Here is a 144,179-nt window from a genome sequence, read left to right as displayed (position 1 = left end):
CATGAAGAAAGACATGAAGATCTGTGAGCTTTTGGGGGGGGGGGTGGCGGGGTGGGGGGTGGGGGTAATTTAGTTGTCATATGTTGGTACCATTCATATCACAGTGGAGGTGCTGTTGGACATAGTAGAATGCATAAAGTCAAATAAGTACAAATAAATCTCTTGGTCCTGACCAGATATATCCAAGAGCACTGCAAGAGGCTGGAGAAGACAGGTCAGGGGCGAAGGTCCCGGAAGACTGGACAGTAGCAAATGTTGTGCCCTTATTCAAGAAGGGCTGCAAAGAAAAAACTGGGAAATATAGACCAGTAAGCTTCACATCTGCTTTTGGTAAACCACTTGAGAAGGTTCTGAGAGATAAGATATGCATGCATCTGGAAAGACAGAGTTTGACTTGAACAGTCAGCATAGCTATGTGCATGACAGATCATGCCTTACAAATTTTGTTCGAGTTTTTTAAGGAAGTGACCAGGAAGGTTGACGAGGGCAGTGTGGTGGACATACCCTATATGGATTTCAGTAAAGCCTTTCAGAAGGTTCCACATGGTCGGCTGCTCGGGCAGGTTAGATCGCACGGACTCCAAGATAATCTGGCAAATTGGCGACACAATTGGCTTGGCGTTTGGAAGCAAAAGGCTATGGTGCAGGGATGCTTGTCGGACTGGAGGCCTGTGACTCGTGGAGTGCCTCAGGGGTCAGTACTGGCCCCATTGCTGTTTGTTATCTATATCAATGATTTGGACCAGAGTGCACAACGCAAGGTTAGTAAGTTTGCAGATGACACTAAAATAGGAGGCATCCAGTGAGGAACGTTATTAGAAATTGCAGCAGTACCTTGATCGGCAGGGGAAGTGGGCTGAGAAATAGCATGTGGAGTTTAATATAGATAAGTGTGACATCTTGCATTTTGGAAAGTCAAATTCAGGTAGGAGTTTAATGATGAATGAGAGTGCCTTAAGGAGTGTAGTGGAACAAAAGGACATTAGAGATCAGGTGCACGGTTGTCTGAAATTTGAGTCACAGCTACACAGGATAGTGAAGAAGGCTGTTGGCATACTGGCCTTCATCAGCGCATTAGGTATAGACGTTGGGACATTATGTTGGAATTGTACAGGATGTTGGTAAGGCTGCAGTTGGAGTATTGGGTTCAGTTTTGTTCTCCTTGTAGAAAGGATATTAGTGAATTAGAAAGAGTGTAATAGAAATTTCAGAGATGTTTCCTTGGCGAAAGGGTTTAAGTTATAGGGAGATTATGGACAGGTTAGAACTTATTTCTTTACAGCCTAGGAAACCGAAGGGGTTCTTATAGAAGTGTAGATCTTACCAAATTATGAGAGACGTGCATAAGGGTAAATACTTCAAGTTTTTTTTTTGCAAGGTTGGGGAATCGAGGACTAGAGGACATCCGTTCATGCTTCGAGAGGAATAAAATAACAATTAACCCGTAGGGGCAGCTCTTTTACACAGATTATGGTACACATATGGACTGAGTTGTCAGTGGAAGTGGTTGAGGTTGGTACAATAACAATATTGAAAAGGCACTTGGACAAATACAGATAGGAAAGGATTAGAGGATACAGAGCAAGGGCAGAGAAATTGGATGAGTTTGGATGGACAATTTGTTCGGCATGGAACATGTGGGCCGAAGGGGCCTGTTTCCGTCTGTAGAACCATATGACTGTAAATCCGTGTGTTTTGGGAAAGAGACAGGGAGGGGGAGAGCGAGAAAAAATGTCATTGAACGATATGTTCACTAGTTTCAGAATGCTGAAATGAAGACATTTCGACAGTATCATGCAACACGAGTCAGTATTATGAAGAATTATGAGTGAATGGTATATTAGTGTGAGTTCAGGCGATTGAGAGTTTTGAATGAGCATTTGTCCTGTAGCTTTGCAACTGGGAGAGAGAACTGCAGAGTCTTCGACACATTGAGCTGTATAAAACAGTAATTTGTCTCAATTTCATTTTCATTGAGTGTGACAGAGGGATTGTCTGTACAAAGCTGAGCTGGTTTCCTGGTGCTCTCTTATCGAACTCACCTCATTAGCTACCTACCCCACCCCATGGTTTCCCTCTCATTCAATACCAGCCCGAATCTCCCACCCATCATGACTGCAGGTACACACAGTCGCCCGGGTGCCCCTGGATATTCCGTGATCCCTGGCACTGGTGCAATCTTTAAAAGGCCAAGGGGCACACGGTTGAGCTTTCTCAGGTTGGTGCTGTATTGCACAGATTACCCCGAGCATGGCATATAAGGGGAATTTACACCACGGTTTGTTGACAGAGCATGGCGGGCTTGGTGGATGGGCTAGTACAGAGGGGGACCATTCCCTTTCCAGAGGGGGCCATACCACCAGACCCACCGAGCATCGTCTGTACTCACCACCCAGCTCAGTGCAGTATCTGCGGTCTGAAGAAATACCCAGCAATACAGGACACACATCAATAACCTTCCCTATTCTGTCAGGGTAAGGGTCACCGTATTCTCTCTGTTCCCTCACAGTCACTGTATATCTGTTACAGCACCGACCCCCAAACAAGGCTCATGCTCCAACACGCTCACTGCAGCGCCTTCTCTCTTTCTCTCTCTCGTTTGCAATACCCAACACCACCCCCCCCCCCCCCCCGCCCCCTGACTACAGTTATAGAATATTCTGGAGAATGCCGATTATGGAAAATTCCAGATAATGTTCCAAATAATTCCCAGTTTCAAGAAAATGGCAGTGCCCCATTGTATAATACATAAGAGGAAGGAGTAGTGATGTAAGTTTTTCAAATCACACAATTCAAATCACGCTGAGGTGATTCAGCCCTTCAAACATGCTCTAGCATTTAATAAGTTCCGGCTGATCTGATGGTTTTCTCAGCTCCATGTTACAGGAATTTTTAGTCATTCAACTCCCTGGGTTCCTGTCACTGACCAGACGGCACTCAGGCACTTTTATCCCAGTTTTCTTCAAGCGCCTGTTCGAGGGCATTTCCCATGGAATGCACTCTCCTAACAGTATATTCCATCAGTTATATACTTTCATGCAACGGTCAGCATGCGTTACACAGACCAAACAAAAATCTACACTTTTTTATGTTATAGATGTCCAATCACACTTAGTAATTCTGGTTATTTCACTTGACTCACCTTAATAATATTAAATCAGAATCAGCTTCTAAGCACGTCTTGTTATAAAATACAATTTCGAGCAGAGAACGTTTTTACCCTCAGCTGTTATCTTGACCGTTATCTGAATTGTACCCTTTTCATTGTTATGAAAGTTTCTCTTGCCCTTTGTCTGTGACTACTTCTGAGTGTAACAGTTGCTCTGTCGCCCCTCAGTTGGCTGGACGGCAAGATTTGTTATGTAGAGGGAAGCCAACTGCGCAGGTTCAGTTCCTCACGCTGACTGAGGTTACCATGAAGGAGATGCTCTCTCAACGTCACCCCATCACCCGAAATGTGGTGTCCCTCACGGTAAACCAGCATGAGTGGTCTCTCTACGGAAAGTTCTTTGGGACTCTATTCTATCAATGTTAGCATTTTAATTTTTAAAAATAGTAATTTTATTGAAAAATAGATTTTTAATATTGTAATAACCCAATAACAACACAACTCAAATAACTGATCAAAATTACTCTCATGTGCATGTACATACAAAACAAGTTAAAACACTAAATAGACAGAGAAAAAAACAAAACTAAACAATAAATAATGAATAAATACTATAGGTCAGCATAACAAAACAATAGCTCTCGTTTTTCAAGAGCATTAACTGATACAAATTTTTATGTTCATAATTCTTCCTCGCTGGATATTAGATTCATTAGACCATATCGTCATGGCTATATACAAGCCCTTATTAATGTGACAGATAAACCTGTATCGTGGTTATCCAAAAAGCCTGCCATGTCTTATATAAATCTCTGCTTTTTTGATGCACCACACTGATGAGAATGTCCAAAGGGATATTCTCCATGAAGAACCTACGACGACCCAACAGACCCGGGGTTTTCAGACATCCAACACAACAGAACATTTTTCCTAGCACAGAAAGTAAGGATATATTTTTGCCTCATGTGCATCTCTGAAAAGTACCCTGGGCAGGCCCAGGAAAAGAAAAACCGGGTCCATCTCCAATTCAGTCGCCTCGACCTACTCTATCACACCTAACACAGTGCTCCAATATAGATGAAGCCTGAAGCAGGACAAGAAGCAATGAGTAAGAGTGCCTGTAGTCATTCTGCATTTAGGACATGCTGAAGATAATCCCACTTTGCATTTTGTGAGACCATCTGGGGTCAGATCGACCCTATGAAGAATTTTCAACTGCATAGAATGGGTCCTATTACAGATCAAAATCCTTTGAACATTTTCACAAATATCCTCCCATGTCTCCGAGGTGTTCTGAACCCCAACTCTCTCTCGCAGACATCACAAAGCTGCACAGTCTCGTCTGAGGTGACACTCTCCAAATAATTATAAAGGGAACTGACTGAGAGTGCATTCGGAGCACTAAGCACCCGCTTATCTCTATCGGATCTGTAAGAGTCTGTTAAAAGTGTGCTTTTTTAAAATCAAATCTCTGATCTGAAAACAAAAACAAACAGAAGAGGTCTCTACTAGGTAGTCCATACTTACGAGTTATTTGATCAAATTATGACATTCTTTCTCCCTGAAATAAAATGTCGTGGCTCAGTAGATAGCACTGCAAACTCACAGCACCAGTATCCAAAGATGTGCAGGTTAGATGAATTGGCTATTGATAAATTACCCATGGTCTTCAGGGATATGTAGGTTGGGGCATTAGTCAGGGTAAATTTAGGATGTTAGGGGAATGGGTCTGGGTGGGTCGAAGTCGACTTGTTGGGCCCAAGGACCTGTTTCCACACTGTAGGGATTCTATTAATTCTAAATCACTGAAGCAAGGTACACCCTTAGCTTCCCACAGTTTAAACATGGAATCCATTATCCCCGGCTGACAACTTGGTATACCAATTATAGGGGTAAGAAACAAGGTTTTGGCTGCATTGCCCTCGATCTGACTCATTGTCATTCATGCTTTAACTTTATTGATAATTATTGGGTTATGACAATACTCCATAAATGTTGTCATTTTGTCGAAGAACAACAGACTAATAAGGGTTCACATTGTCTGAGAGAGTTCAATATCTAACTGTATTGACACCGAGTCCCCAGTGGCCCAGACACTAACATAGGATAATAAAGAGCTTAATTGATAGCATTTAATATGGGAGATCCCCACAATCTGTGGGGTAGTTGCAATTTGCTTAGCTTAATAAAGAGTCGCTTATGGTGCCAAACAAAAGAGCTAAACCAGCCATAAAGTCTCCTAAATATCTGTCTGGGAAACATCAAAGAAAGCATTCACACGGGGTATAGTAAATGAGGAAGGACATTCATTTTAAGAACAGCTATCCGACCTAGCCAGGATATTGGAAGTGCCTCCCTTCTTTGAAGGTCTTGAATAATTTTGTCAAACACATGGACATAGTTCACGTTAAATAAATGATCAAAGACAGATGCAATGAATATACTGAAATAGGGAAATCAGGCCAGTGACTATTTAAAAGGAAACCAGGATTTACTTTCCATATGAGGTATTTCCCTGAGACCTCCCATAGGCATGGCCACAAACTTTGTAAAATTAATCTTATAGCCCGAAAAGGTGATAAGCGAATTAATGCATTGCATCACGTGAGCTGCTGAAACTGTGGGATTTGACAAACACATGATCCCTCATCTGCATACAACATAATCTTATGTGACTTCTATCTTAATTCTGGGGCAGGTATGTTGGGGTAATATTCCTAATTGTGCAGGATGCCACCGTGTCTAAGATTGTTGCAGGTATTGGGAAGAGATCAACCCTCGTTTGGCATTTGTGCGGATTAAAGAAGAAAATAAAATCCCTACTTGTGAGGTAGATCTGCCTCCAGGTATCCACCAGCTCTAACCCACTAATTGCTTACTTTATAACGAGGGTAATTGGGGACCTTTGGACATTCTGTCCACCGTGGGGCCATAAGACAGTCGAAATCTCCTTCTACAATAATGTGCCATGATGCACGATAACTTACTTTGGATAATGCATCTTTCAGGATTTTAAGACAGTGCGCCAGGGGGCAATAAACATTCAAAATATTGTATTATTTCCCAAAGTTCAAGACTTTGGGAATGATGGTCCTTCCGTGAGTGTCTAATACAATCTAGTAATTTAAATGGAAGATTCTTCTTCACTAGTATGGTTTCTCCCCATCTCCTAGTATTAAAAGACGTGAAATAAACTCGATCAAACCCACCCTGCTATAACGTCAAATATTCCTTGTCATCAAGGTGCATCTCCTGCAATAGGACAACATCCACCCTCTCTGTTTTAAGATGAGAAAGTACATTTTTCCTCTTGACTGGCAGATGGCTCCCCTTAATGTTCCAGGTACAACATTTAAGCACATCATTATCCAGAACACACTGTAACAACATTTCAACTCTAGAGTTTCACATCGAATTACACAACCCTGATCATTAATGAAAAAAAGACTCATTGGGCCTAAAAAACTGTACAAACTAAAACTACTACAACTAACAAGCTCTCAAATCTTTCCAAAGCTAAACACATAAAATCCAAAGAACGAAATAAAATCCAAAATGCCAATGATACTCGATTGGGGAATTTACACCCGACCGCCCACTGGGGATGCTTACATATCTCCAAACTTTATCTTCTGCCCGCTACCAATTTGGAATCCAGGGCAATTAACAACAAAAATCGGGCATGAACTGCCCTTCGGTCGGCACTTCGTCATCACAACTACCTTTGTCACTCCATCCAGCTTGGGCTGCACACCAGACACAAGCAAAGAAAGAAAAACAATGTTGTAATACTAATGAAGAAGTTAAAAATGAGTACTCTACCCATTCCCGGCTATAATTTAACACTGGTTAATAGCAGAAAAATCCAACAAAATTTCTTGAAGAGAGAAACATGATTACCTAAATATCCAGCTTACTTTAAAATGTCCACAAAGTTTTCGCTTTCTCTGGAGAGTCAGACGAGTTCATGGATCAATTGAAAGTAATACGGAGCACCACTGAGTACCGTAACGAAAATTGAATCCAGAATTCCCTTACTCTTTTCTTGATATCATCAAAAGATTTTTTTTTCCTGAATCACCGCCGTTGAAAAGTCCTAAAAGAACATAATACTGGAGCCCTCATGAATTAAAGCCATTACATCTTTCCCCTGGGTTCTGGAAGAGTCCATTAGTCTTAGTTTGTCCCCACAACTGTGTAATCGAACAAGGACCGGATGAAAGCGTTGGTCTGAGTCTGACTTCCGCGCCGTAACCCGATGAACTGTCTCACTTTTCACCCCTCCCTCCTCAGTTTTGAAGTGAAGGAATCGCTGCAGCCAGTTCTTGAAAAAACTCAGCGGCTGACCACCTTCTGTCCACTCCAGCAAACCGACGATGTGAATATCCTTCATCCTACCCCTGTTCTCGAGGTCGTCATCTTGTTCAGTTGAGGTGCAGACCTGCTTTTCAATGGCGACGATCCTCTCCCAAGAGGAATCGATCACGGTCTCTGTCGATGCAGTTCGGCTCTTGACATCGTCTGTTTTGTTTCCAAGGCTGTCAAGTTGCTGCTCATGTTTTTGGAGCACGGCTGAGAGCGGCTCTAGCCACTGCAGTGGCTTCATCCCTTCTTCAATCATGGCTTCAATCATTTCGCATAACTTGGTGAACTCAGTGACTAAAGCCTGGTGAGTAACTGGGTCAATGGAACGAGCAGAGTGGGTTGCAGTTACAACCTCAGGCATGCTCGATGCTTCTGACGGGTGCACCATGTGTTGGGACTGACTCGATTTTCTCCTATGTTTTGTCATTTCCACTTGATAAAACGGGATTAATAAAGATTCTATCACTCTTTTAGTGTTGAATGTTAATTAAATGCCAGGGATGGGGTGGGTTAGAGAACCACGTTGCCCGTATGTTGATGCAGAGCCCAGCAAACCAGACCTTCTGGATTGCCGCCATCTTGTATTCCCTCTGAACATTTTATCGATATTATCATTTCACTTTACATTATAGTCCTGGAGATTCTGAAGCCGTGTTATTTGATACCACTGTCTACATTTCCCCCAAAACAGCACATTGCTGCCCATTCCTCGATAATCCTTGACTCTGTTGTTATTTATGAACCTTCCGTCTGTGCCTCAAAAATATTGAATATTTCTGCAGACTCACAGCACTTTGAGAAAACAATTATAAACATTATGATTTGAGTGTGAGATTAGTTTTTTGTGTCTCCCTATGTGAGAAAGGATATAATTACATTGGAAGCAGTTCAGAGATATTTCATTTCACGCCTCCCTGGGGTGAAGGGCTTATGTTATGAAGGCCTTAACAGGTTACTCTTGGAATGAGAATGAAACATACAAGACCTTAATAAGAGTGGATTAGGTATGTACCCACTGGGTGCTTGTATAGGCCAAATTTATTGTCATTGTCATACAACCTCTACAGTGTGGAGGCAGGACATTCCGTCCATTAAGTCCACACTGACCCACCAACCAACAGCATCCCACCTGGACGTGCCCCCCAATTGTATCGATGTAACCCGGCATTTCTCATAACTAACCCTCCTAACCTACACATCCCTGGGCACTATTGGCAATTCACTTTAAACTGCACATCTTTGGACTGTGGCAGGAAACTGGAGCACTGTGTGGAAACCCACACAGCCATGGGGAGAATGTTCAAACACCACATAGGGAGTCGCCCGAGGTTGGAATTGAACCCAGCTCCTTGGTGATGTGAGGAAGCAGTGCTACCAACAGATCTAACATACTCCTCCGTTAGTTCTGTTAGTAACTTGTGGCTAACTAAAGAAATCTGCCTGACTTGTTCTTATCACTGAACCTAACCCAGTCTGAGACCTTTATCATCGGCCATATCACCAACCTGGTTACATTTAAAATTTGTTGTGAGCAGTGGAAGAGTGGGAATGGAAAAGGAAAGAGTGACACCCTCCATCCACAGTCACAACTGGAGTGAGAAAAAAAATCATAAAGTGGGAATTCATTCAAGTGGGAATTCTCTTTCCCAGAAGTTTGGGATGGCTGAATCTTTATATTATACCGAGGCTGGCTTCGGCTGATTTTCCATAGACAGGTGAATCAGGGATAATGCTGCATGGAGAGAAAAGTGCAGCTGGGAACACAATGAGATGAGCCACGACTTTATTTACTGGTGGAGTAGTGTCAAACGGCCGAATGGCCCCCTCGTGTCCCTCGGCCCTGTGTTCTGATGTTCCAATCAGCCCTTCGGACCTGCTACACAGGGGCAGATCAGGGCCACTCCGATGGTTAGGTGCAGTTTTGGAAATGTACTTGGAAAATCCAGGCTGTATCAGGAAGTTACACTCACCCCCCAATCTCTGTTTCCAGGCTTCCTCTCTCCGCAACGTCTGCTCCAGATGTGGGTCGTGTTACAGATCCAGATTTGCTGTGAATACAGCCCCCACACCCCACCCAGCGTTAACTCAAACAAATCCTCTGCTCACCCGAATGTAGCATTACACAACACAACTTCCGAGAAAATAACCAGTGACTTTGCAAAAGCATAACAAGTGGAATTAATAAATAGGAACAAGAGTAGGCTATTCGGCTCCTCAAGATTGCCCTGTCATTTATTACGAACATGGATGATCTACTCCAGGTCTAACTCCACTTTCTTGCCAACTCCTTGCATCCCTCCACAACTCTCTGGGTTAGGGAATCCCAGACATTAGCTACCTTCTGAGAGAAAACATCACTTTGCATCTCAGATAGAAATCGATGTTCCATATTCGGTATCTATGTCATCGAGTTCGAGACTCCACTCAGGAATGGTAACAACTTCTCAACATCTACCTTCTCAAGTCCCTTCTGTGTCTTGTATGTTTGAGCAGTATCACTCCTCATTCATTTAAACCCCAATGAATAATCACCTCTCCATTTTACAGATTCTCAATAACACAACCCTTTCATCCCTGGAAACCGGCTAATGAACCAACCTAGTTACTTGCTGCATCAGCATGCTGACTTTATGTTTCATACACAGGAAGACTCCAATCCCTTTGTACTGTTCTTTTTATGGAAGTCCTCTCCATTAAATAACAGCCTGCCTTTTGCTTGTCAGTGTCATCCTCGAACTCGGATGTATACTCAGCGCCCTTCTTCAGACTATCAGTATAGAGTGTAAATAACTGATGCCATAGGATTGATAGCGGTGGTTCTCCAGCAGATATACCTTTATCATGAAGATCCATTAATCCTGACTCTCCGATTTCTATATGTTAAGCAATCATCATCCCATGTTAATACATTCTCCATCATCCTAGGAGCTTCTGTCTTGTGTAAGAACTTTTATTTCGTAATACCCTGTGGAAAAACTCTGGAAAGCCTGGTGTCTAACAGATCCCCTTTATCAAGTCCACTTGTTACATTCTCAGGCATCACCAGAAATACTTTGCATGACTTTACAGGGCAAAATATAACTTCCCTTTCACAAAACCACTCTGAACCTGCGTGTCCATGTGAGCCAGGGTTTCCAAATTAAGCTACTCCCATCTGCTTTCATTTGGCGCATATGCCTCTAAATGTTTCCCATCCATATGTTTGTCCAAATGTATTTTAAATGTTTTAGCTGTACATGCATCTCCCACTCCCTCTGGCAGCTCATTCCATACCCACACCAACCTCTGTGTAAAAACACTGCCCCTGCGTGCCTTGTAAATTTTCCCTCTTTTACCTTAAACCTATGCCTTCTACGGCTGAACTCCCCCATCCTGTGGAAAAGACCTTGGCTTTCACCCTATCCATACCTCTCATGATTTTAGAAACTTCCATAATGCCATCCCTCAACCTTCTGCACTCCATCCAAAACTAACTTCAAGAACAAACATTTGAAGACAAATACTGCAAATTTGAAACGATAGTAAACATGACAGGTAAACAATACTCAGCCCAAATTTCATACTGTGATTTGTTTTTTCTCCCTATCACAATACTAAGGCAGCATGAAATGCTTACTAGTGCCAATAAAAGTCAAGCACCTGATATCCTTTGTCTAAAGGGGGCGATGATCTCGACAGTGAAAACATATTTATGGCCAGACCTTTAAAATGCCACATAGTCAACATTCTCCCTCCTGGCCTCCCAATGTCCTTGTGTGAGTGTGTCTTCTTTATCTTGCACTCAATAGAGAGAATCCCTTTCTCCATTCACACCTTAATTTAAACCCATTCTATATCATCTTCTCATTCACCACTGCTAAAAGCCGGTTTATCTTTGCCACCCCCTCTTTTCCCTGTCACCTATCTCCCACCTCTGGAAAGCTATTTAAAAGCCAAGTTTCCAATCCTATCCAGTTGTGAAGAAGTGTCACACTGGGCTTGAAATGCGAACGCTGTTTCTCTGTCTCTGCAGATGCTGACAGACCTGCTGAATATCTCCAGAAATGAATAGGCATGGAACAAATTTTCACAAAACAAATAACTATGGATACTGGTAATAAAAATACTAAAATTGCGTGAGAAACTGGGAGCTTTGTCCAGGGTCACTGTACCTGAAAGATAAATACTGCATTCATTCCAGAAGATGCTGCAATTTCTTCAGCAATTTCTGTTTTTGGACAATTTCCAAAGAAGTATGTCAAAGATGCTCAACCATCCTGTCCAACATGGAGAGCCATACACTGGGGACTGAACAATAATGCATGTTGCACAAGTTCCTTGACTCTGAAACTACATAAGTCTGGCATCACTGACACTACAGAGCTCTGAATCATGGTCAGGGAGAAAAACAAAGGGAAACACATTCACTTCAAATACAGAAGTTGACATTGTGGAAGAGAAACGATTTAGATCATTACTTTAAATGGATTGTGTTAAAGTAACAAATTAGAGGTGTGACACCAGGGAGAGGCCCTCAGCAGACTGACAATATGAAAATGCAAGTGTTACCGCATCAGAAACCAGGTTAGGTAGTGAATACAGGGCTGATGGGTGAATGGGTCTCGGTGTGAACTGGGGGACAGTCAGTAGAATGGAATTGTAGATATTGCACCCCAAACTGGGTTATCATTTGATGGTGCAGCAACAGCAGAAGCAGAACTGTATTCAACGACAATCTGTAACATTATCCCGAGGATAATTCATCAGTCTACCATTACCATCAAGCCGATCCATGGTTCAGTGATGAGTGTGGGTGAACATGCCAGGGTCTAAATCACGTGGACCTAAACCTATTGAAAACCCATTAAAGCTACCACACTTAACTGGTTCAATTCCGACCAGCAGAACGAATGTCTGATGGAGAGGGGAAATGATCCCAAGACTAACAGATCAGATCTAAGCTCTGTCGTCCTGCCAAATCCAAACATAAATGTCGATGGAATATGAAACAATTTGCTGGAGGAGAGGACTCCACAAACATCCTCATCCTAAATATCGGAACAGCTCTGTACGTCAGTGAAAAAAGTCAAGGATGTGGTGTCTGCACTATCCTCAGCCAGACGGGTTGAATGGATGATCCACCTCACACTCATCATGATCCCCACAGAATCACAGATACCAGTCTTCAAGCAATTCGATTTGCTGTACAGTCATGAGGAAACAGCTGAACACAGTAGATACGACAAAGGCAATCGGCCCTGACACCATCTCTGCAACAGGACTGAAGACTTGTGCTGCACAACAAGCCGTGTCCCTGGGAAGCTCTTTCATTCCAGCTCCAACTCTGACATCTCCAACTCTGACATCTCCCTGGCAATGAGGAAAATTACTCAACTATGTCCAGTCCCTGAATAGGAGAATAATTACAATCTGACCAATTACCATCCCCTCAGTCCCATCACAACAGTCAAATTGGTGGGAATACTTTTTGACAGAGCTGTCAAGTAGCACCGAAATAATGAGGAGAGTGTGGGTTTCTGATCGATCCCCATGTGGAGATGGTGCTGTGGTGGACATATCATTGGATTATGAATCCAGACCAGGCCAATGGTCTGGCAGCTGGTGGAAGGTAAACATAATTAATAAAGTATCGAGACCTAAAATCTGGTTTCAGTAACAGTGTTCTTGTGTCCAGTGTTGATCGTAAACTTCAATCTCCTTCACCAATATACTTTCAGGAACTGAATCTCCCGTGCTTTCCTGATCTGGCCTAAAAGTGACTCCAGACACACAGACATGGTCTCTGAATCGGCCAAGTGAGACACTCAATTGTATCAAACTACTCTGAGGTCTTAAATGATAAAACTTGACAGAACACCCGGCATCAACCTCGTTATCAGAAAAGGGAATGGGAAGTACTATCCTGTTGTCCCTGCATAGACATCTTTCCTAACATCTGAGAGCTTGTGACAACATTTACAGAGCTTTCCCACAGACTGCACAGAAACATCGGGAGAGGAGGAGGTCATTCAGCACATTGAGCTTTCCCCATGATATTTCATGGCCGAACATCCCTCAATGCAGTTTTCCCCACACAATGTTCATATCCCAAAATATGTTTAAACATTATGAAATATAGTGCCTTCGGCCCATCAATATATCGTGAGTTCTCTGATAATTCTTGTTTATGGAGCACGATTTGACTGCAATGCGATTCGTGAACTGTTTTCTACAAAGTGAAATATCATCTCTGGCTTCCAATCTGTCACACCCTGTCAGAGTGTTATATATCTCACTGAGATCTCCACCCATTTTCCTAAAGCCCATGGAATACAGGCCGAGTCACCCCAAACTCTGCTCCCACAACTAACCTGTCATCCCAGAGATCAGTCTGGTCATCCTTCACTCCCTCAATGTCAGATTTGCCTTTATTAGGTAAGGACACCAAAACTGCACACAACACTGCACAATGTTCGAGATGGGGTCCCACCAAGGCCCTGCACAGTTGCAGTAAATGACCCTTACTCTTGTATTCTAAATCCCCCTGAAATGAAGGTGAATAACTATTTATCTTCCTACCTGCTTTCTGCTCCTGCAATATTGCTTTCAGTGACTGGTATACAGGGAGATCCAGATTCTTTTCAATGTTACAGCTCCCTACTTGCTGGGTCTGTATACACTGTATACAGCTTGCCAATTCCATTCCCAGTATTGACTTCCGTGTTCAGAACTCACTGCCCTACATGGACTCGGAAGGCTGCGCAGAAATAAACAAAAATGCAACATAAGTTCATTTATTGACCAAATGTTTTCAACCAATCAATTTTCAAATGATGGGCTGCCATTCAATTCATCCCATCAAAGTACACAACCTCTCATCTCTGCCATCGCTCTCCATCTGCCAGGTATTTGCCCAGTCACTCCACTTGTCCCAATCACTTTGGAATCATTTTTTACATCCTCCTCATTCACTCACAAACTGACTTCATTTAGTGCTGTCAGCAGACTTGGGAATATTGCAGTTGAGTCCCTCCACCAAAAAATATGATGTGTAATAGGAGTAGCTGGGTGCCAAATCTCGATCCTTGTTATATCCTCCAAGTCTTCCATTCAAAAAACATGGTTTTGTTCCTACTCACTGTTTCCTGCCAATTCTCCCATTCTAAAACCATGACCATATATTAGCCCCAGTCCCATAGGATTCGAATTTGCACAATAGGCTTGGGGCTTTATCAAAAAATCTTTCTTGATTCCAATCGTATTGCATTGATAATTTTGCTCAAATATAATTCCTATTTCATATACCTCTGTTGACTTTGTCTATGCCCATTAATTTCAGTCCAATATTTTCTCTAAAACCTTTTAGTTGCTAATTTCATTTTATTCCCTTTTTCTCACCAGACCAAATTTCCCTAGTATTGCGAGGAAACTTTATTTTTTTTTATTCCGTGAAGGCATAACTGAAGTGTTTGCTCCATTGATCTGCTATTTCCCTGTCCTCAATTATATGGTATCAGACTGGAAGGAAGCTGCACCTTTTTCTCTTAATTTTGCCATTGATGTATTTTCAAAAGATATTACAAGTTCACTCATATACACTTTGATAAGACATTCTTCAGAAACCCAACAATTCCTATCTTAAGCTATTGAATGATTGCTCCTCCACAGCCATACAATACAGAAGCACAGACTCTGTACAATCAGAAATACAGCACGGTCTAAAGTAGCCCCACTTTCCAACAGAAAACCCGTCGCTGTGAATCTTATGGCATTTCAAAAGCATAACCATGTATGTTCTAATGTTTTTGAGGTTACCATGACAATTCCCCTCTCACGAAGTGCTTCCCAGACCCCAGCACACTTTGGGTGAAAAACAGTCCTCAAGTCCTCACTAAGCCTCAAACCCTTCACTTGAAAAGTGTGTCCCTTTGATTAAAAGGACCAGCTGCTGTCTATCCACCCCGTCCATGTCCCTCGTAATCTTATCCTCCTGAAACACATCCCCCTCAGCCTCCTCTGCTCCAAAGTAAACAAACCGAGCTTATCCAGCCTCTCTCAATAGCTGATATGCTCCATCACAGGGAACATCCTGGTGAATCTCCTCTGCACCCCCTCCAGTGCAATCACATCCTTCCTATAATGTAGCTCCCAGAACGACACACAGTATTCCATCTTGGCTAACAAAAGTTCCGCATAGCTCTTATAATCTATGCTTCGATATGTGAAGGCTGTGTTTATGCTCCCGAACGCTTTCTCAAATTGTGTGTTACCCTGTCCAGCCACATTCAGGGATGTGTGGAGAAACACCCTCTGACCTTCCTAGTGTGCTGCCATTCATTGCGTCCTCCCCTGCCTGTTCATTCTTCCAAAATGCAGGACCTCATATTTTCAGGGTTACATTCCATCTGCCATTGATCCACCCATCTGACCATTCTATCTGTATCTTCCTGTAACATAAGGCCTTCCTCCTCACAGCCAACCACCCGGCCAATCTTTGTAACAAACACAAATTTACTTATGACACCCCCAACCTCTCGTCCATATTCAAGCTGCAACATGTATGATAATGCGTACAATCACAAAACATCAGCTTATTTATTTAGAGACTAGTGTCCAATGGTGTACCACGCGGATTACTGCTTTTTCTCTTAATATTTGTGATTCGGAGGTGTTGGTGTTGGACTGGGATGGACAAAGTTAAAAATTGCATCACACCAGGTTATTCAGTGGCACGAGCTTTTGAAGTGCTTCACCAAAGCGCACAACCACCTCATGAAGAAGCAGCGTTTCGAAAGCTCGTGCCTCTGAATAAACCTTTTGGAGTATAACCCGGTGTTATGCAATTTTTAATTTGTCCACCCCAGTCCAACACCAACACCTCCGAATCACAAATATTAAGAGACACAGCACTGATCCCCGTGGTACACCACTGGGCACTAGCCTCCAAACACAAACAGCCTTCTACGACCACCTTCTGTCTCCTACCACTAAAGTTGATTTGGTTGCAACTTGGCAAATCACTAATGAGTCCTACCGTTCCCTGGTTATTCTGTTCTGCTGGACACTCTTATAGAATATCTGGAGATTCTCACTGATCTTGCCTGCCAGTAAGCCTCCGTGCCCCTGTGTCAATTAGTCCCCTCCAAATGATGAATTTCCTCCTTATTGCAGATTTAAATGGCCTGTCCCAGATCCTGCCATTATTTGCCTTTAATGTGGATTAGAAAGCGAGGGAAGAGTTCTGTTCATATCCAACTTGTCATATGTTTTGTGAATTTTCAAAATTTCACTGTGACCCAGCTCTCATTCTTTGAAACTCTAGCGAACACAGGCCGAGTTTCCTCATCAGGCAATCTCACCATCTGAGGGATTAATCTGGAGAATGTCCATTGAACTTCCTCTGTGGTCAGTATGTTCTTTCTGAGATTCGGTCACCAAAATTGTGCACAATACTCCAGGTATAGTCCTATCAACACGCTGTGAAACTGCTTCAACATGTCTTTACATCAATGTTCTAACTCTCTTAAATGAAGGCAAACCAAACTTTAAATTTCCACTTACATATCTTCCTCCAAATACCCTTCACATTCATTGCATTTACGGACTCACTGATAAACCCTTGCGAAAATCCAATATCTGCAACTTCTACTGGTTCCCCATTATCTATGCTGTAAGAAACAACTTCAAACAATTCCGAAGTTTACCAAGAATGATTTCTCTATCAGAAATGCATGCTGATTCTCTCCATTGTTGATGTTAATTTCTAAATATCAAAAATGTCATCCTGTGTAATAGATTTCAACAGTTTCACTACAGATGTCGATTAATTGGTCTGCAGTTCTCCACACTATGTCTTCTTCCTTATGTAGCTGTTTGGATCCCTTCCATTCATTTACAGTGCTTGGTTCACGTTTATCCACAATAGTTTCTGGCCTCTGCAGAATGTACAGGAAAACAAAACACAGTCATCGACAGTGCAATTAATACTACTGTTGGGGATTTATTTCTGACGTTTTGATGAGAAGTACATCTGTTTCATTAGACTTAGCAATGCTCAATCCAGCTACATCTTCAAGTACTACCTTGTTACTGATTTGAATTGACTTTTTGTCTTTAGCTTCAGAAGGCCGATATGGTCACTTGGAATTACTGGGTGATTTCCTGGATATTACTCCATGGAGACAGATGCAAAGTAACTGGTTATTTTCTTGGCCATTTCCCTGTTCTCCACAATGAACTCTCCTCTCCCAATTACAAATTTCCAAACTTGACCTTGCTTTTATTTTGTTTCCTTTGAAATATAGATCATTGATTTATGCAGTCTTTGTGTTCCTGTGTGTTAGCAGGTATGCTCTCTTTTTGGTTTCCTTATCAGTTTCATGGCCTTCCTTTTCTGGATCGTAAACTTCTGAGAATTCACAGGTTTCCACAATATCTGGAATTCTTCTGAAGTCACTTCCTATGATTAATAAATTTTCTAATTTGTGATGTTAACCATCATTGGGTCACGTTCTCACTTTTTGGTGTTTGTACCGGAAATAAATAGACGTATTTTTCAGACTTTGCAGTATTTCTAAAACCTCCTGGTCCTGACCAGATATATTCAGGAACATTGCAAGAGGATAGATAAGAAATTGCGGGAGCCCTGGTTGGTTCTTTTCCATCATCGATGGTCAGGTCCCAGACGACTGGAGGGTAGCGAATACTGTGCCCTTATTCAAGGAAGGCTACAAAGGTAAACCTGGGAACTAAAGACCAGAAAACCTAAAATCTAGTGGGTAAGTTACTTGAGAAGATTCGGAGAGATTGGATATACATGCATTTGGAAAGACAGGACGTGATTCGGAATATGAGTAGAATGGTGCTGGAAAAGCAGAGAAGGTCAGGCAGCATCCGAGGAGCAGGAAAATGGATGTTTTGGGCAAATGCCCTTCATGAAATTCAGCACGTCTTTGTCCATGGGAGATCATGGCTCGTAAATTAATTGGAGTTCTTTGATGAAGTGACCAGCAATGTTGAGGAGGGCAGGGTGATATCCATAGTCTATATGGATTCCAGTAAGGCCTCAAAAAGGTTCCACATGTTCCTCTGCTCTGGAAGGTTAGATCACATGGAATTGAGGGGGAGCTGGCAAATTAGGTACAAGAATGGCTTGGTGTTAGGAAGCAGAGGGTGATACAGGAAGAATGCTGGTCAGACTGGATGGCTGTGACTAGTGGAATGCCTCAGGGGTTGGTTCTGGGACCACTGCATATTACATATGTCTATGATTTAGATGAGAATGTACAGGCATGATTTGTAAGTTTGAAGATGACATTATAATAGGCAGCATCATGGCGAGTGAGGAAGGTTATCAAAATTTCAGAAATTACAGCAATACTTTGATCAGCTGGGGAAGTGGGCTGAGAAATGGCAAATGGATTTTAATATAGATCAGTGTAAGTTCTTGTATTTTAGAAATTCAAATCAAGGTTGGAGTTTCATGGTGAATGTTTGGATTCTTAGGAGTGCAGTGGAACAGAGGGACCTCGGAATTCAGGTGGATGCTTATCTGGAAGTTGATTCAGAGGTAGACAGTGCAGTGAAGAAAGCTTTTGGTACATTGGCCTTAATCAGTGTATTTCACTGAGTATCAAAATTAGGGAGTTATATTGCAGCTATACAGGACGCTGCTGAGGCCATATTGGTAGCGTTATGTTCAATTTTGTTCACTTTGCTATAGTACGGATGTTATTAAACTGGAAAGAATGCAGAAAAATTATAAGGATGTTGCCAAGGACTCAATGGACTGAGTTATCGGGAGAGGTTGGGCCAGCTAGGCCATCTTAATTTTGTGTGTGTGTGAAACTGAGGGAGGATCATATTGAAGTCTGTAAGATCATGACAGGCATGGATAGAGTGAATGTGCCCTGTCTTTTTCTTCCCCCAGGGTTGGGCAATCACAGATCAGTTTAAAATCGAAGGAGAAAGAATAAAAGGGAATCTGAGGAACAACCTTTTTACACACAGGGGCTGGTATGCATATGGGATGAGCTGTCAGGGGAAGTGATTGATTAACAACATTTAAAAGGCATTTGGACAAATACACGGATAGGAAAGGATTAGAAGGATACGGGGCAATGGCAGGGAAATGGCGTGAGCGTGGATGGACATTTTGTTCAGACAGTTTGGGCTGAAGGGCCTGTCTCCGTGCTTTCGCACTCTATGACTCTAACAACCATTGCTTGTCTCCCACTGAATGTTATATTGTACTTTCCAAATTCACTGGAGCTATCTTGACTCTCTAGCCTCCAGTCTTCCATGATGTTTAACTAGTAAGTTCAAGCATTCTCTATTGTGCGTAGATGCCGTGTAAAATGCACTTTATTAATGTCATTATTTCTTAAAAGCTGCTTCATTACAATGTTATAGATTCGTCATTTGGACCAGACAATACCAAATCCAAAGTAACCTGCTCTCTAGTTTTCTTCACAACATACTCTTGAACTTACGGAATTTATTTTTCAAACATGAGCAGTCGCTTAATTAACGCAGTCCAAATGCAACTTGAGACCATCCAATAAGATTGCAGTATCCACAATACTTGCATATCTAATTTCCAGAGCATATGATGCTCAGGTTTTCTGCGAGCGTTTTGGTTTGGTATATAACACACCAATATTTGCTTCTCCTTTCTATCTGTAAGCTCTACCTAAACTGATTCTGTGGAAGCTGAGGGACAGGTCTGTGTTGTTTTTAGTGACGGACTTGGACAAGACATTTGGGGAGCCTCACCTCGACGCTGAGATGATCTGAAGAAATGTCCTGCAATACAGGATAAGCATTGATATCCTCCCCGCTCTGTCAGGATAAGAGTTACCGTATACTCTCTGCTGGCTCACACTCACTGTATATCTGTTATAGAACCTACCCCTGAACAAGGTTCACGCTCTATCTCCAAATAAGGGTCAGGCACGACCACTCTCACTATTGAATTCAGTAACTTTCTTCCTCACTTTCTCTTTCACCTACGCAGTACCCCCACACACTAATAATACTATAAGGATTCAAAACTGTCGACTGACTAATTCCAGACACCTCACAATTCCGTCCAACTACACCAGCACTAACAGCAGGGTCACCCATTCCCACTCTCCCTCCAACATTCCCATTTTCCCATTCTAGGAGGAAGAGCCTGGAATAGGACAGAAAGGCAAAGCCGGTTGATGAAGTGCCCGATATCCATTCCCTCACCCCCTCCCCTTGCCAAGTGGGTAGGACACTGGTACGAGCCAGAGAGGGCAGGGACGCCTCGTGTGGAGATTTTGAAACATCCATGTGCCACCGACCGATTAAGGAGCAATGTTCAGTGAAAGACAATTCTCACTTTAAATCCACTGACAGTTCCAACGACAGTCCTTTCACTTCCAAAAAAAGGACACAGACACCTCACTGCACAGAGACGCAGACACACAAATACACAGAACTATTGGTAAATACCCCAATATGCGAACACGCACAATACGTACAAGGAGATAGGCATACACACAGGTAGAAACACACAGAGACATATACAGTCACATACAAATAGACACAAAGACAGTTTAGAATCACACAGGCTGACAGATATAGACACACAAACACACAGATAACAAGCACATGGACATGCACGTATATATATATACACACACATAGACATGCACACACATACGCACACGCATACACACACACACACGCACACGCAGAGGCAAACACACAAACACACGCAGCCCCAGAGGAACAGAAACTAGTGTAATTAAGACGCAAATCGATATGCTTTGGATTTGTAAGAATATCAAGAATTCTACGGAGAAGGCAGAAGAATAAGATTGAGGTACATATGAAAATAATTTAACGAAATTTTAGACTCGATGGGTCGAATGGCCTCATTATGCTCCTTGCTTTAATGTTCTTGTGGTGTAATGCTATCAGGTATTCTCTACCTGAGACAGCAACAGAGGCTGGGTTTGATACATATTTGGTTGGAAAGGGTCAGCGGGAATGTGGAACAGGTTTGAAGTCAAGAATGCTTTATGTTTATTCCTAATTATTGTGTCCTTATGTCTGAAAAGAAGTGGTGATTTGATGTTAGGTTAACACGGTTTAAAATAACAGGTCCCAGAATGAAATAAGGGCATTCCTTTCTCTTTAGTGTTGTGCCATCTGTGGTGTACTCATCCTTAGGGAACAGTGAATACTCGGTTATTGAAGATGTTCAACGCTGAGCTAGACTGATCTTTGCTGGATAGGACAGTCAATGTTTCTTGGGCACAGATCATGTACAGATAGTCAGGCACAATTGAATTTGTTATGAGGATTCTGAATGGTGCAGCCAAAAGGCCAACTGCTGCCCCTACCCCATGCGCTGTGCCCTCAATCCACGCTTGAGTCTATTACAGAGATGTACTTCAGCCCCTACCCTATGTGTTTTTCCCTCTATACACCCCTCAAGATTATCACAGAGATATCCTGCTGCCCCTACCCGTGGTGTGGTTCCCTCAATCCACCCCTCGCGGCTGTTGCAGAGATATACTATTGCACCTATCCCATGTGTTTTTGCTCAATCCACCTCTCGATGGTGTTACAAGGTAGGGGACCACCCTTTCAGTCAGGCAGGATCGTTACAATGAGACGGGAGAAGACCATTCTGCCCCTCGAAGGAGTTACACAGGAATAGAGAATGAAGTAATTCAGCTCGTTCAGTACATTACACAGGCCAGGAGGAGACGATTCAACCCACCTTAGGTGCTACACAGAAACGGGGAAGCTGTCGCTAACAGGAAATAGAGAGTAGAGGTAAATATTTATTTTCAGGTTGCAAAGCTGTAACTAGTGTATGTCTCTAGAGATCACTGTGGGATCATCAATGACAAATAATCCGTATCAAAGATCTAGTGGAAGGGAACTGAATGGCGCAAAGCTCAATTAGCGCATCACCAAGATGATCGTTCAAGATGTCGTCAAATGGAGGTACTGAGTCTGCAATGTGATACAGACAGGGAAGGTTAGTGAGCAAACCTTCAGCAGAAAGAACATAAGGTGAGTTGTCTACTGTGGCAGGAAGGATAAAACAATGGCGAACAATTTATTTGGAGAGAGATTGCAGAACTCTGTGATACTGGCGGTTTCCATGTTCCTGGGAGGTGAATCATATGAAGTCAGTCTGCAGATGCAGCAAGTGATTTGGAAGGTAAGTGGAATGATACTGTTTCTGGCAAAAATTATCACGTTTAATGAGGAATGTTTTACTGCATCTGAACGGGGCATTGTTGAGACTACATCGGACACACTGTGTGCAGTTTTGATCGCCTAAATGTAAAAAAAAAGATATAATTCTTTCAGAAGATTTTCATGGATGTTTCCCTTCACACATTCCTGGAAGGAAGGCCTTTTGTTATGGGGATTATCAGTTTTGATCTGAGATGAGAAATCTTCTTGAACCATACATGACTTTCTGAAAGGTGTTTCAGCTGGATGCATGTTTCCTCTTGTTAAGGAGTTTAAAGCTGGAGAACAATTTTAAGAATAAGATGTTTTGATATCAACACACGTATTATATAGACATCGACCTATATTTACAAATTACACAGACGCATATAAACATGTCATCAGATGATAAAGCAGGGACCTTTTTTGCTAATGAAAGACACTGTGTACAACAACAGCGATGATGCACCTTCATATCGTCCATTATCATCCCTTCCAGAGAATGCTCCAGGAGAGCACACATGGCCCAGTTTGATGTTCAGTTGACATTATTGTATGGTTCAACACAGAGAGGGAGAAAAGTGTTCCCTGCCTGAGAAGCAGCAGCTGATTGATCTCTCTCTCTTCCTTTGTCCACTAGATGGAAAAATGTGAGACAATAAAATCCCTGAGTTATTTTCACCACTTGTGAAGGATTCCTAGTGAGGACTCTGGAATCTCTCCACTGCTGGAAGCAAAGGGAGTTCAGCCAAATCCAACTATTCCACAAATAAATCCCATTACCAGCAGCTTGTGTGAGCAGAATAATTTCAAAGTCAGTAGAACATTTGGGACACTCTATCTTTTACCATTTGTTGTGAGTTCAACTTCCTGAATTTCACATTTTTCTCAAAAATGACCCAGTCTGAGTCCTATACAATTGGTCATAACACTAAACTGGCTACTTTTAAAGTTTTTGTAATCAGTGGAGGAGTGGGACTGGAAAAGGACACAGTGACCCTCTAACATTTATCGGAACGCGAATTAGAAATTCTTATTGGACTGTTTATGTGGGAATTCCCTTTGTCAAACATTTGTAGTGCCTGGATGATTGCATTTGGTCAACGTTGTGCTGTATTCAAACATTTGACAGACAAGTTCATGCAGGAAAATTGTATACAGGCAGAAAAGTGCTGCTGAAACCACAATCAGAGCAGCTATGATCTTAGTGTCTTGTGGAACAGTGACAACGTGTCTAATGACCCACTCCTGCTCCTCAGTCCTATGTTCCTATGTTCAATTCAGCCCCTCAAACCTCCTACACTGGTGCTGACGGAGGCATCTTGCTCCAAATAAATGGTCCACAGTAACAAAGGATCTCATTCAGTCCCTCCAAGCTGTCACACATCGTTTGGTGTAGGTTGGAAAATGTTACTTCAAAACACAGGCTCTGTTCGAAAGACAACTCTGGTCTCTTGACAGAGTGTCTCCTCTCTGAAATTTGTGCTTCATTTGTTGGTCATGGTTTAGACCCAGATTCACTGCGAATTCAGCCCCCAGACCTCACTAAATGATGACTCATAAAGTACTTTGCTCTCTCTGATTGGAATGTTCAAGAACAGAACATGCAGGAAAATTACAACCATTTACTTTGTAACTACAGAATATGAGAACATAAGGAACAGGATCAGGTCGTTCGGATAATCAATACATTGTATACGATCATGGCCGATCTGCTGTTCGTATTAACTCATCTTTCATGTCCAATCCTTCACATCCTCTCAGCTCTCTGGCAGATCAAAAATCCATCTATCACCTTTTTAAAATACTTTCAGTGATGTAGCACGCCTAGCACACGAGACAAGATAATTCCTGTCATTCACTACCCTCTGTGAGAGGAAAATACTCCCCATATAGACACCGTCACCTATTGATATGAACAAGAGGGGAACACAGGGGCTCAGCAAAGAGTGGATAGCCTTGATATCAAGGCAGTATTTGACTGAGAATATCGGGGAGAATTTGACTGGAAGTGCCATCTTATTTGAGCTTAATGGGAATCAGGTGTCCCCTCCCTACTGGCTGGGGTCTTTCAGAGCACAAAGGAAGATGCCTGTGGGTGGGGGCCGAAAATCTTCTCAGTTCTGGGAAGTCTCTTCAGGAGATCCTCAAGGTAGCTTCCTCAGCACAAACATCTTCAGCTGCTTCATCAATGTCTTTCCCCATCATAAGACCGGAGGTCGGGATGGTCACTGAGGGTGACACATTGTTCAGAACATTTTGTCCCCCATCAGCTCCTGATGCAGACTGTGTCCGTATTCAGTAAGACCCGGACAGCATTCAGGCTTGTGCTGTTAAAGTGTCGGTAACATTCATGTAACAGTCCTGTCAGACACAGTTAAAGGAGGAGCTCATTCAACATCTCAAGCTGGAGTTTGAATCACGTGATGTTCAGTGTAGGATAACAAACCAAATGCACTATATTCAAAGTCTGACTCTCTCTCTCTCTCTCTCTATCTCTCTCCCTGATCGATATAGGGAGTGGGGGTGGGGTGAGGGGAACGTCCTCAGAGGGTCTTGTAACTCGAGAAAAACAAGCCATGGATTTTATCACCGTATCAATATCTGTTCTGAACATCATGAGAGGCTGTCCATTCCTCTTAAGTTTCAACGAAATCATCTTTTATTCTCTCACAGCGCTAAAGAATATTCTTCATTCACACCTCATTTTCCCACCATCCCAGGGATTGGTCTGGTGAAAAGCGTGTGCACTCTCTCTGTGGCAGGGCGATTATTTCTTAAAAAGGAAAGACATTCTGTCCACAATGTCCCAAAGACTGCCTCAACAACACTCTTAGGTTTGATCACAATAAGTTATTTTCCTCATTGAGACATCTCCGTTTCTTTCCTATGGCGTAAAAAGCCTTTACTTCTCACTACACTGCGCCTGACGTGGAATTTAAAAGCTCCTAACATCTATATGTGAGCATCAACAAAGCCAACAGCAGAGTTGCTGCGGGAGATGAACATCACACTCAGGGAAAGACTAAGAAAGAATGCACTTGAAATAAGGAATGGTCACCCACCTGAATGGAAATGAGCTGTAGGAATATGGGAAACAGGCAGAGGAAGGGAGTTATCTTTCCTTTTGTTCTTCCCTCACAGGTCAGGCCAGCCTGTTATCCCTATCTTGAAATGAGAGGCTGGTTCAGCTGTTCCACAGGACAGTAAAGAGTAAAACACATTGCTGTGGGTTTGCAGTCACACAGAGACCTGATCAGGGAAGGATGACCCATTGCCTTCACTGAAGGACATGAGGCAAGCTGATTGGCTTTTTATACTTAACGAAGACGGTTTCACTTCAAAGCCACAAATTTCCTTCATATTAACAGATTATTATTCTGTGGCTCTTGATCATGAGTCAATGACTTGAGCACGATGCATTATCTTGCCGTCAGACAGTTTCTGTGCAGAGAACAAGTTAAACATTTCAAAGGCAATTATTTTGTGATTGACATGTGATTAGAAGGGGCTTGAAACAGGTGATTCCGGATTTAACAGAGGCCCAAATGATGGTTTACTCAGAAGGTGCCCTGTGGCTGAGGAGGAGTAGGGGTATCATGATGGTGGTATTGGACAGATTTAGCGAGGGGGGGGTGGGGGATATGGAGAAATAGATCTGTTCAGGGCTAGAAGGATTATGGAGTTTTCGAGTTTCTCCTCGCATACTGGTGAGTCATTTGAAAGTAGGGATTTGCTCATTATAATTTCTAAGGAAAGGAATTTTTCATTGGAGCTGAAAACAATGACTTCCACCTTTCCTAATTTTAATAACATGAACAACAATTCATTGTAACCTGCTTTAAAAGACAGAATACCTTACCAGGAACACCAACTATAGCGAGGATGGGATAGTAACCAGCTTGAATAACCATCAGCACATCATAGATCCGCCATACTAATGATACCCAAGGTTGGGAAAGCCAGTAAAGACTACTGGATAAACTCCTGTCCATGTTGGATCATTCCAGTCTAACGTTCTCAGATTCTGATCTCTCCTCCCTGTCTCTCTGGAGCTGCTGATCCCTGTTAGTACTGTCGGCGATGCTCCCACTCATTCCATGGGATAACACATTAAACGGAATCCTTAATTAATAAAAGAGGCAAGCCCTCCAGTGACACATTCAGGATCCACGGAGACCGACATTAATCACAGTCACTGAACAAATAGCTGCAACCAACGCCTTTCAATTCAATACTGTTTTATTAAAATTCAAATTAATGATTAACATTTACACAGTCTGGATTGGATATGCGAGAGTGACTGAGGGAATGAATTTTGAGTCTGGTAGATTAATTGTATGCAACCATTCAGTCTGCATTGGATATGAAAGTAATGCCAGAGGTTTATCGGACCACCAACATGTTTCTCTGCTTATAAATGGAAACATAGACCCTGTAACTACTGCTGAGGCATGACAATGTCAGTAAGAGATTGAAAGAACATTTATAGGTCATGGTCTGGAGAGAATATATATCTAAGACAGCATGGGGTTATAACAGACATGTGGGGTTAACAGAGAATTGTAACTAAGAGACAATGGGGACTCCAGATGTTAGAGAATTAAGTGTAGATAAAGCATGATAGTAGAGAAGACACAGTAGGTCAGGCAGCATCCGAGGAGCAAGAGAGTCAACGTTTCAGGCAGGGCCCTTCTTCAGAACTGCGAAGGAGTAAAGGGGCTGACAAATAAATCGGTGGTGAGGGTGAGGCTGGGGGAAAGTTTGGTGATAGGTGGGCGAAGCTAGAAGGTGATAGTGAGAGGTCGGTGGGGAGTTGGAGCGGATCAGTGGAAAGGAAGATGGACAGGTAGGTTGCCACGAGAGGGTGGATCTCAGTCGGAGGGTCGGATCTGGGATCTGGGTCGTCGAGGGGAGATTTGCAAATTAGTCAGTTCAATGTTCATGCCATGTGTTTGTCGGCTCCCGAGGCAGAAGATGAGGTGTTCCTGGCGACATCCTGGTATATCCCTTCTGAACTCTCTTCAGCTTAATAATCTCCTTCCAATAACAGAACTGAACACAGTACTGCAAAAGAGGCTTCATCAATGTCCTGCACTATCTCAGCATGACTTCTCAATTGCTAACCACAAAAGTCTGAGCAAAGAAGTAACCTTAAACACTTTGTCTATAAGTGCCACAAACTTCTGTGAATTCGATCTGCACCTGTGGGTCCCTCTTTTCTACAACACTACCAACGCACTACTATTAATTGCATGAGCCCCCCCTTCTTTTAATTTTACCAAAATGCAATACCTCGCATTTATCCAAGTTAAACTGAATTGCCACACCTCAGCCCAGTGAGTGATATTACTGCCCCTTCACCCTCCTGCTTCAGGTTTAAAAGACCCTCCCCTCTCCAGAAGGCCTACAAACACAGGCCTTGAGTTTCCCAAAGACCAAGAGCTTGATTTGCTTTGAGCAAGCAGAGGGAGGAGAGGGTAAGATGAGGCTGGAAAGTAAACCGATGCCTGTATCACTTAATAATTTCAGGAAGAGGGAAGCCACATGTGAGAATTGGAAATAGTGGCTAGTGTTTTTTGGCCAGAAATTGTGCTCTTTCCTCATCTTTGGTGTTCAGTATTGATATCTATTCGAGTTCCCTCATAGTGCAGAGTGTTTCTGCACGATTGCTTGCCCTAATATTGAATATTACAGATAATAGCTATGTAAGCTGGAAATCATAGCCAAGCAATTAAAGAAGTTCATTGTTAATCTCGATGGCAGAGCACATGCACTCGTCATCCTATAGTTGAGGCTAATATCTTTTAGTTGTTTAACAATGAGAACTGTTGCCTGTGTTTTTCAGTAATGTTAATCAGAATGTAATATATCCATGTAGAGCTGAAAACTGACACTTAAAATATGACTCAAATTCTGGGCATGGTTTAAGTCTTGTGTCGTGGGTCACACACCTGCCCCTGGGTCATAGCTCTGAATTCGATTCCCTTCCATGAACTTGTGGCAGTGTCACCTTCTCTGGAACAGATGATCTCGATTCTGTTGTGGGGGGGGGGAGGTGTCAGAGTACGTTCAAAGAAAGCTGATGAACAAACACAGGAGAATCATGTTGCAGCTTTAGGGGCTATTGTTGAGTAGTGGTAGTGCCCCGACATCTGAGCCTAAAGGTTCACATCCAACAGAGATGTTTCATTATATGTCTGAGCACGTGGGTTAAAATGATTTTTGAAATGTGACTTGATGGAGTCCATGAAACGACTGCACAAAACACTTCATAGGACAAACAGGGAGACAGCTAACGATCCGCATCCATGAACACCAACTAACCATGAAACGACATGACCAGCTATCCTTAGTAGCCACACAGATGACAAGCAATATGAGTACGACTGGGACAACACTGCTATTATAGGACAAGCCAAACAGAGAACAGCCAGGGAATTCCTAGATGCATGGCACTCATCCACAGATTCTATCAACAAACAGATCGACTTGGACCCAATATACCGGCCACAGACGCGGACAGCTTGACCCAATAACAGAAGCGGCAGAGACAAACCACTATAAATGCCGGAGAAAACATCACAGAAGCGCTTCACAAGAGGCCCCTAAGCACTGAGGATGTCACCTTGACAGGGACGAAACATCTGCAACAGAAATTCACAGCTCGGCGAACAGAACCACAACAAGTATACACAGAGCACAGACAAGCCACCCTCCACCACCACTTGTCTCCTGCCAGTAAACAGTTGTACACCGAAACACACACACACAACCCTACACCACTAAGTTGTTTCCTACTATTGATCAGATATACACAGAAATACACACACAATCCCCCTCTACTGCTCTGTCTCCTGCCATTAAACAGAAATACATAGCAATGGACACACACAACACTCTAACAACTCACTGTCTCCTGCCATTAAACAGATATATGCAAACACACACACACACAACCCTCCACCGCTGCCCTGTCTCGCGCTACTAAACAGGAATATGCAGAAACACATACACACCAACCTGCACCAATACCTGTCTCCTGTTATTAAATAGTTATAGACAGAAACACAAGCACACAACCTTCCACCACTATCCCGTCTCCTGCCATTAAACAAATATATGCAGAAACACACACTCACAACCCTCCATCAACACGCTGTCTCCTTCAATTAAATAGATATACATGGAAACACACACGCACAACCCTCCACCAAAACCATGTTTCCTGCCATTAATCAGATATACCCTCAAACACACAACACAACCCTGCACCACCACGTTGTCTCCCGCTATTAAGCAGCTATAGACAGAAACACACACAACCCTCCACTAAAACCCTGCCTACGGTCAATAAACAGATATACGCAGAAACACACACAAAATTCTAAACCACCTTTCTGTCTCCTGCCATGAAACAAATATAACAGAAACACACACACAAAACACTCCATGACCACCTTGTCTCCTATGATGAAACAGATCTATACAGAAACACACACACACAAACCTCCACGAACATCCTGTCTGCTGCCATTAAACAGATATACACACAAACACACACGCGCACACAATCCTTGACACCCAATTTGTTTCCTGTCATTAAACAGATATACATAGAAACGCACACACAACCCTCCACGACCACCCTGTCTCCTGCAAATAATCAGATATACACAGAAAAACACACACACAACCTTCCACCGTCGCCCTGCATCCCGCCATTAAACTGGGATATGCAGAAACACATACACACCAACCAGCACGAAAACCTGTTTCCAGTTATTAAACAGATATAGGCAGAAGCACATGCACACAAACTTCCACCACCACCACCCTGTCTCCTGCCATTAAACAAATATATGCAGAAACACACACACAGAACCCTCTACCATCACGCTGTCACCTTCCATTAAACAGCTTTTTGCAGCAGAGAGGGCGGCAGGTAGGCGGAAGAGAAGTCGGAGCACAAAGCCGGTCAGGAAGGTAAGTACTTGTTATTTGAGTGGAGAAGGAACCCGAGACAATACACGTGTAGTGTCTCCCACCCTCCCTCCACCTCTAACCTAAAAAAAAGGTAAGCTACTTGGTGTTCTTGTTTTGGGGACTAAGTGTAGAGTTATGGCAGTGCAGGCAGTAGAATGTTCCTCGTGTAGGATGGTTGAGGTAGGGGTGACCACCGATGCTCCTGCCGACTTCATCTGCAGGAAGTGCAGCCAGCTCCAGCTCCAGCTCCTCACAGAAGGCGTTAGGGAACTGGAGCTGGAGTTGGTTGAACTGAGCCTTCTTCGAGAGGCTGAGCGGGTGATAGATGGAAGCTACAGGGACATAATTACGCCAGAGAACAGAGGTAGCTGGGTAACAGTTAGAAGTGGGAGGGGGATGAAGCAGGCAGTGCAGGGATCCCCTGTGGCCGTCCCCCCCAACAATCAGTATACCACTTTGGATAATGTTGGGGGGACGGCCTAGCAGGGGTAAGCTGCAGTGACCAGGTCTCTGGCACGAGGTCCGGCTCTGAGGCTCAGAAGGGAAAGGGGGAGAGGAGGAGAGCGCTAGTTATAGGAGACTCTATAGTTAGAGGGACAGACAGGCGGTTCTGTGGACATGGGCGAGACTCTCGGATGGTTTGTTGCCTCCCGGGTGCCAGGGTCCGAGACGTCTCGGACCGTGTCTTCAGAATCCTTAAGGGAGAGGGTGTGCAGCCAGAAGTTGTGGTGCATTTTTGCACCAACGACATAGGTAGGAATAGAGGTTGGGAGGTCATTCAAGAGCACAGGGAGTTAGACTGGAAGCTAAAAGCTAGGACGGACAGAGTCGTCATCTCTGGGTTGTTGCCAGTGCCACATGACAGTGAGGCAAGGAATAGGAAGAGAGTGCAATTGAACACGTGGCTGCAAGGATGCTGTAGGAGGGAGGGCTTCAGGTATTTGGACCGCATTCTGGGTAAGGTGGGACCTGTACAAGCAGGACGGATTGCACCTGAACCAGAAGGGCACCAATATCCTAGGAGGTAGTTATGCTAGAACTCTTCGGGGGGTGGTTTAACCGAATTTGGCAGGGGGATGGGATCCATCCTTGTAGTCCAGCAAGTAGGTTAGCTGTTTTTCAGGATGTCCAAGAATGTAGGGAGGCTGTGGAGAAGGTAGCACTGACAGGGAATACTTGCGGACACAGAGTTGGGTTCAAGTGTGTATACTTCAACACAAGGTGTATCAGAAAAAAGGTGGGTGATCTTAAGGCGTGGATTGGTACTTGGGACTACGATGTTGTGGCCATGACGGAAACATGGATAGAAGAGGGACAAGAATGGTTGTTGGAGGTTCCTGGATACAGATGTTTCAGTAAGATTAGGGAGGGTGGTAAAAAAGAGGGGGTGTGGCGTTGCTAATTAGAAATGGTATAATGGCTGCAGAAAGGCAGTTCGAGGGGGATCTGCCTTTGGAGGTAGTATGGGTTGAAGTCAGAAATAGGAAAGGAGCAGTCAACTTGTTGCGTGTTTACTATAGGCCCCCCAATAGCAGCAGAGATGGGGAGAAACAGATTAGGAAACAGATTTTGGAAAGTTTCAGAAGCCACAGGATAGTAGTCATGGGCGATTTCAACTTCCCAAATATTGATTGGAAGCTCTTTAGATCAAGTAGATTGGACGGGGCGGTGTTTGTGCAGTGCGTCCAGGAAGCTTTTCTAACTCAGTATGTAGATTGTCCAACCAGAGGGGAGGCCATATTGGATTTGGTACTCGGTAACGAACCAGGGCAAGTGATGGGCTTGTTAGTGGGTGAGCATTTTGGTGATGGTGACGACAATTCTGTGACTTTCGCATTGGTTATGGAGAGAGATAGGTGCATGCAACAGGGTAGGTTTTTCAATTGGGGGAAGGGTAAATTCGATGCTGCAAGATAGGATCTGAGGAGCATAAGTTGGGTGCATAGGATGTCAGGGAAGGATGTCATTGAAATGTCGAACTTTTTCAAGGAACAGATACGACGTGTCCTTGATTTGTATGTACTGGTCAGGCAGGAAAGAGATGGTCGTGTGAGGGAACTTTGATTGATGAGGGAGGTTGAATGTCTTGTAAAGAGGAAGAAGGAGGCTTACATAAGGCTGAGGAAACAAGGTTCAGACAGAGCGTTGGAGGAATACAGGATAGCCAGGAGGGAGCTGAAGAAGGGGATTAATACGCAGGTATAAACAGACACACACATCTCGACTCCATCACCCTGACCTCTGCCATTGAGTAGATATACACAGAAATGCACCCACAATCCTCGAACCATCACCCTGTCTCCTGTCATTAAATAGATATACACAGAAACAAACAAACACAAACTCTTGACCACCACCCTGACTCCTGCCATTACACAGATATACACAGAAACACACACACAACCTTCCACGAAGACCCTGCCTACTGCCTTTAAACAGATATTCACAGAAACGCTCACACATAACAACCCTCCGCCACCATCCTGTCTCCTGTCAGTAACCACATAGACACAGAAACACAGAAACTCTACATTCTTAGATTAGATTACTTACAGTGTGGAAACAGGCCCTTCGGCCCAACAAGTCCACACCGCCCCACCGAAGCGCAACCCACCCATACCCCTACATCTATATCTACATCTACCCCTTACCTAATGCTATGGACAATTTAGCATGGCCAATTCACCTGCCCTGCACATCTTTGGACTGTGGGAGGAAACCGGAGCACCCGGAGGAAACCCACGCAGACACGGGGAGAATGTGCAAACTCCACACAGTCAGTCGCCTGAGGCGGGAACTGAACCCGGGTCTCTGGCGCTGTGAGGCAGCAGTGCTAACCACTGTGCCACCGTGCCGCCCACATTCTACCACCACACTGTCTCTTGCCATTAAATAGATATACACAGAAACACACATAGATACCACCCTCCTCCACCACTGTGTCCTGCAGTTAAACAGATACATACAGAAACATACACACTAATTTCCAGCACCACCCTGTCTCTTGTCATTAAACAGTTGTAGCTGAAAATGTGTTGCTGGAAAAGCGCAGCAGGTCAGGCAGCATCCAAGGAGCAGGAGAATCAATGTTTCGGGCATGAGCCCTTCTTCAATAAATTGATTGCTGCTCATGCTCGAAACATCGATTCTCCTGCGGAAACACGCACACACACTACCCTCCACCACCACTCTGTGCACAGCCATTAAATAGATGTATACAGAAACACGCACACAACACTCCACGAACACCCTGCCTCCTGCCATTAAACAGGTACACACAGAAATACACCCACAACCCTCCATCACCACCCTGTCTCCTACTATTAAACAAATAGACACAGAAACACGCACACACAACCCTACATCACCACCCTGTCTCCTGGCAATAAACAGATATGCACAGAAACACACACACAGCCCTCCACCACCACGCTGTTCTCCTGCCAATGAGCCGATATACACAGAAATACGCACAGAAAACCATCGACCACCAGCCTGTCTCCTGCCCTGAAACAGATATACACAGAAACACACACACATACAGAACCCTCCACCACCAACCCGTTTGCTGCCATTAATCAGATACACACTCACACACTCACACACTCACACATTCTCACTCACTCACACCTCCCCAATCACACTCACACCTCACACTTCCCCAATCACACTCACACCTCACACCTCCCCAATCACACACACACACACACACACCTCCCCTCTCACACACTCTCCGGTGATTAAACAGAAACTCACCCAGCTCGACACCAACACCCTGTCTCCTGCCATTACACACGCACACACCCCTTGAACAGCAATTTGTTTACTGTCATTTAGCAATTAAACATATATTTACAGAAACATACAGACAACTCTCCATCACCACCCGGTTTCCTGTCTAACAGATATACACAAAAACACGCACACCCATTCCTCCAACACCACCCTGTCTGCTGCAATTAAACAGAGATACACAGAAACACACACACAACACTTCACTACCACATTGTTTTCTGCCATAAAACAAATATACACAGAAACACACTCAATCCTCCACGACCACCCTATCTACATTCATTAAACAGTAACATACAGAAACACACACTCACTAACCTCCAAAACCACCCTGTCTGCTGCAATTAAACAGATATTTACAGAAATATCCAGACAAGCCTCCACCACCACACTGTCTCCTATCATTAAACAGATATCCACAAAAACACACACACTACCCCCCACCACAACCCTGTCTCCTGCCATTAAACAGATATACATAGAAATACACACACAACCGTACACCACCGCTTTGTTTTCTGCCATTAAGCAGATATACACAGATACACACGCACAACCATCAACCGCCACCATGTCTCCTGCCATGAAACAGACGTACTCAGAAACAAACACATACCATCCTCCACCAACAGCCGGTCTCCTGCAATTAAACAGGTATATACAGAAACATACACATAGTGAACCCTCCACCACTACCCTGCTTGCCTCCATAAATCAATTATACACAGAAACACACACGACCTTTCACTACCATCCTGTCTCCTGCCATTAAACAGCGATACACAGAAACACACACCCGAAACTACACCAACAAGTTGTTTTCTACCATTGATCACATGTACACAGAAACACACACAAACCTCTACCACATCCCTGTATCCTGAAATTCAATAGATATCTACAGAAACACACACACTCAACCCTCCACTACCACCCTGTCACCCGACATTAAACCGATGTATGCAGAAGCACACACACAACCCTGCACCACCATCTTATTTCATGCCATTAAGTAGATATACACACATACACGCACACTACACTCAACCACCGCCCTGTCTCCTGCCACTAAACAGATATACATATAAACACACACACATATACAGAACCCTCCACCACCACCCTGTTTGCTGCCATTAATCAGAGACACATACAAACACACACACACAACCCTCCACCATCACACACTCCTGGCGATTAAGCAGATATAAACAGAGCCACAAACACATCTCAACACCATCACCCTGTCTACTGCCTTTAAACAGACATGCACAGAAAAACACACACACAAACTTCCACCACAACCCTGTCTCCTGCCATTAAACAGCTAAACGTAGAAATACACAAACACACAACTGTTTGCCACCACATTGTTTTCTGCCATTAAACAGATATACACAGAAACGCACACACAGACGCAAAACCCCCGAAGAACATCTTGTTGCCTGCCATTAAGCAGATATACACAGAAACACACGCACAACCTTCAACCGCCACCATGCCTCCTGCCATGAAACAGATATAATCAGAAACAAACACATACCACCCTCCACCACCAGCCTGTCTCCTGCAATTAAACAGATATACACAGAAACACATATACCACCCTCGACCACCACACTCTCTCTCCTGCCAGTGAACAGATATACACAGAAACACACATACAGCCTTCAACGAACACCCTGCCTACTGACCTTAAACAGATATACACAGAAACACACATACATACACAACCCTCCACCACCACCCTGTCTCCTGCCAGTAGGCACACAGACACAGGCACTCTACCCTCCAACAACACCCTGTCTCCTGCCATTAAATAGATATATGCAGAAACATACACACAACAAAAAAACACACAGACAATGACACACACACACACCAAACTGTCTCGTGCCATTAAGCACATATGCACAGAAACGCACACGCACACTCACTAAAACCTCCTTCACCACCCTGTCTCCTGTCATCAAATAGTTATACACGGAAACACACACACACAACCTTCCACGAACACCCTGCCTACTGCCCTTAAACAGATATACACAAAAACGCACATACAGGCACAACCCTCCACCACCACCCTGTCTCCTGCCATTAAATAGATACATGCAGAAACACACACAATATTCCATGAACAACGTGCCTGCTGACGTTAAGCAGATATATGCAGGAAGACACAGACAACCGTCCATTACCACCCTGTCTCCTGCCATTTAACAGATATACACAGAAACACACACCACCACCCTTCTCCTGGCGTTAGGCACATATACACAGAAACACACACACAACCCTCTACCACCACCCTGTTGTCCTGCCATTGAGCAGATATACACAGAAATACACACGCACAACCCTCTACCACCACCCTGTCTCCAGCCCTTAAATAGATAAACACAGAATCTCACACACCCCTCCACGATAACCCTATCAGCTTTCATTAAACAGAGATACACAGAAACACACACACACACAACCCTCCACCACCACCCTATTCTCTTTCCATTGAGCAGATATGCACAGAAATACACACACAACCTTCGACCACCACCAGTCAGTCTCCAGTCATTAAACAGATATGTACAGAAAACACACACTAACCCTGCACCACCACCCGATCACCAACCATTAATCAGACATACACAGACAACCCTCCATCAACACTCTGTTTCCAGGCATTAAACAGGTATATACAGAATTGGCTAGCTGACAGAAAGCAGAGAGTGGCTGTAGATGGAATGTATTCTGCCTGGACAACAGTGTTCAGTGGGGTCTCGCAGGGCTCTGTACTTGGGCCTCTGCTCCTTGTAGTATTTATAACTGACTTGGATGAGGAGGTTGAGGGGTGAGTTTGTAAATTTGCAGATGACACAAAGTTTGGAGGTGTCGTTGATAATATAGAGGACAATGCAGGCTGCAGCCTGACAGAATGCAGAGCTGGGCTGAGAAATGGCAGATTGAGTTCAACCTGGATAAATGCGAGGTGATGCATTTTGAATAATTGGAACTCGAATGTTGAATATAGGATTAAAGACAGGATTCTTGGCAGTATGGAGCAACAGAGGGATCTTGGTGTGCAAGTACATATATTCCTCAAAGTTGCCACACAAGTGGATAGGGTTGTTAAGAAAGAATATGTTATTTTGGCGTTCATTAACAGCGAGATAGAGCTTAAGAGCCATGAGGTTTTGCTGCAGCTCTACAAGTCCCTGGTGAGGCAATACTTGGAATGTTGTGTCCAGTTCTGGTCGTCCTACTATAGGAAAGATACAGGTGCTTGGAAAAGGGTGCAAAGAAGTTTACCAGGATGGTAACTGGAGGGCTTGCTTTATAAAGAATGGTTGAATAGGCTCGAACGTTTCTCTCTGGAGAGAAGGAGGAAGAGAGGTGACCAGACAGAGGTGTACAAAATAATGAGAGGAACTGATAGTCAATAGCCAGAGAACTTTCCCCACGGTAGGAATGACTGGTATTACCACTCATAGTTTGAAAATATTAGGAGGAAGGTATAAGGAGATGTCAGAGGTTTTTTTTTACACAGTTGTGAATGCATGGAATGCGTTACCAGTGGTAGTGGTTGAAGCAGAGTCATTGGGGACATTTAAGCGACTGCTGGACATGCACATGCATAGCAGTGAGTTGAGGGGTGCATAGGTTGTTACTATATTCTACATTAGGATTAAATCTCGGCACAACATCGTGGGTCAAAGGGACTGTTCTGTGCTGTACGTTCTATGTTCTATGCTCTCTGACAAGTGTGAGTCGACCTCTGACAAACTAATGCCAACTGCAAAAGATGTTTAAAGACTTCATTGAGTTGCAAAGTTGTCAGCACTATAAGTATGTTTTGGTCATTGTTAATTTTTTTTCCTTGGTGGGTTGAAGCTTACCTCACTTCCAACGTTACTGCTAAAATTGTTGTAAATATTTTACTCAAGGAGATTATTACCTGCCTTGGTATTTGCTTTTGTCTACATTCTGACAATGCCCCCCATTTTATTGTAGATATTAATGAGGAATTATGCTCTCATTTTGGGATCCACCACCAACTTCATTGTGCTTATTGCCGACAGGCTGCAGGGCTCGTGGAGCCTGGTGACCAGATTCTGAAAACTAAACTTACCAAATGGACTTCTGATACAGGTCTTTCCTGGGTGAGGTTGCTGCCTCTGGTATTGTTCCACCTACAGTAAACTCCTGTGGGGAAACCTCGCTTGTCCCCAGCCGAAATCATCCGAAGTCGAGCTGTCCTCTCACATTGGAATGATGCCTCCTCCCGTATTCATTTCAAACACATGACTGAGGATATGTCCTCCTGTGTTCTTTCTTTGACCAAGATTTTGGGAGATCTTCAGTCTAAGGTCGGTGCTGCTCCCCTCCCTCAACAATATCCCAATTATTAAATTTCCAACTCTTTTATTCTCATCCTGATTTGGACAAGCTGCAGCCACCAACCTCAATGGAAAGGGCCCTTCCAGGGTCTCCACACCAGCCACACTGCTGTAAAGGTCGCCGTGCATTCCGCCTGGGTTCACCTTCATCACTCCAAGGTCATTAGATGAGGCCATTCCGGGGTGGGGGGGGGGTGGGGGTGGTGGCTGTGGTGGTGGTGATGATGGAGATGGAGACGATGGGGAACTGGAAAACGAACCGGAATCAGTCGATAACAAACCAGACTACTATGATATAGCTGCATGTTTCGAATCGTAATTCTTCTAATGTTTGACATTAATGCAGAACGACCATTAAGATGAAGATCGAACTTACCCTGTTATGTGGACTCGTTGTCGCCTGCATTAGTGCTGAAGAGGGGGCTGTTTACCTGTGTGATCCTGAACAACCAGAAACTGTGTACCGTTTAAGCTGAAAATATGTCCTTACGTGCTCGAGAAACTGATTCCTTTGATGTAGGGAATGTTACCAAGAATGACTGCCGCAATGGTCAACTGCACCAAGAAGATCGAAAAGTTCATTGGGCTTTACCCTGTCAAGGTGTTTTGAGCCAGTTTGATTTCAGTTGTGCTTTCGGTGTTTCTGGTAAGCGTTGCCTCTACTCCAAGAGGCCTAAATCGGCACGTCGCAAAAGAGAAAGGGGGAGATGTTGTCCTTCACTAACAATTTGCTTTTGCAAAGTCATCATCAAATATTCAGCCAGCATGAAGTGGTGCATTACGTCCTCACATCAGCAAAGGACTCTTTGACCCCTTTCCCCCTCCTGAATCCCAAATACAGAGTATGGAATACCTGTTAGGCATTTATCGTATATAATCTTCCCTTTGATTATTACTTATCCCCACCTGCTAACTTGTGGAATTCCTATAATAAATCCGGGGAAGCCTATCGAATTTGTTACAACTGTACAGGATGGGGAAGCATTTAAGTGAATGTGACTGTTTATTCCATGTGCCTTTGTCCAATGTACGAACTACTACTGCTTCCCTGTGGCGCCTCACATCTCATGCATATGCCTACTGGAGGAGTGTGTCTCTATTATTGTGGATATTCAGGCTCTTTGTGGTATTTAATGGCACACACCTTACTATGAGACCCCTAACAGCACCTCCATCTTCTCAATTGTGGGGTGGAATGAACCAATCTGGGACAGTAATCACATCTCTTACTGAAAGACCCATCACTTTTTTATTGAATCGCTTTCACCCTAAGAGCCCAGTGCGACCATATTTTGCAGCTATGGACTAACTATACTTTCAGGGTTGTCACAATGACAGGCCTGCTTCATATTGGGAAGCCCCTCCATTATCTAAACTAAACCTGGATATTATTTTTGTCAGCCAAGGCAAAGTGACTAACTTCATTGTTCTTAATGAAATAGGTAATTTCTGTGCTGTAGCTGATAGGGCAGTTTTCATAACTTCTGTTCCCTGCCCAACTACGTGGGAATGGGGCTGGGGTTTCCCTACTAAACGTTCAGTTTGACCTGTATTCTGCACGCATTGGAGGGGTGGTTTCTGGCTTACACATTTCTCAGCACGTTTTCCTGAGGAGGATCTGCAGGAATTATTAGCCATCCAATTTGAAACTATCTTATTTATGGTCTAACCCGCTTGGGCAAGGAGACCGTTTGGACTTAGCAGGAAGTAAGGATATGCTCTTAGAATTACGTCTATCCCCTCAGCAAAACCGGTATATCCTCGACTATCTAAACGGCAAAGAGGTTCGGGCTTGCTACATAGTAAAGGGCAAGTGTATGATGGGGATTACTGACGTCCTCGAGAACATTACCAAGCAGGTGGATAAGATCTGCAACTTTGACAATCAAATGATAGAAGCCACTGCATGGCGAGATGATGTGGGCTGCTCTATCCACGAGTGTCCCACGAGAGTAATATTGTGTGGGATGGTATAGCCCAGAGTGTTCCCTTGACAGTGACATGGTGTGGGCTGGTGTAGCCCGGAGTGTCCCCCTGACAGTGACATGGTGTGGGCTGGTGTAGCCCGGAGTGTCCCCCTGACAGTGACATGGTGTGGGCTGGTGTAGCCCGGAGTGTCCCCCTGACAGTGACATGGTGTGGGCTGGTGTAGCCCGGAGTGTCCCCCTGACAGTGACATGGTGTGGGCTGGTATAAGCCGGAGTGTCACTGTGTCACTGACTTGATTGGCGTGTCATTGAATCATAGAGTGATCGAGCATGGGAACTGGCCCTTCGGCCCAAACTGGTCTGTGCTGACCATGCTGCCCACTCAACTAATTCCAATTACCCACATTTGAACCATATCACTCTCAACCCTTCCCATCTATGTATCAATTCATTTGTTTTACATGTTGCTATTGTACCTGCCTCAACCACTTTTTCTGGCAGCCCATTACATTTCAAAACCATTCTCTGCATAATGAAGCTGGCCCTCCGGTCCTTCTTAAATCTTACCCCCTCACATAAAAAAATGCCCTGTAGTTTTCAGTCTGTAATCTCTGGGAAAATGACTTGATGCATTCACCCTATCTATGGCCCGCGTAATATTATGCATCTCCATAAAAACACCCCCTCATTCTCCTACATTCCAAGGAATGATATCCGAACCTGACCCACCCCTCCTTATAACGCTGGCCTATTAGTCCTGACAACATTCTTGACAAACTTCTTTGCACTCGTTTCAGGTTAACAGGATGACCAAACCTGTACACAATGCTCGAAGTGTGGCCTCACCAACGACTTACAGAAAGATAGCATAATGTCCCAACTCCTATATTCAATGCTTTGATAGTTGAAGGCCGGCATGCTAAACGCTCTCTTTACCGCCCTTTCTACCCGTGACGCCTCTTCCCGTGAAATATGGACTTGTGATCCGAGGTCCCTCTGTTCCACAACATTCCTCAGAATCTAACCATTTACTGTATAACCCCTATCTTTGTTTTACTTTCCAAAGTGTAACACCTCCGCCTTATCTGTATTTAATCGCAGTTGCCAATCCTCAGCTCACTTCCCCATCAGATTAAAATCCCTCTATTATTTCTGATAATATTCATCGCTATCAATGATACCTCCTAATGGTATCATCCATAAATGTAGTAAACTTCTTGGGAGTACTTGGAGTATGTTGTGCAGTTTTGGGCCCCTTATCTCAGAAGATTTATACTGGCCTTGGAATGTGCTCAGAGGAGTTTCACGAGAATGGTCCCAGGAATGAAAAGCTTGACACATGAGGAAACTTTGAGGACTCTGGATCTTTACTTAATGGATTTTAAAAGGATGAGAGGAGATCTAATTGAAATATACTGAATAGTCTGGACAGAATAGATGTTGTGAAGATATTTCCAACTGTAACACGACCTGCAAACTCTTATATTCAGTACCCGATCCAATGAAGGAAACCATGCCGTACCCCTTCTTCACCACTCTACTGATCTGCCTTGCCACCTTCAATGGGAACAATGGACCTGAACACCTAGATGTCTCTGTATATCAATTTTCCCCAATACTTTACTATTTACTGTATAGTTTGCTCTTGGATTGGATCGGACAAAATGCATCGCCTCACATTTGTCCAAATTGAACTCCATCTGTCATTTCTCTGCCCATCTCCCCAATCTATCTATATTCTGCTGTATTCTCCGACAGTCCCCTTCACTGTCTGCTCCTCCACCAATCTTAGTGTCATCTGAAAACTTGCTAATGAAACAAGCTACACCTTCCTCCAAATCATTTATGTCTACCACAAAAACCAATGTCGCAGCAAGGGCCCCTGTGGGACACTACTGGTCACAGATCTCCATTTTGATAACCTCCCTTCCATTGTTACTCTCTGTCTCCTGTTTCCTAACCAGTTTTCTATCCATCTAGCTAGAACACGCATGCAACTTCACCTTCTTCTTCAATTTACCATGGGGAAATTTATCGAATGCCTTACTAAAGTCCATCTGTATGACATCTATATCCCTTCCCTCATCAATCAACATTGTCACCTCTTCAAACAATTCTATTAAGTTTGTAAGCCATTACCATACCTGCAGAAAACCATGCTACCTAGCACGGAGAAGTCATTGTATTCTAAATGGGTATATATCCTATCCCTCAGTATCTTCTCCAGTAGCATCCCTACCACTGACGTCAGGATCACAGGTCTGTAATTTACAGGATTATTTCTTAAACAAGGAGACACCATTAGAAATTGTCCATTCCCCAGGGACCTCCCCCGTGTTCAAGGACGCTGCAACAAAATCCATGAAAGCCTCAGCTATTTCCTCTCTCGCTTCCCTCAGTAACCTTGGGAAGATCCCATCCAGACCTGGGGACTTGTCTTTCTTGATGTCTTTTGGAAAACACACCACTTTCTCCCTCCTTATGCAGACTTGACAAAGAGTAATCAAAGATCTATCCCTAACCTCAACATCCACCCAGCCCCTCTCCTTGGTGAATATCGATGCAAAGTACTCATTAAGAATCTCTCCCGATTTCTCTGCCTCCAAGCATATCTTTCCTGTTTTGTCCATGATTGGGCCCTTTCTCTAGCTACCCTCTTTCGCGTTTTATGTGACCAAAATGCTTTAAGGTTTTCCTTAATCCTGCTGGCTAAGGATATCTCATGACCCCTTTTCGACCTCTTAATTCCTCACTTCAGATTGGTCCTACATTCACAATATTCTTCCTAGGCCTCGTATATCTTCGTTCACCTAGATATTATGTACTCATTCTTTTTCCTTTTAGTTAGTGTCACAATATCACTTGTCATCTATGGTTTCCTATCCTTGCCATTTCTATCCATAATTTTCACAGGAACATATCTCTCCTGAACACTAATTAACCTCTCCTCAAAAGCCTTCCACCTATCATTTGCGGATTTCCCTTCAAACAGCTGGTCCTAATCCTCGTTCCCCAGCTCTTGCCGAATTTTGCTATAGTTGGCCTTCCACCAGTTTAGCACTCTTCATTTAGGACCACTCTCATCTTTCTCCATGAATATTGTAAAACTAAAAGAATTGTGATCATTATTCCCAAAGTAATCCCCCACTGTAACTTCCACCGCCTGGACGGGCTCATTTCCCAACACCAGGTCTGGCATGGCCGATTCCAGAGTTGAACTGTTTCTACACTGCTCTAGAAAACGCTCCTGGATGGTCCTACAAATTCTGCTCCATCTAGACCTCTAACACTAAGTGAATCCCAGTCAATTTTGGGAAAATTAAAATCTCCTATCACCACCATCCTGTTGCTCCCACATCTTTCTGTGATCTATCTACACATTTGTACTTTGATCGGTGTTGGGAGGCCTGTAGTACAATCCCAGCATTGTTACTGCGCCCTTTCTCTTTCTGAGCTCTGCCCATATTGCCTCACTGCTCGAATCTTCCATGGGGCACTCCGTCAGCACTGCTGTGATATCTTCTTTGACCAGTGATGCTTGTCATCCACCCCTTTTACCTTCTTCTCTACCCCGCCTGAAGCATTAATGTCCTGGGATATTTAGTTGTCAATCACGCCATTCCCTCAACCAAGTTCAGTAACAACAATAACATTATATTCCCAGGTACTATTCCAAGCCCTACGTTCACCTGCCTTACGTTCTTGCATTAAAACGACAAGTCCCTCTGTGTTCACCCTCAGCTTCCTGCCTCCTCTTCCCCTCAGTCATGTTGAATTCATTATCGAGTTACTTAGGCTTTAGTTACTACCTCCTTTCTTTTCACTAAACAGATTTTTTACCCGATCCCCTGCCACATTAGTTTAAACCCTTCCCAACAGCGTTTGCAAATGCACTCCATCGAACATTGGCTCCAGTCCTATCCAGATGTCGACCGTCCAATTTGTAATAGTCTCACCTCCCCCAGAACCGGTCCCAATATCCCAAAAATCGGAACCCCTCCCTCCTGCACCATCTCTCAAGCCACACATTCTTCCTGATTATTTAATCATTCCTACACTGACTAGTACTTGACAATGGTAGCAATCCTCCGAGGTCCTACTTTGTTAAGTTGGTTCCTAACTCCCTACCTTTTTCTTGTAGGACCTCATGCCGATGGCACATTAATGTGGGGAGAGATCATTCAGGCACATAAAGTATCAGGGATGCTATATTAGACTGATGAATGGACTCTGTAACTCCAAATAATAAAGATCTTGTTCATGTTGATCATGTTTTTTGAATGTTCTGCGCATTGTAACCTGCACGCCTTACTATGTCCACATTTATTTTTCACCCTATGATCTGTGCGTCCTTGCTTACTGTCATCTGCCTGTACTGCTCATAAATAAAGCTTTCACTGGACTTAGGCACATGTGACAATAAATCTAATAAATTAATCATTTCTCACCCTAACAGTGTCTCTTTCAGAAATATGTGATCGTCGCTAATCCTCACGTTTCAGCGCAATCATCCCTCTTTGTCTCCTAGCACGACAGATTAAATACTCAGTTCCATCACTGTCTCCTCATGGAGTCATCATCTCATGGATTAGACTGCTAATACTTACTTCAGTAGTGTCTGTGTTAATGACATCGTGCCTTATAAAGAAGATCACACCTCTACACAGTGCTCCAAATAATCTCTAATCAAGGCCCTACAAATACGGGAAGACGGCTTTAGTTTTGCACATAAATCATATGACAATGAAGGGCAGCATACAATGTAAGATGCCAATACTTACGGCCTTGGATGTGCTATTTTTGGTGACTCATGATCAAGGACATTCAGGTCCTTTTGAAAAACAACATTTCTCAAACTTGTACGATTTAATCAATACAAAATGAGATGCATTCTGTTTATTTCTCATAGCCAAATCATTTCTATGCCTTGCAAATTGTTGTGGTTCAAACACTGAAACTTGTGATATCCCATGAGTAACTGCCTTCAATCCATAAAAGTGCAAGAAGCACTGTATTGCTTCCACTGACCAATTCTCAATCCATGTGGTATATCCAGATCACCCCGTCTGCAACTTACCAATGTTCTCCAACTTCCTTTGCTTACTTGTTAACAACAATGTAAAAAATGTATTCTGCAAATTCAAATACACCACTCGCACTCTTTCTCTCTTGTGGATGTATCAACTAATACAAACTCCACAGGTTTCTCAACGATGATTTCCGGTTTCTAAGTCTAAGCTGACTGTACTAAGTCACATCATGATTTCCCAAACGTCGAGTTGTAAAATTTCTCATAAAAAGTTCTAATATTTTCCTCAGACCTAACATCATGGTACCCATTTTTTTTTCGTTTCCCTCCCGCGCTGGTTTTAAATATTTAGAATTACAGTAATTACTTTCCAGTCTGCAGGAACGATAAATTGCAGATTCTAAAGAAATTTGGAGGGTAATCAATACTTCTTTCTTGTCGTTACAACGTTTAAAAGACATTTGGATAAGTACATGAATAGGAAAGGTTTGTACGGATATGGGCCAAGCGCGGTCAGGTGGGATTAAGTTAGTTTGGAATTGGAATAGTGAGCATGGATTGGTTGGACCGAAGCGTCTGTTTCTGTCCTGTATGTCTCTATAACTCATTCACTAGCTGCAATGCCACTTCTCTGAAAACTCGGATGGAACTCATTTGGTGCAGTAACTTGCCAACCTTCAATTCAATTAGTTTTTGAGAAAGTTCACTTTATTAATTCTAATCATGTTCTTATTTTTACCAGTCAATCTGTCCCATATTATTTCTAGAAGATTTTCCGGACCTTCCATTATGAAGACAGGACGAAGGTATTACCCTCAGCAGCAGGCAGAGATTGATTCCGTCACTGTGTGAATACATTAGAACACTGCAATTGGGAGATGATGGACGTGACACCCACTCCTGGTCAGAAAGTTCTAGAATCAAGACAGTTCAATGAAACGGTCACTTCCTGGTCACTGATAGCATAGTCCTCTCCCTCGTTTGAGATTACAGGTTATACTGATAGTCATTTTAGAATCAAACTGTCTTCAATCTTTGCACCTCACATAGATCCAAGTCGAGGCAAGAAAAAGTTTGTGATCAAAATATATGTAACGAGAAGAGGTGCCCGAAGAGAATTGTAACTGGAAAGATGTGGATGATGGTTTATTCAGAAACAGTGTTGAGGCAGAAGTGAAGACTGGGGATATTGTGAAGGTGGGAGTGGGATTGGGCAGGTTTTGTGGTCGACGGAATATTGAGATATAAATCAGTTCAGGATAAAATGGGGTAATGGTGGTTATGAATACTTTAATTTCTCCTCAGATGCTTGTAAGCGAGGGATATGAAATTCATGGTATAGAAATGGAAATTGTGATTGAAAGCGAAGACAATATTTTGGATCTTTGCCAAATATACACTACAGAGAAAATGATGACATTCACAACGGGTTAGAGAATTAGTAAATGGGCAGAGATCGACTCACCAGGAATACCAACAATAGCGAGGATGGGATAGTAACCTGCCTGAATAGTCATCATTACACAGCATCAATCGAGATGTTGTTACTACACTGAAGTGTCCTCCACCACAACAACTTCCAACATTAAAACTGCTTCTGGGCACAACTGCCCCGAACATACACAAGAAATACGGATTTCCCTGGATTTTACTCTCACCGCTCTTACCAGTTAATTGTTTATCGTTTACATAAGGCAATTCTATAATCTGTTTGTAAAGATGCAAACATCTTATTGCACAATTTGTATGCATTTTCCTTTTGAGATGTTTTGTAGCCTTAGCGCAAAAGTAAGTGTCCTGTTTAAAATTGACCTGGTTATTGGGATTCAGGGGTCAGATACAGTATGTATTTTTCATGGGTTAATAAACAGAAAGGAATAGAAGACAGTGGCTGTGGAGACTGATGAGGAGTAAAGTGACATCCCCACCATTCCCCAATGTCTTCTTGACAAACAGAATAAAATAAAATGCAGTGAAAGAAACATAATTTATTCGGAAGAAGGAATGGCAAATGACAGTGTAAACAAAACAGAATCATTTCAAATAGAATGGCTGAACAGTCATTGGTGTGTGCGTGCGTATGTGTGTGTGTGTGTGTCTGTGTCTGTGCGTGTGTGCAGATAGATAAGATTATTCATATGTGTGCAACATATTCAGAATGAACAAGAGAGACATACTTAACAAACATGATGCATGTGATATACAAAATTTATAAAATATTAATATGTTATTTACTCTTCAGCTGAGAGGTTTTGTTCCCCTTCTCTCAATGTACCGTCTGCCTCCTGCCCCTTCCTGGCATTCCCTGATCTAATGTTTCATTCTTATCGGATGGCTGTTATAAATTCCTGCTTCTGGTGTTCCAACTTGTTTGTGGGCGGCACGGTGGCACAGTGGTTAGCACTGCTGCCTCACAGTGCCGGAGACCCGGGTTCAATTCCTGCCTCAGGCGACTGACTGTGTGGAGTTTGCACATTCTCCCCGTGTCTGCGTGGGTTTCCTCCGGGTGCTCCGGTTTCCTCCCACTGTCCAAAGATGTGCAGGTCAGGTGAATTGGCCATGCTAAATTGCCCGTAGTGTTAGGCAAGGGGTAGATGTCGGGGTATGGGTGGGTTGCGCTTCGGCGGGTCGGTGTGGACTTGTTGGGCCGAAGGGCCTGTTTCCACACTGTAAGTAATTTAATCTAATCTAATCCATTTTCTATCAGGAAACATATGCTGGGTTCTGTCAACAGTTGGTGCCTCTCATATTGAAGGAGATAAATGTTCTGGCATCAAATCCAGGATTTCAACAGATTAATCTGTTGCACATATACTGCATAATGGACCACTGCACACAGGAATTGTTAAACCAAATAGGGAAGCACATCTAATTCTATCAATCATGTAGACGTCTCTATTTTTACATCTTCACGTCTATATTCATTCTCTCTGTCTTTGTCTTTCCATCCAGTTAATAAATCCTCCAATCGTTCTTCGTGTCCCAAGTCTCAAACGTCCCTCTTTCAGTTTACATCTATTGCTCACTTTTGGATGAGATGGCTTATAATTGAGTAATGTAACTAAAAAGACAGGAGGGTGGCGTTGGCCAGAGTTAGTTGAAAGGGGAGCTGAACACGGAAATATGGTGAAGCAGCAATGACAGGAGTTTCTGGAGATAATTCAGCAGCACGTCAGAAATTCATCCCAAAGTAAGAATAAAGATATTCAGCGGAAGACAAGGCAGCCGTGCGTGATAATGAAACAGGGACAGCACAAAAGTAAAAGAAAATGCGTACAATGTGGTGAAGATTTATGGGAATCTAGACGATTACGCAGCCTATAAATTCCAGCAGGGATAACTAACAACAGCAAATGGCAGCCGAGGGTGAAATATGATATTATGCTTTTTAATAATGGAAAAGAACGTTGAAACAGATTTTTAGACAGATAACAAAGAAGACAGGGAGTAAAGAACAAACAAAGGAATGTTGAAAAATAAAGCTTGAATAGTTATGAGAAGCAATGGAATGGCAGAGGAATTGAATACATTGTAACAATCTTCACGGTGGAAGACACCAGCAAAATGTTAGAACTTCAAGACAGTCAGAGGGTAGAGGTGAGTATAGCGACCACCAGTAAGGAGAAGGAGCTTGGGAAGGTGAAGTTGGATCAATCAGTGAGACTAGTTGGAGAACACCCCGAAGTTCTAAAGAGATGCCAAAGGTGATTGTGGAGGCATTGCTGGTGAGCTTTCTGGAAATTTTGGAGAGTGGGAGGACTGGTAAATGTAAGGAGAGAGGGACACAGAAGACAGGAAATTACAAATGGCCAGGCAAGTTGAAACTGTTGTATAGAAGGACTTAATGGATCCTTACGTTTATGAATAGATGTGTGGAGTATAAGAACAAGGAAGTTCTGAAGTACATTGGACATGGTGTGATTAAGCTTCAGCATAACAAGAGTTACATTTACAATGCTATTGCGAACAGCAGACTTGAAAGTACGGTGAAAACAAAGGAAATCATTTCGAAGCAAACAGGAACATTCGTGACAAAGAGACTGTTTCCTTGACCCTGTAGTGAGAATGTTGAGATACGCTTGTCAGTAAACAGCTAAAATAAAATAAAATGTATAAAATGCACAACAAAATATGTTGCTGCCGATATAGCAATACATATGAAGCTGAAAAAGCAGAGCAGGTCAGACACCATCCTAGGAACAGGAAAGTCAACTTTTCAGGCTGAAAGCCTTCATCAGGACTGGGCCGGGGAAGGGGAGCTGGGAAGTAAATAGAGAGAGGGGCGTGGGACTGAAGGAAGCGTAGATGGGATGACGAAAAGGGATGCAAGTAAGGGGATATTGTGATTGGTCAGTGGGAAGAGTACAGTGGATATGCGAATAGGAAGAGGGACAGCTTAGGTCAGGTCACGGAAGGGGAACATGAAATAAGGCTGTGGGTGGAGAGATTTTGAAGCCAGTGAGTCAATATTGAGACCAGTGAACTGTAAGCTCTCAAGCTGAAAGATCAGGTTGTGATCCCTAGTTTCCATTTGGCCTCACTCTGACAGTGGAGGAGGCCAAGGATGGATCTGTCGCTGGATGAGCGGGCGGGGGCGGTGTGAGCAAGTAATTGAAATGAATGGCAACTGGAATGTAGGGTTGGTTAAAGCGTGCAGAGAGCAGATGCTCCATGACTATGTCCCCGAAACTCCCTTTGGTCTCCCTGATAGAGAAGAGACAACATTGGGAGTTGGAGACGTGCTTGTTGGGGCAGGATCAGGCTCTGTATGGAGCACCAGTGCTCTGAACACAACAACGAACCCGACTTTCCAGTTACCTTCCATTTTAATTCCCCCTCCAACTCATCTGGGGACATGGTCATCCTTAAGGAGAAAGTGAGGACTGCAGATGCTGGAGATCAGAGCTGAAAAATGTGTTGCTGGAAAGGCGCAGCAGGTCAGGCAGCATCCAAGGGACAGGAGAGTCGACATTTCGGGCATCAGCCCTTCTTCAGGAATTCCTGAAGAAGGGCTTATGCCCGAAACGTCGATTCTTCTGTTCCTTGGATGCTGCCTGACCTGTTGCGCTTTTCCAGCAACACATTTTCAGCACATGCTCATCCTTAGCCTGTCCACTGTCAGAGGAACACCACCTGAGAGTTTACCTTTGAAGCTGATAGCCCAATGGCCTCAATAATGACTGCAGAAGCTTCAAAATCCCTCCACACGCAGCCTTATCCCACGTCCCTTCTCCCTGACCAGACCCACCTGCCCATCTTCTCACTCACATATCCGCTCTACCCTTTCACTGACCAAGCACAGTAACCTCATACCTGCATGAATACGCCACCATCATGCCAACCATTCGCCCTGCCATATCCCATCACTCCATTTCTGGGCTCCCCTCCCCCTCACCAGTCCTGACGAAAGGTCCAATATCAAAATATTGCCTTTTTGCTCCTCTGATTCTGTCTGGTCTTCTGTGTTTCTCAAGCTCCAAGTTTATTAACTCTGTCCTCTCGCACCTGTAGTGCTTACTCCCTCCAAGTTGCGAAACTATGTAGTCTATATATAATAGGAAATACAGTTGGACATTTGAAAAGATCGTAAACTTTTTCCTCATTTCTTAACAATCTAACACATACCTTCCAGAAGAAGCAGCATTTCACTTGTAATCTTTCAATTCAATCTCCTGTCATTGCTGCTCACAATTCAGTCTCCTTTAAATTGGGGAGAGCAAACAGAGACTGCACTGAGGAACATTCCCATTCTGTCTGTAGGAAGAGCCCTGACCGTCTCATTGTTTCCCATTTCAATAACCTACCTTGCTCTCATACTAACATTTCAGTCCTGGGCAGCTGCAATGTTCAAATGAAGCACAACCCAGCTCGAGTAACACCTCACATTTCACTTTGGTACGTTACAGCCTGTAGGAGTAGGTATTCAATTCCATAACTTCACAGCATGACGCCTTTATAGCTGTTCTCAAGTCTTCATACATTCCTTCACTTGGTCTCCCACTGAACTTGCCCTGTTTATGAATCGTTTGTCTTGCACTCAATTAAGGAACCCAATGCCCCCCTTTACAACCTAATGTATACTTATTTTACATTTGATTCTCTTTTACAACAAACAAAAGTCCATTCGTCAGTGGCATTGCGCTTCCACACTGTTTCCCATCACACTTCCACTACCTCTGACAAGGGATTAAAAAGCCCTTTTTCCAATCCTTTTCCGTTCTGAAGAAGTGTCACACTGGACTTGAAACGCTAACTCTGTTTCTCTGTCTCTGTAGATGCTGCGGATCTGCTGTGTTTCTCCAGAAATGAACAAAACACATTTTCAATTAAACAAATAACTGTTGATACCGGAAATCTGAAACCAGAACAATAAAAGAATCTGTGAGCCTTGAAGAACGATCATTGGAACCAATGATTAACTCTACTTTCACTCCACAGGTGCTGCCAGACCTGCTTAACGTCCCCAGCAATTTATGTTTTTCAAAGATGAGTGTCAACGTTACTCAAACCCTCTGTCCAACCTGGAGCGCCATATACCAGGAAGTGCAAGATAAAAAAAGATACACAAATTCATTGGTTCTGAAACTATGTAAGGCTGGCATCACTGACACTACAGACCTCTTACTCTTAGGGAGAGAAACAGCGGGAGATGTATTCACTCTAAACACAGAAGGTAGCACATACTGGAAGGGAAAGGATTCAGATGAATATATTAAAGCGGGAATGAGACAAACTGTAAGTGTGACACCATGGAGAGACCCTCAGTGGAATGAGAATATAAAATTGGACGTGTATCACATCAGAAACCAGAGTAGGTCACTGAGTGCATGGCTGATGGGTGAATGAATCTCGGTGTGAACTGGGGAACAGGCAGCAGAACTGTATGAGAGATATTGCAGCTCAAACCGTGTATTCCATGTGGTGCTGTAAACCACAGCAACAACAGAAGCAGAATTATATAAAACTATAATCTAACTTTTGGCCCTGGATAATCCCTCAGTCTACAATTACCATCAAGCTGAACTATGGTTCAGTGACGCATGTGGGTAAATATGTCAGGGTCAGAACCATGTGCTCCTAAAACTGATAAGAACCTGTTAAAGTGACCACACTTGACTGATTACATTCCAAACAGCAGAACTAACATGTGATAGAGAGGACGCAATGATCCCAAGACGAACAGATCAGATCGAAGCTCAGCATCCCTGCCACACCCAGTCATAAATGGATTAATCAACTCACTGCAGGACAGGGTCATACACACGTCCCTATCCTAAATAATGTACAGCCCTGCACATCAGGGCAATAGACAAGGATTCCTATCTACACCATACTCAGCCAGAAGTGTTGAGTTTATGATTCAACTCACCTTGTCAAGATGCCCACACAATCACAGATGACAGTTTTCAAACAGTTTGATTCGCTCTATGTGACATGAAGAAACAACTGAACACAGTAGGTACGACACAGGCAATGTTCGACAAGCCGTGTCCCTGGGGAAGCTATTTCATTCCATTTCTAAGTCTGACATCTATCTGACAATGTGGAAAATTATTATGACAAGTCTATTAAGAGGAAAATAATTACATTATGACCAATATGGCCCCCTCAACTCCATTACGACAGTCAAATGGGTGGGAGGTTTTTTTGACAGAGCCGTGAAGCAGCACAAAAATTACCTGCTCAGTTTGGTTCCCGATAGGTCCCCATGTGGAACTGATGCTGTTGTGGAAATGTCACTGGATTACTAACCCAGACCAAACAAATGCTCTAGCAGCTGGTGGAAGTTAAAAGCAATTAATAAAATGTCGAGGTCTAAAATCTGGTGTCAGTAACAATGACCGTGAAGCCAATGTCGATTGTAACCACCAATTTGCTTCTCCAATGTACTTTCAGGAAGTGAAACTCCCGTGCTTTCTTGGTCTGGCCTAAAAGTGACTCCAGACACACAGAGACATGTGATAAACTCTTCAATGGTCTCTGAAACAGCCAAGCAAGACACTGAATTGTATTAAACTGCTCCGAGGTCTTAAAGGATAACCCGGACAGAACACCCGGCACCAGCCTCGATATCGGAAAAGGGAACGGGAAACACAGTTCTGTCGATCCCTGCAGAGGCCTCCTTCCTAACATCTGAGAGCTTGTGACAACATTTACAGAGCATTCCCACAGATTGCACAGAAACCTCAGGAAAGGAGTATGTCATTCAACACAGTGAGCCTCCACGTTCTCATCATGGCCGAGGATCTCCTCAATGCGTTTCTCCTACAGCAGACTGAGATATATTGCAATTGATTCAGCACTGACGAAAGAACTCGAAGATCTTAGGCTCATCCGAGAGAACGAGATCTTTCTGGACAAGACCTTCATTGATGTTATTACATCAATCATGCCAGAAGAGAGCAGAAGAGTGCAGACGATGAGGAAGGCAGAGAGGAGACAGGTGCAAGAGACGCCGGGAGAAGTACCTGTCAGGAACAAGTTGAAGCTTTTGGACACAGTAGAGTCTAATGACACTGCCAGTTCGCAAGGCAGCCATGTTTGTCAATCAAAAGTTGCCACAGAAGCAGAGCGGAAGAGTCGGACATCGCACAGAGCCGTGGTAATAGGGGACTCCATCATGAGAGGAACTGACCGAGGTTTTTGTGACAGCAGACCGGATTTAAGGATGGTGTGTTGCCTTCCTGGTGCTAGAGTGAAAGACATCGCGGACAGAGTGCAGGACATCCTCAACGACGAGGGTGAAGAGCCCGAGGTGGTGGTACACGTCGGCTCAAATGATGTCGGGAAGAAGAGGAGGAACATACTACAGCGAGACTTCGGAGAACTAGGAAGAAGGCTAAAAAGCAGGACGTCCAAGGTGGTTATCTCCAGTTTGCTTCCAGTTTCTCGGGCTAGTGTGGCCATAAACCGGGAGATAATGGACTTGAACGTGTGGTTGGGGAACTGGAGCAGAAAGCAAGGTTTCAAGTTCTTGGATCACTGGGGTATATTTTATGGTAACCATAAATTCTACAAGAGAGACGACTTGCACCTTAATAGATCAGGGATCAGCATTCTGGCAGGCAGGTTTTCTGCTGCAACACCGCTACATTTAAACTAAGTAGCGGGGGGGGAAGGGACAAGCTGGATGTTTAAAAAGGAAATTGAAGGGGTAGTTAGAACAAGAGAAGTCAAGAAAGACAACTGTATCAAGGAGGCAGAAAACTGGAAAAGGCATCATGCTGTAAAGTTGAGTGAAATAAGGGTTGAGGGGAAGGGTGAGAGCAGTAACAAATTAAAAATTCTATATATGAATGCACGAAGCATGAGACACAAGGTGGATGTGCTTGAGGCTCTTTTGGAAATTGGCAGATAAGATATTGTGGGGATAACTGAGACGTGGCTTCATGGGGACAGGGCCTGGGAAATGAATATTCAAGGCTACACGTGCTATCGTAAGGACAGGCTGACGGGCAGAGGGGGTGGGGTGGCCTTGTTGGTAAGGGAGGATATTCAGTCCCTTGCGCGGGGGGACCTAGAGTCAGGGCATGTCGAGTCAGTGTGGATAGAGCTTCGAAACACTAAGGGGAAAAAGACCCTCATGGGAGTCATCTACAGGCCCCCAAACAGTAGTCTGGATGTCGGATGTAAGTTGAATCAGGAGCTGAAATTGGCTTGTCGCAAAGATGTTACTACAGTTGTTATGGGGGATGTTAACATGCAGGTAGACTGGGAGAATCAGGATGGTATCGGGCCTCAAGAAAGAGACTTTGTGGAGTGCCTCAGAGATGGATCTTTCGAGCAGCTGGTGCTGGAGCCGACCAGGGATTAGGCGATTCTGGATCTGGTATTGTGTAACGAACCAGAATTGGTCAGTGGACCTCGAAGTGAAGGAGCCATTGGGAAGTAGTGACCATAATACAATAAGCTTCAATCTGCAATTTGAGAGGGAGTGGGTACAATCGGAAGTGACAATATTTCAGTTGAATAAAGGGAAATATGGAGCTATGAGGGAGCAACTGGCCAAAGATCAATGGTGCAATACCTTAACAGGGAAGACCGTGGAGGAACAATGGCGGATATTTCTGTGTATAATGCAGAAGTTGCAGGATAAGTTCATTCCTAAAAGGAAGAAGGATCCCAGGAGGAGACATGGGCGGCCGTGGCTGACGAGGGAAGTAAAGAAACATATAAAGTTAAAAGAGAAAAAGTATAACTTAGCGAAGATAAGTGGGAAAACTGAGGACTGGGAAGCTTTTAAAGAACAACAGAGGATTAGTAAGAAGGAAATACGCAGAGAAAAAATGAGGTACAAAGGTAAACTGGCCAAGAATATAAAGGAGGATAGTAAAAGCTTTTTTAGGTATGTCCAAGGCAAAAAAATGGTTAGGACAAAAATTGGGCCCTTGAAGACAGAAACAGGGAACAAAGAAATAGCAGAGGAATTAAATGGGTACTTCAGATCTGTGTTCACTGGGGAAGACACAAGCAATCTCCCTGAGGTAACAGTGGCTGAAGGACCTGAACTTAAGGGAATTTCTATTTGCCAGGATTTGGTGTTGGAGAGACTGTTAGGTCTGAAGGTTGATAAGTCTCCGGGACCTGATGGCCTGCATCCCAGGGTACTGAAGGAGGTGGCTCGGGAAATCGTGGATGCGCTGATGATTATTTTCCAGAGTTCAATAGAATCGGGGTCGTTTCCTGAGGATTGGAGTGCGGCAAATGTTGTGCCACTTTTTCAGAATGGTGGGCGGGAGAAAACAGGAAATTATAGACCAGTTACTCTGACCTCAGTGGTGGGAAAGATGCTGGAGTCTATTAAAAAGGATGAAATTACGGCACATCTGGATAATAGTAACAGGATAGGACAGAGTCAGCATGGATTTATGAAGGGGAAATCATGCTTGACTAATCTTCTTGAATTTTTTGAGGATGTAACTCGGAAGATGGACGAGGGAGATCCAGTGGATGTAGTGTACCTGGACTTTCAGAAAGCTTTTGATAAAGTCCCACACAAGAGGTTAGTTAGTAAAATTAGGGCGCACGGTATTGGGGGCAAAGTACTAGATTGGATAGAGAATTGGTTGGCTAATAGGAAACAAAGGGTAGTGTATAACGGCTCCATTTCGGAATAGCAGGCAGTGACCAGTGGGGTACCGCAGGGATCCGTGCTGGGACCGCAGCTTTTTACAATATATGTAAATGATATAGAAGATGGTATCAGCAATAACATTAGCAAATTTGCTGATGATACAAAGCTGGTTGGTAGGGTGAAATCTGATGAGGATGTTAGGAGATTACAGGGTGACCTGGACAAGTTAGGTGAGTGGGCAGATGCATGGCAGATGCAGTTTAACGTGGATAAATGCCTGGTTATCCACTTTGGTGGCATGAACAGGAAGGCAGGTTACTACCTCAATGGTATCAAATTAGGTAAAGGGGCTGTTCAGAGAGATCTGGGTGTTCTTGTCCACCAGTCAATGAAGGCAAGCATGCAGGTACAGCAGGTCGTGAAGAAGGCTAATAGCATGCTGGCCTTCATAACAAGAGGAATTGAGTATAGAAGCAAAGAGGTGCTTCTGCAGCTGTACAGGGCCCTGGTGAGACCACACCTCGAGTACAGTGTACAGTTCTGGTCTCCAAATTTGAGGAAAGACATTCTGGCAATTGAGGGAGTGCAGCGTAGGTTCACGAGGTCAATTCCTGGAATGGCAGGATTGCCTTACACGGAAAGACTGAAGCGACTGGGCTTGTATACCCTTGAGTTTAGAAGACTGAGAGGGGATCTGATTGAAACGTATAGAATTATGAAAGGATTGGACACTCTGGCAGGAGGAAACATATTTCCGCTGATGGGGGAGTGCCGAACCAGAGGACACAACTTAAAAATACGGGGTAGACAATTTAGGACAGAAATGAGGAGAAACTACTTCACCCAGAGAGTGGTGGCTGTGTGGAATGCTCTGCCCCAGAGGGCAGTGGAGGCCCAGTCTCTGGATTCATTTAAGAAAGAATTGGATAGAGCTCTTAAAGATAGTGGAGTCAAGGGTTATGGAGATAAGGCTGGAACAGGATACTGATTGGGAATGATCAGCCATGATCATATTGAATGGCGGTGCAGGCTCGAAGGGCTGAATGGCCTACTCCTGCATCGATTGTCTATTGTCTATTGATTCATTTAACCAAATGTTTGAGATGTTTACGAATAGCTAGGACCCATTACCACCGAGCCAGTCAAAATCAACCACCCAACTATTCTGATCCCATTTTTCAGCACTTGCCCTTTGGCATCACAGCTGGATAATGCCAGGACAGTGAGCATTCACCAACGTGATGTCCTGTGCATGGGCACACTGTAACATTAATGTAGTGAGAGCTCCTTCAGTTCCTCTAGCTCTCCTCATTGACATGGGGACCCCACACAGGCATGTACATCACTGGAAATCCTGCTATATTGAGAAAACATGGATACATACGTCACCTCTCTGCTGAGAGAGAAAGCATTCATCTCATCCTTAATATATAATCTCTGTCACCGAATGGTGACATTGATGTTGAGATATTGGGAGATGATGAATATATCAAACACTCCAGCATGGAAAGTTCTGGATCATAGAAGCTGAATGAAACAGTGACCCTAACAGCCACTGGCAGTGCCATCCTCCCCCAGGTATGAAGCTGCAGTCGTGTTGAAGGATCCGACACCGCTTTGTGACCAGCTCCTTGTTCAGTCAGGGACCCCTCACACTCTGCTCCTGGGTTAAGTGGAGCTTGGGAAGTTGTTCCTGGAAAACCCGGTGTGGATCCAGCAGACCCCTTTCCCCACACACACTCACTCCATGGTTTCAGAGCGTCCCCTCTCTACAGCCTCTGCTCCATTTGTTGTTCATGTTACAGACCCAGATGCTGTAACTAAGTCCCCATGCTCCATCCAGAGTTGGGTCACCAAATCCCCAGGTTTCCCTGAATGTCTGAGGTAGCTCACAGCACAACGTCCAGCGCCTCCACTAACTTTTCAATAACAGGAGTCAATCAGAATATCCTCAGCTACAAGTATTATGGACATGGTCAGACTCAAAGAACATAGAACATAGAAAAATACAGCGCAGTACAGGCCCTTCGGCCCTCGATGTTGAGCCGACCGAAGCCTACCTAACCTACACTAGCTCAATAACCTCCATATGCTTGTCCAATGCCCGCTTAAATGACCATAAAGAGGGAGAGTACACCACTGCTACTGGCAGGGCATTCCATGAACTCACAACCCGCTGAGTAAAAAATCTACCCCTAACATCTGTCCTATACGTACCACCCCTTAATTTAAAGCTGTGTCCCCTAGTAACAGCTGACTCCATACGCGGAAAAAGGTTCTCACTGTCAACTCTATCTAAACCCCTAATCATCTTGTACACCTCTATCAAATCTCCCCTAAACCTTCTTTTCTACAATGTGAAAAGCCCCAAGTGCCTCAGCCTTTCCTCATACGATCTTCCTACCATGCCAGGCAACATCCTGGTAAACCTACTCTGCACTCGTTCCAATGCCTCCACGTCCTTCCCATAGTATGGCGACCCAAACTGCACACAATGCTCCAGATGAGGCCGCACCAGAGTCTTATATAACTGCAACATGACCACAGGACTCCGGAACTCAATTCCTTTCCCAATAAGAGCCAGTACACCATATGCCTTCTTCATAGCACTATTTATGTGGGTGGCAACTTTCAAAGATCTGTGTACATGGACACCAAGTTCCCTCTGCTCATCCACACTACCAAGTAGTCTACCATTAGCCCAGTAATCCATCTCTTTGTTACTCCTACCAAAGTAAATGACTTCACACTTAGCTACATTGAATTCCATTTGCCACCTTACTGCCCAGCTCTGCAACTTATCTATATCCCGCTGTAACCTGCCACATCCTTCTTCACTGTCCACAACTCCACCGAGATTCGTGTCATCCGCAAACTTGCTCACCCAGCCTTCAAGCCCCTCCTCCAGGTCATTTATAAAAATGACAAACAGCAGTGGTCCCAAAACAGATCCTTGTGGAACACCGCTAGTAACTGCACTCCAAGATGAACCTATACCATCAACTACTACCCTCTGTCTCCTTCCAGCCAGCCAATTCCTAATCCAAACCTCTAATGCACCCACAATGACATACCTCCGTAGTTTTTGCATTAGCTTGCCATGGGGTATCTTATCGAACGCCTTGCTAAAATCCATATACACCACATCTACTGCTTTACCCTCGTCCACTTCCTTGGTCACATTCTCAAAGAATCAATAAGCTTTGTGAGGCACGACCTGCCCTTCACAAAACCATGCTGACTATCCTTGATCACATTATTCCTATCCAGATGTTCATAAATCCTTTCCCTTACAATTCTTTCTAAGACTTTGCCCACAACAGAAGTGAGACTCACTGGCCTATAGTTACTCGGGCTATCCCTGCTCCCCTTCTTGAACAAGGGGACCACATTCGCTATCCTCCAGTCTTCTGGCACTATTCCCGTAGACAACGACGACATAAAAATCAAGGCCAATGGCTCCGCTATCTCCTCCCTAGCTTCCCACAGGATCCTAGGATAAATGCCATCAGGCCCAGGGGACTTATCTATTTTCATCTTTTCCAGTATTCCCCAGACCTCTTCCCTACGTACCTCAAGGCCATCCATTCTAATCACTTGTGACTCAATATTCACATCAGCAACAGTATCCTGTTCCTGAATGAATACTGACGAAAAGTATTGATTTAGTGTCTCACCAATCTCCTCCGCCTCCACACACAACTTCCCACTACTATCCTTGACTGGACCGATACCTACCCTAGTCATCCTTTTATTCCTGACATACCTATAGAAAGCCTTTGGATTTTCCCTAATACTACCAACTAAGGACTTTTCATGTCCCCTTCTCGCTGCTCTTAGCTCTCTCTTTAGATCCTTGCTGGCTACCTTATAACTCTCAATCGCCTCAACTGAATCTTCACGCCTCATCTTTACATAGGCTGCCCTCTTCCCTTTCACAAGGAATTCCAATTCCTTATTAAATCACGGCTCCCTCACAAGACCCTTTACTCCCTGCCTGAATGGTACATACTTAACAAGGACACCCATTAGCTGTTCCTTGAACAATCTCCACATATCATTTGTGTTCTTCCCTTGAAGCCTATTTTTCCAATCCACGCATCCTAAGTCATGCCTCACCGCATCATAATTTCCCTGCCCCCAGCTATAACTGTTGCCCTGCAGTGCACACTTATCCCTCTCCATCACTAGAGTAAAAGTCACCGAGTTGTGGTCACTGTTCCCGAAGTGCTCACCTACCTCCAAGTCTAACACCTGGCCTGGTTCATTACCTAGAACCAAATCCAGTATAGCCTCACCTCTTGTTGCCCTGTCTACATATTGTGTCAGGAAACCCTCCTGCACACATTGGATAAACACCGACCCATCTAATGAACTCGAGCTATAGCTTTCCCAGTCAATATCTGGGACTCTTTTGACTCCGTCAAAATATTTTAAGAAGACAGCCTGGACACTAACGTTTCCTTTTTTACGACGTAGATGCAAACTGTTTGTTCCAGATGTTGCAACTGGTCAACCCACTCAATGTTAAGCAAAATGCAATCCATTCAAACGCTCCAATTAAAACACAATCAAAGAGAAGAACAATTGGGGAGAGCTTCTCTTCTGGAACAACTATGCAAACAATAGATACAGTGCCTTCTACTAATTAACTGCGCTAATAAGGAACATCCCATAAACACACCCCCGGCATAAAGATAAATTCAAACACAGAATCTTATGTGCAGTTCTCCAATCCAGGAAGAAGCAAGTTTCAGAGAGTTTTCAGAGAGAATAGCAACTGGGATCATAGAGTGAAACTTTCACCCCTTCTGGAAACCCAAGCAGCTTCTGAATGCTGCAGCAAAAACAAAACGAGAAGACCTGGTCTGGGGAGTTGGCCACTGCCCTACCATAGTTACCAACGTTTTAGTCCAGCCTAAAGGCCTTCTCAGTTATTTACTTAAGCTATTTTCAGATGGCAGTTCGGCATCTCTGTCTCTAAGACGTCTCCTAAAAAAAACAAGAGAAAATAACCTTTTTAACGTGACAGCACCGTCACAACGTTCCGTTTGAAAAAAAAACACCGATATACAAAGATGGCCTCCTTTTAAACTCTTTATTCTTCCTGTTTTTGTAGACTACAATACATATATGTTGCATTGACACTAAGCATGCAAACATTCACAACCCGATTCTATTTCAATCCGTTTACTTCTGCTACAGAACGTCTCAGTTTTGCTTCATCCTATTCTCGACAACTTGGCAGCAAGTACGGTTAGTTGTCCTGTCATCTGTGTAAGTTGGAATTGAATGTAAGTTGGAAGGCTTTGTAGACTGGAAGATTTTTTCCCTAATTTCCTCTAAAAATGTTCAGATGTTGTGATCAGTACAGAGATTTGTCTCAGACACGTTATAGGCAATGTAAATGCTGAAATGTTGTAACGCCAACACCAATCTCAAGGCCTCCTTCCCAGTTGTGAAATATTTCTTCTGAACCCTCTCCAGCTTAATAATATCAAGGTCAATAATATCAAAGTGAATAGTCGAGGTATTTTCGAAGGGTACGGGAGTCCAAAACTAGTGGACATATTTTTAAGGTTAGAGGGGAAACATTTAAAAGTGACCTAAGGGGCAGCTTTTTCACCCAGAGGGTGGTGTGCCTATGGAATGAGCGGGCAGGATGACCAGGCTGGACACAGTATTCCAGAAGAGGTCTCACCAATGTCCTGTACAACCTCAACATGACGTCTGAATTCTGATACTCAAAGGTCTGACAAGTGTGCTGAACATACTTTTGACCACACTATCTATATGAGATGCAAATTTTAAAGAATTATACCGGACGGCCTAGGTCACTGTCCTACAACACTGCCAAATACCCTACTTTTAATTGTATAGGCGCCGCTCTTGTTTGATTTACCAAATCCAATTCCTTGAATGAATCAAATCTAAACACCAACTGCCATTCCTCAGCCCAGTGTGTGATATTACTACCTCCTCACCTTCCCTGTTTAATTTTAAAATTCCCTCCCCACCTCCAGGAGGCCTGCACACTCCGGCCTTGATTTTCACAAATACCTTGAGCTTGGTTTACCTTGTGTGGTTAGGGGGATGAGGGATTGATTGCAGAAAAGGTCAGTGGGGAAGAGAGGCTGGACAGTAATCAGCGGCCTGGTATCATTTCATGGTTTTAGGAAGAGAGCAGTCACACACGTTTTTGGTGGTAATACTGGTCAGTGCTTTGGGGCCAGAAATTATGCTCTTTCTCCGTCTCTGGTGTTCAGTAATAAATATCTATTTGAGACCCTTCATTGTGCAGAGTGTGTCTGCAGGAATTCTTTCCCTAATATTGTAGACTACAGATAAAGCAATTAAAGGTGTCATGGTTAATTTCGGTAGCATAGCACGTGCACTCAACATCCTACAGTTGAGACAAATGTCTTGCACTTGTTTAACAATACGAAGCGTTTTGTGTAGTTCATAATGGTAACCTGATTATAATAAATCCATACCGAGCTGAAAGCTGGCACTTAACATATGACCCAAAATCTGGGTATGGTAGTGTAGTGCGTAGTGTCCCTGCCTCTGAGCCAGAGCTCTCGATTTGATTCCAATTCCTGAACTTGTGTGGTAATGTTCCTATCTCTCGACTAAATGGTCTGAATTCAAGTTCTGCCTGTTGCAGACGTATGTCACAGCGTGTCAGAACAGACTGATGAACAAACACACAGGAGAATAATGTTACAGCTTTATGGGTGCTAGTGTCCTGCCTCCGGGCACAAAGGCCTTGGTGTAAAGCCACAGAAGTGTCTCAGGATGCATCTGAACAAAATGATTAAAATGGTTTTAGAATTGTGACCTGATGGAGACAGATGAGGTGTCAGTATTGAATTTGAGAATTTAGGCCCAGGATGACGGAAAACACAGCCATTCGTGTTGATTGGAGTCACATTTCGTAGCATAAGATGTTTATAAAATCGGAACGTTCATGGATAGGGTGAGTAGTCAGGGTTTTCCCCCAGGTTAGGAGTGTCCACAACCAGAGGGCATTGGTTGAAAGTGAGAGGGGAAAGATTTTGAAGAGGCCTAAGGGGCATCTTTTCACGCAGAGGGTGGTGTGCATATGAAATGAGCGGCCACAGGAATGACGGAGGCTGGAAAAAACTACAGCATGTAAAAGGCATCTGGATGCTGACAGGCCTGCCGAGCTTTTCCAACAATTTCTGTCTTTGTTACAAAATGCATTCATTTTGACACAGGTATTCTGAATACATTAAACATTTTATTTTTTAATGATGCAGAAATATCTAAACATATCTTCAAATCGACCGAGACCATTTTCTGCTAAGTGTATGGCTCTGTGTATGATAACGGCAATGATGCACCTACATGGAACAGGGAATGTGATGGAGACATTGTTTGGACAATGTACAAGGAGACCTCACATGATCCAGTTTGGGAGAGGATGACATTACTGTGTGATTCAGCTCAGAGAGGGAGAAAATGTAATCTGCCCGAGAACGAACAGACTATTGAATTCTCTCTCCTTCATTGTTCCTCATCACAGCAATGCGTGCAAACGGTAATAAAAAGCTCCACAGTCATCGTTACCATTCTTCTTTTTGTAGAATTCCTGAAGTGTGAAAACAGGCCCTTCATCCCAACAAGTCCATACAACGTTCCAAAGAGTAACTTTCGCAGACGCGTTCCCTTACTTTTACCCCTGACTAATGCACCTAACCTAGAAAACCCTGAACACTATGGACAATTTAGCATGAACACTCCACCTAACCTGCACAGCTTTGGACTGTGGGAGGAAACTGGAGCATTCATTAGAAGCTCACACAGACAAGGGGATAATATGAAAACCCCACACAGAGAGTCACCCGACGCTGCAATCGAACCTAGGTCCCTGGTGATGTGAGGCATCAGTGCTAACCACTGAGCCACTGGACAATCCTGACCAGAACTCCTTGGAATCTTATCACTCCCTAATGCATAGGGAATTCTGCGAAATCCAACTGTTCCAGGATGAAATCCCATTATTCGCAGTTTGTGTGAGTAGAATATCTTCAGAAGCAGAATAACATTTGGGACAATCTCTCAATTTTTCCTTTCGTCATGAGTTAGACTAATATGTCGACAACGTTCTTTCAACTTGAACTTGCATAGATTTTGTACGTGCGCACGTGCACCAGGGTTTTTAGAATGGGAGGTATCGATTCTTTATTTGCAATATCCAAACAGATTGCCATTCATCTTTCCCTGGTAGTTTGAGTAACATTGCTCTGGATCATAAACGTGCTATTTTAGCAGATTAAAGAAACTAGCCTGACGTGTCCCTAAAACTGACACTGACCCAGTCTGAGACTGATATCACCAACCTGGTTACATTTAACATTTGTTGCGAGCAGTGGAGGAGTGGGACTAGAAAAGGAAACAGTGACCCAAAAAGCTGGGGAACTATTGACCACTGAGCTCGATGTCAGTGGTGGATAGGTTGTTGGTGGGGATTCTGAGGAATGGGATTGACATACGTTTGGGAAGGCAAGGGCTGATCAGCGTAGTCAACGTGGCTTCCTGCATGGGGAATCATGTCTCATTAATTTGATTGAGTTTTATGAAGAGATGACAAAGAAGATTGATGAAGGCAGTTTGGTAGACATTGTCTATATGGACCTCAGCAAGGTGTTCATAACATTCCGATTGGCAGACAGATTAGTAAGTTTCAGTCACATGGGATACAGGGGAAGCTAGTCACATTGGCTTGAAGGAAGACGGGTATTTTTCAGACTTGAGGCTTGTGAGCAGCAGTGTACTGTAAGAATCAGTACTGAGTTCACTGCATTTCATCATTGGATGTGAATATCGGGGCGAAAGTTAGTAAGTTTACAGATTACATCAGAAAGGTGGTGTAGTAGATTACCTCAGAGTACAACGAGGCCACAATTAGATGGGACAAAGGGGCAAGGACTGACAGATGAAGTTTAATTTAGATAAATTGCATTTTGGGAAGGCATTTCAGGGCAGAAGTTATGCACTTAATTGTAACGTCCTGGGGAGTGTTGTGAAACAAAGGGACATAGGGCTGCAGGTACATTGTTCCTTGAAAGTGGAGTCGCAGGTAGACAAACTGGTGCAGAACACATTTGGCACATTTGCCTTAATCAGTCAGAGCACTAACTCTAGGGGTTGTGGTGGCATGTTGCATCTGTACCGGATGTTGGTGAGGCCATTTTAAGAATACTGTGTACAATTCGATTGTCTGCAGAAAAGATTTACACAGACGTTCCAGAACTGAAGGTTTGAGCTTCAGGGAGAGGTTGATTAGGTTGAGGTGCTTTCTCCTCAGAGGCTGAGGGGTGACATAATAGAGGTTTATAAAATCATCAGGGGTATGGATATTCTGAATAGCCACGTTCTGATCCCAGGATAGGGGAGTCCACAACAAGAGGGCATAGGTTGAAGACGAGAGGGCGAATAATTTCGAAGGTACCTGAAGATAAACGTTTCAAACAGAGAGTATTGTGTGTACAGAAATTGCTGTCAGAGGAAGTGGTCAAAGGGGGTTCAATTACACATTTAAAAAGTCTCTGATAAAGGAGGAATATTGGCCAAATGCTGGCAAATGGGACTAAATCAGATTTGATAACTGATCGGAGTGAACAGATTGGACTAACGGGTCTGTTTTCGTTATGCATGACTCTCTGATTCTATAAGAGGGAAGATGAAAAATTCTGAAAGGACCTTTCACGACGGAATTCTCTTCACTGGAAGTTTTAATCGTGCTTCTATGTTCTCATGGACTCAAAGCTGCGTTAGTTAATTATTTGACAGGGAAGTGAGGCACAGATAATTGAACACAGAGAGGAAAGTGATGCTGAGACCATAACTTGATCAACCACAATTTTAGTGTCTGGTGGAGAAGGCTCAAAGTATCTAATGACCCGCTCCTGCTCCTCAGTCCCATGTTCCTATGTTCCATTCAGCCCCTCAAACCTGCTAGGCAGGGGCAGTTGGAGGCTACTTACAACTATAACCTGTTGCATAGAAACAGAGGAGACCATTCAGCCCTTCAGGGCTGTCACCACGCTTTGAAGTGATTTTAGAAATGTAATTGGAAAACCCAGGTTGGGTATGAAAGAGGCCCGTCATCTCTCTTTACAGAGCTTCCCGTCTCTGAAACTTGTGTTTCATTTGTTGATCATGTTGTAGACCCAGATTCATTGTGAATGCAGCCCCCATACCTCACCCAGTGATGGATCATAGAATCCTCTGGCCTCCTGACTGCAATATGCAGTAATTGCACATGCATGAAAATTACACCCACTAACTTTCCAATTACAGAACATGAGAACATCAGAAACAGGAGCAGGGCGTTCAGTCCCCAAGCCTGTCTTGTCCTTCACTAAGATCGTGGTTGATCTGCTCTTGCTCGCAAATCCTCTTTCATACTCAATTTTTCATAGCCCTCAACTCTCTGACAGGTCAATATCCATCTACCTCCTCTTCAAATACGTTTAGTCATCTAACTCCCCGAACACCCTTGAGGAGAGAAATCCTAACATTCAATCCCACCTGTTTGAAGAAAACACTTCATGCTCCTTTATCATGGCCTATTGATACGAACAAAAGAGATTGACACAAGGGTTTCGGTAAAAATGACTGGCCCTGATATCAAGGCAGTGGTTGACGTCTGTTGACATCAAGGAGCTTAACAAAACTGGACTTAATGGGAATCAGAGTAAACTCTCCAGTGTTTGGGGTCAAACATGGCACAAAGGAAGATGGTCATCATCTCAGTCCTGGGTCACCTCTGTGGGAAATCCTCAGGGTTGCTTCCTCTTCACAAACATCTTCAGCTGCTTCATCAATGTCTCCCCACCCTCACCCTTCCCACCATAAGATCAGAAGTGGGGATGGTCACTGAAGATTCCACAATGTTTAGAATAATCTGACGCCCCCGTCAGGTCCTGAACTGGTCTGTGTCCATGTGCAGCAGGACCCAAACTCTATTGAGGCTTGTGCTTTTAAAGAGTCAATAACATTCATGTAAAAAGATTGCCTGAGACTGCACATTGCCACAGTAAAATAAGAGTTCATTCCGCACCTCACGCTGGTTTCACAGGAATATGAGTAAGACATTCGGCCCATTCACACTATTGGAGAAGGACAGGGACAGCCCATTCAGTGCCTCCAGCCTATTACTCATGAAGAGAAGGAGTCTAGTGTGATTGACCGCACAAAAGCTCCTCAACAATATTTGAAGGCGTAGCCGAGGCTCTTACGTTTTCTTATTTTAAAGAAAATGTAAACTGTCGGTTCCAGATAGAGTGTGACTGGTCAAACTACTCGGTGTGATGCAAAATGCCATTCACTTTAACACGAAAGATGAAATAAAACCAAAGAAAGAGGAATTTAGAATAACGTAATTCTATTGGACAAGTTAACAGAATAACAGATCTAGGAACTATTACTAATTCAAGTTTGGGAGAAGATTTGTAGATTGGGTGCTCGTTGTTGCGGTTCTGTTTGCCGAACTGGGAATTTGTGTTGCAGACGTTTCGTCCCTGTCTCGGTGACATCCTCAGGGCTTGGGGGACTCCTGTGAAGCAATTCTGTGATTTTTCCTCCGGCAGATATAGTGGTTTGTATCTTCTGCTTCCGGTTGTCAGTTCCAGCTGTCCGCTGCATTGGCTGGTATATTGGGTCCAGGTCGATGTGTTTGATGATTGAATCTGACGATGTCAACTAGACAGGGGACGAAACGTCTGCAACACAAGTTCCCAGCTCGGCGAAAAGAACCACATCAACTATTACTAATGAACTGTTCCAATATAGGAAAATCCTTTAAACACAGCCCTTGGCAAAAAGGAAAATTCAGACACAGAATGTCACAAATATCTCTCCAGTCCAGAAATTAAAAACGGCATCAAGAGAAATGTCAGCAAGGGTAGCTGCCAGGAGAAAGTCACTGAAGCTTCCAACTCTGTGGAGACCCCAATAGTTTCTGATGTTACTGACAAAGCAAAACCCGGAGATCCTATTATGTGAGAGCTGATCACACTCATTCAGGCTGCATTAAAATAAACCCAAGGCCTCCCTAGCTGTTACTCAAGTGGTCTTAACTAACCAGCTTTGTAACGATCGTTCAATCTCTCGCTTAAAAGAAACCAGAACAAAATAACCTCTTAAAGCTGCAGCATCATCACACTTGTCGGCACATCGAGCCGTTAAACAGGAACCAGGGATAACCCAGTCAGGCCTTTGGCCCTGTCCAATCAGACTAGGAAGAAGTAATTCAGTCCCTTGAGTCACTGACACAGGAACGGTAGGAGGACATTCCCACCTCAATGCACTTACAAAGGGGCAGAATGAGGTAATTGATACTGATTCCTGATGAATACCTTATGCCGGAAACGTCGATTCACCTGCTGTGCTTTTCCAGCAAACCACTGTCTACTCTGATCTCCAGCATGGGCAGTCCTCGTTGTCTCCTAATTGATGCTCCAACATGATGACCAAGTGGAGCAGAGGCTGCACAGACAGACTGTTCCACGTTGTTCCTCGTAGCTCCGTCAGTCATGATACACACGTGGGACTTTAACGTAGTTTTCCAGTGGTGAGGAGGGAAGCCATACATCTTGTTTGAAGTCACAAGAAGGCAATAACAATCTCTGACAAGACAGCCTGGTGTTCTCTATGTAGGGCGGAAGCTGGTGGGAATGGCTACCTGTTTCAGATGGAAGGTATTGTGGCTGCTGTTGGGGATTGTGAGCAACATGACGTTGAGTACAGGTTTACACGCCGACTGCCCAATAACGTGGGGCGAGTTAATTTAGGCATATAAACTATTAGGAAAGTCACGTTAGACTGATGAATGGACTCTCTAAGTTCAAATAATGCTGATCTTGTTCGTGTTGATCTTGTCTAGTGCACGTCCTATTCAGTGTAACCTGTATGCCTTACTCTGTCCAAGTCTATTTCCACCCTATGATCTGTCTGGCCATGCTTACTATGACCTGCCTCCACTGCTCAAAAATAAAATGTTTCCCTGTACTGAGGTACATGTGACAATAAATCAAACCAATCAATCCTGGGTAAAGTATGGAATTTCTCACCCGATCAATGTGACTTTTGGAAATAAGTGATCGCTGCCACTCCTCGTGTTTAGCGTCACCATTTCTTCTTCTTTCAAAGCTCTACTGATTAAACACTCAGCTTCTTCACTCTATCCTCGTGATACCATCACGCGTGTCTGTGGTAAGGAGATCATTCGGTACAAAGGAGATCAAATCTGTAGAGAGTGTCCCAACCACTCTCTCAGCAAGGCTCTACAACAGCAGGAAGATGGCATTACTTACGAACTTGCATCATCTTACAATGAAGGACAGCATACCATTGACTGCACCCATTACTTACACCCATTACTTATATTTGGAGCAGTCAGCATAGACTTGTGAGTTGGAGATCACGCTTCCCAAATTTGTTAGGGTTTGTTGATGAAGTGACCAAGAAGGTTGATGAGGGCCGAACGGTAAACGTAGTCTCTATGGGTTTCAGTAAGACCTTTGATATGTTTCCACATGTTCTGGAAGGTTCTATCACGTGGAATTCTGGGGGAACTGGCCAATTGAATACACAGTTGGCTTGATGGTAGGAAGCAGGGGGTTTAATGGAAGAATGCTTGTCAGATCGGAGCTGGGTCCATTGCTGTTTATTATCTATGAATTGGTTGAGAATGTACAAGGCATGATTAGTCAGTTTGCAGATGACACTAATATAATTGGTAGTGTGATCAGTGAGGAAGTTTATCAGAAATTGCAGCAGGAATTTAATCAGGTATGGAAGTGGGCCGAGAAATGGCAAATAGACTTTAATATAGATGCATGATGTCGTGTATTTTGGAAACTGAACTCAAGGTAGCAGTTTCATGGTGAATGGGATGACCTTAAGGGGTGTAGTGGGCAGAGAGACCTTGGCGTTCAGGTGCAAGGTTCTCTGAGAGTGGAGTCACAGGTAGACAAGGCAGTGACGAAGGCATTTGACACACTGACTTTCAACAGGCCGTACATTGAATATGGAAGTAGGGAAGTTATGCTGCATTTATACAGAACTTTGGTAAGGCCGCACTTGGAGCATTCTGTTCAGTTTTTGTCACTTTGTATTAGGGAGCATTTAAAGAAATTAGAAAGCGTGCAGAAGAAATTAACATGGATGTTGCCAGGACCCCCTGGTCTGAGTTATAGGGAGACGTTGGACAAGCTAGGACCTTTCCAATAGAGTGTAGCAGACTGAGGGGGGACCTTATAGAGCTGCATAGGATCATGAAGGGCATGGATAGGGCGAATGCTCTCAGTCTTTTTCCAAACTTTAGAGAATCGAGGATTAGAGGGGATCAGTTTACGTTGAGAGGGGAAGGAATAAAAGGGAATCTGAGGAGCCACTTCTTTACACAGAAGGCTGGTACGTGGATGAGCTACCAGCAGATGAGGTTGAGGGTGGTACATTAACAACATTTAAAAAGCATTTGGGTAAATATGTGGATGGGAAAGGACGAGAAGGATATGGGCCAACTGCAGGGAAATGGGGTTAGCTTGGATGGACATTTACAAGGTGGAATCGAACCTCTCTGTTAATTCACACCAAACACCCAGAAAAGCTCGCCTCACCTCGTAATCTGTTAAAATATGAGTGACACATATCTCCTACTTCCACTATTTAAACAAACATTCACAAATTAGTTTGTTAACGTCAAGAGTGAACACTAAACAACAGCTGTTCAAAAATACAAGACCCTCTTTTCTTAGCAACTTACTATCTGTTTCCAACTCCATAAAAATATGCTATTCTACCAACCCACATATTAAACCTTGCAATCTCAAGACCACACAGTCTCTATCTTCCCCGTTGTGTTCATTCTTCCAGCCGCTGATCCCCAAATCACGTTTTGTTTTACTGCAAGTAGGTTTGACATGAACATGTATCTTTGATAGAGAGTGCTTTTGAGAGGGACAGTTCGCACTCCTGCTCTGCAGCAGTTACTCTGCTGTTGGATGGCAGTGGCTCTTCCCCTAGTGTTCAAAATGCTGGGTTTATATCCTCCCCATGGTACAATAATTCTCATAATTTGATTGCTTTCCAGGTGTCGGAACAATAATATTCAAATTCAGTTGGCTTCTGGTATCCTGAGCATTATTTTAACTACTAATACGTCATCCCTACCTGCTTCACTCTCCGCTGTTTCAGAGTTTTTTATCTGCTTTATTCAATGCTGTGCCCTCTTCAGGTGCATGTGCGCTAACTCACCTACTCCATCTAATCTCTCCCTCACCTCACATACATAGTCCAAGTGTGAGATCTCCGACTTTGGTCCTGTCAATTTAGATTTAATTCAATTCAAAAGACTTCACTTCATGTACGAACATTAACTCAAAGGAAGTAAACTGAGTAGATTTATTTCGGGTATCTTTGATGATAAGCAATTTAATGTGACACCTTTGTCCCAATCATTTGGCCAATACTGACAGTACGATGTTAACATGGTCTTCAGCGTATGATGCTAACTTTCCAATACTCCATGGGATTCAGGATGGGACGCCCTTGATTTAAAGTGCTGTATGTCTAAGCTATCCATGACTTCCTAAAACAGCTCAGCGGTAAAATGAGACCCTTGGTCTGACTGAATCTCTCTGCGGAGCCCACAGCGAGTAAAAGAAGCTACCATCTCCTGCACTTCACTTTTTGCCTTAACACTCCATAATGGAATTGCCTCTTTAAATCTGATAGACACATCCATTATGCTGAGCAAATATTGGTTTCTTTTATTTTTATTTTAGAAAGGGAAGCTACACATATAATCACAACCCACGTGAAAGCTTCTTCGAATGCAGGAATTTGCAACAAAGGTGCTGGTTTTATTACTGCCTGTGACTTATCTACCATTTGGCATGTGTTACATGTACAACAAAAAATAACCACGTCCTTGTGCATTCCAGGCCACTAGAATTGCTTATGTAGTTTAGCTTCAGTCTTCCGTAAACTTAGGTGACCACCTGCAGTTAGTTGATGTGCTACCCGTAACACGGTATGCGACCAATAACACAATCTGGTGCACTTCGGCCCATTTCCCTTCTGCACTAACCTACCGTTTTTCTCCACGTTCAGGTTTTTCCTGCACCTTTACATCAAACAGGGGGTCAGTTAACTGAACATCAACTCTTTTGTCTTTTTCTTTCGTTTGTCCATTCTGCTTATGACAGTGGGATCTTGTTACTACACTGTCTGGAAAATTCCTGGGTATATTTCCTTTAACTCCTCAGTTCCCTAGTTTTTATTTGACTTCTCCACCACAAGGGGTGACTCTCCCAAATTGGATCCTATTAAATCATTCACAAGAACACACTGTATTCCTGGGACTGACACTCTGTCACTCACTCTTACTGTTAGTTCTCCAATCGTGATGTTTCTGTCCCCAACCTTAATTTCTGTCCTAATTCCACAAATTATCTCGCTCTTGAGTAACATGTCAGAAAGAGTGAAAATACAAATAGTTGGAGTGCCAGGCCTCTAGGAATTCTCTGGCATGTCTTTGCTTAGCCTGTCCCAGGATAGATCCAACCACAACGCCCTAAACAAACACATAGATCTAGATGCCATCTATCAACCTCTCAGAAAACGAACAGGAAATGACATCACCATAAACCCCAGGAACCCCATCCAGGACAAACATATAAATAGAAAGCAGGAGACAACAGCTTCGCTTCACTTGGAGGTCGCCACTGATGATGTTACCTAGCCAGGTAATGAAATGTCTGGATATCAATCCTACAGCTCAGCGAGCAAACCTACACCCTAAACCTCAACCTGAGCTACAAATTTTCACAAACCGTGCATTTGTAATTTAAGTCTTTTCTAACTCTACTGCAGTTGCCTGTTTCTCTCACACACCAAAGTACTTGACCATCTCCATTTCAATTTAAGCTTTCCTTTTGTCCCTGGTTAAACCCAATTCTAATCTACTTGCTAATTCTAAATATATTCCGTCTTCTGCCTTTCTAAACTTCTTTGGCAAACTTGGGAACCTCTTTAGTAATGTTAAAAGCCATTTCTCTCAGTTTTAATTGAACCGACCACAAGTTAACAGAGTTAAATGAATTTTCTCACCGGTTTTATTTGAAGATCTAGGTCAATAATTGCCACGTGTTGGAATCTGCTGGGACCTTTTGTACCCCAAATCTGTTCAAGTCGGTCCAAATCCCATATGGCAAGGCCCCAAACTGTTATGACATCAATGTCGAACCCCTCTGTTAATTAAAACCACACACCCAGAAACGCTAATCTCACATCATAATCTTTTGAATCGTGGGTGACAGAGAACTCCTAAATTCCACTAATTAATTACAAATAACAATTTTTATGTATGCATGTTAGCTCGCTGAACTTGAAGGTTTGCTTTCGGACGTTTCGTCACCATTACTAGGTGACATCATCAGTGAGCATCTCCGCTGAAATGCTGGTGGTAAGTCCCGCCTCTCTATTAAAAGGCCTTAGTTTCTTAAGGTGGATGATGTTATTTCCAGTTTTCTTTATTACAAGATAAGGTAGATAGGATATAAATTGATGTTTTTACTGATGGACTTCTGGTTACAATGCCATTCCTCTAAGAACGTCCTGGCGTGTCTTCGTATGTGTGTGTTGTTACAGTCAAAATGGTGCCCTTCCTTTTCTGTATTATGGAACATAGTGATCGTGGGTCGTGTCTTTTGGTGACCAGTTGGAGTTCATGCATCCTGGTAGCATGACAACAGGACCATTTCAATGTCGAAAAAATGATTTTGTATACATTGTTTAATCAATGTGTGTGCAGATATTTTTCATGTGTGCACAACACATTCTAAATGAATAACAGAGACACAGTTATCGAAAAATGATGCACATGATGTATAAAATTGATGAAACATTACTTCATGCTCAGCTAATGTGATATGTTCCCCTTCTCTCAATGTTCCCTCCTTTTTCTGGAATTCTCTACACTATACTCTCATTCTTATCAGGATGTGTGTTTTACATTCTTGCTTGTGGTATCGCAACGTACTTCAGTTAATCCATTTTCAACAGGGAATTCAATATATTGGCCTGCTGGGTTCTTTCCAAAGCTAGTGTCTGTCGTATTATTGGAGATTAAAATTCTGGCATTTGAACAGATTCCTATGTTGTACATGTACTGTACAAAGGACTACAGCACACCGGAATTACCAAAACATTGAGGGATGTACATCTACTTCTTTCAATAATCTAGTTTTCTAATTTTTCACATTTCCTCGTCTATATCCTCTCTCTCGTTCTCTCTTTGTATCTAGTTAAGAAATTTGCCAATTATTCTTTATGTCCCATCTCTCAAAAATTCTTCTTTCAGTTTATATCTATTGCTCTCTTTTTGATGTAATGTCATTATAATTGAGCAATGTCACAACAAAGACATGAGGAAGGAACTGGCCAGAGTAAATTCGAAGAGGAGCCGAGTAGGGATGACCATGGAGCAGCAATGGCAGGAATTTATGCTGGATAATTCAGAGGATATATGAAACTCTCCCAAAAAGGGTGAAATGTACTCATGGGAGGACAAGCCAGCCATGAGTGATAAGGCATCAAAACAAATGAGAAAAACATACAATGTGGTGAAGATGATTGGGAATCCAAAGAGTTCCTTGGCTCTGAAAATACATAAGGCCGGTATCAGTGACACGACAGAGCTCTTAATCATGGTCAGGGAGAGAAACAGATGGAAACACATTCAATTTAAACACAGACGATGGTATTACTCAAGGAAAAAGATTCAGATGAATTAAACAATTAAATTAAAATTAGTTTTTTTTGATGGATTGTGTCAGATTAGAAGCATGACATCAGCAGAGTGAGAATATGAAGATGAAAGTGTTACCACATCAGAAACCAGAGTCGGTCACTGAGTACAGGGTTGATGGGTGAAAGAGTCTCGATGTGAACTAGGGGACAGACATTAGAATTGCATTTCAGATATTGCAGCTCAAAACTGCGTATTCACGGAATGCTGTAAACCACAATAGCAGGAGAAGCAGAACACTATTCAACCACCACCTGTAACATTTTGCCCAGGGATAATCTCCTTAGTCTGCCATTACAATCAACACGATCTATGTGTCAGTAATGACTGTGGGTGAACATGTCAGGGTCAGAACCATGTAAACCTAAACCTGATGCTAACCCATTAATGTTATCACACCTGAGCAACAGATCTGATCGAAGCTTTGCAGTCCTGCCACATTCAGTCATAAGTGGTAATGGATCATTAAACAAATGACTGGAGGAAAGGACTCCACAAACATCCCCATTGTAGATAATGGAACAGACCAACGCATCAGTGTAAAAGTCAAAAATGTAATATCTGCCCGATCCTCAGCCAGAAGTGTTGAGTCGACGATCAACTTCATCATCGCCATGATGCCCGCAGAATCACAGATGCCAGTCTTTAATCAATTCTATTCGATGCACGTGAGATGAAGAAACAGCTGAACACAGTAGATACGACAAAGGTAATGGGCCCTGACCCCATTCCTGCAATGGGACTGAAGACCTGTGCTGCACAATAAGTCGTGTCCCTGGGGAAGCTGTTTCATTCCAGCTCCAACTCGAATATCTCACTGGCAATGAGGAAAATTACTCAGCTATGTCCAGTCCCCTAAGAGGAGAATAATTACAATCTGACCAATTACTACTGCCTCAGTAGTCACGATAGACAAATTGGTGGGAGTTATTTTTGACAGAGTAGTCAAGCAGCACAGAAATAACCTGCTCAGTGTGGTTTCCGATAGGTCCCCATGTGGAGATGGTGCTAATGTGGAGATGTCGCTGGATTACTAATCCAGACCAGACAAATGCTCTGGCAGATTCTGGAAGGTAAAAATAATTAATAAAATATTAAGATGCAAAATCTGGTGTCAGTAACAGTGACCTTGAAGCCAATGTCGATTGTAAACACGAATTTGCTTCTCCCATGGACTTTCAGGAAGTGAATCTCCCGTGCTTTCCTGATCTGGCCTAAAAGTGACTCCAGACACACAGAGATGTGATAAACTCTTCAATGGTCTCTGAAACGGCCAAGCAAAACACTCTATTGTATCAAACTAATCCGAGGTCTTAAAGGATAAAACTAGACAGAACACCCGGCAGCAGCCTCGGTATTGGAAAAGGGACGGTAAACACAATCCTGTCGCCCCTGCAGAGACCTCCTTCCTAACATCTGAGAGTTTGTGACAATTTTCCCACAGACTACACAGAAACACCGGTAAAGGAGGAGGACAGTGAAGGAACGCTGATAGATTTCCAAGTCAGGGTGATGATTGGCTTGGAGGGGAACTTGAAGATGGTGGTGTTCCCATACAGCTGCTGCTCTTGTCCTTCTGGATAGACGTGGTCATGAGTTGGGAAGATGGTGTCTGAGGATCTTTGGTGAATCATTTCAGTGCAACTTGTAGTTAGTAAAACACTGCTGCTGCTGCTGGGCGTTGATGGTGGAGCATTGTGGATGAAACGACACTCAAACTCGTTGCTTTGTCCTGGATGGTATCAAGCTTCTTCATTTTGCTGGGGCTGCAATCATCCAGGAAAATGGGGAGTACCTCTATAACACCTCTGACTAATGCATTGTAGATGATGGACAGACTTTTGGAAGTCAGGATGTGAGTTACTCGCCGCAGTATCCATAGCTTCTGACCTGCTCTTGTAGTTACTGTGGGCGAGTCCAGTGAGTTTCTGGGCAATGATTACCCCCCAGGATTTTGATACTGGGGGATTCAGTGATAGTAGCACCATTGAATGCCAAGGGGCAGTTTTTAGATTGTATTTTAGTGGTGATGGTCAGAGTCTGGCATTTGTGTGGTTTCAATATTACTTGCCACATGTCAGTCTGGATACTGTCCAGATCTTGTCGCATTTGGACATGGATTATTTCAGTATCTGTGGAGCCACAAATGTTGCTGAACATTGTGCAATCATTGGCGAGCATCCCCGCTTCTGACATTATAATCGAGGCAAGCCATTGATGAAGCAGACCTGAAGACGCTTGGGCCTAAGCCACTGCCCAAGGGATTCCTACAGACTTGTCCTGGAAATGAGTTGACTGACCTTCATCAGCCATGACCATCTTCCTACGTGTCAGGTATGATTCGTACCAGCGAGGAGTTTGACCCGGATACCCATTGATTGCAGTTTTGCTAAGGCCACTTGATGCCACACTTGGTCGAAGGCAGCCTTGATTTAAAGCCCTGTGTCTCTCACCCCACTTCTGGAATTCAGCTCTTTTGTCCATGTTTGAGGTAATGAGGTCAGGAGCTGAGTGGCTCTGGTAGAGTCCAAACTGTCCGTCATTGACCAGGTTGTTGCTGAGCAGGTGCTGCTTGAAAGGACTGACACCTTCCATCACTTTACTAATGATTGTGAGTAGACTGATGGGTTGGTAATTGGCTGGATTGGATTTGTTCTGCTTTTTATGTATAGGAGATTCTTGGGTACTTTTCCACACAATCAGGTAAATGTTGTTGTTGCAAGTGTATGGGAACTGCTTGGCTAGGGACGTGGCAAGTTCTCGAGCGCAGGTTTTCAGTACTATAGCCAGAATGTAGTCAGCGTATGTACCCTTTGAAGTATCCAGTGTCTACAACCGTTTCTGGACATTGCGTCGACTAAATGGAATTGCTGATGACTGGTAACTGAATTACTGAGGAACACTGAAGGAGGCCAAGATGGATCATCCTCTCAGCATTTCTGACTGAAGATTGTTGTGAATGCATCAACCTTATCTTTTGCACTGAAGTGCTGGGCTATTGCATCATTAAGGATGGGGATATTTGTGGAATCTCCTCCTCCAATGACTTGTTTGATTGTCCCTACCATTCCTCGACGAGATGTGAAAGAACTGCAGATCTTAGATCTGATCCGTTGCTTTTGGGATCACATAGCTCTCTCTATTACTGATTGCTTATGCTGTTTGGCGCACAAGTTGTCCTGTGTGGTGGTTTCGTCAGGCTGACACCTCATTTTCAGGTATTCCCAGTGCTGCTCCTGCCATCCTGCACACTCCATTGAACCAGGGTTGATCCTCTGGCTTGATGGTAATTGTTGCAAGGGAGATATGCCAGGCCATGAGGTTGTACAATTGATGACTCACAACACCTTATGGAAACCCAGAATTGAACTGCTAGATCTCTTCGAAGTCTGTCCTATTTAGTCCGGTGACAGTGCCACCCAATATGATGGAGGCTATTCTCAATGTGAAGGTGTGACTTTGTCTCCATAATGACTATGAGGTGGTCACTTTTACAGATACTGTCATGGAGAGATACTTCTGCAACTGGCAGATTAGTACGGATGAGGTCAAATATGTCTCTTCCCTCTTGTTAGTTCCTTCACCAACTGTGGCAGACCCAGTCTAGCAGTTATATCCTTTAGAACCCCACCAGCTCGATCAGTAATGCTGCAGCTGAGCCCCACGTTATCGTGGACATTGAAATCCCCCACCCAGAGTACAAATTTGTGTCCTTGCTACGCTCAGGGCTTCCTCCAAGTGTTGTTCAGCATGGAGGAGTACTGATTCATCAGTTAAGGGAGGTTGGTACATCGTAATCAGCAGGAGGTTTTCTTTCCCAAAGGTAAACTAACACCATAAGACTTCATGGGATACAGATTCACTGTTGAGGACTCCCAGAGCAATTCCTTTCCAATTGTATCCGATTGCGCTGCCACTTCTGCTGTGTCTGTTCTAAGTTTGTGAGAAGATTTGTAGCTCGGGTGCTCGTTGTTTTGGTTCTGTTCGCCGAGCTGGGGATTTGTGTTGCAGATGTTTCGTCCCCTATCTAGGTGACATCCTCAGTGCTTGGGGACCTCCTGTGATGCGCTTCTGTGATCATTCCTCCGGCATTTATAGTGATTTGTATCTGCCGCTTCCGGTTGTCAGTTCCAGCTGTCCGCTGCAGTGGTTGGTATATTGGGTCCATGTCGATGTGCTTAATGTTTGAATCTGAGGATGAGTGCCATTCCTTTAGGAATTCCCTGGCTGTTCTCTGTCTCTTCTGCTGGTGAGACAGGAAATATCCGGGGAAGGTGATGGGGTGTCAGGGATATAGTCATACTCACTGAATCGTACCTTACAGACAATGTCAGGCTGTTGCTTGATGAGTCTGTTTATTTCGATTCACTGTTTCCTGCCAGCTGTCCCATTCTAGAAACATGGCCATATATTCGCCCCAATCCACTCAGATTTTATTTTGCAAATTAGCTTTCCCAAAATTTTCCTGAAAAACCAAATACTTGTCTCCCAGACCGTTTCTCAAACATAATCCCCATTTCATAAATCCGTGTTACTGTTGTTTCTGACCATTACTTTCAGTCCCAATAATTTATCCTAAATCTTTTATTTACTATGTTCTATGTTCCATGTTCTAGAACCCTTTTCCACACCCGAATTGGTTTTTCTCGTATTGTTAGAAAGTTCTGTGAAGACAGAACTGAAGTAACTGTTTCATAGTTCTGCCATTTCCCTGTTCTCCTTTGCCCATTCTCTGGTTTCAGATTGTAAGGAATCCGCACTTGTTTTCTCATTCTTCTCACATTGATATGATTTGACAAGCTATTACAGTTCACTCTTATAACCCTTGTGAATATACTCTTCAGAAACCCAACAATTTCTGCCTTTAGCTACTCCATAATTGACCTTCCACACCATACACTCACAAGAGCATAGACCAACAGAAATACAGCACGATCTATATTAGTCCCACTTTCCAACGCCAGGCCCATAGCAGGGAATGTTATGACACGTCCACGTGCACGTTCAAGGACTTTTTGATGGTTGTGAGGTTACCTGTGATAACTCCGCTCTCAGGAAGTGCATTCCAGACCCCAACAGCCTCTGGGCGAACAAGAATCCTCAAATTCCTTCTAATTCTCAAACACTTCACTTTAGAAGTGTGCCCACTTGTTCTCGACTCTCTGACTAAAAGGAACAGCTGCTGTCTATCCATCCATGTCCATGCTTCTCATAATCTTTTCCTTCTGAATCACATCCCCCTCAGCCTTCTCTGATCCAATGTGAACAACCCGAGTTTAGCCAGCTTCTCTCCATAGCTGATATGCTCCATCACAGGGAACATCCTGGTGAATCTCCTCTGCATACCATCCAGTACAACCATATTCTTCCTTTTAAGTGGCTTCTAGAGCTACATGCAGTACTACATCTTGGCCTAACCAAAGCCCTGTATAGCTCTTATAATCTATGCCCCGATTGATAAACGCTACACCTAAGGTCCGGTTCTTAACTAGTCCTGCTCAGTCCCATTCAGTGATGAGTGAAGAAGCACCCTCTGAGTTTCCCAATATGCTGCCATTCATTGAGCACTCCCCTGTCTGGTTCCTTCTTCCACAGTGTATCACCTCATATTTATCAGGGTTACGTTCCAACTGCCCTTGATCTGACCCACCTGACCATTCCATCTGTATCTTCCTGTAACATAAGACCTTTCTCCTCACTGCCAACCAACCGGGCAAACACAAACGTACTTATCACAAACCCCACCCCCTTCACCCACCCCCTTCATTCACATCTACACCATTTATAAATACCACAAATAATAAGGGACACAGCACTGATCCCCGTGGTACACCAGGAGACACTGGTCACCAGTCACACAAACAGCCTTATCCCACCACCCTCTGTCTCCTGACACTAAGAAACTTTTCGTTGTTACTTGTCACGTTAGCCTTGATTGCATGAGACTTTATTTTATTTTAAATTTTCCCATATTGGGCTTTCTCAAAGACCTTGCTGCAAAACTAAATAAACGACCTCCTCAAACTAATTCAATCAAATTCATTAGATGTGACTTTCTTCTGATAAAATCATGATGATTATCCCTGATCAAACCTTGCTACTCTGACTGGAGCTCAATTTTCTCCTTCTGTATTTTCTCCAGTAGTTTCCTTAACAGTGATTTAATACTCGTTCCCCTATAGTTCCCTGGTCTATCTCTACCACCCATACTGTGAAGTTAAAAATCACACAACACCAGGTTCTCGTCAAACAGGTTTAACTGGAAGCAAACTAGCTTTCGGACCGTCGCTTCTTCATCGGGTGATTGTGGAGGACACAATTGCAAGGCACAGAATTTATATCAAAAATTTACAGTGTGATGTAACTGAAATTACACATTGAAAAATACCTTGATTGTCTATTGAGTCTTTCATCTGTTCGAATACCATGATAGTTTCAATTCATTCATTTGTAAATAAAAAAAAATATCAAAAGTTGCTTTCTCAGGTTAAATGTAACAATTGGTGTGTGTGTGGATATTTGTGTCTGTCTGTGTGTGTGTGTCTATTTGGGTTGGGGGTTGTGAGTGTGAGAGAAAGTGTATATATATGTGTAGTGAGTGTAGAATGTCTTAAATCTGTGAGGGGGTGTATGTGTGAGTGTGGGCATGTGTGTGCGTCTGGGGTGTGGGTTGTGAGTGTCTATGAGAGAGAGGATATATGTGTGTGCATGAGTGTGAAGTGGTCTAAGTCTCTGAGAGGATGCATGTCTGAGTGTGGGAGTGTGTGTGTTCCATGTGTATATGTGTATATAGGAGTGGCTCTGTGTTGGTGTGAGTGTGTGTGTGTATAGTGAAATGGTAGTCACCTGTAGTGTGACATGAACCTAAGGTCTCGGTTGAGGCCCTCGCTATGAGTATGGAACTTAGCTATCAGCCCCTGCTCGGCCACTTTTCGCTGTTGCCTCTCCCGAATTCCACCTTGGAGGATGGTCACCCGAAGGTCCGAGGTCAAATGTCCTGGACCACTGAAGTGTTCCCCAACTGGGAGGGAACCCTCCTGTCTGTTGACTGTTGTGCGGTGCCCATTCATCCATTGCCATAGCCTGTGCTCGGTTTCCCCAATGTACCATGACTCAGGGCATCGTTGCCTGCAAAGTATAAGATAGACAACGTTGGCTGAGTTACATGAGTACCTGCCACGTACATGGTGGGAGGTTTCCCCACGTGTAATGGTGGTATCCATGTCCACAATCGGACACGTCTTGCAGCGCCTACCGTGACAGGGTTGTGTGGAGTTGTCCTGAAAGCCCCGCAATGTGCTATGAATAATGATCTGTTTGAGGTTTGGCGGTTGTTTAAAGGAAAACTTTGGAAGTGTGGGAAGGTCGTGGTGAGGTGCTCATTCTCATTGATAATGTGTTGCAGGTCAAGAAGTACATGGTGAAGTTTTTCAACTCCTGGGAATTACTGAACAATGAAGGGTACCCTGTCGGTTGCAGCACGTGTCTGTCTCCTGAGGAGGTCATTATGGTTTCTTGCTGTGGCAACCGACAGGGTACCATTCGTTGTTAAGTATTTCCCAGGAGCTGAAAAACTACGCCATGTTCTTCGTGACCTGCAACACATTATCAATGAGAATGAGCACCTCGGCAAGACCTACCCCACACCTCCTTGCCTTTAAATAACCGCCAAACCTCCAACAGATCATTGTTCATAACAAGCTGCTCAGCTTTCAGGACAACTCCATACAACCCTGTCACGGTAGGCGCTGCAAGACGTGTCAGAATGTAGACATGGGTATCAAAATTATATGTGAGGACACTTCCCACCATGTACGTGGCATGTACTCATGTGACTCAGCCAACGTTGTCTATCTTATACGTTGCAGGCAAGGATGCCCTGAGGCATGATACATTGGGAAAACCAAGCAAAGACTACAGCAATGGATGATTGGGCACCGCATAACACTCAACAGACCAGAAGTGTTGCCTCCCAGTTGGGAACACTTCAGTGGTCCAGGACATTCAGCCTCGGACCTTCGGGTGACCATCCTCCAAGGTGGACTTCGGGACAGGCAACAGCGAAAAGTGGTCGAGCAGGGGCTGATAGCTAAATTCGGTACCCATAGGGAGGGCCTCAACCTGGACCTTGAGTTCATGTCACATTACAGGTGATCACCATTGCACTATATACACACACAGGCACACCTACACACACACACACACACACACACACACAGGCACTCCTATACACACATACACACACACGGACTCACATATACACAGACACGCACACAGACACTCGCACACACCCTTACAGACACACATACTCCCATACTCATACATGCATCCTCTCAGAGATTTAGACCACTCTACACTCATGCAGGCACATATATCCTCTCTGACAGACACTCTCAAATCCCCACCCCACACACACACACACACACTCTCACACTCACACGTGCACCCCCTCACATAATTAAGGCACACTGCACTCACTACACACACATATACAAACTCCCTCACACTCACAACCCCCAAGCCAGACAGACATACGCACAGACAGACACAAAGACCCACAGGGGGGCACACATACATTTTGGGGGGTGAATTTATACTTGCAGAGTTACTTTTGTACTTTGCTCAAAAACTGCATGAATACAGTAAAACTCTGTTATCTGACTTTTTAGATTAGAATTGATCTTAACATCATGGCGTAGACAGAGAACACAGGGTGCTAACACCTTCGACATATTGTCTAGCTAACCCAATTGTTACAGTTAACCTTAGAATGCAACTTTTTTAAAATGTTTTTTTTTTATTTACACACGGAAGAAGCTAAACTATCATGGTATTCGAACAGATGAAATACTCAACAGATAATCAAGGTCTTTTTCAATGTCTAATTTCAGTTACATGATACTGTAATTTTTTGCCATAAATGCGGTGCCTTGCAATTTTGTCCTTCACAATCACCTGATGAAGTTGCAGCTCTCCGAAAGCTAGTGTGCTTCCAATTAAACCTGTTGAACTATAACCTGGTGTTGCGTGATTTTTAACTTTGGACACTCCAGTCCAACACCGGCATTTTCAAATCATGATTACTGTGAAGTGGAATGGTATTAATTGTTCTCCAGTACTCTGACACCTCCCCGAAGGTCAGATTCTAATTAAAATTAATGTTAGAGGTCATCTTGCCACTTTATTTATTCTCTTCTCAAGCATCATTGTGAGATTTTCTCCAGATCTCCCGTTATGCATGTGGAGTAGAGAAGGACAATGATTTTCAACAATGCTGTGTATTACCCTAGAGAGCTGAGACTACTCTAAACTGGGTGGGAACCTTTCAGCAGCCTGGTAAATATTTTGCTACCTCTTGTACAGGATCATAGTGAGATCACATTGGAGTAGTGTGTAAAGATTTTTTTCTACTCAATGAAGAAGGTGTATTGTTACATTGGACGGAGTGCAGAGATGGTTCCTTCAACTGATTCCTGCAAAGAAGGTATCTTAGGATGGGGAGATAGCAGGAAAGTGGAACAGAGGCCGCGATAACATTAGCCATGATTATATTCAATGGCGGAGCAGATTTGAGGGGTTGTATTCCTGACTGATGCTCCTCGTCCATACTCAGCATTTCGACCGTGTGACACTGTAAAGGGGGAGGACGGTTTATCAAACAGGAAGGAGGCACTCCGGATAAGTCAGTCTTAATCAGTTTGACAGAACGTCACCAGTGGAGTCACACAGTGACCAGTGCTGTGTCCTCCACTATTTACAATCTATATCAATGATCAGGAGGTTGGAACAGATATACAGATACTGAGTTTCGTGATGTCGCTTGGATAAGCAAGAGATTAAATTATCAAGAGAGGGTGGAGTGTCTGCGAATAGATACAGAAAGTTAAAGGCAATGGATAATCATTTGGCAGGTGCAATACAACAAAATATAACCTGTAATTTCATTTACAGGAGTAATAGAAGGCAGTATGTTACTGAAATGGAGAGGGATTACAGGACTTAATGATACTGTATACTGGGGGGTTCACTCAGACCCGTTCAGACATGGGAGGTTTTGCTCCATCCCTGATCGTCTGCTCCTTGACACTGCAAGTGACCCCATTGCTCTCCGTACACATGGAATATTTTGTTGTAGTTGGTTGGTGGTGGGGATGGTGTTTTGAAACGTGTATCAAGGGGACGGCTTTTATCCAAGAGACAATTATTCCTTTCGACATGGAAACCCATAGACGATGGGAATGGCTGCCTGCTTCTGAATGAAGGAACTGTGGCTGCTTTCAGGATAGGGGTATTCACCAACATGATGTATTGTACATGTACACACTTTAACATTAATAGAGTGAGAGCTCCTTCAGTTCCTCTACCTCTCCCCATGTAATGGCTACTCTGCGGATACCATGTACATCTTGGGAATCCCACTATACTGGGAAAATAAGGATACACCTGGCAGCTTCCCGCTGAGGGAGAAGCAATGTATTGACCTCATCCACCATATACATCCTCTGTCACCGAATGGTGACATTGATGTTGAGATATTGGGAGATGATGGAGCTGTCACCTCGTCCTGCCTGGAAAGTTTCGGATCACAGAAGCTGAATGAAACTGTGACCCTAACAGCCACTGGCAGCACCGTCTTCACCCTGGCGTGAAGCTGTGGGTCGTGTTTAAGGAGGTGACACCGCTCTGTGACCAGGTCCTTGTTCAGTCAGGGTCCCCTCACACTCTGCTCCTGGGTTAAGTGGAGCTTGGGAAGCTGTTCGTGGAAAATCCGGGGTGGATACAGCAGATCCCTTTCCCCACACACACTCACTCCGTGGTTTCAGAGCTTCCCTGTCTGCAGCCTCTGTTCCATTTGGTGTTCATGTTACACATCCAGATGGTGTTACCATAGTCCCCAGGCTCCAACCAAAGTTGGGTCACCAAATCCACCGGTTTCTCTGAATGTCCGAGGCAGCTCACAGCACAAGCTCCAGCACACCATCCCCAGCACTTCCACTAACTTTTCAATAACAGGAGTCAGTCAGAAACCCCTCGGCTACAAGTGTTGTGGACCAGACCAGATCCCCGTAAAATATGTTAAGAAGGCCACTTAGACCCAAACCTTTCCTTATTTTGAATATAGATGTGAAGTGTGCTTCCCAGATATGTTCTGACTGGTCAAAGCACTCGACATTTAGCCGAACATAATCTATTCAAATGCTTTAGTAAAAATACAATCAAAGAAAATAACATTTTGGGATAGCTTATATGTCGAACAATTACACAAACAGTAGATACCGTACCTTCTTGGTATACACGACTCGGCACAAAGATATATTCAAATACAGATTCTTACATGCAGTTTTTTGATCCAGGAGAAATCAACATCAACAACCATCTCAGACAGAAAAGCAGCTAGGGATCATGTATTGGAACTTCTAACCCTGCTGGGATCTCCAGCAGCTTCTGAATGCTGCAGCTAAAAACAAAACGAGAAAACCTGGTCTGGGAGAGCTGCCCACTGCCCTTCGATTGTTACCACCATTTAATGAAACCTAAAGGCCTCCTCAGTTATTTCCTTAAACTGTGTTCAGACAGCAGTTCGGCACCTCCGCCTTTAAAATGTCTCTTAAAAAAACAAGAGAAAATAACCTTTTTATAGTGATAGCATCCTCACAACTCCACCTTTAATAAAATGATCTATCATTATACAAAGATGGATTCATTTTAGACCTCCTAATCTTCCTTTATTAGTAGCAGGTAGATAGGATAGTGAAGAAGGCGCTTGGTATGCTTTCCCTTATTGGTCATAGTATTGAGTACAGGAGTTGGGATGTCATGTTGCGGCTGGACAGGACATTGGTTCGGCCACTGTTGGAATATGGCGTGCAATTCTCGTCTCCTTCCTATCGGAAATATGTTGTGAAACTTGAAAAGGTTCAGAAAAGATTTACAAGGATGTTGCAAGGGCTGGAGGATTTGAGCTATAGGGAGAGGCTGAACAGGCTGGGGCTGTTTTACCTGGAGCGTCGGAGGCTGATGGGTGACCTTATAGATATTCACAAAATTATGCGGGGCGTGGATAGGATAAATAGGCAAAGTCTTTTCTCTGGGGTCGGGAAGTCCAAAACTAGAGGGAATAGGTTTAGGGTGAGAGGGGAAAGATATAAAAGAGACCTAAGGGGCAACTTTTTCACCCAGAGGGTGGTACGTGTATGGAATGAGCTGCCAGAGGATGTGGTGGAGGCTGGTACAATTGCAACATTTAAGAGGCATTTGGATGGGGATATGAATAGGAAGGGTTTGGAGGGATATGGGCCGGGTGCTGGCAGGTGGGACTAGATTGGGTTGGGATATCTGGTCTGCATGGACGGGATGGACTGAAGTGTCTGCTTCCATGCTGTACATCTCTCTGACTCTGTGATTCTATGACTGCAATGCATATATATTATATTGACTCTGAGTATATAAATGTTCTCAACGAGATTAGATTTCAGACATTTTACTCCTGCCATAGAATGCCTTTGTCTTTCTTCATCCACGTCTCCAGAATGTGTCAAAACTTAGGTTTTCTCGCCCTGTCACCTGTATAATTTCAAATTGAATGACAGCAATAATAAGCTCAATTGAAACAGACTGGTATTCTTCTCCCTAAACTTCTCCAAAAGACGTTAAGGTTCCACGATCAGTGATAACGTTTTGTCTCATGTATGTTATTCGCAATTTAAATGCTGAAATGTTGTACCACCAACACCTTCTCAATGCCTTCTTCCCCATTGTGGAATAAATCTGTTGATGTTTGCACTGGACGCTCCAAGCACACGTTACATAATGGAGCACTTCTCATCTCTCTAATAGTCCCTCTGAATGACATAGCTACTTATTTCTCAGCATAAAATAATTACATGTTTCTGTACCTCTTAATGCTCTAACCTCTTTACCTGCTACTCCTGGCCTATACTCATAAACCTTACTTTCACAGGTAAATGTTTTAATCGCAACAGACTGGTATTTTTTGGCCTGAACGTCTCCAAAAATGTTAAGGGGTCACGATCAGTGATAAAGATTTGTCTCAGGTATGTTAGTGGCAATTTAAATGCTGAAATGTTGTAATGCCAACACTGAGCTCAAGGCCTCCTTCCCCATTGTGGAATTAATTTGTTGATGTTTCTACTGGACACTCCAACCACTGATTACATAATGGAGCACTTCTCATCTCTCCAATAGTCCTTCTGAATGACATAGCTCCTCATGTCTCAGCATTAAAGAATTATATGCTTCTGTGTCTCTTAATGCTGAAAACCCTTTACCTGCTACTCCTGGCCTTGGCAAGTAAGCCTTACTCTCACAGGGATATGTTTTAAGAAGATCTCGCACATTCTTCTCAATCTCTCACAGAAACCAAACTTTGATTTCTGAACCAAATTATTATCATCAGACATTTCAGCTTCTAATCTTGCCATTGTAACTCTCTGCTCTTCCACACGAGTTCTCACGACTGCAGGAAGTGAATTGTTGAACTTCTCCAAAAGAAGAATCTCTCTAAGTGTGCCATAGTTTTGCTCTGTTTTTAATGCCCTTCCGCACCTTTCAAAATTACTTTGTTTGATTCTTTCAAACTCAATGTGCGTTTAATGAGGCAGCTTGATTTGCATTCCAGAAACGCTGTCTGTAGGCTTCTGGCCCAAGCTTATATGCATTTCAGATGGCTTTGTTCACCACCCCACAATGGCCAGATACCTCTACTACTCGGGATGCAAATACCTATCAGCTCTGTGTGGTTCAACTAAGTCCACACGGTAACTGATCACTGCATTTGTTTAGCCACTTTCTCAAATGAAATTAAAAAGGCTTCCCCATCCTTCTAATCAAATTTAGATAATGCCTGGGGCATACTTAAACAGATCCCCATCAAGCCTTTGGCTCCTAAAGGGTTGCTCATCCTGACTATCCTCCTCATCCAGCCTGCCGTCTACCTTCATCTCCGCCTTTTATGTCAACTTTCCTCTCTAATTGCTAAATATTGAAGTTGAAACTCTCTTTTCTTCTCTCTTTTTTTCTCTCTTTCTTCTTCATTTTCTTTTCTTTTATTTCTACTTCTCATTTTAATTTAAATGGTTTCAATTCCTTCTCATGTTCAAGGTGCCTCATTTGAAATTGAATTCGAACCATTTCCAAAGAGTCTGATGGCAGTTTCACCAAATGTAATTGCTGAGCTATAGCTGTAATTATCTCTCATTTTCTCACAGACAAACACAACCCCAACTCCAGCTTGTCTGCCAATTCCTACATATTTGCCTTCATTACCTTTTGTAAACCCCCCAACTTCACTTTTCCACACCCAGAGAACTCTCAGTGACTGAAAGAATCTTTATACACAAAACACATTTTAAACCAAACGAATTCAACATCCGGAACAATTACCATACGCGACCTTTGAACCCAATAGTCTCCCGGTGCATACTCTCCAGTGTCTGCATGAGCTTATTCTGGATTCTCTGGTTTCCTCCCACAATCCAAAGATGTGCATGTCAGGTGAATTGGTCATGGTAAATTGTTCATAGTTCTCAGGGATGTGTAGGTTAGGTACCTTAGTGGGGTTAAATGTGTAATAATAGGGTAAAGGAATGGGTCTGGGTAGGTTACTCCTCGGAGGGTCGGTGTGGACTTGTTGGGTCGAATGGCCTGTTTGCACACTGTAGGGATTGGAATTCTACACCCAATATGGTATTATCGATTTAGAACCAGACAAGAGTCCCCAGTTTGTTATAGACCAACCAGACTGCCTCAAACTATTTCAAGAAGGTAGCTTGGATGCCAACATTTTCTTATTTTAAAGGCAGATGCGAAGTGAAATTTCCAGATATGATGCTACTCGCCGAACCACTCACCATTAATTAAAACATAATAATTTAAACACTCTAATAATAATCCATACAAAATGAAGAGGATTTTAGAATAACTTAAATATTGGAAACCTTAACTGAATAATGGATACAATACCTTCTACAAATGAACTGTTCCAATATACTAACATCACCTAAACACACTCCATGGTAAAAAGGAGCATTCAGACATACAGTTCTCCAATCCAGGAGGAAACAGCATCAAGTGAAGCTTCAGAGAGAACAGCAGCTAGGGATAATTTACTAAAACTTCCAACCCTTCTGGGACACAAGCACCTGGTAAGGAAAAAGAACGAGAAAGCCTGGTCTGTGCGAGCTGGCCATTGTTACTACTATTTATTAAAAACCCTAAAACCCTAAAAGTTATTTACTTGAGCCGTTTACAGTAGGCTGTTTGGACTTTAAGATCTCTTGTTAAGAAAAGAGGAAATAACCTTTTTTAAAAAAAGTGACAGCATTGTCACACAATTTAGATGCTTGGTACTTTACTCAATGAGCTTCCCCGTGTTACTGATCGCAAGGTCACCTGAGTTGGCAAATACAGGTACAGTCCAAGTTACAAGGATGTGTCTCATAACTTCTGAAACACGCCTCTCCATGGGCAATCACATGGGACATACTGGGAAGTGAAAAACAGCCTGACACACGCCATTTCATTATTTCTGAGCTACACAATGCCAGCACTCGATACACTAGGGAGACAAAACCCAAGGCCAGGGAATGATACAGAGGGACAGAGAGATTCACATTAAAGTCAGAAAAAAGACAGTTAATTAACTGGGAGGAGATTGTGGAATATGCGGAAAAAGACAGGGCATTGGGACTAACTGGAGAAGTGAGATCTTCGAGAATATAATTACAAGAATGAGAACATTGAATAAAGGCATTGTCAGATCGGCTGAAATGGTTTGTTATATCAAATTCTGAATCTGCTTCACAGAACACCACAAACAACATAAACTGGGACAAGATGACAGCCCAACATGGAGAGCTGTGCACAACATGCTAGTTTGTTGCTCAGTAAACGGCACTATCTTCCCAGCATAGAGAGTATTGCAAACTTTACTATCATGCTAACTATACTCGCATCAGATTACCGTCTCCAGCGGGAAGGTTTGCTCTCTCTGCGTGTGTGTGTGTGTGTGTGTGTGTGTGTGTGTGTGTGTATGTTTGTGTGTATGTGTGTGTGCGGTCATCAGAGTGTGAGAGAGAGAGTCCGTGAGTGTGCGCGATTGGCGTGGTTGAATGCGAAACTCATTGTTTGAGAAGAAACGCACATGGAGGAAACTATTTTAAACACGAACAACTGGCAGGCTTTTGGATAATCGACAGAGAGAGAATGAGAGAAGTTTCATGGACAGATGAGATAAAGTGTTTGAAAATGTCAAAATAAAGGTATTGCCAGAAAAAACAGCAATATATATCGGCGTGCACATGAATGACAGATGGATGGGATTTTGGTGTGAGGTCGAATCAGATTTGCTTTGGCAGGTTTGAAGCCGGGAGCATCAGCAGCAGATTATTAGCTTCATTAAGACTGTATTTCATAGCTCAAGGTTCAAACAGCAGATGGAATAAACCATTAAGATATATTCTGGAGTGGGGAGTATTTCAAGTTAGAAATTGTCAGGGAATGGTGTCAGGAATCAGCTCATGGTCAAAGGGATCACCCACAGTTGTGACTCGTCTGCTTCAGCAGCAGATATTGGCCAGGAATGGGATGGAAACAGTGGAAGGAAGTGGAGTTTGTAAACAGAACAGTGGAGATTGACCTCCATGCTCGTAATATTTAAATAACGAAGGCCATGATACAATAAATTGTAGTTCTCCGCTGAAACTGAGTAGTTCAACATAGAGACCCATGAGTAACATTGCCAGAGCAGAGGGAGACAGGAATTGAACACCTTCATTGATGTAGTTAGTAGTGGTCTGGATGGTGAATATCTGGATTCAGAATTTCAACAGGAACAATAATAGTGGGTAGAAGTGTAGAATATATGAAAGAACAGAAATTCAGTCATAACAAGTTTATAGAAAAAAAAGGACAGTGACACTTACCAGGAACACCAACGATAGCCAGGAAGGGATAATAAAAAATATTGAATAATGCGAAGAATGTAATAGATCTGCAATGATAATGGCAACCAATCAAATGCAGAAAGATAACAAACATAATCGCACAAACTCCTTTTTATTGTTGGAATATTCCAGTTTAATGTTCTCAGATTCTGATCCATTGTTGGAACATTCCAGTCTAATGTTCTCAAATTCTGTTCCATTGTTGAAATGTTCCAGTCTAATGTTCTCAGATTCTGATCCATTGTTGTAACATTCCAGTCTAATGTTCTCAGATTCTGATCTCTCCTCCCCTTTTCTCTGGAGCTGCTGATCCCTGTCAGTGCTGTCGGTGATGCTCTGCTCATGTTATGGGGTAACACATTGAACGGCGCCCATTTATGATTGAAAGAGGGAAACCCTCCACTGGGATGATTGGAATCCATGGAGACTGGCATTCATCACAGTCACTGAACAAGTAGGATCAGTTCACCAGTTCCATACATCACTTTTCATATCACTATAAAAGGGAACATTTATTGTGTTTGGATGGAATGGATGAGGGTTGCTGAGGGATGGACCATAAACATTTAAATCTTTTAAATCTTTTTGGCCTTGTATATGAGAGCATTAACAGGACACTGCAGGGCTCTATATATGTTTCACTCTGTTTATGAAAGGAGGCAGAAATAAAATAACAGATCGGCTGCATAAAAAATAACGACGGATGGGCATGTTTCTAGATGCCTCAACCTTCAGTATGGTACTTATTGACCAGTGTGAGGCTACTCCGGGTTTTAAATGCCCTGTTTTCAAATCCTTTCATAACCTTGAGACAGAGCACTGAGACTACTGCTCAGGAACAGGCCGAAGCAATTCTGTCCCTATGGGCCTCTTACTGAAGGACAGGAGAAGGCCATTCAGTCCATATTAGCCTGTTGCTACTTGAAAAGGTGGAACGCTGGAATATTAGTACATTTTGCCAACAAAATCATTCAAAATAAAAGGATTTGTCGCTGCAGCTGTATGAGGTGTCACTGAGATGACACCTGGAGTACATTGTTTCTGTAACTGAGAAGGGATGGACCTCCATCAGATAAAGTTTATTGGCTACTCGTAATCCAGGGGTTGATGTATCATTTAAAGTCTCGTGGCTTTTATACAGGGAGAGGAGAATCCCATTCCGCCTCTCGAGCCTGTTACAGAGGGGCAGGAAGTATTTATTTAACATTCAAGTCTGTTACACATAAATATTAGTTTTAAATTAGTTGTGGAATAGGAAAGACCTGATGTCAACATTAAAGTTCTAACTTTGAACAAGGCCAATTTTGAAAGTGTTAGGCGAGCCCTGTGAAAGGCTGATTGGAATACCCTATTCACAGGTAAAGGGATGGTTGGGAAATGCAAGGCCAACAAAACCTGGTTTCAGAGAGTCCAGGACCAACGTGTTCCTATTAGTGAGCGGGGCAAGGCTGGTGGGTGCAGGGAGTGCTGGATGGTTAGATATATTGATGCTCTGGTCAAGGTAAGGAAGGAGGCATATGTCAGGTAAACAGAGCTGAGATCAAGTGGATCCCCAGAGGAGTATAAGGGCAGTAAGTATATAGTCAACTCGGAAATCGGGCCACAAAAATTAGAAATAGGGTTAACGAGGTATTGAAGAAATTCTACAAATCTTTTCATGGCAAAAGATTACCTAGGGAGAGAATAGGGCACCTTAAAGATCAGGAAGGCTAACTATGTGTGGAACCACAAGAGATGGGAGGGATATGAAACGAGTATTTCTCCTCAGTATTTAATGTGGAGGGAGTTACAAGAGCAAGAGAATGAAGAAATGTATAGTGATAGCTTGAAAAGTATCTGTATACAAGGAGGTGTTGGTCATTTGGTAGGGTTAATGGTAGGGTTCTTGGTCAGGTGGAGGAACAGAGGGATCTTGGGGTCTATGTACATAGATCTTTGAAGGTTGCCACTCAGGTGGATAGAGTTTGTAAGAAGGCCTATGGAGTATTATCGTTCATTAGCAGAGGGATTGAATTCAAGAGTCGTGAGGTGATGTTGCAGCTGTACAGGACTTTGGTTAGGCCACATTTGGAGTACTGTGTGCAGTTCTGGTCGCCTCACTTTAGGAAAGATGTGGAAGCTTTGGAGAGGGTGCAGAGAAGATTTACCAGGATGTTGCCTGGAATGGAGAGTAGGTCGTACGAGGATAGGTTGAGAGTTCTCGGCCTTTTCTCGTTGGAACGGCGAAGGATGAGGGGTGACTTGATAGAAGTTTATAAGATGATCAGAGGAATAGATAGGGTAGACAGTCAGAAACTTTTTCCCCGGGTACAACAGAGTGTTACAAGGGGACATAAATTTAAGGTGAAGGGTGGAAGGTATAGGGGAGATGTCAGGGGTGGGTTCTTTACCCAGAGAGTGGTGGGGGCATGGAATGCGCTGCCCGAGGGAGTGGTAGAGTCAGATTCATTGGTGACCTTTAAGCGGCATTTGGATAGGTACATGGATGGGTGCTTAATCTAGGATAGAAGTTCGACACAACATCGTGGGCCGAAGGGCCTGTTCTGTGCTGTATTGTTCTATGTTCTATGTTCTATGTTCTATTTTAAAACACATAAAGGTGAACAAATCCCTGGGACCTGATCAGTTATATCGCACAAGTTTGTGGGAAGCTACGAAAGAGATTGCTCTGCATTTTGCTGATATATTTGTATCATTGATTTCCACAGGTGAGGTGCCAAAATACTGGAAGGCTCCTAACGTCGTGTCATCATTTAAGAAAGGAAGGAAAAACCATGTAACTATAGACTGGTGAGCCTGACGTCAATGGTGGCTAAATTGTTGGAGGGGATTTTGAGGGAAAGGATATATATGCATTTGGAACGATAAGGACTGAAGAGGGCTTTGTACATTGGAGATCATGTCTCACTGACTCGGTGGAATTTTTGAGGAAGTGATGAAGATGATTGATGAGGCAGGATAGTGGATGTTGTCTTTATGGAATTCAGTTAGAAAACCAAACTGTGGGCTATGCCCGAAACGTTGATTCTCCTGTTCCTTGGACGCTGCCTGACATGCTGCGCTTTTCCAGCAACACATTTTCAGCTCTGATCTCCAGCATCTACAGTCCTCACTTTCTCATCAAATGTTCTACATGGTAGCCTGGTTAACAAGGTTAGACTGCCTGGGATCCCGGGAGAGCTCGCCATTTAGATCCAATTTTTTCTTGAATATTGGAGACAGGGCGTGACAGTGGACATTTGTTCATTAAACTTGGAGACCTGTGACCAGTGGCGTGCCGCAAAGATCAATAGTGGGTCCACTGCCTTTTGTCACTGATACAAATCATTTACATTTGAGTATATGAAGTATGATCAGTAAGGTTGTAGATAATACCAAATTAGGTGGTGTAGTCGACAGTGAAGAATGATATCTCAGAACACAGTGGAAACTTGGTTAGGTGAACCGAGCGGTGGCAGATGGAGTTTAATTTGATAAATGTGAGGTGTTGCATTTTGCAAGATAAATCAGGGCAAGACATGTAGGTCAAGTCCTGTCAAAAGTGGCCAATCAAAGAAAACTCCATTGAAATTATCGAATCCCTACAGGGAGGAAAGAGGCTATTCGGCCCATCGAGGCCACATCGACCCTCGGAACCGTATCCCACTGGATACACCCCTACCCTATCCCCCGAGCCTGCATTTCCCATGGCTAATTGACCTAGCCTACACATCCCAGGGTACCTGGGGCAATTTAGCATGGCCAATCTACCCCTTACCTGTGTATCTTTGTACTGTGGAGGGAAAATGTAACACCCGGAAGAAACTCACGCAGACACGGACAGAATGTGCAAACACCAGACAGGCACTCATTCAAGGATAGAATTAAACCCAGATCACTGTGCTGTGAGGTAGCAATGCTAGCCACTGAGGTACTGTGTCACCTTGTGGTGAAGGTTCTCTGTTCCTTGAAAGTGCCATCACAGGTAGACAGCGCAGTGAAGAAGGCACTTGGTGATCTTCCCTTTATTGGTGCATGCTTTGAGTCGAAGTATTTGCATGACATGTTAAATATGTACAGGACATTGATTTGGCCACTTTTGTAATATTGCCTTTAATTCTGGTCTCCCTGCTGTCGGAAAGATGTTGTCAAACTTGAAAGAGTGCAGAAGAGATTTTTTTAAATGTTGCAGGTGTTGCAGTGTTTGAGCTACAGGGAGAGTTTGAATCGGCTGGGACTATTTTCAAGTGTTGAAGCTGAGGGGTGACCTTATAGCGGTTTATAAAGTCATGAGGGGCATAGATAAGGTAAACAGTCAACGTCTTTACCCCAGCATAGGCGAGTCGAAAATTAGAGGACAAAGGTTTAAGGTGAGAGGAGAAAGATTTATAAAGGGAAAGGAGATACAACACTTTCAAAGAGAGACTGCTGTGTTTATGGACTGTGCACCCAAAAGAGGTGGGTGGAGGCAGGTCCAGTTACACCATTTAAAAGGCATTTGAATAGGTACATGCATGGGAAGGGTTTAGAGGGATATGGGCCGAGTGCTGGCAAGGGGGACGAGATTAATTTAGGACATTTGGTCAGAATGGACGACTGGATCGAAAGGTCTTTTTCTGTGCTGTACATCACTGAGACTCTGTTGACTCTTGAGTGTATAACACAGGAACAGGAAGAGGCTATTCAGGTTCTGAATTCTGTCAGTCAGTTTGTTTGGTCAGTCCTTCAACTGCTCGAGACTGGAACATAGGAACAGGAGGCAGTCACTCAACTGCTCGAGATTGGGACACAGGGACAGGAGGCAGTCACTCAACTGCTCGAGACTGGGACACAGGGACAGGAGGCAGTCACTCAACTGCTCGAGACTGGAACATAGGAACAGGAGGCAGTCACTCAACTGCTCGAGACTGAGACACAGAAACAGGAGGCACTCACTCAACTGCTATAGACTGGGATATAGGAACAGGAAGAAGTCACTCAACTGCTTGAGATTGGGACCTAGGAACAGGAGGGAGTCACTCAACCGCTCGAGACTGGGACACAGGAACAGGAGGGTGTCATTCAACTGCTTGAGATTGGGACACAGGAAAAGGAGACAGCCATTCATCTGCTCCAGACTGGGACACAGGAACAGGAGGGAGTCACTCAACCGCTCGAGACTGGGACACAGGAACAGGAGGGTGTCATTCAACTGCTCGAGACTGGGACACAGGAACAGGAGGCAGTCACTCAACTGCTCGAGACCATCACTGGGAAATCTAGAGGCGTGTGAGGCCCCAGGATCCTGTTACGCAGGGACAGCAGGAGGTGACTCACTCCCCACCAGCTTTGGGCACTGGAAGAGAAGGGGAGTTTGCCTCTAACAAACAGAAATATATGAATAAATTGCATTCGTAGTCCACACAATCCTGCCCCACCATTCACTAAGACCATGGCTGATCTGATGGTGATTTCCTCATCCCATTTTACGAAGACCCCCTTCTCTGCAGCCTCTGCTCCATTTGTTGGCCATGTTGCCGACTCAGATGCTGTAACAACAGTCACCATCACTCATCCAGAGGGTCGGGTCTAATCTGAGGAGTCAGGATTTGAAGGGTCCAATCACAAGAATGAAAACACAAAATAAAGGCATTGCCAGAAGTTTAGTTCTCTCACATTCACAATCCAACTCACCTAACCCGCCCAACCATTATATATTCAGGATGGAGCACAGTGTAGATCCAGCTAGCGAACTGCTGAATGCAACCCAGCAATATCCAGAGTTGAACTCTGTGCAGCCCACACCAATAATTGATCTATAATACTGGGCTAAATGTCCAGCGGGAGGAACTGTGCAGACCGCACTGGTTCATCCATATATAACCCCAGGTTTTTGCATTGTTCAGCACTGTGTTAGATCACTGCCCAGTGTGGGGAAGCTTGCAGTCGATGCTGGAAGTGACAGGATGTGCAGCTCCCATCCATTTACAGCTCTGTATCTCCATTGCGCCTTGACAAGGGTGCTGTGGGTGTGAAAATCACTGGGAAGGAGAGATGTAAATTGAAACAGTTTAAATACCAATAGTTCCAACTCAGGCGCATACCACTCCAGTATTTAAAGATGAAATAACTGAGATAATGTCCAGTGAGGTTTTGTGGATGGTGCAAAGAAGTAAAAGGGGGTTGGTGATGTTATGGTGGTTGCACTATAAGCCTCCAAATAATTAATGGGAATTAGAGAAACAAATATGCAAGGAGACTGGCGAGACTTGCAGGAGCAATAGGGTTGTCATAATAGGTGATTTTAATTATACTAACATCGACTGGGACTTCCAGAGGTTTAAGGACTAAGATGGAAAGAAATTAGTTAAGTGTGTTCAGGAAAGCTTCCACAAGCAGCATGTGGAGGGTCCTACTCGTGAAGGGACAAACTCGACCTACTGTTGGGACATAGGGCAGGATAGGTGACGGAGGTAAAGTGGGGAGCATTTTGGGATTGGTGATTGGATTGTATTAATTTTAAAACAGTTATGGCAGGGACAGAATTGGTCCACAGATTCAAGTTCTAATTTGGGGCAAGGCGAATTTTGTTGGAATTAGACAGGGACTTGCAAACGTTGATTGGAGTAGCTTGTTTCCAGGCAAAACGATCTCTGGTAAGTGGGAGGCTTTTAAAAGTGAGATATTTCAAGTTCAAAGTCTATATGTTCCTGTGAGGGTGAAGGGAAAGTGAGGTAGGAAGAGAGAACCCTGGATGACAAGAGATAATCAGGCTCTGACCAGCAAAAAGGAGGCGTGGCTCAGGTTCAGCAGCTGGGATCAATGGAATCTCTGGAGTGACCCAAGGGATGCAGGAGTTTACTGAAGAAGGAAATCAGCAAAGCGAAAAGGGGGTACGACTTGCCTTGGCTGAGAAAAGTAGGGAATCCAAAGATGTGCTGTCAGTATAGTAAAGAAAAAGAGCGACTAGAGAGAAAATAGGATGCCTTAAAATGCAAAGTGGGCATTCATGTGTAAAACCACAACAGATGGGCAAGGTCCTCAATTTCCCCTCTGTGTTTACCATGAAGAAATTCGTGAAGATCTGTGACCTTTGGTGGGGTTAGTTGTCATATCTTGGTACTGTTAATATCACAGTAGAGTGCTGTTGGACATATTAGAATGCATAAAGTCAGATAAATCTCTTGGTCCTGACCAGGTATATCCAAGAACACTGAAAGAGGCGAGAGAAGACAGTTCAGGGGCAAGGTCCCGGACGACTGGGCAGTAGCAAATGGAGTGCCCTTCTTCAAGAAGGGCTGCAAAAAATGCCTGGGAAGTATGCACCAGTAAGCTTCACATCTGTTTTCGGTAATCCACTTGAGAAGGTTCTGAGAGATAAGATGTGTATGCATTTGGAAAGAAAGAGTTTAATTTGGAGAAGTCAGCATAGCTTTGTGCATGGCAGATCATGCCCTACAAATTTTGTTCGTAGTTTTTTGAGGAAGTGACCGGGAAGGTTGACGAGGGCAGGGTGATGGACATAGTGTATATGGATTTCAGTAAGGCCTTTGATAAGGTTCCACATGGTAGGCAGATCGAGAAGGTTAGATCGCATGGGCTCCAAGGTGATCTGGCAAATTGGCAACACAATTGGCTTGGCGTTAGGAAGCAAATGGCTATGGTGGAGGTATGCTTGTCGGACTGGAGACCTGTGACTAGCGGAGTGTCTCAGGGGTCGGTCCTGGGCCCATTGCTGTTTGTTATCTATATCAATGATTTGGACGAGAGTGCACAACGCAAGGTTAGTAAGTTTGCAGATGACACTAAAACAGAAGGGATCCAATGAGGAACATTACCAGAAATTGCAGCAGTACCTTAATCGGCAGTGGAAGTGGCTGGGAAATATCATGTGAAGTTTAACATAGGCAAGGGTGATGTCTTGCATTTTGCAAAGTGAAATCCAGGTAGGTGTTTAATGATGAATGAGAGGGCCTTAAGGAGTGTAGTGGAACAAAGGACATTAGAGATTAGGTGCACGGTTGTCTGAAATTTGGGTCACAGATACACAGGACAGTGAAGAAGGCGGTTGGCACACAGGCATTCAGTATAGAAGTTGGGACGTTATGTTGCAATTATACAGGAAGTTGGTAAGGCTGCAGTTGGAGTATTGGGTTCAGTTTTGTTCACCTTGCTATAGAACATATATTATTGAATTAGAAAGTGTGCAGAAGAAATTTCAGAGATGTTTCCTGGGCTAAAGGGTTTAAGTTATAGGGAGAAGTTAGACAGGTTAGAACTTATTTCTTTACAGCCTAGGAAACTGAAGGGGGTTCTTAAAGAAGTGTAGATAGTCTGTGAGAAGATTTGTAGCTCGGGTGTTCATTGTTGTAGTTCTGTTCGCCGAGCTGGGAAATTGTGTTGCAGAATTTTCAGCGGACAGCTGGAACTGACAACAGGAAGCAGCAGATACAAACCACTATAAATGCCGGAGGAAGCATCACAGAGGCGCTTCACAGGAGGCCCCCAAGCACTGAGGATGTCACCTAGACAGGGGATGAAACGTCTGCAACAACAATTCCCAGCTCGGCGAACAGAACCACAACAAGAAGTGTAGATCTTATCAAATTATGAGAGACGTGCATAGGGTTAAACACTTGAATTTTTTTCGCAAGGTTGGGGAATCGAGGACTAGGGACATCCGTTAATGTTTCGAGAGGAATAAAATGAAAATTAACCCGTAGGGGCAACTTTTTTACACAGAGTATGGTATACTAATGGGGTGAGCTGCCAGTGGAAGTGGTTGAGATGGGTACAATAACAACATTGAAAAGGCATTTGGACAAATACACAGATAGGAAAGGATTAGCGGGATACAGAGAAAGGGCAGAGAAATTGGATGAGTGTGGATGGACATTTTGTTCGTCATGGACCATCTGGGCCGAAGGGGCCTGTTTCCGTCTGTGGAACCGTGTGACTGTAAATCCGTGTGTTTTGGGAAAGAGACAGGGAGGGGGAGAGCGAGAAAAAATGTCATGGAGAGATATGTTCACTAGTTTCAGAATGCTGAAGTGAAGACATTTCGACAGTATCATGCAACACGAGTCAGTATTATGAAGAATTATCAGTGAATGGTATATTAGTGTGAGTTCAGGCGATAGAGAGTTTTGAATGAGCGTTTGTCCTGCAACTTTGTAACTGGGAGGGAGGAAGGACTGCAGAATCTTCATTACATTGAGCTGTATAAAACAGTAATTTGTCTCAGTTTCATTTTCGTTGAGTGTAACAGAGGGACTGTCTGGACGAAGCTGAGCTGGTTTCCTGGTGCTCTCTTATCGAACTCACCTCATTAGCTACCTACCCCACCCCATGGTGTCCCTCTCATTCAATACCAGCCCGATTCTCCCACCCATCATGATTGACCAGACGGCACTCCGGCACTTTTACCCCATTTCTCTTCAAGTACCTGTTCAAGGGCATTTCCCATGTAACGCACTAACAATATATTGCATTTCCTTTATACTTTCATACGATGGTCAGCATGCTTTACACAGACCAAGCAAGAAATCTACACTTATTTTATGGTTATAGATTCCAATCACACTTAGTAATTCTGGTTATTTCACTTGACTCACCTTAATGATATTAAATCAAAGACAGCTTCTAAACATGTCTTGTTATAAAATACAATTTCGAGCAGAGAACGATCTTGCCCTCAGCCGTTATCTTGACCGTTATCAGAATTTGCCATTTTCATTTTTATGAAAGTTTCTCTTGCCCTTTGCATGTGACTGTTTCTGTCTGTAACAGTTCTGTCAGTTCGTTGGACGGCCGGTTTGTGTTGCAGAGGGAGGCCAGCAGCGCCGGTTCAGTTCCTCACACTGACAGAGGTTACCATGAAGGGGAAGCTCTCTCAACCTCAACCTCACCCCATCACCCGAGATGTGGTGACCCTCAGGGTAAACCAGCATAAGTGGCCTCTCTAATGAGAGTTCTTTGGGACTCTATTCTATCAATGTTAGCATTTTAATTTTTAAAAATAATTTTATTGAAAAGAGATTTTTAATATTATAATAACTCAATAACAACACAACTCAAATAACTGAACAGAATTACACTCATGTGCATGTACATACAAAACAAGTTAAAAACGTTAAATGGACGGAAGAAAAACAAAAATAAAAAATAAATAATGAATACATAGTACAGCTCAGCATAACAAAACGATAGCTCTCGTTCTTCAAGAGCATTAACTGATACGCATCTTTATGTTCATAATTGTTTCTCATTGGATATTAGATTCATAAGACAATATCGTCATGGCTATATAAAAGCCCTTCTTAATGTGACAGATAAACCTGCATCGTGGTAATCCAAAAAGGGCTGCCATGTCTTATGAAAATCTGTTTTTTTTTTGATGTACCATACTAGTGAGAAAGTCCAAAGGGATATTCTCCATGAAGAACTTACGACGACCTAACAGACCCAGGGTTTTTAGACATCCAACACAACAGAACATGTTTCCTAGCACAGAAAGTAAGGATATAATGCTTTTCCTCGTGTGCATCTGCGTCAGGTTCCCTGAGCAGGCCCAGGAAAAGAAAAACCGGGTCCATCTCCAATTCAGTCCCCAATACCTACTCTATCACACATAACACAGTGCTCCAATATATATGAAGACTGCAGCAGGACAACAATCAAGGGTAAGAGTGCCTGTAGTCATTCTGCATTTACCACATGCTGAAGATAATCCCACTGTGCATTTTGAGAGACAATCTGGGGTCAGATAGACCCAATGAAGAATTTTCAACTGCATGGAATGGGTCCTATTACAGATCAAAATCATTCGAGCATTTTCACAAATGTCCTCTCAATCTCTCCAAGTTGTTCGGAATCCCCAACTCTCTCTCGCAGCCATCCCAAAGCTGCACAGTCTTGTCTGAGGGGATAAACTCCAACTAATGAAAAAGGGTACTCACAGAGAGTGTATTCTAAGCAATAAGCACCCACTTCTCTCTATCGGATCTGTAAGAGTCTGTTAAAGGTATGTTTTTTAAAAATCAAATCTCGGATCTGGACAAAAAAACAGAAGAGGCCTCTACTAGGTCGTCCATACTTACAAGTTATTTGATCAAATGATGTCATTCTTTCTCTTTAAAATAATACGTGGTGGTTCAGTAGATAGCACTGCGTCCTCACAGCACCAGGGTCCAAAGATGTGCAGGTTAGATGAATTGGCTATTGATAAATCACACATAGTGTTCAGGGATGTGTAGGTTGGAGCATTAGTCAGGCTAAATATAGGATGGTAGGGGAATGGGTCTGGATGGGTCGAAGTCGACTTGTTGGTCCCAAGGGCTTGTTTCCACACTATAGGGATTCTACTAATTCTAAATCACTCAAGCAAGTTACACCCATGGCTTCCCACAGTTTAAACATGGAATCCATTATCCCCGGTTGACAATTCGGTATACCAATTATAGGGGTAAGAAACATGATTTTGGCTATATTGCCCTTGACCTGACGCATTGGCATTCATGCTTTAACTTTATTGATAATCATTGGGTTATGATAATACTCCATAAATGTTGTCATTTTGTCTAAGAACAACAGACTAGTAAGGTTTCACTTTGTCTGAGAGGGTTCAATATCTAACCGTATTGACACCAAGTCCTCAGTGGTCCACACACTAACATAGGATAATAAAGTGCTTAATTGATAGCTTTTAATCTGGAAGATCTACTCCCCATACTCTGTGGGGTAGTTTCAATTTGGTTAGCTTGATAAAGAGTCGCCTATAGTGTCAAATAAAAGAGATAAATCAGCCATTGAGTCTCCAAAATATCTGTCTGGGAAATATCTGTGTGGGTCCATAAGACAGTTGAAATCTCCTTCTACAATAATCTGCCACGATGCAAGATAACTTACTTTGGAAAATGCATCTACCAGGATTTTCAGAGGGTGCACAAGTTGGCAATAAACATTCAAAATACTGTATTATTTCCCATAGTTCAAGCATTCACACGGGGTATAGTAAATGAGGAGAGGCATTCATTTTCAGAACAGCTCGCCGACCTCGCCAGGATGTTGGAAGTGCCTCCCATCTTTGACGGTCTTGTTTAATTTTGTCAAACAAATGGACATAGTTCACGTTAAAAAAATGATCAAAGACGGATGTAATGAATATATGAAATAGGGAATCCACCACCGTGACCATTTGAAAGGAAACCAGAATTTGCCTTCAACATAAGGTATTTCCCTGAGACCTCCCACAGAGAAGGCCACAAATGTGTAAAATTAATCTTATAGCCCGAAAAGGTGATAAGCGAATTAATGCATTGCATCACGTGAGCTGCCGAAACTGTGGGATTTGACAAAAACATAAGACCCTCATCTGCATACAATATAATCTTATGTGACTTCTATCTTACTTCTGGGGCAGGAATGTTAGGGTAATATTCCCAGTTGTGTAGGATGCCACCGAATCTAAGATTGTTGCAGGGATGGGGAAGAGATCAACCCTCATGTGCCATTTGGGCGGGTTAAAGGAGAAAATAAAATCCCTACTTGTGATGGGGATCTGCCTCCAGACATCCACCAGCTCTAGTTCTGCGCACAAATCCATTAATTGCTTACATTATAACAAGGGTATTGGGGGACATTTGGACATTCTGTCCACCGTGCATCCATAAGACAGTTGAAATCTCCTTCTACAATCATGTGCCACGATGCAACATAACTTAATTTGGAAAATGCATCTACCAGGATTTTAAGAGGGTGCGCCGGGTGGCAATAAACATTCAAAATACTGTATTATTTCCCATAGCTCAAGACTTTGGGAATGATGATCCTTCCGTGAGTGTCTAATACAATCTAGTAATTTAAATGGAATATTCTTCTTCACTAGTATGGCTTCTCCCCTACTCCTAGCATTAAAATACGAGAAATAAATCCGATCAAACCCGCCATGCTGTAACGTCAAATGTTCCTTGTCATCAAGGTGCATCTCCTGCAATAGGACAACATCCACTCTCTCGTTTTGAAGATTAGAAAGTACATTTTTCCTCTTGACTGGCAGATGGCTCCCCTTAATGTTCCAGGTACAACATTTAAGCCCATCATTATCCATAACACACTGTAGCAACATTTCAACCCTTGAGTTTCACATCGAATTACACATCGCTGAGAATGAATGAAAAAAAGACTAATTGAGCCTAAAAACTGTACAAACTAAAACTACTACAACTAACAAGCTCTCAAAACTTTCCAAAGCTAAACATAAAAAACCAAAAAACGAAATAAAATCCAAAATGCTAATGACACTCGATTGGAGAATTTACCCCCCACCGCCCACTGGGCATGCTTACATATCTCAAAACTTTATCTTGTGCCCACTACCAATATGGAATCCATGGCAATTAACAACAAAAATCGGGCTTTAACTGCCCTTCGGTCGGCACTTAGTCATCACAACTACCTTTGTAACACCCTCCAGCTTGAGCTGCAACCCAGACACAAGCAAAGAAAGAAAAAAAGAAGTAATACTAATGAGGAAGTTAAAAATGGGTATCAACCCATTCCCAGCTATAATTTAACACTGGTTAATAGCAGAAAAATCAAACAAAATTTCCTTAAGATTGAAACATGATTATCTAAATATCCAGCTTACTTTAAAAGTTTTCGCTTTCTCTGGAGAGTCAGACGGGTTCAAGGATCCATTCAAAACAATATGGAACACAGCGGAGAACTGTAAGGAATACTGAATCTCAAGTTCCCTTACTCTTCTCTTGATATCATCAAAAGATTTTCTTTCCTGAATCACCGCCGCTGAAAAGTCCTGAAAGAACATAATCCTGGAGCTCTTGTCAATTAACCCCAGTGGATTTCAGAACCCCTGGGTTCTGAAAGATTCCATCAGTCTTTGTTTGTCTCCCTAACTGTGCAATCGTGCAAGGACAGGATGAAGGCGTTGGTCTGAGTCTGACTTCCGTGCCACAACCCGATGAACTTTCTCACTCTTCACCCGTCTCTCCTCAGTTTTGAAGTGAAGGAATCGCTGCAGCCAGTTCTTGAAAAAACTCACCAGCTGACCACCTTCTGTCCACTCCAGCAAACCGACGATGTGAATATTCTTCATCTTACCCTTGTTCTCGAGGTCGTCATCTTCTTCAGTTAAGATGCAGACCTGTTTTCATGGGCGTGGATCCTCTCCCGAGAGGAATCGATCACGGTCTCTGTCACTGCAGTTCGGCCCTTGACATCGTCTGTTCTGTTTCCAAGGCTGGCAAGTTGCTGCTCATGTTTTTGGAGCACGGCTGAGAGCGGCTGTAGCCACGGCTGAACGGTTCTTCAATCATGGCTTCAATCATTTCACGTAACTTGATGAACACAGTGACCAAGGCCTGGTGAGGAACTGGGTCTATTCAACGAGCAGAGTGGGTTGTAGCTACAGCCTCAGGTATGCTCGATGCTTTAGATTAGATTAGATTACTTAGATTAGATTACTTACAGTGTGGAAACAGGCCCTTCGGCCCAACAAGTCCACACCACCCCGCTGAAGCGTAACCCACCCATACCCCTACATCTACATCTACCCCTTACCTAACACTAGGGGCAATTTAGCATGGCCAATTCACCTCACCTGCACATCTTTGGACTGTGGGAGGAAACCGGAGCACCCGGAGGAAACCCACGCAGACACGGGGAGAACGTGCAAACTCCACACAGTCAGTCGCCTGAGGCGGGAGGCTTCTGACGGGTTCACCGCTTGTTGGGACTTACTCGATCCTTTCCCGTGTTTTGTCATTTCCATTCGACAAAACGGGATTGGTAAAGATTCTATCGCTCTTTTAGTGCTGAATTTTAATTAAATGCCAGGGATGGGGTGGGTTAGAGAAACACTTTGCCCGTGTGTTGATACAGAGCACAGCAAAGCAGACCTACTGGATCATTGCCATTTTGTATTCACCCTTAAAATTTTATCGATATTATCATTTCATTTTACATGATATTCCTGGAGGTTCTGAAGCTGTGTCATTAGATACCATTGTCTACATTTTCCCCCACTCTGCACATTGCTGCCCATTCCTCGATACTCCTTGACTCTGTTATTCATGAACCTTCCATCTGTGCCTCAAAAAAATATTCAACATTTCTGCCTCCATTGCTCCGTGGGAAAGAGTGTTCCTAAGACATTATAAAGACATTATAAACATTATGATCTGAGTGTGAGATTAGTTTTTTGTGTCTCCTTATCTGAGAAAGGATATAATTACATTGGAAGCAGTTCAGAGATATTTCATTTCACGGTTTCTGGGGTGAAAGGCTTATATTATGAAGGCTTTAACAGGTTACTCTTGGAATGAGAGAAAACTGCATACAAGACCTTGAGAAGAATGGATCAGGTATATACCCACTGGATGTTTGCATAGCCTAAATTTGCTGTCATTGTCATAGAACCTCTACAGTGTGGAGGCAGGACACTCCGTCCATTAAGTCCACACTGACCCACCAAGCGACATCCCACCTGGACGTGCCCCCCAATCTTATCCATGTAAGCCTTCATTTCCCATAACTAACCCTCCTAACCTACGCATCCCTGGGCACTATTGAAATTCCACTATAAACTGCACATCTTTGGACTGTGGCAGGAAACTGGAGCACTGGGAGAAAACCCACACAGGCAGGGGGAGAATGTTCAAACTCCACATAGAGGTTCACCCGAGGTTGGAATTGGACCCAGCTCCTTGGTGATGTGAGGCAGCAGTGCTACCCACAGATCCATCATACTCCTCCGTTAGTTCTGTTAGTAACTTGTGGCGGACTAAAGAAATCTGCCTGACTTGTTCTTATCACTGAACCTGACCCAGTCTGAGACCTTTATCATCGGCGACGTCACCAACCTGGTTACATTTAAAATTTGTTGTGAGCAGTGGAAGAGTGGGAATGGAAAAGGAAAGAGTGACACCCTCCATCCTCAGTCACATCTGGAGTGAGAATAAAATCACAAAGTGGGGATTCATTCAAGTGGGAATTCTCTTTCCCAGAAGTTTGGGATGGCAGAATCTTTATATTATATCGAGGCTAGCTTCGTCTGATTTTCCATAGACAGGTGAATCAGGGATAATGGTGCATGGAGAGAAACGTGTAGCTGCGACCACAATGAGATGAGCCACGACCTTATTTACTGGTGGAGTAGTGTCAAAGGACCGAAAGGCCCGCTCTTGTCCCTCACCACTGTCTTCTAAAGTTCCATTCAGCCCTTTGGAACTGCTACACAGTGGCAGATCGAGGCCACTCCGATGGTTAGGTGCAGTTTTGGAAATGTACTTGGAAAATCCAGGCTGGGTCAGGAAGAGACACACACCCCTATACCCTGTTCCCAGGCTTCCCCTCTCCGCAACGTCTGCTTCAGATGTGGGTCGTATTACAGACCCAGATTTACTGTGAATACAGACCCCATACCCCACCCAGCGTTAACTCAAACAAATCCTCTGCTCACCCAAATGTAGCATTACACAACACAACTTCGGGGAAAATAACCAGTTACTTTGCAAAAGCATATCATGTGAAATCAATAAAAAGGAACAACAGTAGGCTATTCGGCCCCTCAAGATTTCCCTGTCATTTAATACGAACATGGCTGATTTACTCCAGGTCTAACTCCATTTTCTTGCCGACTCCTTGTATCCCTCCACACCTCTCTGGGTTAGGGAATTCCAGGCATTCACTACCTTCTGAGAGAAGACATCATTTTGTATCTCAGATAGAAATTGATATTTCATATTCGGTATCTATGTCCTCGAGTTCGAGACTCCACTCAGGACTGGTAACAACTTCTCAACATCTACATTCTCAAATCCCTTCTGTGTCTTGTAATTTTCAGCAGTATCACTCTTCATTCATTTAAACCCCAATGAATAATCGCCTCACCATTTTAGAGATTCTCAATATCACAGCCCTTTCATCCCTGGAAGCCAGCTAATGTACCAACCTGGTTACTTGCTGCACCAGCATGCTGACTTTATGTTTCATACACAGGAACACTCCAATCCCTTTGTACTGTTCTTTTTCTGGAAGCGCTCTCCATTAAATAACAGCCTGCCTTTTGATTCTCAGTGTCATCCTCAAACTCAGATGTATATTGCACTCAGCTCCCTCCTTCAGACTATCAGTATAGAGTGTAAATAACTGATGCCATCGGACTGATAGCTGTGGTCCTCCAGCAGATACACCTTTATCATGAAGATTCATTTATCCTGACTCTCCGATTGCTTTGTGCTAACCAATCATTGTGAGAGGCGATTTCGGTTCAAACAATTAAAATGTGCATGACCCTAAAAACTAAGGGGAATAGAGCCATAGGGGTTGGGGTAAAACAGGCCTCTCTATAATAAAGGACAAGACATGCTTCTTTTGTAAGAACATTTTGTATACTCAAAAGTGGGATAATTTAAATTGTGCAAATGCTGACATTTTGTGAGCAGAGTAAAAAAAACAAGTCCTTGATTGATGAGACCACTAACACAGACAGAGAAGAATAAGTCCTTGACTGATAAGACTGCAGGATAGAAAAACAACTCAAGAGACATCTGCTACAGATTGATAAGACCACTAACACAGACAGAAAAGAATAAGTCCTTGACCGATAAGTCTACAGGGTAATAAAAAAACAACTCGCGCTGCAGACTTTGTGACAAGGGTGCAGAATGAAAAAAATACTGACGTTTAGAATGTGAACCTCGTGACTCTTTAGAGCCAAAGAGGGGAGGGAGTTGTGCTGTATATAATGAGAAACTTTGTAAACCTCAGGGCGCCTTTTCTCAGAAGGGTGCCCAACTCTGCAGACTTGCTAATAAAACTTTGTTTTCCTGAATTTGTCTAGAGCGATTATTGAGAAGCGATTTTCGTTTCTAACAATCATCATCACATGTTAATACATTTTCCATCATCCTACGAGCTTCTGTCTTGTGTAATAACTTTTGTTCTGTAATACCTTGAGGAAAATCTCTAGAAAGTCTGGTTTCTACCAGATCTCCTTTATCAAGTCCGCTTGTTGCATTCTCAGACATCTCCAGAAATACTTTGCATGATTTTACAGGGCAACGTATAATTTCCCTTTCACCAAACCACTCTGAACCTGCGTGAAGCTTTTCTAAATGTCCATGCTGCCAAGGTTTTCCAAATTATGCTCATCCCAGCTGCTTTCCTTTGGCCCCATTCCATACCCACACAACCCTCTGTGTAAAAACACTGCTCCTGCGTGCCTTGTAAATTTTCCCTCTTTCACCTTAAACCTATGCCTTCTACAGCTGAATTCCCCCATCCCGTGGAAAAGACCTTGGCTACTCACCCTATCCATACCTCTCATGATTTTAGAAACTTCTATAATGTCATCCCTCAACCCTCCACCTAATACTAACTTTAAGAACAAGCATTTAAAGATAAATACTGCAAATTTGAAACTATAGTAAACATGAGAGATAAACAATACTTCGATCAAACTTCACACTGTGATTTGTTTTTCCTCCCTATTACAAAATTAAGGCAGCATGAAACTCTTACTAGTGCCAATAAGAAGCCAAGCACTCGATAGCCTTTGTCTAAACGAGGTGATGATCCCGACAGTGAAAACATATTTATGGCCAGATCTTTGTAATACCACAGAGTCAACATTCTCCCTCCTGGCCTCCCTATGACCTTGCGTGATTGTGTCTTCTTTATCTTACACTCAATAGAGAGAACCCCTTTCCCGATTCACACCTTAATTTAAACCCATTTTATATCATCTTATCATTCATCACTGCTAAAAGCCGGTTTATCTTTACCACGCCCTCTTTTCCCTGTCACCGATCTCCCACCTCTGGAAAGCTATTAAAAAGCCAAGTTTCCAATGCTTTTCAGTTATGAAGAAGTGTCACACTGGGCTTGAAATGCTAACGCTGTTTCACTGTCTCTGCAGATGCTAACAGACCTGCTGAGTTTCTCCAGAAATGAATAGGCACAGAAAAATTTTCACAAAAGAAATAACTATGGATACTTGTAATAAAAATAACAAAATTGCTTGAGAAACTGAGAGCTTTGTAGAGGGTCACTGGACCTGAAAGTTTAACACTGCATTCATTCCAGAAGATGCTGCAACATCTTCAGCAATTTCTTCAGCAATTTCTGTTTTTGAACAATTTCCAAAGAAGTATGTCAAAGATGTTCAAACATCCTGTCTAACATGGAGAGCCATACACTGGGGACTGAACAATAACGCATGGTGACAAGTTCCTTGACTCTGAAACTACATAAGTCTGGCATCACTGACACTACAGAGTTCTTAATCACGGTCAGGGATAAAAACAGAGGGAGACACATTCACTTCAAATACAGAAGTTGACATTGTGGAAGAGAAATGATTTCGATCATTACTTTAAATAGATTGAATTAAAGTAACAAATTAGAGGCGTGACACTAGGGAGAGGCCCTCAGCAGAATGAGAATATTAAAATGCAAGTGTTACCGCATCAGAAACCAGGTTAGGTACAGAATACAGGGCTGATGGGTGAATGGGTCTCGGTGTGAACTGGGGGACAGACAGTAGAATTGAATTGTAGATATTGCAACTCAAACTGGGTTATCATTTGATGCTGTAGACCACAGCAGCAGCAGAAGCAGAACTGTATTCAACGACAATCTGTAACATTATCCCGAGGATAATTCATCAGTCTACCATTACCATCAAACCGATCCATGGTTCAGTGATGAGTGTGGGTGAACATTGCAGGGTCGGAATCACGTGGACCTAAACCTGTTGACAACCCATTAAAGCTACCACACTTAACTGGTTAAATTCCGACCAGCAGAACTAATGTCTGATGGAGAGGGGAAATGATCCCAAGACTAACAGATCAGATCTAAGTTCTGTGCGTCTTGCCAAATCCAAACATAGATGTCGATGGAATATGAAACAATTTGCTGGAGGAGAGGACTCCACAAATATCCTCATCCTAAATATCGGAACAGCTCTGTACATCAGTGAAAAAAGTCAAGGATGTGGTGTCTGCACTACCCTCAGCCAGACGGGTTGAATGGATGATCCACCTCACACTCATCATGATCCCCACAGAATCACAGATACCAGTCTTCAAGCAATTCGATTTGCTGTATAGTCATAAAGAAACAGCTGAACACAGTAGATACGACAAAGGCAATGGGCCCTGACACCATCTCTGCAACAGGACTGAAGACTTGTGCTGCACAACAAGCCGTGTCCCTGGGGAAGGTGTTTCATTCCAGCTCCAACTCTGACATCTCCCTTACAACGTGGAAAATTCCTCAACTATGTCCAGTCCCCGAAGAGGAGAATAATTACAATCTGACCAATTACCACCCCCTCAGCCCCATGACAACAGTCACATTGGTGAGAATACTTTTTGACAGAGCTGTCAAGTAGCACCGAAATAATCAGGTCAGTGTGGGTTTCCGATAGGTCCCCATGTGAAGATGGTGCTGTAATGAACATATCATTGGATTATGAATCCAGACCAGGCCAATGCTCTGGCAGCTGGTGGAAGTTAAAAATAATTAATAAAATATCGAGACCTAAAATCTGGTGTCATTAATAGTGATCTTGTGTCTAATGTTGATTGTAAACATCAATCTCCTTCCCCAATGTACTTTCAGGAAGTGAATCTCCCGTGCTTTCTTGGTCTGGCCTAAAAGTGACTCCAGACACACAGACATGGTCTCTGAATCGGCCACGTGAGACACTGAATTGTATCGAACGACTCTGAGGTCTTAAAGGATAAGACCTGACAGAACATCTGGCATCAATCTCGTTATCAGAAAAGGGAATGGGAAGTACTATCCTGTTGTCCCTGCATAGACATCTTTCCTAACATCTGAGATCTTGTGACAACATTTACAGAGCTTTCCCACAGACTGCACAGAAACATCGGGAGAGGAGGAGGTCATTCAGCACATTGAGCTTTCCCCATGCTATTTCATGGGCGAACATCTCCTCAATGCAGTTTTCCCCACACAATGTTCATATCTCAAAATATGTTTTAACATTATGAAATACAGTGCCTTCGGCCCATCAATATATAGGGAGTTCTTTGATAACGCTTGTTTATTAAGTACGATGTGAGTGCAATACGATTCGTGAACTGTTTTCTACAGAGTGAACTATCATCCCTGCTTCCAATCTGTCATACCCTGTCAGAGTGTTATATATCTCACTGAGATCTCCACTCATTTTCCTAAAGCCCATGGAATACAGGCCCAGTCACCCCAAATTCTGCTCCCACAACTAACCTGTCATCCCAGAGATCAGTCTGGTCATCCTTCACTGCACTCCCTCAATGTCAGGTTTGCCCTTTATTAGGTAAGGACACCAAAACTGCACACAACACTGCACAATGTTCGAGATGGGGTCCCACCAAGACCCTGTTCAGTTGCAGTAAATGACCCTTACTCCTGTATTCTAATCCCTTGAAATGAAGGTGAATAAATCACTTATCTTCCTACCTGCTTTCTGCTCCTGCAATATTGCTTTCAGTGACTGGTGTACAGGGAGATCCAGATTCTTTTCACTGTTACAGCTCCCCACTTGCTGGGTCTATGTACACTGTATGCAGCATGCCAATGCCATTCCCAGTATTGACTTCCGTGTTCAGAACTCACTAACCTACATGGACTCGGATAGCTTCGCAGAAATAAACAAAAATGCAGCTAAAGTTCATTTATAGATCATCATTTTCAACCAATCCTTTTTCAAATGATAGGATGCCATTCTATTGTTCCCATCAAAGTACACAACCTCTCATCTCTCCCATTGCTCTCCATCTACCACGTATTTGCCCAGTCACTCCACTTGTCTCAATCACCTTGGAGCCTTTCTTACAACCTCCTCATCCACTCAGAAGCTGACATCATTTAGTACTGTCAGCAGACTTGGGAATATTGCAATTGAGCCCCACAACCAAAGATATGATGTGTATTGGGAATAGCTGGATGTCAAATCTCGATCCCTCTTATATCCTCCAAGCCTTCCATTCAAAAAAACATGGTTTTATTCCTACTCACTGTTTCCTGCCAGCTCTCCCAATCTAAAACCATGACCATATATTAGCCCCAGTCCCACTGGATTCAAATTTGCACAAAAGGCTTGGGGCTTTATCAAAAATCTTTCTGATTCCAGTCGTATTGCGTTGATACCGTCTCCATAATTTTGCTAAAAGCCACTTTCTCAAATATGATTCCTATTTCATAAACCTCTCGTGACTTTGTGTATGCCCATTAATTTCAGTACAATATTTTCTCTAAAACGTTTTAGTTGCTAATTTTATTCTATTCCCTTTTTCTCACCAGACTAAAGTTCCCTAGTATTGCGAGGAAATCTTATTTTTGGTTTTTTTCTGTGAATGCATAACTGAAGTATTTGCTCCATTGATCTGCTATTTCCCTGTCCTCAATTATCTGGTATCAGACTGTAAGGAAGCTGCACCTTTTTCTCTTAATTTTGCCATTAATGTATTTTCAGAAGATACTACAAGTTCACTCATATACTCTGTGATAAGATATTCTTCAGAAACCCATCAATTACTATCTTGAGCTACTGAATGATTGACCTTCCACAGCCATGCAATCACAGAAGCACAGACTCTGTACGATCAGAAATACAGCACGGTCTACAGTAGCCCCACTTTCCAACACAAAACCCGTCGCTGTAAATTTTATGGCATTTCAAGTGCACAACCATGTATTTTGTAATGGTTTTGAGGTTACCATGACAATTCCCCTCTCACGAAGTGCATCCCAGACCCAACATACTTTGGGTAAAAAACAGTTCTCAAATCCTCACTAAGTCTCAAAACCTTTACTTTAAAAGTGTGTCCCTTTGACTAAAAGGACCAGCTGCTGTCTACCCACCCCGTCCATGTCCTTCATAATCTTATTCTCCTGATTCACGTCCCCCTTAGCCTTCTCTGCTCCAAACTAAACAACCCGAGCTTATCCAAGCTCTCTCCATAGCTGATATGCTCCATCACAGGGAACATCCTGGTGAATCTCCTCTGCAACCCCTCCAGTGCAATCACATCCTTCCTGTAATGTAGCTCCCAGAACTACACACAGTATTCCATCTTGGCTAACGAAAGTTCCACATAGCTCTTATAATCTATGCTTCAATGTGTGAAGGCTGTGTTTACGCTCCAGTACGCTTTCTCAAATTGTGTGCTACCCTGTCCAGCTACATTCAGGGATGTGTGGAGAAGCACCCTCTGAGTTTCCCAGTGTGCTGCCATTCATTGAGTCCTCCCCTGCCTGGTTCCTTCTTCCAAAGTGCATGACCTCATATTTATCAGGGTTACAGTCCACCTGCCACTGATGTGACCATCTGACCATTCCATCTGTATCTTCCTGTAACATAAGGCCTTCCTCCTCACTGCCAACTAACCGGCAAAACTTTGTATCAAACACAAACTTACTTATGACACCCCCCCCCCCACCCCTCGTCCATATTCACAGCTGAAACCTTTATGATAATGTTTAAAGTCACAAAACATCAGCTTATTTATTTGAGAGGCTAGTGTCCAATGGTGTACCACGGGGATCAGTTCTGTGTCCCTCAATATTTGTGATTCAGAGTTGTTGGTGTTGGACTGGGGTGGACAAAGTTAAAAATTGCATAACACCAGGTTATTCTCCAAAAGGTTTATTTGGAGGCACGAGCTTTCGAAGTGCTGTGTCTTCATCAGGTGGTTGTGCGCTTTGATGAAGCACTTCGAAAGCTAGTGCCACCGAATAAAGCTTTTGGAGAATAACCTGGTGTTATGCAATTTTTAACTTTGTCCACCCCAGTCCAACACCAACAACTCTGAATCACAAATATTGAGGGACACAGAACTGATCCTTGTGGTACACCACTGGACACTAGCCTCCAAACACAAACAGCCTTCTACCACCACCCTCTGTCTCCTACCACTAAAGTTGATTTGGTTGCAACTTGGCAAATCACGAATGAGTCCTACCTGTTCCCTGGTTATTTTGTTCCGCTGGACAATCTCTCGAATATTTGGAGATTCTCACTCATCTTGCGTGCCAGTAGGCTTCCCTGCACCTGTGTTAATTAGTCCCCTCCAAGTGATGAATTTCTTCCTTATTGCAGATTTAAATGGCCTGTCCCAGATCCTGCCATTATTTGCCTTTAATGTGGAATAGACAGCGAGGGGAGAGTTCTGTTCATTTCCAACTTGTCATATGTTTTGTGAATTTTCAAAATTTCACTGTGACCCAGCTCTCATTCTTTGAAACTCTAGAGAACACAGGCCGAGTTTCCTCATCAGGCAATCTCACCATCTGAGGGATTAATCTGGAGAATGTTTTTTTGAGATTCGCTCACCAAAACTGTGCACAATACTCCAGGTATAGTCCTATCAACACGCTGTGAAACTGCTTCAACATGTCTTTACATCAATGCTCTGACTCTCTTAAATGAAGGCAAACCAAACTTTAACTTTCCACTTACATATCTTCCTCCAAATTCCCTTCAAATTCATTCAATTTACGGACTCATTGAGAAACTCTTGCGAAAATCAAATATCTGCAACTTCTACTGGTTCCCCATTATCTATGTTATAAGAAACAACTGCAAACAATTCCGAAGTTTATCAAGTACGATTTCTCTATCAGAAATGCATGCTGATTTTCTCCATTGTTGATGTTAATTTCTAAATATCAAAAATATCATCCTGTGTAATAGATTTCAACAGTTTCCCTACAGATGTCGATTAATTGGTCTGCAGTTCTCCACACTATGTCTTCTTCCTTTTGTAGCTGTTTGGATCCCTTCCATTCGTCGATAGTGCTTGGATCATGTTTATCCGCAATAGTTTCTGTCCTCTGCAGAATGTAAAGGAAAACATCGACAGTGCAATTAATACTACTGTTGGGGATTCATTTCTGACGTTTTGATGAGACGTACATCTGTTTCGTTAGACTTAGCAATGCTCAATACAGCTACATCTTCAAGTACTACCTTGTTACTGATTTGAATTGACTTTTTGTCTTAAGCTTCAGAAGGCCGATATGGTCACTTGGAATTACTGGGTGATTTCCTGGATATTACTCCATGGAGACAGATGCAAAGTAACTGGTTATTTTCTTGGCCATTTCCCTGTTCTCCACAATGAACTCTCCTCTCCCAATTACAAATTTCCACTCTTGACCTTGCTTTTATTTTGTTTCCTTTGAAATATAGATGGTTGATTTATGCAGTCTTTGTGTTCCTGTTTATTAGCAGGTATGCTCGCTTTTTGGTTTCCTTATCAGTTTCATGTCCTTCCTTTTCTGGATTCTAAACTTCTGAGAATTCACGGGTTTTCACAATATTTGGAATTCTTCTGAAGTCACTTCCTGTGATTAATAAATTTTCTAATTAGTGATGTTAACCATCATTGAGTCACTTTCTCACTTTTTGGTGTTTGTACAGGAAATAAATAGACGTATTTTTCAGACTTTGCAGTATTTCTAAAACCTCCTGATCCTGACCAGATATGTCCAGGAACACTGCAGGAGGATAGATAAGAAATTGCGGGAGCCCTGGTTGGTTCTTTTCCATTATCGCTGGTCAGGTCCCAGATGACTGGAGGGTAGCGAATGCTGTGCCCTTATTCAAGGAAGGCTACAAAGGTAAAACTGGGAACGAAAGACCAGCAAACCTAAAATCTAGTGGATAAGTTACTTGAGAAGATTCGGAGAGATTGGATATACATGCATTTGGAAAGACAGGATGTGATTCGGAGTATGATTAGAATGGTGCTGGAAAAGCAGAGAAGACCAGGCAGCTTCCGAGGAGCAGGAAAATGGATGTTTCGGGCAAAAGCCCTTCATGAAATTCAGCACGTCTTTGGGCATGGGAGATCATGACTCGTAAATTGGTTGGAGTTCTTTGATGAAGTGACCAGCAACGTTGAGGAGGGCAGGATGGTATACATAGTCTATATGGATTCCAGTAAGGCCTCAATAAGGTTCCGCATGTTCCGCTGCTCTGAAAGGTGAGATCACATGGAATTGAGGGGGAGGTGGCAAATTAGGTACAAAATTGGCTTGGTGGTAGGAAGCAGAGGGTGATACAGGAAGAATGCTGGTCAGACTGGAGGCCTGTGACTAGTGGAATGCCTCAGGGGATGGTGCTGGGATCACTGCATATCACAGATGTCTATGATTTAGATGATAATGTACAGGCATGATTTGTAAGTTTGAAGACGACACGAAAATAAGCAGTCTCATGGCGAGTGAGGAAGGTTATCATAAATTTCAGAAATTTCAGCAGTATTTTGATCAGCTGGGGAAGTGGGTTGAGAAATGGCAAATGGATTTTAATAAAGTGTAAGTTCTTGCATTTTAGAAAATCCAATCAAGGTTGGAGTTTCATGGTGAATGGTTGGGTCTTTAGGAGTGTAGTGGAACAGAAGGACCTTGGAATTCAGGTGTATGGTTCTCTGGAAGTTGATTCAGAAGTAGACAGTGCAGTGAAGAAAGCTTTTGGTACATTGGCCTTAATCAGTGTATTTCACTGAGTATCAAAATTAGAGATTCTGGCTTAGTGGTGCTGGAAGAGCACAGCAGTTCAGGCAGCATCCAAATAGCTGCGAAATCGACGTTTCGGGCAAAAGCCCTTCATCAGGAATAAAGGCAGTGAACCCGAAGCGTGGAGAGATAAGCTAGAGGATGGTGGGGGTGGGGAGAAAGCAGCATAGAGTACAATGGGTGAGTGGGGGAGGGGATGAAGGTGATAGGTCTAGGAGGAGATAGTGGAGTGGATAGGTGGAAAAGAAGATAGGCAGGTAGGACAAGTCCGGGCAAGTCAAGCAGACAGTTGCTGAGCTGGAAGTTTAGAACTAGGGTGAGGTGGGGGAAGGGGAAATGAGGAAAATGTTGAAGTCTACGTTGATGCCCTGGGGTTGAAGTGTTCCGAGGCGGAAGATGAGGCGTTCTTCCTCCAGGCGTCTGGTGGTGAGGGAGCGGTGGTGAAGGAGGCCCAGGACCTCCATGTCCTCGGCAGATTGGGAGGGGGAGTTGAAATGTTGGGCCACGGGGCGGTGTGGTTGATTGGTGCGGGTGTCCCAGAGATGTTCCCTAAAGCGCTCTGCTAGGAGGCGCCCAGTCTCCCCAATGTAGAGGAGACCGCATCGGGAGCAACGGATACAATAAATGATATTAGTGGATGTGCAAGTAAAACTTTCATGAATGTGGAAGGCTCCTTTCGGGCCTTGGATAGAGGTGAGGGAGGAGGCGTGGGTGCAGGTTTTACAGTTCCTGGGGTGGCAGGGGAAAGTGCCAGGATTGGAGGGTGGGTTGTTTGGGGGCGTGGACCTGACCAGGTAGTCATGGAGGGAACGGTCTTTGCGGAAGGTGGAAAGGGGTGGGGAGGGAAATATATCCCTGGTAGTGGGGTCTGTTTGGAGGTGTCAGAAATGTCGGCGGATGATTTGGTTTATGCGAAGGTTTGTAGGGTGGAAGGTGAGCACCAGGGGCGTTCTGTCCTTGTTACGGTTGGAGGGGTGAGGTCTGAGGGCGGAGGTGCAGGATGTGGACGAGATGCGTTGGAGGGCATCTTTAACCACGTGGGAAGGGAATTTGCGGTCTCTAAAGCAGGAGGCCATCTGGTGTGTTCTGTGGTGGAACACGGTGGCACAGTGGTTAGCACTGCTGCCTCACAGCGCCAGAGACCCGGGTTCAGTTCCCGCCTCAGGCGACTGACTGTGTGGAGATTGCACGTTCTCCCCGTGTCTGCGTTGGTTTCCTCCGGGTGCTCCGGTTTCCTCCCACAGTCCAAAGATGTGCAGGTTAGGTGAATTGGCCATGCTAAATTGCCCATAGTGTTAGATAAGGGGTAAATGTAGGGGTATGGGTGGGTGGCGAGTCGGTGTGGACTTGTTGGGCTGAAGGGCCTGTTTCCACACTGTAAGTAATCTAATCTAATCTGGAACTGGTCCTCCTGGGAACAGATCCAGCGGAGGCGGAGGAATTGGGAATACGGGATGGCATTTTTGCAAGAGGTAGGGTGGGAAGACTTGTAATCCAGGTAGCTGTGGGAGTCGGTGGGTTTGTAAAAAATGTCAGTGTCAAGTCGGTCGTCATTAATGGAGATGGAGAGGTCCAGGAAGGGGAGGGAGCTGTCAGAGATGGTCCAGGTAAATTTAAGGTCGGGGTGGAATGTGTTGGGGAGCCTTCCACATCCATCAAAGTTTTACTTGTACATCCACTAATACCATTTATTGTATCTGTTGCTCCCGATGCGGTCTCCTCGACATTGGGGAGACTGGGCGCCTCCTAGCAGAGCGCTTTAGGGAACATCTCCGGGACACCCGCAGCAATCAACCAAACCGTCCCGTGGCCCAACATTTCAACTCCCCCTGCCACTCTGCCGAGGACATGGAGGTCCTGGGCCTCCTTCACCGCCGCTCCCTCACCACCAGACGCCTGGAGGAAGAACGCCTCATCTTCTGCCTCGGAACACTTCAACCCCAGGGGATCAATGTAGACTTCAACAGTTTCCTCATTTCTCCTTCCCCCACCTCACCCTAGTTCTAAACTTCCAGCTCAGTAACTGTCCGCTTGACTTGCCCGGACTTGTCCTACCTGCCTATCTTCTTTTCCACCTATCCACTCCACCCTCTCCTCCTTGACCAATCACCTTCATCCCCTCCCCCACACACCCATTGTACTCTATGCTGCTTTCTCCCCACCCCCACCCTCCTCTAGCTTATCTCTCCACGCTTCAGGCTCACTGCCTTTATTCCTGATGGAGGGCTTTTGCCAGAAACGTCGATTTCGAAGCTATTTGGATGCTGCCTGAACTGCTGTGGTCTTCCAGCACCACTAATCCAGAATCTGGTTTCCAGCATCTGCAGTCATTGTTTTTACCTCATCAAAATTAGGGAGTTATGTTGCAGTTATACAGGACGCTGCTGAGGCAGTATTGGTAGCGTTATGTTCAGTTTTGTTCACTTTGCTATACTCGGTTATTGAAGATGTTCAACGCTGAGCTTGACTGATCTTTGCTGGATAGGAGAGTCAATGTTTATTGGAAACAGACCAGATACGGATAGTTAGACACAATCGGATTAGTTATGAGCAGTCTGAATGGTGCAGCCAAAAGAACAATTGCTGCCCCACCCCATGCACTGTGCCCTCAATCCACACTTGAGTCTGTTACAGAATGTACTGCTGCACCTACTCCATGTGTTGTTCCCTCTATCTCCCCCTCAAGGCTATCACAGAGATATACTGCTCTCCCTAACCCCTTGTGTGTTCCCTCAATACAGCCCTCGCAGCTGTTACAGAGATATACTGCTGCCCCTACCCTATGTGTGTTCGCTCAATCCACCCCTCGATGCTGTTACAAGGTAGGGGACCACCGCTTTCAGTCAGGCAGGATTCATTAAAATGAGACGGGAGGAGACCATTCTGCCCCTCGAAGAAGTTATACAGGAATAGAGAATGAAGTAATTCAGCTCGTTGAGTTACGTTACACAGCCCAGGAGGAGACGATTCAACCCAACTTAGGTGCTACACAGGAACGGGGAAGCTGTCACTAACAGGAAATAGAGAGTAGAGGTAAATATTTATTTTCAGGTTGCAAAACTGTAACTAATGCACTGCTGTAGAGATCACTGTGAGATCATCAATGACAAATAATCTGTATCAAAGATCTGGTGGAAGGGAACTGAATGGTGCAAAGCTCAATTAGCGCATCACCAAGATGATCATTCAAGATGTCGTCAAATGGAGGTACTGAGTCTGCAATGTGATACAGACAGGGAAGGTTAGTGAGCAAACCTTCAGCAGAAAGAACATAAGGTGAGTTGTCTACTGTGTCACGAAGGATAAAACAATGGTGAACAATTTAAATGGAGAGAGATTGCAGAACTCTGTGATACTGGCCGTTTCCATGTTCCTGGGACATGAATCATATGAAATCAGTCTGCAGATGCAGCAAGTGATTTGGAAGGTAAGTGGAATGATGCTGTTTCTGGCAAAGGTTATCACGTTTAATGAGAAATGTTTTACTACATCTGAACGGGGCATTGCTGAGACCACATCGGATAAACTGTGTGCAGTTTTGATCGCCTAAACTTAAGAAAAGCGATATAATCCTTTCAAAAGATTTTCATAGATGTTTCCCTTCACTCATTCCTGGAAGGAAGGTCTTTTGTTATGGGGGATTATAATTTTGATTTGAGATGAGAAATCTTCTTGAACCATAGATGACTTTCTGAAATGTGTTTCAGCTGGATGCATATTTCTTCTTGTTATAGAGTTTAAAGCTAGAGAACAAACTTAAGAATAAGATGTATTGATATCAACACACGTATTATATAGACATCGACCGATAGTTACAAATTACACAGACGCATATAAACATGTCATCAGCTGTTAAAGCAGGGACTCTTTTTTCCTAATGAAAGACACTGTGTACAACAACAGGGATGATGCACCTTCATATCGACCATTATCATCCGTTCCAGAGAATGCTCCAGGAGAGCACACATGGCCCAGTTTGATGTTCAGTTGACATTATTGTTCAACACAGAGAGGGAGAAAAATGTTCCCTGCCTGAGAAGCAGAGCTGATTGATCCCTCTCTCTTACTTTGTCCACCCAATAGCAAAATGTGAGACAATAAAATCCCTGAGTTATCTTCACCACTCGTGAAGGATTCCTGGTGAGGACTCATTGGAATCTCTTCACTGCTGGAAGCAAAGGTAGTTCAGCCAAATCCAACTGTTCCACAAATAAATCCCAATACCAGCAGCTTGTGTGAGCAGAATAATTTCAAAGGCAGAAGAACATTTTGGACACTATCGTTTACTATTTGTTGTGAGTTCAACTTCCTGAATTTCACATTTTTCTCAAAAATGACCCAGTCCGAGTCCTATACAATTGGTCATAACACTAAACTGGCTACTTTTAAAGTTTTTGTAATCAGTGGAGGAGTGGGACTGGAAAAGGACACAGTGACCCTCTAACATTTATTGGAACGCGAATTAGAAATTCTTATTGGACTGTTTATGTGGGAATTCCCTTTATCAAACATTTGTAGTGCCTGGATGATTGCATTTGGTCAACGTTGTGCTGTATTCAAACATTTGACAGACAAGTTCATGCAGGAAAATTGTATACAGGCAGAAAAGTGCTGCTGAAACCACAATCAGAGCAGCTATGATCTTAGTGTCTTGTGGAACAGTGACAACGTGTCTAATGACCCACTCCTGCTCCTCAGTCCTATGTTCCTATGTTCAATTCAGCCCCTCAGAACTCCTGCACTGGTACTGACGGGGGCATCTTGCTCCAAATACATGGTCCACCGTAACACAGGATCTCATTCATTCCCTCCAGGCTGTCACACATCGTTTGGTGTGGATTGGAAAATGTTACTTCAAAACCCAGGCTGGGTTCGAAAGACAACTCTGGTCTCTTTACAGAGTGTCTCCTCTCTGCATCTTGTGCTTCATTTGTTTGTCATGGTATAGATCCAGATTCACTGTGAATTCAGCCCCAAGACCTCACTAAGAGATGACTCAAAGTACATAGCTCTCTCTGATTGCAACGTTCAATAACAGAACGTGCAGGAAAATTGCAACCATTAACGTTATAATTACAGAATATGGAACAGGATCAGGTAGTTCGGATAATCAAGCCATTGTATACGATCATGACCGATCTGTTGTTCATATTAACTCATCTTTAATGTCCAATTCTTCACATCCTCTCAGCTCTCTTACAGGTCAAAAATTCATCCACCTCCTTTTTAAAATACTTTCAGTGATGTAGCTTCCCTAGCTCTCGAGAAAAGATAATTCCTGACATTCACTACCCTCTGTGAGAGGAAAACACTCCCCACACAGACATTGTCACCTGTTGATATGAACAAGGGGGGAACACAGGGGCTCAGCAAATAGTGAAGAGCCTTGATATCAAGGCAGTATTTGACTGAGAATGTCATTTGAGCTGAATGGGAATCAGGTGTCCCCTCCCCACTGGCTGGGGTCTTTCAGAGCACAAAGGAAGATGCCTGTTTGGGCGCCCGAAAATCTCAGTCCCAGGACATCTCTTCAGGAGATCATCAGGGTAGCTTCCTCAGCATAAACATCTTCAGCTGCTTCATCAATGTCTTTCGCCAACATAAGACCGGAGGTGGGGATGGTCACTGAGGGTTACACAATGTTCAGAACATTTTGTCTCCCATCAGCTCCTGATGCAGCCTGTCTCCGTATTCAGGAAGACCCGGACAGCATTCAGGCTTGTGCTGTTAAAGTGTCGGTAACATTCATGTAACAGTGCTGTCAGACACAGTTAAAAGAGGAGCTCATTCAACATCTCAAGCTGGTTACATACAGAAATGTGGAAGCCATTCAGCTCATCGAAACTACTGAACAAGAAGAGGGGAAGCCCATTCAATACTCCTGCTTGTTCCACAGGAAGAGAAAGGGTCTGGTCAGTACAAGGAGTTATTAAACCGGATCAGGTAGAGTCCAATCAGAGCCTTGAATTTGTTTCATGGGACCTGGAGGAGGCCATTCAGACCCACGAGATTGTTATACATGAACAGGAGGGTGTCACTGATGCTCCAATACAACAAACCAATGGAGCAGAGACTGCACTCATGAATGGCTGTACGAGGTTCCTCGTGGGTCCATCGCCAGTGGAACATCTGCTACTTTAACGTGGTTTGCTAGCAGTGAGGAGGGAAGCCAGATGTATTGTATCAAGTCTCAAAGAGGCATCTTCCATCTCTGAGTAGTCAGATCTATATTCTCCATGGAGGTCAGAAGATGATGGGAATAGTTAACTGTTTTAGAGTGAAGGCATTGTGGCTGCTGTCAGGATTTTGGATAACGTGATGTTTAATGTAGGAGCACACACCAAATGCACTATATTCAAAGTCTGACTCTCTCTCTCTCTCTCGCTCTCTCTCTCTCTATCGATATAGGGAGTGGGGATGGGGTGAGGGGAACGTCCTCAGAGGCTCTTGTAACCCGAGTAAAAACAAGCCATTGCTTTTATCACCGTATCAATATCTGTTTAGAACATCATGAGAGACTGTCCATTATCCTTTAGTTTCAATGCAATCATCTTTTATTCTCTCACAGCGCTAAAGATTAATCGTCATTCACCCCTCATTTTACCACCATCCCAGGGATTAGTCTGGTGAAAAACCTTTTCACTCTATCTGTGGCAGGACGATTATTTCTTTTCAGGGAAAGAAAATCTGTCCACAATTTCCCAATACTGCCTCAACAACACTCTCAGGTTTTATCACAATAATTCCTTTTCCTCACTGAGACATCTCCTTTACTTTCTTGTGGCGTAAGAAGCCTTTCCTTCTAGCTACACTGCCTCTGACCTGGAATTTAAAAGTTCCTTACATCTATATGTGAGCATCAATACAGCCAACACCAGAGGTGCTACGGGAGATGGACATCACACTCAGGGAATAGGCTAAGAAAGAATACACTTGAAATAAGGAATGGTCACCCACCTGAATGGAAATGAGCTGTAGGAATATGGGAAACTATTCTTCCCTCACAGGTCAGGCCAGCATGTTATGCCTATCTTGAAATGAGAGGCTGGTTCAGCTGTTCCACAGGACAGTAAAGAGTAAAACACATTGCTGTGGGCTTGCAGTCACACAGAGACCTGATCAGGGAAAGATGACCCATTGCCTTCACGAAAGGACATGAGGCAAGCAGATGGGCTTTTTATACTTAATGATGATGGTTTCACTTCAAAGCCACCAATTTCATTCATATTAACAGATTATTATGCTGTGGCTCTAGACCATGAGTCAATGACTTGAGCACCATGAATTATCTTCCCGTCAGACAGTTTCTATGAAGAGAACAAGTTAAACATTTCAAGTGTAATTATGTTGTGATTGACATGTGGTTAGAAGGGGCTTGAAACAGGTGATTCCGGATTTAACAGAGGCCCAAATGATGGTTTACTCAGAAGGTGCCCTGTGGCTGAGGAGGAGACGGGGATATCACAAAGGTGATACTGGACAGAATAAGCGAATGGGGGGGATATGGAGATATCGATCTGTTCAGGGCTAGAAGGATTATGAAGTTTTAGAGTTTCTCCTCGCATACTGGTGAGTCATTTGAAAGTAGTAATCTGCTCATTATAATTTCTAAGGAATGGGATTTTTTCATTGGAGCTGAAAACGATGACTTCCACCTTTCCCAATTTCAATAACGTGAACAACAGTTCAGTTTAAACTGCTTTAATAGACAGTTAGAATGACTTACCAGGAACACCAACTATAGCGAGGATGGGATAGTAACCACCTTGAATAACACTCAGTACATCATAGATCCTCCATTCTAATGATACCCAAGGTTTGGAAAGCCAGTAAAGACTAGATGAAAAACTCCTGTCCATGTTGGATCATTCCAGTCTAATGTTCTCAGATTCTGATATCTCCTCCCTGTCTCTTTGGCGCTGCTGATCCCTGTACTGTCGGCAATGTTCCCACTCATACTATGGGATAACACATTGAACTGAATCCTTAATTAATAAAAGAGGCAAGCCCTCCAGTGACACATTTAGGATCCACGGAGACTGACATTATTTCCAGTCACAGAACAAATAGCTGCAGCCAACGCCTTTCAATTCAATATTGTTGAATTAAAACTCAAAATAATGATTAACATTTACACAGTCTGGATTGGATATGCGAGGGTAACTGAGGGAATGAATGTTGAGTCTGGTAGATTAATTGTGTGTAACCATTCAGTCTGCATTGGATATGAAAGTAATGCCAGAGGTTTATCGGAACACCAACATGTTTCTCTGCTTATAAATCGAAACATAGACCCTGTAACTACTGTTGAGGCATGACAATATCAGTAAGAGATTGAGAGAAATTTTATAGGCCATGATCTGGAGACAATATGTACCTAAGACAGTGTGGGGTTACAACAGACAGACAGCATAGATATGTTAACAGAGAATTGTACCTAAGTGACAATGGGGACTCCAGATGATGGAGAATTCAGTGTAGATAAAGCATGATAGTGGAGAAGGCACAGAAGGTCAGGCAGCAACCGAGGAGCAAGAGAGTAAACGTTTCAGGCAGGGCACTTCTTCAGAACTGCGAAGGAGTCAATGGGCTGAGAGATAAATGGGTGGTGGGGTGAGGCTGGGGTAAAGGTTGGTGATAGGTTGGCGAAGCTAGGAGGTGATAGTGAGAGGTCGGTGGGAAGTTGGAGCGGATAGGTGGAAGGAAGATGGAGAGGTAGGTTCCCACGAGAGGGCGGATCTGAGTCGGAGGGTCGGATCTGGGATCTGGATTGTCGAGGGGAGATTTGCAAATTAGTCAGTTCAATGTTCATGCCATGTGTTTGTCGGCTCCCGAGGCAGAAGATGAGGTGTTCCTGGCGACATCCTAGTATATCTCTTCTGAAGCCTCTTCAGCTTAATAATCTCATTCCATTAACAGAACTGAACACAGTACTGCAAAAGAGGCTTCATCAATGTCCTGCACTATCTCAGCATTACTTCTCAATTTCTAACCCCAAATGTCTGAGCAATGAAGTAGCCTGAAACAGCTTGTCTATAAGTGTCACAAACTTCTGTGAATTCGATCGGCACCTGTGGGTCCCTCTTTTCTACAACACTACCAACGCACTACTATTAATTACATGAGCCCCCGCTTTTTATTTGACAAAAATGCAATACCTCGCATTTATCCATATTAAAGTTGAACTGCCACACCTCAGCCCAGTGAGTGATATTACTGCCCCCTCACCCTCCTGCTTCAGGTTTCAAAGACCCTCCCCTCTCCAGAAGGTCTATATCTCAGGCCTTGAGTTTTCCAAAGATCAAAGCTTGATTTGTTTTGTGCAAGCAGAGGGAGGAGAGGGTAAGGAGAGGCTGGGAAGTAAACTGATGCCTTGTATCACTTAATCATTTCAGGAAGAGGGAAGCCACATGTCAGAGGTTGGAAACAGTGGCCAGTGTTTTTGGCCAGAAATTGTGCTCTTTCCTATTCTCTGGTGTTCAGTTTTGATATTTATTCGAGATCCCTCCCATTGCAGAGTGTTTCTGCAAGATTTCTTGCTCTAATATTGCAGATTACAGATAATAGCCATTTAAGCTGGAAATCATAGCCAAGTAATTAAAGAAGTTGTTGGCAGAGCACGTACACTCATCATCTTATAGTTGAGGCTAACACCTTTTATTTATTTAACAATGAAAACTGTTGCCTGTCTTTTTCAGTAATGTTAATCAGAATGTAATAAATCCATATAAAGCTGAAAACTGACACTTAAAATTCTGGGCATGGTTAAAGTCTTGTGTGGTGGATAGCACCCCTGCCCCGGGGCAGATCTCTGGATTCGACTCCCTTCCATGAACTGTGGTAGTGTCACTTTCTCTGGAACAGATGGTCTCGATTATGTTGTGGGGGTGTGTCATAGTATGTTCAAAGAAAGCTGATGAACAAACACACAGGAGAATCATGTTGCAGCTTTAGGGGCTATTGTTGAGCGGTGGTAGTGTCCTGACCTCTGACCTAAAGGTTCACATCCCACAGAGATTTTTCATTATATGTCTGAGCACGTGGATTAAAATGATTTTTGAAACGTGACTTGATGGAGTCCATGCAAGGACTGCACAAAACACTACATAAGACAAACAGGAAGACAGCTAACGATCCACATCTATGAACACCAACAAGCCACGAAACGACACGATCAGCTATCCTTAGTAGCCACACACACAGATGACAAGCAACATGAGTTCGACTGGAACAACACTACTATTATAGGACAAGCCAAACAGAGAACAGCCAGGGAAATCCTAAATGCATGGCACTCATCCACAGATTCTATCAACAAACACATCAGCTTGGACCCAATATACCGGCCACTGCAGCGGACAGCTGGAACTGACAACCAGAAGCGGCAGAGATAAACCACTATAAATGCTGGAGGAAACATCACAGAAGGGCTTTACAGGAGGCACCCAAGCACTGAGGATGTCACCTAGAGAGGGTACGAAACGTCTGCAACATAAATTCCCAGCTCGGTGAACAGGACCACAACAGATATACACAGAAGCACAGACAAACCAACCTGCACCACCACGTAGTCTTTTGTCAGTAAACCGGTGTACACAGAAACACACACACACAACCCTTCACCACCAAGTTGTTTCCTGCTATTGATCAGATATATACAGAAACACACACACACAATCCCCCTCTACAACTCTGTCTCCTGCCATTAAACAGAAATATACAGCAATGGACACACACAACCGTCTAACAACACGCTGTCTCCTGCAATTCAACTGATATATAAATAAAACACACATGTACACAACCATCCATCGCCACCCTGTCGCAAATTATTAAACAGGGATACACAGAAACACATCCACACCAACCCACAACAATATCTGTCTCTTGTTATTAAACAGTTATTGACAGAAACACAAGCTCACAACCTTCACCACAAGCCGGTCTCCTGCCATTAAACAGATCTATGCAGAAAAACACACACAACCCTCCATCATCACGCTGTCTCCTTCAATTAACTAGATATACATGGAAACACACACACACAACCCTCCACCAAAACTCTGTTTCCTGCCATTAATCAAATATCCAATGAAACACACAACACAACCCTCCACCACCACGTTGTCTCCCGCTATTAAGCAGTTTTGACAGAGAAGCACACACACGCATACACACACACATAACCCTCCACTAACACCCTAACTACAGTCAACAAACAGATACACACAGAAAAACACACAAAACTCTAAATCACCTTCCTGTCTCCTGCCATGAAACAAATATAACAGAAACACACACACAAAACACTCCATGTCTGCTTTGTGTTCTGTGATTAAACAGAAATACACAGGAACACACACACACAGACAATCATCCACGACCACACTGTCTCCTGCCATTAAACAGATATAAACAGAAACACATACATACAACCCTCCACGACCATTCGTTCTCGTGCCATTACACAGAAACACACACACTCACACACACAATGGTCCACCATCACACACTCTCCGGCAATTAAACAGGAATAAGCAGAAACATACACACATCTCGACACCAACCCCCGTCTCATGCCATTAACCTGACATACACAGAAACACACACACAACCCTTCACCACCACAGTTTTTTCTGCCATTAAACAGATATGCATGGAAAAACACACACATGCACACACAACCCTTGTCACCCAATTTGTTCCCTGCCATTAAACAGATTTACACAGAAACACACACACACAAAACCCTTCACCAAAACATTGTTTTCTGCCAGTAAACAGATATACACATAAACACACACACACACCCCTCCATCGCTGCCCTGCCTCCCACCATTAAACAGAGATATGCAGAAATACATACACACCAACCTGCACCAATATCTGTCTCCTGTTATTAAACAGATATAGACAGAAACACAAGCACACAACCTCCCACCACCACCCTGTCTCCTGCCATAAAACAAATATATGCAGAAACACATGCACAAAACCCTCCACCACACCCGGTTTCCTGCCATTAATCAGATATACACAGAAACACACAAACACAATCCTCCACTAACACCCTGCCACCTGTCAATAACAGATAAACACAGAAATACACACAAGACTAAACGACCTCTGTCTCCTTCCATTAAACAGATATACACAGGAACACGCACACACAAGCCTCCACGATCATCCTGTCTGCTGCCATTACACAGATATACACAGAACCAAACACACACACATACACGCACACTCTCTCTCCAGCGATTAAGCAGGTATAACTAGAAACGCACACACATCTCGACACCACCACCCTGTCCCCTGCCATTAAACAGACATACGCAGGAACACACACACACATGCACAACCCTTGACACCCAATTTCTTTCCCGTCATTTAGCAGATATACACAGAAACAAACACACAACCCTCCATGACCACCCTGTCTCCTGCAATTAAACAGATACATACAGAAATTCACACACAAAACTCTAGCAACACCCTGTCTCTGGCAGAAACACTCACTCACCATCTTCCATCACCACTCTGTCTCCTGCTATTAAACAGAAATTTACAGAAACATGCAGACAACCCTTCACCACCACCCTGTCTCCTGTCATTAAACAGATATACACAGGAACATACACACACCACCCTGTCCCCATCATTAAACAGATATGCACTGAAACACACCCACATACCCAACCCTCCACCACCACCCTGTCTCCTGTCAGTAAACTGATATACACAGAAACACAGATCCATACATCGCTCTACCACTACCTTGTCTCCTGTAATTAAACAGATATGCAATGAAACACACACATATCTCTCCACCACCACCCTGTCCCCAGCACTTAAACAGACATACACAGAAACACACATGCAACCCTCCATCACCACCCTGTCTCCTGCCACTGAGCAGATATACACAGAAATGCACACACACATCCCTCGAGCACCACCCTGTCTCCTGGCATTAAACAGATATACGCAGAAACACACAAACCTTCCAAGAACATCCTGTCTCCTGCCAGTAAGCACATAGACACAGAAACACAGACACACTACATTCCACTACACTGTCCCTTGCCATTAAATAGATTTACGCCGAAACAAACACACATCAGCCTCCTCCACCACCGTGTCCTGCAATTAAACCGATATATACAGAAACATACACACATATTTCAAGTACCACCCTGTCTCCTGTCATTAAACAGATATAGACAGAAACACACACACATCCCTCCTCCACCACACTATCTCCTGTCATTAAACAGTTATACACAGAAACACGCACACACACTATCCTCCACCACCAACCTGTCTCCATCCCTTAAATAGATGTATACAGAAACACACTCACACAACAATCCATGAGAACCCTGTCTCCTGCTATTAAACAGGTATACACAGATATACGCACACAACCCTCCATCACCACCCTGCCTCCTGCTACTAAACAGCTACACACAGAAATACACACACAATCCTCCATCACCATTCTCTCCTGCCATTAAACAGATATACACAGAAACACGCACACATGCAGAACCCTCCACCACCAGCCTGTTTGCTGCCATTAATCAGATAGACACATAACCACACACACTCCTCCCCAATCACACACTCTCCGGTGATTAAACAGATCTAAACAGAACCCACACATCTCGACACCAACACCCTGACTCCTGCCATTAAACAGACATACACAGAAACACACACACAACCCTCCACCACCACATTGATTTCTGCCATTAAACAGACATACACAGACACACACACGTACACACACACGTACGTACACACACACAGACACACACACACACACGTACGTACACACACACACACACACACACACACCTCTTCAACAGCAATTTGTTTCCTGTCATTAAGCAATTAAACAGATATTTACAGAAACATATAGACAACCCTCCACCACCACCCGGTCTCTTGTCATTAAACAGATATACACAGAAACACGCACACCCATTCCTCCAACACCACCCTGTCTCCTGTCATTAAACAGAAATGCACTGAAACACACACATCCCTCCACCATCACCGTGTTTCCTGCCTTTAATCAGATAGATACAGGAACACACACTCAAGACACTAAACCACCACCAATCTGTCTCCAGCCCTTAAATAGATATTAACAGAAACACACACTCACACAACCCTCCAAGACCACCATGTCTCCTGCCATTGAGCAGATATACACAGAAATGCACACATGCATTACACTCGACCACCTCCCTGTCTCCTGCCATTAAACAGATATACATAGAAACACACATACAACCTTCCACGAACATCCTACCTACGCACAAACCTCCAACACCACCTTGTTCTCTTGCCATTGAGCAGGTATATGCAGAAATACACACACACACAACCCTCGACCACCACCCTTTCTCCTGCCAATATCCAGATATACACAGAAACACACACACAATCCTCCAACACCACCTTGTTCTCCTGCCATTGAGCAGAGATATACAGAAATACACACATACACACAACCCTCCACCACTACCCTGTCTCCAGCTCTTAAACAGATCTACCAGATACACACACACATACACAAACCTCCACGACCACCCTGTCTTATTCCCATAAACAGATACACACAACAACACAGACACAAATCCCTCCACCACCACCCTGTCTCCTGCAATTAAACATAGATACACAGAAACGCACACACCATCCTCCTCCACCACCCTGTCCCCTGCAAATAAACAGATATAGACAGAAATATGCACGCATACTTTCAGCACCACCCTGTCTCAAGTCATTAATCAGTTATTTACAGAAACACACACAGAACCCTCCAACACCACCCTGTTGTCCTGCCGTTGAGTATATATAAACAGAAATACATGCACACAAACCCTCGACCTCTACCCTGTCTACTGCCATTAAACAGATATACACCGAAACACAGACACATACAGAACTCTCCAAAACCACTCAGTTTCCTGCATTAATCAGCTATACACAGAAACACACACACAACCCTCCACGAACACCAGTCTGTCTCCCGTCATTAAGCAATTAAACAGATATTTACAGAAACATATAGACAACCCTCCAGCACCACCCGGTGTCCTGTCATTAAACAGATATACACCAAAACACGTGCACCCAATTCCTCCAACACCACCTTGTCTCCTGCATTTAAACATATATTCACACAAACACACAGACACACCACCCTCCTCCACCACCCTGTCTCCAGCAATTAAACAGATATATACAGAAACATAAATGCATATCTTCAGCACCACCCTGTCTCCTGCCATTAAACATTCATACATAGAAACACACACGCACACACACGCACACACAACCATTGACCACCAATTTGTTTCCTGTCATTAAGCAGAAACACAACCTCCACAACAATCCTGTCTACATTCATTACACAGTTATATACAGAAACACACACTCACCAACCTCCAAAACCACCCTGTCTCCTGCAATTAAACAGATATTTACAGAAACATGCAAGCAATCCTCCACCACACTGTCTCCTGTCATTGAACAGATATACACAAAAACACACACACACCACCACGACCACTCTCTCGCCTATCATTAAACAGATATACGCAGAAACACACACACACACCACCCTCCACCACAACCCTGTCTCCTGCCATTAAACAGATATACATAGAAATACACACACAGCGGCACGAAGGCACATTGTTTTCTTCCATTAAGCAGATATGTGCAGGTAAACATGCACAACCATCAACCGCCATCACGTCTCCTGCCATGAAACAGATGTACTCAGAAACAAACACATACCAGCCTCCACCACCAGCCTGTCTCCTGCAATTAAACAGATAAAAACAGAAACACACACATAGAGAACCTTCCACCACCACCCTGTTTGCTTCCATAAATCAATTATACACAGAAACACACACACAACCTTCCACAACCATCCTGTCTCCTGCAATTAAACAGATATACACAGAAACACGCACACACGGCATTACACCACCAAGTTGTTTTCTACCATCGATCAGATGTACCCAGAAACACACACAACCCTCCACTCCGACCCTGTCACCCGCTATTAAACCGATGTATGCAGAAACACACACAACCCTCCACCACCACCTTATTTCCTGCCATTAAGCAGATTTTCACACAAACACACATACTATACTCCACCACCACCCTGTATCCTGCTATTAAACAGGTATACACAGAAACACACACATAAACCTCCACCACCAGCCTGTCTCCAGCCAGTAAACAGATATACACAGAAACACATACAACCTTCCACGAACACCCTGCCTCCTGACCTTAAACAGATATACGCAGAAACACACATACATACACAACCCTCCACCCCCACCCTGACTCCTGCCAGTAAGCACATAGATATAGAAACAAGTACAGTCTACCCTCCACCACCACCCTGTCTCCTACCAGTAAGCACATAGACACAGAAACTCAGAAAATATGCTCTCCACGACCACCCTGCCCCCTGCCATGAAACAGATATACGCAGAAACTGACAAACGCACACAAGCACACGCAACACTCCATGAACACCCTGCCTCCAGCCATTGGTCAGATATACACAAACACACAAACACACACCAAACTGTCTCGTTTCATTAACCACATATACACAGAAACACACAGAAACACACACACACACACACACACACTCACTCAAACCTTCTTGACCACCCTGTCTCCTGTCATCAAACAGTTATACACTTCCACGAAATTTACAGCTCGGGGAACGGCAGTTACGATGCGATTTGGCAAGATTTAGGAAGCGTAGGATGGGGAAGGAATCTGCAGGGGATGGGCATATCAGGAATGTGGAGCTTATTCAAGGGAAACCTCCTGAGTGTCCTAGATAAGTATGTACCTGTCAACAGGCTCTCCCTGTAGAGCGCGGGAGCCGTGGTTTATGAAGGATGTGGAATCTCTGGTCAAGAGGAAGAGGGAGGCTTATGTTAGGATGAGATGTGGAAACTCAGAGCCAGGAGGAGACATGAGAAGCTGTTGGCGGATAGGATCAGGGTAAACCCTAAGGACTTCTATAGGTATTTAAGGAATAAAAGAATGACAAGAGCAAGATAAGGTCCAATCAAGGATATTAATGGGAAATTGTGTGTGGAGTCAGAGGAGATAGGGGAAGCATTAAATTAATATTTTTCGACGGTATTCACTCTAGAAAACGATAATTTTGCCAAGGAGAAACTGAGATCCAGGGAACTAGACTAGGTGGGATTATACTCGATACTCTGACCAATAAAGGAAAGCATACCAAACGCCTTCTTCACTATCTTATCTACCTGAGACTCCACTATCAAGGAACTATGAACCTGCACTCCAAGGTCTCTTTGTTCAGCAACACTCCCTAGGAACTTACCATTAAGTGCATAAATCCTGTGAGGATTTGCTTTTCCAAAATGAAGCACCTCACATTTATCTAAATTAATCTCCATCTGCCATTCCTCACTGCATTGACCCATCTGATAAACAGGAGACATTGAGGTCTGCAGCTTCTGGCGATTAGAGTTGAGAGTGTAGTGCTGGAAAAGCACAGCAGGTAAGGCAGCATCCGAGAAGCAGGGAAGTAACGTTTCGGGCAGGAGCCCTGCATCAGGAATGAGGCTGGGAGACTTGGGGGTGGAGAGATAAATGGGAAGGGGGTGAGATTTGGGTGAAGGTAGCTGAGAGTGCAATAGGTGTTTGGAGATGGGGTAAGAGTTCAAGGTCAAAGAGGAGGGTGGAGCAGATTGGTGGGAAGGAAGATTGACAGGTGGGACAGGTCATAAGGATGGTGCTGAGCTGGAAGGTTGGAACTGCGGTAAGTGGGGAAGGGGAAATGAGGAAACTGGTGAAGTCCACATTGATGCCATGGGGTTGAAGGGTTCCAAGGCAAAAGAAAAAGCGTTCTTCCTCCAGGCGTCGGGTGGTGAGGGAATGGCGGTTGGAGGAGGCCCAGGACCAGCATGTTTTCGGCAGAGTGGGTGGGGGAGTTGAAATGTTTGGCAACAAGTCGTTGGGTTGATTTTCAGGTATCCTGGAGACTTTTTGTGAAGTGCGCTGTGAGAAGGCGCCCAGTCTCCTCATCTCCCGTACATTGAGGACATGGGACAACTTCTCACAGAGCAGGTTAGAGAACACCTCCGGACACTGGCACCACTCAAACCCACCGCCCTGTTGGGCAGGGTTCGAACGTGTGTGGGCAAGCCCCAATGGATTTCTAACCCACCGCCTAAACCACACGACTACAACTACATGCTGACAGAGGTTACAGAGCTAAGGAGGATTGTAGGGACTGGAAGAGGTTTCATAGTTTATGAGTGCAGTGGGGACTGGAGGAAAATACCAAAATAGGGAGGGTTTACGTTTGAAGGATTCTGCAGAAAGATTTTACAGGGTTACTGCAGGATTCTTGACAGTGAGGAGTAGCAGAAAAATCTTGGGTCAATGTCCAGGGATCCTTCACAGTTGCGAACCACGTTGTTAGGGTTGTTAAGAAAGCCAATAATGTGTCGGCTTTCGTTTGCAGGGGCCTTGAGTTTAAGAGCTGTGAGGTTATGTTGCAGCTCGATACATCCTGTTGTTAGACCACAATTAGAATATCGTGTTCAGTTCTGTTTGCCTCATTACAGGAAAAATGTGGAGGTTTTGGAGAGGTTGCAGAGGAGATTTATCAGGATGTTACCTGGTCTGGAGGGGAGGCCTAACGAAGAAAGGTTGAGGAATCCTGGGCTTTTAATTTTGGAATGAAAAAGGATGAGAAGTGACTTGATAGAGGTACGAGATTATGAGAGGCAGACATAAGGTGGGTGGCCTGAGATTTTTCCCAGTGCGAAAATGGCTATAACTAGGAGGCAGAATTGTAAGGTAATTGGAGGAAGGTTGAGGGGAGATGTCAGAGGTAGCTTCTTTACACAGAGTGTGGTGGGTGAGTGGAATGTATTGCCAGTGTGGGTGGTAGAGTCAGATACATTAGGGACATTTAAGTAATATTTAGATAGACACATGAATGATAGCAAAATGAATTTCTCAAAATGGAGACCTGTGACCAATGGTGTTCCACAGGGATCCGTGCTGGGACCACTGTTGCTTGTGATACATATCAATAATTTGGTGGAAGGTATTGGTTCCTTGATTGGCAGGTTACAGATGAGACTAAGATTGGTGGAGTAGCAGATAGAGAAGGGGACTGTCAGAGAACACAGCAGAATATAGATAGATTGGAGAGGCGGGCTGGGAAATGGCAGATGGAGTTCAATCCAGACAAATTCGAGGTGATGCATTTCGGATGATCTAATTGGAAAGTGAACTATACAGTAAATGGAAAAGTCCTGGGGGAAATTGATGTACACTGAGATCTGGGTATTCAGGCCCATTGCTCTTTAAACGTGGCAACGCAGGACAGTAAATTGGTCACGGCGGCATATGGCATGCTTTCCTTTATTCGAAGGGGTATCGTGTACAAAAGTTGGCAGGTCACGTTACAGTTGTATATGACTTTGATTGGTCACATTTATAATATTACATACAGTTTTGGTCGCCACATTACCAAAGGGAGGTGCATGCTTTGGAGAGAGTGCAGAGGATGTTCACCAGTAAGTTGCCTGGTATAGAGGGCGCTAACAATAAGGAGAGATTGAATATTTTCGGATTATTTTCATTAGAAAGATGAAGGTTTACTGGGGACCTGATTGAGGTCTGCAAAATCATGTGAGGTATAGACAGGATGGATAGCAAGAAGCTTTTTTCCCCAGAGTGCGGAACTCAATTACTAGGGGTCATGAGTTCAAAGCGAGAGGGGAAAGGTTTAGGGCAGATAGGCTGGAAAGATCTTTATGCAGAGGGTGATGGGGACAGGGGACGCGTGGCCAGCAGAGGTGGTACAGGCGGGAACGATAATGTCACTTAAGATGTATCCAGACAGATGCATGAATGGGGAGGGAGCAAAGGGGTACATATCCTCACAAAATAGGCGACAGGTTTCGACAGAGGATCTGGATTGGTGGAGGCTTAGAGGACTGTAGAGCCTGTTCCTGTACTGTGATTTTCTTTGTTCCTTGAATGGTTTGCAGGTAAGATTGATCTTAGAGACGGATAAAAGATGGACACAATATTGAGGGCTGAAGGGCCTGTACTATGCTGTACTATGCTGTACTGTTCTATGTTCTAAATAGGGAGGGTTACAATGACAGGAAGAGGTTTTGGGAGGCTAGAAAGGATGGTATCTGAATCAATAGATACATTAGGGAGGTTTACGAGGATTGTCCGCGGTAACAGAGACAGCAATGGTCTGATCTGGTGCAGACGACCCCGGGACTGGGAGGGTGGTGGGGACTGGAGGTGGTTTCACAGGGAGGGAAGACGATAGAGCCACAGGGTGTTACAGAAATTTGGAGAGCTGTAGGGTCTGCAGGAGATCGGGGAGATGGGGATGTTGGGAGGGATTGGCAGTTTACAGGGAGAAGGAAGTTGGTAGGATGGAGCGGTTTACACAGACAGGGAGAGTTTTCGGTGAATGGAGCAGATGACAGACATAAAGTGGGTTGTACAGACTGGAGGACCAAACAGAGATATGGAGGGTAGTCGTGACTGAAGATGTAAATTCCTTCTGCAGATTATTTAGATATGAAGGGTGTGGACATTGACAGATATTGCAGAAGGGCAGTAACTTTGGTTGGAGACAGTTTCACAGATAAGGGAGCATTTGTAACCTTCTCCAGTTTGGTAAAAGTGGGAAGGGTTGTATGGGAGGGTGACATTTACACAGGTAGGGGTGTAAGAGTTGGAGAAGGTTATGGAGATGAGTAACTGGATGGAGATACAGGAGGAGTTCACATTGATAGGTTGTGTGTTAGCGATGGGATGACGTTACACAGATAGTGAGTCTTGTCAGAACTGTATCGAGAGAATCATAGGCTTTCAGTGGATTCTCCAGATGGGGAGTGGTGAAGGGACCTGTGAGGATTGTAAAGTCTCCACCGAGTAATCGTGTCTTTAGGACTGGAAGAGATTACGTAGATACAGACACATTGAAGACAATATGTGCCTCCTTCTTTTTATTGAACAGAGCGTCAATATCCCCCATCAGACAGGGATCCCTAAACCTGCCAGCTTTTCCCTTCACTCAATCAGAGACATATTGGATTCTTGAGATCACACTTTTGAAAGCCTCCCATTTGCCAGTCATTCCTTTTCTTTCACACAGACTCACCCAGTTGATGGGAGCATGATGTGGTGGAGCCGGTGTTGGACTGGGATGAACAACCTTAAAAATCTCACAAAACCAGCTTACAGTCCAAAATGTGTATTTGGAAGCTCTAGATGTCAGAGCTCTGCTTCATCAGGTGGAGCACAATCGTAAGGCACAGAATTATACCAACAGGATAGCAGGGTCATGGAATGTAATACCAAACACATTTAGTTTCAGTTTTCATCTTTAAGAATGATTACCTGCACTTCAAAACCTGGTGCTTCGAAATAAACCTGTTGGACTATAACCTGGTGTTGTGTGATTTTTAATTCACCCAATCAACCTCTGCTCGATCCTGCCAAATGGCCCCAAAAGTGGCCCTACTCCAGTTTAAGACCTTAATATATGGACCTGCCTGAGTTTTGTCAATAACTATGTTAAACTAAGACAGCTGTGGTCACTGGACATAAAGTGCTCTCCGACTGCCAATTCAGTCACTTGCCCGACCCCGTTTTCTGAGGGGAGATCTCGTTTGAAGCCGCCTGAGTAGAGTGCAGCCATCTACATATTGATCTTGGAATCTTTCCTGGACACATTTGACAAATTACACCCCATATGGGCCTTTTACACACTGGGTGGTCCAGTCAATACAGGGGAAGTTAAAATCTCCAACTAATACTGACCTATTATTTCTTTTGGTACCTGCAATCTCTCTTCACATCTGCTCCTCTAGTACCCGTTGGCTATTTGGGGGTCCAGAACAATATCCCAGCAGACTGACCATCCTTTTTTAGTTTGTAATTTCTTAACATATGGCCTCATTTGATCACCCCGAAAGAGTATCCTAACTAAGCACTGTTGTTATGTCCTCCCTTATCAAAAGGACAACTCCCCTCCTCACTTACTTGTCCTTCTGTCCCGTCTGTAGCTTCTGTATCCTGGAACACTGAGCTGCCAGTCCTGCCCTTCGCTCAGCCATGTTTCTTTTATGTCTATAATATCCAAGTACCCGTAGCCAATCCATGCTCTGAGCGCATCTGCCTTACCAGTCAGGCCTTGGGCATTGAAATAAATGAGCGTTAAATCAAAAGTCTTTTCCCTCCCTTGACTGTGCCCCTCGATATCCTGGATAGAAAACTTGCTCTTGAAGGTTGATGCATTTTTCACTTGGCTGGTCAATGGGCCTTCTCTTACTCAGAGTCCAAAGCCCTGCCAAACTAGTTTAAACCCACTGCGATAAAACAAGTAAATCACCCCCAGGGATACTGATGTCCCTCCGGTTCAAGTCAAACCCGCCCCCCCTTGTTCTGGTAAAGGAGGAGATTGCTGGAACCCTCGTGGATATATTTAATAATTTCCTGGCTACGGGTGAAGTGCAGAATGACTGGAGGATAACTAACGTGGTTCCTTTATTCAGAAAGGGAAGCAGGGATAGGCCAGGTAATTACAGAGCAGATATTCTGACAGCAGGGCGAGGGAACTTATTGGACACAATTCTGAGGGACAGAATGAATCAGCATTTGGAAAGGTAGAAATCGATTATGGATACTCGCCACGGATTTGGTAGAGAAAGATCCTCTCCCAAATTCAGCTGAGATTTTTGTTTGAAATTATGATTGAGGATTTTGATGAGGGCAGTGCAGAAGATGTGTGTTACATGGAATTCATTAAGGCATTTGACAAGGTCCCACATGGAACGCTGGTCCAACAGACCAATGGGATCCAAGGCAATTTGGCAACCTGGATGCACAACGGTGGAGGGTAAGTTTTGTGTTTGAAATTCTTTCAAAAGCGGGTGTACCACAGGGATCTGGGCAGCAACCATTGCTGGTTATTATAGAACATAGAATATAGAAAGGTACAGCACAGAACAGGCCCTTAGGCCCACGAAGTTGTGCCGAGTCTTAATCCTAATGTAAAATATAGTAACTTAACCTATGCACCCCCAACTCTTTCCTATCCATGTGCTTGTCCAGCAGTCGCGAAAGTGTCCCCAATGACTCTCCTTCCACCACCTCAGCTGGCAACACATTCCATGCATTCACAACTCTCTGCGTAAAGAACCTACCTCTGATGTCTCCATTATACCATCCTCCTAATATCTTCAAACTATGACTTCTCGTACCAGTCAATCCTGCCCTGGGGAAAAGTCTCTGGCTATTGACTCTATCTATTACTCTAATTATTTTGAACACTATTATGTACATTAATAACTCGATGTGAAAGCACAAGGTATCATTTGTAAGTTTGCAGATGACATAAAAGGTGAGGCTGTTGTCCACCGTGAGGGGGATGGTCTCAGGCTACAATCTGAAGGTTGAGGACAGAACAGGTGGTGAGAGAGGAGGGGTATTGGAGTTTCTGATCAGTGAAAACATTACGGCATTAATGAGACAGGATATTCCTGGGGATCACCCAGTGAAGATATAATGGTGCAACGGAGAAATGAGAATGGGTTATCAGTTTGATATGACTGTACTACAGGCCCCCAACAGTCAGCGAGAATTTGAGCAGCAAATATGACGGGAGAACTCAGATATCTGTAAGAATGATAGGGCTGTAATGGTCAGGGATTTTAACTTTCCAAACCTAGACTCGGACTGCTAGAGTGTTCAGAGCTTCGATGCGAGGAATTTGTTCGGCATGTACAAGAAAGCTGTCCCAGTCAAAATGTAAATGGTCGGACTGCAGGAAGAGGTAAAACCTGACCTCGCCTTGGGAAACAAAGTAGTGAAAGGGACTGAGTGGTTAGTGGGGCAACAAATTGACAAAATGATCACAATTGTATTAGTTGGAAAATAGCGATGGAAAAGGACAAACCTGGTCCACAAGTTAAAATCAAAACTGGCCTTTCCTCAATTCAGATGTTATTACTCAAGAGCTTTTAAGAATTGATTGTGGAAGCTATGTGCAGGTAAAGGGACGTCAGGAAGGTGGGAAGCTTTTAAAAGGGAGTTAAAATGAGAGTTCAGAGCCATCATATTCCTGTTGGTGTGAATAACAATGCTGACACAAGTAGGATGACTTGAGGGTATTGAGGTTCTGGTCAACAAAAAGGGGACACATGTCACATATAGCCAGCTGGATTAAGTGGAATCCATTGAAGAACATTGTGGATGGAGTAATTCACTTAAGAGCGAAATCAGGAGGGCACAAAGGGGACCACAAAAAGCGTTGGCAGATCAGGCTGAGGAAAATCCAAAGAGATTCTACAAGTATATTAACAATAGAAGATTAACTAGGGGCAGAGTATGGCTCCTTGAAGATGAATGGAGCATTCCAAGTGTGGAACCACAGGAGATGGGTGAGATCCTAACCAAAAATATCATGTTTGAACTTACTATGGAGAAGGACAGGGGATGTCAGAGAAATAAATAGTGAGGTCTTCACAAGACCCCACATAACAGGAGGTACTGGAGGTTTTTAAATGCATATAAGGGAGACAATTCCATAGGAACTAATCAAGCATATCCCAGGATATTGTGCGAAGCTCAGGAAGAAATTGTGTGTCCCATAAAGAGATTTTTCTATCACTGACAGCTACGGGTGATGAGCAGGGAGCCTGGAGGGCCTAATGTTGTGCCAGTGTTTAGGAAAGGCTGCGAGGGAAAGCCAGGGAGATAAAGACCAATTAGCTTAATGTCAGTGGAGCGTACATTGTTGGATACGATTCTGCGGGACAGGAGTTACATGCATTTGCAACGGCAAGGATTGATTACGGATAGTCATCACAGCTTTGGAGTA

This window comes from Chiloscyllium punctatum, chromosome 47 (assembly GCF_047496795.1).
Source record: "Chiloscyllium punctatum isolate Juve2018m chromosome 47, sChiPun1.3, whole genome shotgun sequence".
NCBI classification, from domain to species: Eukaryota; Metazoa; Chordata; class Chondrichthyes; order Orectolobiformes; family Hemiscylliidae; genus Chiloscyllium; species Chiloscyllium punctatum.
This window is presented reverse-complemented; position numbering follows the sequence as displayed.